At 44.8% G+C, this 144,179-nt stretch overlaps 2 protein-coding genes across 2 annotated transcripts; one reads left to right on the top strand and one right to left on the bottom strand.

Annotated features, from left to right (window-relative positions):
- The first annotated feature begins 20,289 nt into the window (after positions 1-20,289).
- DPYSL2 (dihydropyrimidinase like 2) lies at positions 20,290-63,007 on the top strand. The gene is made up of 14 exons (XM_084221929.1): positions 20,290-20,991; positions 24,179-24,267; positions 25,507-25,691; positions 42,907-43,071; positions 43,854-43,915; positions 44,984-45,064; positions 45,934-46,002; positions 49,891-50,011; positions 53,056-53,212; positions 53,372-53,513; positions 53,695-53,865; positions 56,914-57,093; positions 58,998-59,163; positions 60,154-63,007. The coding sequence occupies exons 1-14, from the start codon at positions 20,953-20,955 to the stop codon at positions 60,243-60,245; spliced, it is 1,719 nt and encodes a 572-aa protein (XP_084078055.1). The 5' UTR covers positions 20,290-20,952; the 3' UTR covers positions 60,246-63,007.
- A 23,633-nt stretch (positions 63,008-86,640) lies between these two features.
- ADRA1A (adrenoceptor alpha 1A) lies at positions 86,641-98,941 on the bottom strand (the record flags this gene model as incomplete). The annotated part of the gene is made up of 2 exons (XM_084221911.1): positions 86,641-87,149; positions 98,059-98,941. 2 exons carry the CDS (start codon positions 98,939-98,941, stop codon positions 86,641-86,643), a joined length of 1,392 nt encoding a protein of 463 aa, XP_084078037.1.
- Between the last annotated feature and the right edge of the window lie 45,238 nt (positions 98,942-144,179).

The following is a 144,179-nucleotide window of genomic DNA, read 5'->3' on the forward strand; positions in this document are numbered from 1 at the left end:
ACTTAGTTTCTACTGACGTTTATTAAAGTTAGAGAGTGGGAATATATTTTGGCCTCAGGGAATGTGTCCTGCCTTGAGTTGAACGAGAGAGATACACTGAAAAAGTATGTGCTTTAAAATCCTGCTCCACCAAATTGACTGGACTTTCATGGATTTTCTAATGTTGATGATATTTCAGGTAATTCTGTTGGTGCTGAGTTGTGTACATGTTCTTATTAGTAAATAACTTCTTGCCTTAGCACTAATATTTCTTAAATCTGATTTTTGAGGTGCTGATTAATTAGTGCCTAATGCAGTAGACATCTTAAGTAATTAATTTTGTTATTATGTCTGTCTTTAATCCCCACATCTAATTTTCTAAACACTAAAGAATTAATGAATTAAAAGATCAATGTACTAATTTACTCAAGTTATACAAATATTTATAAAATATTTATTCAAATTATCTTTGCAGGTAATTAAGTGATTCTTAAACTGCAGCTCTTAATTTTGAAGTAAGAACTTTCTCTGCAAACATTTCCTTTGATCCTACAAAAGTACAATTCAACCTGCTTGGCCTCCAGAGGAGATAATCCATATCATATGGAAACCTGAAACTTTATGTTTTGATTCACTCCATTTTATTTAACAAATTGTTTAGAGTTGACCTCAGATCTCGAAAACAAAATCCCAGCACACCAAGTCAGGAAAGGCTGCTTTGCCCAAAATGTAACAGAAATTCTGCATCTCCTGGTACTGCCCCCTTCCAAGAGTTAGTGATATCCCATGTTTTCATTTCAACAGGGGTTTTGGCTGATTTTAAACAAATATTTCCATGCATAAAGCACATATTGAAGGGAGTATGAAAGCAATTTGAAAATCTTTTTGAAACACTGCTACCAAGTTTATGGGATGCTAAGGCAATATCCTGGATACTCCCATCCTCTCTGTGGCCCATTCCAAGTGCTCCAACTTGGCAGCAATGGAATCACAGGGATGTCTGGTTTGTCAGGAGTGCTGTCTGCAAGGTTATGGAGAGGAAAAGCAGAGCCCAGGCAGGAGTTAACTCTCTGGGTGATCTGGGAGGCAAACAGATTTATGAAATAAAAGCTTGTAATGCAGTTTAATAAGATTAAATTTATTTAATAAGTGCAATATGAGGACGTTGGTTCATTGCAGCAGCAACAGCAATGCCCCAGACTTTGTGCAGAGCAGCACAAAGAGACCTGAGGCTTCAGGGCTGGTAGTCTGTTTAGTCCCTTTTCTTACCACTGATGCTGTTCCTGCCTGCAAATAGGGGCTGGAAACTGTGAGGGCAGAGCAGTGGTGGAGGAGGATCCCCAAACAGGTCTGGCTGCACACAACAGGAGCCTGGCCCAGCGTCTTGCTCTGTCCCTGGCTGTTGCTGTGGTTGGAGGTGAATTTGAATTTCTATGCCTCATTTCCCATGTGTACAGTGAGGCCAATAATGCTGCCTTTGTCTGTGGGACTGTTTAAAATGTAATGAGATGAGATTTTCAGAAATGACAAATGGTTTTGGGGGCTGTGTGCGAGTCTGGGATGAAGGCTTTGCAGAGGGGCCTGGGCTCTCCTGCTGGGCAGCGTGGCCTGATTGGGTTTTCAAGCTGTGTCAGCAAAATGAAGAACCTGAGCAGTGCAGAGACAGCCCAGGTTCATCACTGCTTGAAACTGAAGCTTGAAGCTTTTTCTTAGCTTTATATTGAAATTCAGCAACACTAAGGTATCTTTCCCTTTAGCACTGGCTCTCCCAGACATCACATGTGGAAAGAGAGAAATCTTTGTGAAATGAGAGAAAAAGGAAGTTTTCCTTTTATGGGGTTTAATGACTTGGTTGATTTTTCCTTTGATATTTACAGCACTAAATTTTCAGTAGGAAATTTTCAACATAAAGTTTTTGTTTAACTGTTTGTCATCCCTGTTCTTCTTTCTGATACTGAACCCAATCCCAGTTCCCTGGGGACACTGATCATCAAGAAAATCTTTGATTGAGACCTTTGGAAAAGGCTGCTGCTTCTGTGTATGTTTATAATATTATACAGCTCATGACCTGCTGCAATAATAATCTGAAGCATATATGAAGCTTTAGTTCTTTCTGTTTCACTTGAAAACATTGCACTGCTTGAAAATGTTTTGTGTAGTTATTTCCCATTTTTTCCACTTGAAAAAAAGGCACCTATCTGGCACTATGGCCCAGTTTAGCCACAGCCATTGGATTTCCAGTGTAGCAGTTCTTTCTTCTCTATTACTGCCTCTGGTTGGCATCTTTATTGCAGAATAAAGCAGGACAGTCTGTTTACTTCTATTGATGGACTCAAGACAGTTTTACTCTCCTTCACTTAGGTTCACCAGGTCAGTGGTTGTGTTCATGTAAGCCAGCAGGGCATGCAGAGCTGTTTTTCAGAGCCTACCTGTGCAGACAGGTGCCCTGTGTTTAAAATAGGCCCTAAGCCATCCCCAAACACAGGTGAAGCTGCTTAATGCAGCTTAATGGTAAGATGCTTTTGCACTATGAACTGGTAGGGATTCCAACCAGTGAAGCTGATAAACAGAACCATCAGCACAAGCAACACTTTCTGAACTCACTTGGGCATTTTCATCCAGCATCCCTTCCTCCCCTGGGACCTGATGGGCCCTCCCCCCTTTTCTTTCAACTTGTAGAGCTTAGATATGCACAGTGAATTCCTTACAAGGGAGAGGGGAAGGATTTCTGTGCTGGTGGGATGTGCCTGCGTGAATGTGGGATGAAAATTCTCAGCTCTGAACCAAGTGTGGATTCTGTCGCTGCCTCTGGGTGCTCAAAACTGGCTCCAGTGCCCAAGGAAGCCTTCCCTGAGCCCAGCATCCTGTAATGTTAGTATCACATGGCAGGTGATGTGCCAGGATATCATTATGATATATTTAAGTATTTTTATTCCAGTAAAAGGCGAGGTGATTTCACTGAATGGGAAGTGCTGCTCTAGAAATGCTTGGGAAGAGCAGGGACAGGAGAGAGCAATTCTAGAGCAGCTGAAAGGAAAGGTGAAGCTGGTCTTCACCCCGATGCAGTTGCAGTATGTTAATCCAAGAAGAAATTGTTTTTCATGAGCCTGGGCTCCTTCTCCTGTTGAATTTACATCTGATTTTTATTTTTCGTGCTGTTGGGTCCTGTTTCAGAGGAACCCAGGGAGCTGCCAGCACTCAGAGTCAAGCAGGTGAATCACAGGCCAAGCTGTGCTTTATGACCCTTGCTAATATTTTTGACATCATTATTTATTAACTTGGGAGGTGTGTGAAGTCACATGGATCACAGCTCTGGCATGTCTGCATGGGAAGACCTTCTCTGGGGAGATGGGGAGCCGTCAGGAGATCCCAGTTACAGGACATGAACTGATATTCACTCACTCTTTGCTTTTTGGCCAGAGCTCCCTGCCTTGGAAGGTCAGATTTTAAGCCACGTTCCAATAGTAAAGGTTGCCATTATCAATTCTGGGTTCTTTTGAGACAATGCTGGAAAAACTTCAGATAATTTCCAGTCCCGAAATCAATGGCTATTTCCTGCCCAGTACCAGCTCCGCACAAATGTCAGTGATGGTGAGCCAGAAGCTGTCATATTCTGAGAGAGGAGTTTAGAGGAAATGTTAATATTTAATGTTACCTTTTTGTGGTTAGGTGGGTGAGTTCTCTTAATGACACTGTCTGGAAGAAGCATATCTCAGTCATCAGCTGTAATTCAGCTGTGGTGAAAATGTCACAGGGCATTTATGGATCTCAAGGAAATCAACAAATTTGGAAATTCTGTCTTAAATACTGAACGCTTCTGAGAGATTCCTCTTGCTTCTGTCCATGATCATCCTGGGAATAGCTAAGAAAAATGTGATTTTAGGGTGGGCTGGTGCCTTTCACATGCTGGATTAGTGAGGAGAGATTTTGATAGCAATGAGGCTCTCCACTCCCTCTGGAAGTCACTGAGAATTGTGGGCCTCATTTCCACTTGGGCCTTTGGAAAATCCTCTGGTAATTGTCTCAATATTTGTACTATTGCATGCACCAAAACTGTTTGCATGGACTAAACCCCACTGGCAACAAAATCTGAGTGGCAGAAATTTGCTAGGGCTATTTTATGTTAGCTGAGGTCGCTAACATAAAGGAAAAGTGAGGCATAGGATAAACAGAAATAAAAAGGACCGTGAAAAAAAAAAAAAGATCTTTGTCTCAGCATCTGAATGGACTGTATTCATTTATCAAAAGACTTTCTGCTGGTCTTTAATGTTCCTGAAATAATGTGTCTCGTCTTTGAGTGCTCGCCGCCAAGAAAAGCTGTCAGCCACTCCAGCAATTATCATATCCCAAAGGGAAGTTGGTTAATGATTTCTCTGTGGATAACTTGGTCTTTCAGATTTTATGCTCTGCCAGAACAATTTCCAATCCAATGAAGCATTTTAGGATTTGGTTGGATTTTTAATATGCAAGGAATATTCTGGAAATGGCAGTTATTCAGTGCCACCTCTTGATCATGAGCCTGTGCCTTAGAAAATTCAAATCCAGGGTGGGATGTGGGGAGCAGCAATGGGTGAGGCAACACTCAGAAGGAGGGAAGGTGGTTTTCCCAGCTTCTGGCCAGGCAGGGGAATTATTATTGCAATGGCACATGCAACAAATTGATGCTTTTAAGGGCTGGATAATTTTGTAAGCAGTGCTGGTTGTAGAGTTCAGCACAGCCTAAAACAGATCCTTGCTCTGAGCATCCCTAAAATGTTGTTGATTTACATTCAAGCTTTGTTGAGCTTCTCTTTGAGAATCAGAGTGGTTTGGGTTGGAAAAGACCTTACAGATCATCCCCTACAGAGATCCAGGCTGGAACTCTCTAAGCCACCCTCAGATTGCCACAGTGGCTTGTGCCAGGCTTTCTTTGCACATTTTCACTGGAGAATTGACTCAGTGGAGCTCTGTTACTGAGTTACGCTTCTGCAAATACCCAAATTTCACTGGGATCCTGCTTTGCATGATAAATCTTGCACCCACTGGAAGTATTAATAATTAATTATTTGCAATAGGAAGAGCCCCAGATTTGGAAGTAGTTGCTGTCATTTAGTTTAATAATGGCAATTTAATGGTGGAATATACTGCTGTAATTTCTGTCTGGGTTCTTAATTGTTAAATAATGAAGAAAATTCTGGATTTGCAGCAATTATCTCACCTAAGGATGGAAGACAAATAAAGCAACATGGGGCTTATATTGCCTTGTTTCTAATTCAAATCAAGTTTGATTTTTCAGCCTTGGAAGTAACTGTGAGAATGAAATGGAATAAAGCACCATTAGAGATTTCATTCATGAGGAGTGGAATCAGAGAATCCCAGAACAGTTTGGGTGGGAAGAGACCTCAAATCTCACCCAATCCTCCCCCCTGCCATGGGCAGGGACACCTTCCACTATCCCAGGTGGCTCCAGGCCCTGTCCAGCCTGGCCTTGAACACTTCCAGGGATCCAGGGGCAGCAACAGCTACTCTAGAATTCTGTCCGCTCCCTCACCACCCTCACAGAAAAGAATTTTTCCCAATATCCAATCTAAAACTGCTCTCTGTGAGTTTAAAGCCATTCCCCCTAGTCCTGTCACTCCAGGCTCTTGTAAAAGCTGGGATTTCTTTGCCAGATGGAACAGGAGATGAGAAATCGCTGATCACCATTGGTGTGACACAGGGATCAGTCCTGTGCTCCTGAGTTTTTCCAGTCAGATTCCAGGGCTCTGTGCATGAAGGAAGTCTCAGTATGAGAGTAAAGAGACAATTTTCACCTCGTTTGACAAGGAGCCAGCTCAATGCCTATCTTTGTGCTTGCATTTCCTTTCTCTCAGTGCAAAGTTATTTTTGCAAAAGAAAATTGTGCAACCCAGGCTCTTCATGCTGTCCTTCTCCTTCTCTCTGCCAAGGCAAATCCCCAGACGGGGATTGTCTCCTCTTATGGGGTGCTGAGTGCTGAAGGAAGGGAGTACTTATGGCACTCAGGACTTTTGTGCAGGAGCATAAAAGGATCTTAAATTAGGCCAGTTCTGCCACTCTCCTCTGCAGTTTCAGGTAAATGCTCTATTCATCACTTTTCTGGGGCGTTGTTCCTGATGGAAGACACTTGCTCCAAGGTGTCCAGAGCTTTAGGATGTTAAGAAAATCTGAAGATGTGTTTCCACTTAGTTTCCCTCTTTTGTTCCTTTTTTCAATTAATATAGCCACATACCATATTATAAATTTAACCCATTTTCATGTGTTGTTAAATGGTTTATCTGCAAATAAGCATTCAGCTTATTCTGCTCTGCACACCCCTATAACTGATATAGCAAGAACTAATTAATGCTCAGAACAGGAGCAGAATAAAAAGCTGCTGCATGGAGACTGAAACTACCAGTGTGATTCCAACTGCCCTGGTTAATTTCTAAGGTGGTGTTTAGGTTTCTCCAGTGTTTCCCCACCTTTGTAGGGCCAAGTATGAGCAGTTTTCTGAGGAATTTTCATATTGACGCCAGGTTTATGAATTTCAAATGAGGGTCAGTGTCATTCTCAAAGTAATTTATGTGGCTTCCAGTGAAAACAGAAACCCTATGGGATTATTAAACACATGGATTATCCATGTGATTTTCCAGTAAAATGTTGTTATTTCCATGCTTAGAGCATGGGCATATCCAGTTGCTGGTTTAATATGTTACTACTCAGGAATTGTTCTGTGTTATGTAGCTGTGAACTCAAACTGAAATATAAATTCCATCCTCCCATATTTTCTTTCTGATAACAAAGTTGATGGAAATCTGATAATACCTGACTGGGAAATCTGGAATCTTAAACGAGGCTTATGTGTCAGGCATTATAGAGGTTTATTGGGACTCATGTAGGCAATAATTTCTAGTCTGGTCCCAAACCCAGAGCGATTTTGGGGGTCCGAGTTCTCGCTGCACTGGCTGGTGCATCTTTACTCATGCCAAGACTTTTCCTGGAGGAGGAAATATTTGAGGAATAAAGCTGTGGAATCATGTAGACACATTTAAGTGTTTCAGTTCAAGTGTAACAGAATAAATAGAATTTGCTACAGTTGGGTGGGAGTTTTGCAAGATCTGATACTTGGGTTTCATAGGTGGAAATAAAAACTCTTTTATGGAATTGCATCCAGCTGGGACTTTTGCCTCAGCAGCATTTACAGAAGGGATCAGCCTGAGGCCATGGGAAACAGGATGCTGAGGGGGGGACACCTAGCCAGTGAGAAGAGTGGGGTCATGGGAGCCACAATGCCAATAGAACTATCCTGTATTTGGTCAGGCTTTGGTTCTTGTTCTCAGCTGGTTCTGGTACATATAAGGTAGAGTTCTGAGTTGGTGATTGGAGCCTGCCTGCAAAGATCCCTACACCTGGTTGTGTTTGCCACAGCCCTGGCCTTTTGGATCTTGCCCCTCAGATGATGCAGTTTCTGCATTTGTTATTTGCCATTAAAGATCTTTATTTTTGGGCAAGTTCATTGCACCCATTCCTGTATTTTATGCCACGCTTCCCCCAGCTGAGCCAGATTGGGGATCACAGCAAGCCGGACTGTGATACTTTTTTAAATTGTCTCCTTTTTTTTCCAGTGTCCATGAAAGGACCATAAAAACAGAATTAGTAGACAGACACTGTGAAATACCCAAAAAGGAGAATAATGCCAAAGGAGGATGTCTTTTAGCAGTTCAGTAATTTTTTAGAATGCCTGAATTTCCTCTGGGTGATTGAAATCATCTTTGGTTTGATACGAGAGACCAGCCAGAGTCTCAGCAGATCAGCCGACACGGGTGAGGTCTTCAACAGAGTTGCCATAAGCCCAGCTAGAAATACAAACCCCAAATAACTGAAATTCTGCTGAGTGTGTCCTCAAGTGCCTGTGGAAAGGGGAGGCACTTGGAGATGGATATTCAGTGTGAGGTTATCTGTATGTGGTAGGGTTATTGTAAAAGAGTCAGATCTGTAGAGCTGGAAAACTCAGCCTTTGGGAGTGGCTTTTACCAGTTCTGAGACATTTGGAGGTTTAGTCCTGTCTGCAGGATTTCATTCCTGTCTGGATCCCTGCACAGCCTCTGGCTTTCCTGACAGATCCTTCCCATCCTTCCACAGAGCCTGTGCCTGTGGCCATCTGAGCATCTTCCAGGGCTGTGCCAAGGGATGAATGAGCTGGATTCCAGGCTGTCCCTGAAAGCCATTGCCTTCATCTCAGCAAATTGCAGAACGTGTCAACACAATCACTCCAAGGTTTTCCTCTTGCTAGAGCCTCCACCAACACTCGCCGCAGCTCCGGTGCTGCCTGATCAGCAGTGCTGTGGCAATTAATATTTATAAACCTTAAATAAAACAGCACTTGTGTGTACCTGAGAGACCATCTGTTGGGCTCCAGTCCCCATCCAAGCACCTGAGATCAGCATGGCTGTAACCCTGCTGGGTCCTGGGGGATGATCCCAGGAGGGGAAGGAGGTGGGGCTGTTTCCCTGGAGAGCCCGTCTTTGGATTCCCCCCTCCTTCATTAGTTACCAGAGCACATCATCCTCATCCTTCAGGGCCAAACTGCAGGCTTTTTTTTTTTTTCCTTTTAGTCTGGAGTCTTTTATCACTGTGCTGTGCATTTATTACTGGGCTTTGCTCAGCTGTGACCTTGGCTTTGGTGGTTTTCCACCTTTTGGATACAAATGCCTTGATTTGGGTGTGGTTTGCAGGGAGAGATGGCTCTGGGATTATTATTTTTTAAATACACCTCAATTTATTTCTTTTAGTGTTTTTTGGGGTTGTTTTTTTTAATCATGCAAAGGTACTTGGTAACCATTTGGACACAGATGCCTCTCAATTAACAGTTAATGCATGCATGTGCAAAGATGCCTATCAATGAATAATGCATGGGAATAAGGAGCCGGGCCATTGGGTTTGGCCCGCACAAATATCACATATGGATTATCCTGAGGGCCCCAAATCACACATGAAAAACGTATTATCAGGTGGAGACGGCCACGTTCGACCTATTGTGCGCTGCACTTCTTACCTTTGTGACCAGACTGGCTCTGCTCCCACGTCCCCAGGGTGACCCACACAGGGTCTGGTGGACTCTGCTCGAGCCAGCCCTTTGGGAATGACCCCAAACCTCCCTCCACCTTGCCGGCCCTGGAGCGGCTCGTTTAGGTACAAACCCCGGGGAATAAGTCCCAGATGATGCCAGACACGCGTAGCAGGCGCTGCGTTGGAGGCCAGCAGCGAAGGGGCTGCGCCGGCAGCGAGGGTCCGGCGGGCTCGGACCCGCACCGCGCCGGGCGCGGGTGGTGCTGAAGGGACAGCGCCGGTGGCCGAGCCGGGACCAGCCGGGGCCCCCGTCACTCCCTTGACCTCATCCCCTCTCCCTTGCCCCCATCTTCCCTCTTCCCCATCTCCTCTGCGCTGCATCTCTCCTCGCCCTCTATCTCCGCTCTGCTCCCCACCCTCGCTCTGCCCGCATCTGCTCTCCATTCCCCATTTCCCCTCTGCCGCCCATCTCCTCTCTGCCCCCACCTCTCCTCTCCCCCATCTCCCCTTTGTCCATCTCCCCCCTAGCCCCATCTTCTCTCTGCCCCATCGTTCCTCTGGCCCCATCTCCCCTTTGCTCCCCTGCCCTCTGCCCCCATGTCCCCTTTGTCCCCATCTCCCCCACCTCCCCTCGCCCCGTCGCAGGGTCACTGTCACCACGGGCAGGAGCGCGTGGGGCTGCTCTGTTTCCTCCTCTAGAAACCTGCCCTCAGCCCTAGCCGCCTTTGGCTGCCTCCTCTGATCTCCCGCAGGGAGGAACCGGGGTCTCCTGGCACTGCGGAGGCTTAACTGACTCGCAAGGTCAGTAATTTTGGCTCCTGGAGGTAAGTCCCGGTTGCCAGCTCGTTTTCCTCTCTCCCCCGGTTCCCACATCCCTCTCCCATCTGTGTCTGTGTTTCATCCTCTCTTCAGTGCCATCCATCAGCCCTTTTCCCCCCTGAAGAGGGTCTGCACCAGCGACGCCCGAAACCCCGAGAAGCTGAGTCAGCGTTCTGCTCCTGAGCCCCACTGACCCAGCTGCGATCCCAGCTGCTCCCGCCCTCCGGCTCCGCGGCGCTGGGAAAAGTGAGGAACAATGGGATTCCCGGAGCACTCCACCATTGCTGGGCTGGGGGAGGCAGGGAACAGGCTGGTGGGAGGAAGGGAGGCACAGAGGCAGAGCCCCTTTCTGCCCTGCCCGGGCAAGGGGAGCAGCCGGAGGGGAGGAGGTGCCCGGTCCCCATCAGCCTTCTGGAACAGCGAGATCGGCACGCCGGGGAAGGGGAGGGGGAGAGGGTGGGTGTGAAGGGGGTTGCTGCTCCAACCTGATCGAGTCCATTTGCCAGTTCACCATTCGCATCACTTCCGGAGCAGTCCTCAGTTTCTGCTGCAGAGTGAGCTTTTTTTTTTTTTCTTCTCTCTCTCTCTCTCTCTCCCCTTTTCCCTCCCTCCTCATCTGGATGCTGGGAACTTGAAGCCTCCTCCCTTTATTGCAGCAGGATCTGCCCCATCCTTGCTTCAACTTTCAGCTGCATCAAAGAGAGAGAGCGAGCCACAGGCTGGCTGGTGCCGATGGGGGCAGGGGACCTGCCGGGCACAGCCCTTTGCAGTTGATGTTGCCATATCTCTAGGACCCAGACCTGTCTCTTTCCTATCGCTTTCCTTTTTCCCCCTCCCCACCTCTTCTCTCCGTGTGTGTGTGTGTGTGTGTGTGTGTGCAGGATCCTCCTGGTTACCGCTGTTGTTATTCCCCCTTAGCAGGGAGACCACCCCAGCCATGGCTGAGAGGAAGCAGAACGGGCGGCAGGGCGAGGAAGAAGAAGTGCCAGCCTTCTTCAAAAACCTGGGCTCGGGCAGTCCCAAGCCCCGGCAGAAATTCTGTGGCATGTTCTGCCCGGTGGAAGGCTCCCTGGAGAACAAGACCATCGACTTCGACTCACTCTCGGTGGGCCGCGGATGTAACAAAGTCGTGGCAAAGCAGAAGGATGTTGCCCACCTGGGTCCGGATGCTCAGTCCGTCTATTCCAAGCAGAGCGGGAAGGGAGGGGAACCATCTGTTGAATTCGGGAGAAAGGTGGAGATCAGGAGTGCCACGGGGAAGGAGGCGCTGCAGAACCTGAATGACAAGGTGGGTGCATATATATAGAGAGAGATATATTTATATATATATATATATTGTGTGGGGAGAACTCGGGCACGCGATAGGCTGCAGAGAGGACGGATCCTCTCCACCTGCAGCCGCTGGCTTTTATGTCCCCTGCATCCGTGTGGCAGCCCGTGCCTTCCCCTGGGCAGCAGCGTCTCTCGCAGAGCCTTCATTCCAGAGCTCGAACGCTGTCCGTGTGCTCTCTGCAGGTGTACGAGAGGGGGGCACAAGAAGAAAAAAGGACCCCGCCCCCCCCCTCCCCCCCCCGCACTCACGAACACCCCGCCCTGCCCTCCTGTCTGGGGAGAAACAGAGACTTTTCTCTTTCTTAGGCGATTCCCCCAGCACGAAGGTAGGGAAATGCCCCACCCAGGCAGGGAATGCAGCTCACAAAACAGAAACGCGATTGTGAGCAAAAGAACATCAACGAGCCTCCACCTACCGGGATCAAATCCCTGCAGGCTGCTTCTAGGGGGGACTCCTACCCCTGCTCCCGGGGAGGACAGGCGCCGGAGCGAACCCTGGGAGCTGCATTTCAATGCCACTTTTCATCAGGCTGCTGGTTACAGTGGGAATTTTTGACTTGGGAAGATCTGGGACTTTCACGGGAATGTGGCAGCCTCGTAGCAACCCAGAACTCCTCCTAGGATTTTAAGACTGCTGTAGATACTTCTCATTCTCTGGATTTGTCAGGGTGTAATAAAGCCCATCTTCTTCCAGAGGCAAAACCCACTGAACCTGTAGATCTGCCTGACCATGCCCATCTGCTTTCCTCAATAGATCGACTTAAACCAGATTTACTCAGCTGTGAGCCATGACATACTCAGTGCACATCTCTGACAGTGCTGGCAGAGGTTGGAAGAGCAGAAATGAATGAATGAAGTACCAACAGCCTGCTAAACTCCTGGCATAGGGCAGGAGTTTCTCTGAGTAGTCTTCCAGTGGGTATAGAACAGCCCTTTCTTCTGGAAGCTGCTCCTAGGATGTGCCTTCTGGTTTTTAAATCTGATATGGATTGTGTATGATGGGGCAGAAGTCTGCCTGGAATTCAGAATATGGGCTAGTTCACCACTTTCTCCTGCTTTCAGAAATGTGAAGTATTACTGGAGGTAATACAAAAATATAAATTAATCAAATGTATTAGTTATAAGAGATGAACTAGAGGCTCATCCTCCCCAAATCAAGCCCCGATGCAGTGACCTAAGGGCTCCATCCAGCCATATTTCCACATGTGAACCACTGGTGTCACAAAGACCTTACAAAGGCAGGCACAGATTTTCAGAATTCCCACACACCAGCCCCAGTGAGGGGGATGATGTGCTCCACACTGCTCCAAACCTGGTTTCCCAAACCCAAACAAAAATTTGCCACTACAGAGGCCTGAAGTTTACTCTGATCATGCTGAAGTGTCTACTAATGGAGTAACTTTCCATGATTAATTAGTCTTGTTGGACCAATCAAGGTGTATTTCAAGAATAAAGGGCTTTTCCATCTTGGGGAGCCAAAGGTTCTGCAATTCATGACATTTGAAGAGCTAATTTTGGACAATCTGATGTCCTGTGGGACATAAGTATAAGCAGGTTATACATTAACTCTGAAAAGATAAATTATTTTCTGATTAAATGGTACCAGTATAATAAAAATTTAAGTACAACATTGTGTAAAATCAGAATCCACTAAGAATATTAATAATATTTTTAAAGTGTTTTTTGGTTCTACTTTAAAGATTATTGTCTAAATGTTAACTGAGGGGATGAAATAATGGGATGGTACAAAATATTTGAGTTGTTTCTCATTACCTTTACTTAACACTGATGCCAATGGATCGTGATGTGAGGGGTGGTGAGCATTGGGGTAAGTGAAGTCTCTTGGGATAAATGTCATGCTATGGATTGGGAATTTATTGCAGGAATGTTTTAGCCTTGGTTTTCCAGCTGACTGCATCCACAGCTTGAATCAATGGTTAAATCCTCAGCAAGTAAAATTGGCTTTATGGGTTTAAAACTCAGTCATTCCTTTCTGTCACATATAGAAAGATCTTGTCTTAAACCCCTTTGAAATAGTTAACAAAGCAATGTGGACAAGCTATTTTTTATATTTTTCTCTGAGGTCTCAACTGTCAAGGGGATAAAAAAGGCGATGTAATTATTCCACGTTAAATTGCAATATATTGTTTTGTGGGGCAAGATAATGGCAATCAAATCTCTCTGTGTCAGTCTTGCCTGGGACATTCTGTAGCCATCTATCATGTGCTGCCCCTGGGCTGTGCTGTCTCATAATTCAGGGTTAAGATCATCTCTGGAGGCACCAGGAAGGCTCAGCCTCAGTTCCAGCAGCATTTGCAGCTCCATCTCTGGTGGCCAATTCAACAGGTCTGCAGCTCAGCTCGGAGCCAAGCTCTGCTGCTTCCAGCTGCCAGGCCTTGGAGAACTGACTGTGCTTCTGTTTCCCATCTGAACTTTCTCATCTTCCCTGTTTGGGCTGTTCCTGTTTCTGGAGCTGCTGGTTCAGTGTCTGGGCCCTGCTCAGTGCTCTGAGGCCCTGACCCCAACACTGGGATGTGCCAAGAACATAATCTTCAGATGTGGGATTCCTTAAATGAGGCAAGAGGTCTTTGGCCTGGCTCTCAGGAGCTGCTGTGCACCTGCAAGATCAATTTCTGCAGTGGGATTTACCCACAGGATGATCCAGTTTGGAAAAGCCGTCCAAGACCATCGGGTCTGACCTTGCCCCATGGCCACCCTGTCCCCAGCCCAGAGCTCTGAGTGTCATGTCCAGGCCTACTTTGGACCCCTCCAGGGATGGGCACTGCAAATCTCCCTGGCCAGCCCCTGCCAAGGCCTGAGCCCCCTTTCCATGGGGAAATTCCTGCTGTGCCCACCCTGAGCTGCCCTGGCCCAGCCTGGGGCCGTTCCCTCTGCTCCTGTCCCTGTTCCCGGAGCACAGCCCGACCCCCCGGCTGTGCCCTCCTGGCAGGAGCTGTGCAGAGCCACAAGGGCCCCCTGAGCCTCCTCTGCTCCAGGCTGAGCCCCTGCCCAGCTCCCTCAGCCCCTCCTGGGGCTCCAGCCCCTTCCCAGCTCTGCTGCCCATCAGCTCTGCTTTGTAGTCAGTGCAGAAGCTGGAAGGTTCCTGGTCCCAGAGCAAGGACTGCTGGAATGGCAACCCAGGGCAATATTCCCCTTTTCCTTACATGACAAGTCTTGAGTGAGGGGCATTCATCTGGGGTTTAAAAAACTTTGGCCATTGATTGAGCTGGGTCATTTCTCCTAGTGTATTCCTCAGATTTCCCCTATCTGTAATTTCTATTCCTTCGGTCTTGGTTTAATTGCAAGAGAGATCACAAGGGCTTTAATCTGGTTTGCAGAGAGAGCCTGAGTAGCTGCTCAGACCTTACAACACCAGTACAAGACCTGGGATTCTGGATCTCTCCTTCATTTGCCATCTCATTGTTACTCCAGTGGTTCAGGCATTTCCCCTGTGCACTTTTACATTCCTTTTTTGCCTCCCTTAAAACAGTTCCTGGTCCTTTGGGAAGCACAGAGCACTGTGTATAAACTGCTGGTCTAAACCAACAAAGCCTGTTGTAACAAATAATGACAATGAATAAACAGACAGTAGGAAAGTGTTTTTAGTTTGGAATTGATAGGAGAGGACTCATTTGCAAAACACTGTCATGATGCTTGCGACATGACTGGACTTTTCCCTAAAACCTCAAAGCTCTCAGGATCATGGTTGTTCATTCCTGGAGAGAAATCATGAATAACAGGATGTTGTTGAGAGCTCAAATAATCACAGACTCTGGAACATTAATGGAACTGTTGTCTAAAACAAAGGAGCTGTTTCCAGACAGCTGGAAATGCAGTCCCGAGTTTACTTTGTTACAATGCCTGCAATTTTTCTAGCCTTGTTTCGACAATCATTGCTTGCAAAATAATCATAAGGAAGAATGACTTGCATGTTCTTCCAATGGGTCAGGATGGTTGGTGGAAAAAAACCCCAAACCAACAGTGAGGAGCAAAAATGCCAAAATCCTCTTAACTTTTTCTGAATGCCATCATTCAGCACAGCTGCTGTTCTATACATCCAATGGGTGTCTTGTGGAGTGGTTTTATATGCAGAATTTACTAATACCACACTTCCATGCAGGAATGAACAAGGGGTTTTTATACAGGGTCAATGGATTATTTGGGTTAAAGATTTGATGGAAAATTTAAACACTTGGAGCCAGATCTCCCTGCTTGGCTTGGAGCTGAAACAGGTTGCATCCCAAGGGATAAATGCAATTGCTGGCAAGTGGGAGTGGCAGTTTGGTGTGCCATCCTTATGCCACCTCCCTGGACACCATTGAACAATCTGGTTTTAGTAGGTGCTGAGCAGTCATTTAGGGTCTGCCTGAGATTTTCTACCTGCAGGGCCGTGTCTGACTCCCTGTATCATACCTCTGTCTCGTGGCACATCAAATCTGGGGGTTGTTGTAAAGTTGGAAAATGATGTTGTCAACAAAGTTCAGGTGGGGGCATGTGTCCTCATGAACTCTCTTAGCTTATAGAACAACAGCATTTGGGAGCAGAAAACCACCAAACCCCAAACCTCTTTGCACTTCTCTGTGATTATCAATGTCCTGTCCTGTGATCCCCTCCCAAAGAGCAGGAATGACTCTCAGGGTGGGAGAATACAGGTCAAAATTCCATTTTTTCCGAGTCATGATCATCCTGCACCTCAGAGGAAGGCAAAGCTGGCTGGCACAAGCAGTGACAGCAGTGGTTGAGAGCCCGATGCTTTGCTCTGTAGGTTTTTGGGGAAGGAGATGAGATTATAATGTTAAAAACCTGTACAATCCCTGAAAATAGCCATTTCTTAGCACCTACCCACGCTTCCCATGGGCCTGGGGGTGCGAGAGGATGAAAGGGAGAGGCAGAAACAGTGAGGCCTGAATGTCCCATGCCTTTGTTCCAGAAATTCTGCATTTAGCTGTGGTGCAGGTCAGGGCAGGATGGCTGTGAGTGGTTTGGAGAGAACAGCACATTTTTTCTGTGAATTGTATAACCCCTGACAGAGCAATCCCTGTCTAGAACCCTGAAGAGAGCCTGGCTCATTCCCGGGTCCATGATGGGGAATTGTTTAATTGCTGGGATTGTGTAAGGATAATTCACATCATGGTACTCAGGACATTTCCTCTAAGAAACACACTCCAACACTAACAGGCTTCTTAAAATGCTATTTTTGAGCCTCCTGCAGGGTTCTCTGGATATTAAAAGAAAGAAAATTGATTTGAAGGCTAATTTTAATTTGCAAATTTAATGTACATTTTGATTGACCTGTTTGTGTGGCTAGAAAGTGAATCTTAACCCTCAAAAAAAGAGATAGTCTGTATGCAAAAAAAAATCAGGCTGTTTCTCTGAGAAGCTGTATGATTTTTACCTCCTCATAGTAATGTTTGACCCCCATGGTCATTTCTATGCTATGACTCTTAATTTTAATTTTCTCCTCTAAGATAATAAAGCAAGAAATGCTCGTTGTCAAGTACAACTCCCCTCAGTAATTTAATTTACAGTGATTAATAAAGGACAGTTCTTTCATAATCTTTTGGGAAGGACAAGTGTAACCCCTCCTACCATGTATCAGCCTGGATTAAATTCTCCCTACACTTTCTAGGATGCAGGACATTCCTGGATCCATGGAAAACTCCTTTAAAATCACTGAGAGTTGGAGCTGATGAAACAATTGGCAGTGGCAGGATCATGATAGAAAATTAGGGCCTGATGGGTGAACTCCTGAAAGTTCTTTTGGCCCAGTTTATTTAAATCCATCTCTGATCCCTCTTTTAATTAAGTTTTAAAATGTATTTTTCCACTTGCAGGTTTTTTAATTTCATGGCAAAATGCCATTGTGGACACACCTTTAAATATTCAGTAGGAGTAGAAGCAATTTGGCTATTGCAGAAATTCTGTGGGCTTTGTTGCCATTACACTAAAATTCCACATAGGAAGAAACTTTTTAATAATTCTTTTCCCAACCATCCAGTAACTCCACAGTGGGAACAAAATTATTTTCCAAGTGCTTTATGGTAGTTCACAGAATCTCTGAGTTAAGATTCTGTGCTGATGTAATTTGATTTCCTCTGATGCCTGTGCTGATTTATTTCAGCATAGATTTATTTTGATGATTTTAGCATAGATTATCACTGCACAAAAACTGTCATATTCCTGTGCCATTTTCCCTCTAGACCTTTGCAGGATATAAATTTAGACATATATATGCTCCTTTAACATGAAATAAGTTTTTGCTGCCAAGAGCCTCACAAGTGCTGCAGCAGCTGGGCAGGAAGGGCTGCTGATGATCCTGGCCAATATTCCCCCAAATACCTGAAGCCTGAGGATGGGTCAGGGACACTCTTGTCCTTCCCTTTATTAGCATTGATTAGACAGTGCTCATTAATGTGACACCTTTAATTTCATCCTGTTCAGGCCCCTGTGTGCATCAAAAGACCTGTGGAAGACAAAGTGCATCAGCATTATCCAGATATCCCATCACTTCTCAAAATATCCTAACATTGCTACAGGGCAGCAGGACTGCATCCAGCCCTGCCAGGATTTAACAAGGAAGTTCAAATTTCTTCTTTTAACGAAGGACCCAACTCCTGCCTCTGACGTTTGATAAATAGTTACTTTTCTTCATTTAACTTGTGGGGGAATTGATGCAGAAACTAGAGATTTACCAGAGGAATTACTCAGAGAATCGTGGAATGGTTTGGGTTGGAAAGAACCTTAAAGCTCATCCAGTTCCAACCCCCTGCCATGGGTAGGACATCTTCCAGTGGACCAGATTGCTCCAAGCTCTATGAGAACCAACCAAAAAGATGCACTTAAGTAATTCCAGGCTGTTCCCCACTTGTTCTCATGCCAACATTGTCCATTAGCTCTACTCCTCCCCTCCCCTCTTGTGAGATTATACAATAAGCCATTTCCATTACTTACCTTTATTTAGCCAGGCTAAATAAGCCAGTTCGCAACTACACTAATTTAAAAATTATGTATTTTAGCTTGTTGTTAAAAGCAAAGAGAATTGGGGCATATTGGTGTGCTGTAATGGAGCTAGGAGACACGCTTGGGAGCTCATTTCTAGTCCTGAATCATGGAAGTTTTAAAAATTTGGTGCTGTGTAGATGTTGCATCTTCAACAACTGTGGTTTTCCAACCCTTTAATCTCTGAATTTATTTCATTCTGTATTACTTAGGTTCTTGCAACAAAGTGATGAGAAAGACAAGCTAAGTGTCACCTGAAGATTGGTTATTGCTTTCTGACCCTAGTCACTGCTGGATCCAGGTTATGGAATATATGATTATGGAATACTCAACGTTCAAGAGCTGCTGCCCTGAATTAAGCCCATGTGCAGTAGGAAGCCTTTTTAAAATAAAAAAAGAGAAATTGCAATAGGTATGTTTGGGCAGCTGACATGGGCTCTAGGTGTGTTGGTAATCCAGTGCCCAAGACCTGGGTGCCAGCTCCCAACCTTGGGCAGTGTGTGATTCCTCTCTGATATTCTCCTACCTGCAAATAAAAGGCATGGAACCATTCAGATATTAAACTGAGGAGGAAAACAAGCATCAAAGAGAAAAAAAAAGGAACAGTTGCACTGTCTAAATTTAGAGATGTGGTGTAGATTCCTGGTGCCATGTTCTGAGCAAAAATATGCTAAGGTTTCAAAACTTCTTCAAGCACACATCAGAGGCTCAGGATAATTCATTCAGGGTTGTCTATTCTAATCATTAAATCAAAATAAACCCTACAGGCTGACAAATTAATCATTTTGTCACTGTCATAATGAGCCACTTTTTCATTTGCTGCTAATTGGATATTAACTGATTGACGTATCAGCTCCTTAAGTGTTGTGTGATATCTTACCTATACCCAGGAAAAACTACTTCCCTATATTCCTTAGAGCTTCCTGTGAACAAGTGAACATAAAAGGTCCTGATAGGAGTCTGTTTCAACAGATGCTGTCTTTATAATGATTTTTTGCTCTCCTAGACCAAAGGTTTCATTTCTTACTGGCTGTGCATGGTGTGTTTGGGTATGTAGAGATCGCAATTTTGTGGCAGGCAAAGATGCAGTTTATGTGATGTGAAATTCATTGTGAGTGAGGGAAGGTAAGTCTTTGATCGTTAATTATTAGTTATAATCTTCAAGCAGAAGTGAATTTGTGGTGTTGAGTTCTCCAAAAATTGTGTTGTACTTTACCCCAGCACAGCTGATGTCAGAGGAACCTCATTGGCCGTGGATCCCACCTCTTTTCCCTGCACTGGGACAGGTGCATTGTAAACAATGAGGAGATATTTATGCAATTTAATGCATTTCTTTCCTTGAAGTACCAGCTTATGGAGTTCAGGGACTGAGAGATTTGACTCCAAGTGTGACTGAAACATGGAACACGGAGTTGGCAGCACTGGAGTAGTAAGGAATGGCCCGAGGGACCATGGAGAGGACCCCCACACCCTGGTGCGTAGCTCTGAGCCCACATTTTCCTGGCACTAAGGTTTCAGGTTAGTGACCACAGGTGTCTGTGGGGGGTTGGATCTGGGCTGGATTTTCTGGACGAGGTGTGGGAGAAGGCAGACTGGGAAAACAAAGCGTCGGGAGTGGCTTCAGATCTTCATTCCCCTCCCTCCCCCCCCCACCCCCCCCAACTTGCTAATTGGGAGCGCCAGGAAGGGTGGGGTAGGACAAAGAAGATCGAAAGCAGCGAGGTCCCCACCGGGCATCCTCTGCTCTTTCCGTGCGGGGGCTCGGATGGGGGCTCTCCTCAGCCCTGGGAGCGGGGGATGGCTCCCGCTCCTCCCACGATGGGGTACAGCCTCAGCGGGGGCTGCATGGGGGTGTCCGCACACCCGGGAATAGCGGGGTCGTTCCCGCTCCTCCCGGGGGATCTGGCAGCCCCGGCGGGGAATAAAGCGGGGCGCTCGCATCCCCCGAAGGGCTCACTTCGCAGAGCCCCGCGGCTGCCCCGCCCAGCACTGCAGCTTCACTAACCCGGGGCCCCCGGGCAGCCTTTCGGTGGGAGCGGGGGCCGGGCGGGCAGTGCCTGGCGTGTCCCGATGGATTCCTGTCCGTGTATCCCGAGACATCCCGGTATATCCCGAGATATCCCGACGCCTTCCCGGCCCGGGTCCCGCTCCCGCGCCCTGTCGCCGCGCAGCCCCTCCTACCGCTCATTTGCATTCCGGGGCGTCCCCCGCTCTCCCATTGGGCGGAGGCCGCCGTTGATTTGCATCCCCGCGGGCACTCGGCCAATGGCGCGGCGCGCCGGGAGGAGGGGGCCCGAGAGCGGCGGGGGCCGCATGCGCGGCTGCCGCCCCGCCTCTGCTCGGGGCTGGGCCGGGCTTTGCTGGGCTGGGCTGGGCCGGGCTTTGCTGGGGCTGGGCCGGCCGGGCTCCGGGCTCAGGGAAGAAAGGGAGGCGCGCAGGGTTGGCTGCCTCTCCCGTTCCTGCCATTGCGGAGAGCACCGATCACCTCTCGCGCCGCGCCCCCCCCCTTCCCCCCGCTCCCCTTCCCTGGGATCGCACTGATTTGGCCTCGGGGGATTTATTTTTGTTCTGTGGTTTTTTTTTTGTTCTCTTTTTTTTTTTTTTGTTTGTGTGGGGTTTTTTTTTGTTTTTCTTTTCTTGATCCACACACTGGTGAAGGGGAGGTTGCGGAGCAGTTGCTGCGCGGGAGACAATAGCGGTGTATCAGCCGCCGCGCTTCTCTTTAAAAAACATATAACATTACTGAATAAATACGCCGGGGGTTGATTTCCCAAGATGTCTTATCAGGGGAAGAAAAATATTCCGCGGATCACGGTGAGTGGAGCGCAGGGGAATAGCGGCGGGGAAGGGGGAGGGGTGCGCGGGGATGGAGCCCTTTGTGTGCCGGAGCGATGCGGGGCTGGGGCAGGATAATGGGATCAGGGATAATGCGGCGCTTCCTGTGCTGCAGCGCCGGGGGGGCCGGGGTCGGCGGAGCTGAGCCCGGCCGGGGGCGGATTCAGCGGCATCGCCCCGCAGCAGCGCAGCGCCAGCCCCGGGACTGCACCGGGGACCCCGGCCCGGGCGCTCGGCGCCCGCGGGCTGTGCCCGGGGAGGGGGCTGTGCCCGGGGCGGGGTCCCTGCCCTCGGGCAGTGCCCTGAGGGGCTCTCCCAGCCCTCGGGGTGTGCCTAGGAGGGGCTCGGTGCCTTCCCGGGGGCTCCATCCCCGCCCGCCCCAGCCCGGCGAAGGGCGGCTCCGGCTCCGGCATCAGCTCGAGACCCCAATCCCCGGCGGGCTGGCGCTGGGGATTTTCCAGGATAGTCTTTTCTTCGCCAGGAAGCTTCTGGCAAGGCGCAGGTTTCGGTGCGGTCCTGGGGGAGCAGGGAAGGAGCCGTTATATAAACCCCTCCCTCGGTCTCCTTGTTGTGGGAGCCGATTTAGGGCAGGTATTGCAGATCCAAGGGTACCAACTTTAGGTTACGTAAGATATCCTCGACTAACGGGCTGCTGGAGCTGCTTAATTTTTGGACCCAGGAGTTTTTCATCCTTGGCAGCGGTTCCTCACCTTCCCCACGGACACACCCTGCCCCGTCCTCCTTCCTCATCCTCGGGGGCGGGAAACGGAGCTCTGAAACGGGGCTTTGACGTGTCGGCTTTGGGCAGCAGTCGCTCGATTGTACGATTGCAGTGCTTAAGGAAGGCAGGGGATGTGCAAAATGGTTATTGCTAAATGGTGCATTCTTCTTTTTTTTACTTATTTTTTCTCTGGAAAGGGAAGTCAGTTTCCCTCCAAGAGTCCAATGGTGAACAGTTTAAAAAGCTGTCTCTGTTTAAAGGGCGATGGAGGTTCCTGCTGAATCCCTGTCACGGGCCAGGAGTAGCATGACGCATTTTTCTTCTGGCTGAACGCTCTGATTTATGTTCGGTGCACACAATCCTCCTGCAAAGGAGTAGGAAAAATCAGATTCTGCTTCTGTTTACTCTTGTGCAAACCTGGGATTATCAGCTGAGGCTAACACTGGAAAAAGGAGGATAATGGATGTGTGGCTGCCCTGATTTTGCTGCTGAATAGACACAGATTTGGTGGCAGGCCCTCGCAGGGATGTGAGCTGAGTGTGCTTTTGTCTCCAAGGTGGTTGAGATGACCGAGAGGATTCGTCCTGATCTCAGAGCCCTCTCAAGAGCCCAGCAGCAGCCCTGGTTACTGCCAGAAGCGTCATTAAAATGTTCCAGGCTGCGTTTTTGTGGTCACTTTACATATATTTTTTTCCCTTCTTCTTCCCTAATTGATGCCCAGTGTATGAAGACTTGGGCTGTTGGTGACATCCATGTCCAGGCTTTCCCATTTTAAAGGCACGAGGAGCCTGCAGTGGAGGTGGGCATCAACACTGCAGTATTTCTGGAAATGGTAAACATGTAGGACAGTTTGCTGGAGAGGCTGATATTGAAAGACAAGTGGGTTTTTCACACTCCACATTAATTCACTCAGGCTTATTGGCATTTGCAGCAGCTCCTAAATTTAAATTTTGGGGGTTTCTTTGTAATTGAAATCAGTGACATTATCCGGGGAAACTCTCCATTGCAGTAGGAAGAGGAAGGAGTAGCAGAAAAGGAAGGAGATGGACTTAACATCTCCTAGATGTTAAGCAGTGATACAAAAGATGGATCTAATGGTATAAATCAGTGTCTGATGCAATTCTTGGAGCTCTTTTGGTGTTAAAAGAGCCGTGTCAGTTGAGAATTGGGCGTTCCAACTCTTCAGTTTTATTATGAGGAATTTGGGAAAATGCTTGATTGTTCCCTCTTTCAACGAGTGGAGTTGGCACTTCAAAATCAGGGCCCTGAGCACCCCTGTCACTGTTTTATTTGTATTTTTCTATAAATTCTTACATATATTTTCTCTAAGTCCATGGCACCTCTGAGTTAAAAGTCCAGCTTTTGATTTCCCCAGCCTTTGGCTGTGTTGGTATTGCTTTGTTCTCTTCCAAAGGTGTTTCTGTGAGAAGGGAAAAAAGAATCAGAGTAAGTACAAGGACAGATCTGAGGGCCAAAGGTGTGGTTTAAACCAAAGATTCACAGCATGTGTGTGCTTTGCTTTAAATATTCATCTGCTATAAAAATGCATTTGTGATGTGGGGAATGAAGGAACCAGGGGGATGTAGCAGCCACTTGTAACTCTCCTTCCCATCAGGAGCTCTGCAATGGGTTTCACATTTGTTTATGACTACTGCAAAAAAAAAAAAAAAAAACCCACAAAAGCCAACACTTGTTTTTGACCTAAAATCTTGCAGAAGCAAGCTGTAACCTGGGCTGGGATAAAATTGTGCCACCTGATTAGCTGCCTTTTTGTAATTACCTTCCTGTTCCTGCCAAGCTGTCTTCTAATTTGAGGAAATTTTGATAACCGTTTTGTATATCCTTCCCTTAACCCTAATTTGCTAAATATGTGCACATTTCCATCTGGTTCTGCAGTGGTGCTCTGGATCCACTGCATCGAAGCATCACTGAAGTGGACCAAAGGAGTTTGTTTGTGTTGTGTAACCCCTGGCAACAGACTTTTGGGCCATTTCCCTGACAGCAATTGACTCACGTTGAGCCAAGCAGTGACTCCACTGTGTGGATGCATATAGGAAATTTTGTACAGCCAAGGCAGAAGGAAATAAGAGATGTGGCTCTAACACATCCCTCCAAGTGCTATTTAGTGCTGCTCCTGCAGGTGATGGTGGCAGGCTTCAGGTAGGAGTGAAGCTGCCAGAGTAGATAAGATCACTGGAATCCACCTCTTTCCTCATTCTGATTTTGGATTTTTTTGGATCATCAGTGATGAAAGGCCTTGCAGATGAAATAAAGCATTTTATCTTTCCAGTTGAAAGTGCAGCAGTTGACTCGTGTTTTGATGTGTGCTGGTGAATAATGCAGAGGTTCTTGCCTTCCCTCCTCTTTCATCTCTGGAGTGACACTGCAGACTGTCAGCTCTCCCATTGAATAATTGTGTCTTGTGCTGTGCTTCTTTTGTTGTAGAGCGATCGTCTTTTGATCAAAGGTGGTAAAATAGTTAATGACGACCAGTCCTTCTATGCAGACATTTACATGGAGGATGGGTTGATAAAGTAAGTGAAGCCTCATGGTGGGATTGGGTATGTACAGAAATGCACTGCAGATTGGCTGGAATAGCTTAATCTCAGAGAGATCTGTTAAATTACAGTGAAAAATGAATATTTCAACATCTATCCTGGTGTTTAATGAAGGAGCTTTAAAAGCAAGGTATTGAATAAATAAACAACTGGGCCCAAACCCTGCTGGCTCCAAGGAGGTACTTACATGTGCTTAATTTTAGCCATGAGAGCAGCCCCATGCTGAGATGACACATGTGTTTGAAGTTATCTGTGCTGTAAAGTTCCACTGAGTTATGACTTCAGATATTTGAATTCAGAGTTCAGTATCCTAACACAATTATCTTTTAGACTTGGAGGCTGGACTTAGGTGACCTCTGGAAGTCTCTTGCAGTGCTGACTTCTCTGGGTCTGTGATGCAGAGATCACTCCAATCCCCCTTCAAGTAAAAAAGGACCCTGTAGTGGAAGAGGTTCAGACCTCTTTCTGTGTTTTCAGGCCTGGAACATGTGTTCCTGGCACATTAAATGTGTTACAGATTTCTTTGGAAAATTACTCCTAGGAAAAAACAGACAAGCCAGAGGTTACAAACAAGGAATTTTCCTGTTCTGGCTAAACAGCCAGCACATGTGCTTTTTCAATCAAGGTTAAAAGTTAAAGGAGCCAGCCAGAGACAGCTAATTAGTTGCATCCACTACTGCACTGCTAAAAATAGGTCTGTGAAGAGCTGGACTAGAGAGACCTCTGAGGGTCTCTCCAGGAATTTGGTAACCAATATCTGCTTGAATTTATGTTTGTGTAGGGACTCTGTAATGCTTACACATGAGAGGAAGGTAGAAAATAAAGAAGCAGAAATTCTTTCAGTGTTCCCAAACCAAAGCTGTTAGGGAGCTGGAATCAAGTGTTGAGCTGCTGCTTTAAAAAGTCCAGCTCCCAGAAAGCTGTGTAGGGTGCAGTGATCATCCATGACCTGCACGGCCCCTTCCAGAGGGGCTCCTTTTTTTCCTTCCTTTGATGTTATCCCAAAGTCCTGAAGGAATTGCACACTTAACTCACTGTTAGGCAACTGCTTCCACAGGAAGAATAAAACGCCCTCAGCCCTATGAGTGCTGATCCTGTGCCCTGCTTTATATGGAAAAAGACAGCTGCAGCTAGGCTGAGTAGCACCGGGGTGTTTGTTTACAGGCTGCTTACCTGGGTGTGCCTGACCTGCTCCTCAAAACCTCTTTTCCCCAGGCAAATAGGGGAGAACCTGATCGTGCCAGGGGGAGTGAAAACTATCGAGGCCCATGGCAGGATGGTGATTCCTGGAGGGATCGACGTCCACACCCGGTTCCAGATGCCAGAGCAGGGGATGACATCGGCTGATGATTTCTTCCAAGGGACCAAGGCTGCGTTGGCTGGGGGCACCACTATGATCAGTAAGTACCTGCTTTCCTCTTCCAGCGAAGCTGGGCTTTTCTCTTTCCCAGATAGGAGCAGGAGCTTTGGGAATCACCTTGTTCTGAACCAGTGGGTGATGTCTGGCCAGGTTGCTGGGGAAAGCTTGTGGAAATAGGGGTGGAAAAGCAGGACCCCAGGATTTCCCCATCTTGCAGTTGTCACTCATTTGTCTTTCCTTGCTGGTGGTGTGACTTCAGCAGGTTTTTGGGTCTGCTCCTGCTAGAACCAGTCTCTCTGTGACCTCTGTCTCCAGAGTGAGGAGCAGATCCCCCACATTCCTGTGCCTTGGTCCCTTGTCTGTGGAGAGGTATCTATTGTGCTTCTCACACCCAGAAGCCTGATGCCAGCGTTCAGCGTGTCTTTGAAAACTGGACCACTTATGTCAGGATCTGCTTTAGCCACCAGGATTTTTTTAGTGTAGCTCCACTTGGGCTCATCTCCCCCTTTGGAGAAAGAGAGGAATTGTGAAGTGAAAACACCTCACAATAAAAAAGGCAGACTGACTGTTGTGCTGGCAGCAGGATTAGATATTTTAGTATCTAATCTAATCCCTTCTGCCTCTAAAATGCCTCAGGAATGACTTCCAGGCTATCTGTCCCTGCTTATGTTGGCCATGGGATCTTAAAACTCCGCAAGCAAGTCATGGTCATAACCTTGTAACTTTGTTTGAACCAGAGGAAAAAAACAAACCCCTCTGTTGCGGGGCAGCTAATCAGGTGTAAAGATCTGCCATGGTGTCCCAGGCTCTGTTGCTGCATGTGGGAATGAGGAATAAAGGTGTGAAGTGATCCAAAATCTGAGCATCTCACAGTCTTTCATGTACTCTCAGGTGCTGCCATTGCACAGGAGGGGAGTTCAGGTACAGAGGAATAAAAGAAGCTGTTTCAGAACATGTATTAGTGTCTCTTGTGCAGTCTGTGGGTGTAAGATCTTAGGCACAGCCAGGAGCCAGCTTAACTCTCCACAGTTCCAACCAAGCTCGGCGTGGACTGGAACATCCTCGTCCCCCAGAGCGTGACTCTGAGCAGTCCTTGATCCCTGCCCTGGTGGGGGGACTTGATTGGATTGACAGGAGGCTGGAAGTAGGTCTTAGTCTGATACTTCAAAGAAATAATCTCAAAATAACTCGGGAAATTATTTTTCATAACATTTTCACTTCAGAGTATGAGGTTTGTGTCTGAAGATAACCTCACCCACACAGGGATGTGGCTGTGGATGGTCCCTTTGTGCACACTAAGTTCTCCTTCAAATCTTTGCTGTCAATTTAAATCCATAGCACTGAAATGTTCTTTTATTTTCAGCCTCAGTTCATTGACTTTGTTTCACTGGTTGTTCCTTTGTTAGAATACCTGGTTCACACTTGAATTATCATTTTGTTCTTCCTTGTTAAGTTGAATTAGATCAAAATAACATTCTCTGTCATCTGCATGTGACCTTTCAGCAGCACTTTGCCCCTCAGTGGCACTTTTTGAAAGTAGAAATTGGTTTGGCAATTTTTTATGGAGTAGCCCTTTACTTTGGATGCCTAATTTTACCTCTGCAGAGCCTCCTGTTCCAGAAATATTTTGTGTGTAAATATTTATTGCCTTTATGGCTGGAGTACCTGAATACTTCTCTAATGGTAATGTAAGGCTTTTCTGAGTTAGGGAGGTGGGAGGAGAATACCCCATTTTACAATTTCTCCTTTTACAGCTGTGAAAATGAGCATAATTTGGATTATGACCATGAGCAAACCATTTAGAGGAGGCTAGGGATTAAACTAGATCCTGAGTATCTCAGATGACGACACCAAAATACAAAATCATCTCTGAACAACAAAAAAATCTTCCTGAGACTGCAGCAAGGACTACTTGGACTAAATAGGATGATGGAGAGACGTTTCTGGTAGGTGGGAGTCAGCAACTGGAGCAGCAGAAAGCAGGATGAGTGATCCAGAGTAGACTTCAAAGCTTTGGAGCCTCCGCCCCGTGTCAGCTCAGCTGTTCCTCTGAGCAAAATTACAGCATTTGGAAAAGTTCTTCCACAGTGAAGCTCTGGTCAACACTCTTGGTAGGTGGCCCTTGGGCTTCCCCAGAGCAGGGGGGAGTTGTGGTGGATGGCAGCATTTTCTCTTATGATTAAGAGGACAATGTTTAGTGAACTGATTCACAATATCACAGACTGCAGCCTGAAAATGACACTGTTATCTCATTGTGTGTTTTAAATGCTGGGATCTTGCAAAGGGAATCTGCTCCTCTCGTGGACTTGTATCCAGCTGTGTCTCTGTTCTTCAGTCTTTTTTAGGAAAAAAACACCTCTTTTTGGATGTGAGATCTGTGGAAAAAACCACCCAATTTCCTCATTAGTGCTTTAAGCAAACTTTGTATGATTTATTTACAAATACCTTTACTCCATCTGTTTCTCTGCTCTGTGCATAGCCCTTACTTTGGGCACACAAACAGCTTCCTTAGCTTCATGCTTCAATTTATTTCACATTTTTGTGCTGGAGGACACTTTAAGGCTGTTTACTTTACAATCATTTTAGGGAAATATTTATTTTGCATGCAGTTTTCAGTGAAATCGAACTGAGAACGTTGGATAGGTTTCCACTGATGGTTGGTTTATAAAAATTGTGGGTGAAATTCTGACTTAGGTGAGTTTTGGCATTGATCTGCAGTGCCAGGAATTCATCTGGAGGATCTGCTTTGGTGAACCTAATTTTCAGCTCAGGTCAAATTCAATGTTGCCCCTTTAATTCTCATGGCAGACACATTCAAGGAATGCACAAGAATGTAACCTGCTTTTTCCAAGCCCTGTCCTCATTTGCTTGTTCCCCTGTAAATTCATCCCTGCAGCATCAGAGAAGGGGAATCAGATGGGTCCTGGTGTCAAATGGAACAATTGTGTGTTTTTTGTGGGAACATTTATCTTGGTGGGAAGCAGATCTGGCTCCAATCCAGGGCTTCCCAGCTGATCAGGGAAAAGGGGCTGGGGGTGAGGATGCAAATCTGCCCTTCTGTCTCTTTCCCTTGCTTTCCTGAGCCCTCCCTAGGTTGCTCCACTCAGGAGTCAGGGCTGATTGCTTTTTCTGCTGGCTCCCCTGAGGCCATCTGAGCAGGAATTCCAGCTATGATCCTTCTGTCTCTCCCCTCTGCAGTGCCAGAGGCAAGGCTCCAGCTGACTTTGCTAACAGAGGAACAAACAGAGTTGGTTTTGCCTGAAATGACGTATTTTGATATCTTTGTTTTTCTGCAGTGACAATTTGCACAGTCCTTTTCTGGGTCCCCACCTTAGAAAAATACTGGTGTGGGTATGTTAGCTGAAAAGCCCTCCCTCTGGGTTTTAGGACAACGTTGCTCTGGGAAAAAAAACTTGGATTCTCGCCCTTTTGAAATGTCAGAATGCAATGTTTGGGTATTAAGTTGAAAGGAGAATTCCAGAATGCTCCACAGAGAATTTTGATGGAGAGAAGAGTATTAGATATGCTCCAACCTGTTCTAGTTGCTTCCCTAAACTTTTCTGTATTCCATGGAAAGAGAACAGTCCTTCCAGAATTTTAGAAAAGGACTCTGTCTGAAGTTGCCCTTTACAAGAGGCTGAAGTTTTGGTGGGCTAAAAATGGCATTTTTCACAGACTCACAAACCATCCTAATTTGCAGCGGATGGTCCCCAGGGATCACCAAAGCCCAGTGCCTGGCTCCGCACAAGACACACCTATTTTTGAGTCCCTGTTTTCCCAACCTGAGCTAGGTTAATACTCCAGGATGCAACCCAATCCCTGGAGCTGTTGGAGGAGGAAGAGCCCCTGCTAGGAACAGGGTGGCCTCTTGGAGCCTGTTGATGGTTTGGTTGCTGATTAACTGTGATGGGTGAAATCCCCATCCAAATCAGTGGAAAAACTCCTGCTGATTTGAGCAAGGGCAGGATTGCCTCTCTGCTCCCAGCCCTGCAGAAGGGATGAAAAAGTTAAGCTCTGTATATTTACTGGCTCTCTGATCCCTGAGCCTGTTTAATGTCCCAGTGAGAACTCCATCCATCCAGGCCGGCTCCCACACACATTTGAGCCCCTCCTCCCAGACTCTGCTTCTTCTCTGGTATCTGCTGTCCTTGGGTGAAATCTCTTGCTGACATTGCCTCTCTTGACTCAGTCAACCACTGTTATAATCATAGAGAGAAATTACAGTGAGAGAAATGATAGCTTTTTCTGGCCTGGTGGCTTGGAAGCCAGCAGCCTTTTGAACTCGAGCAGCAGTTATCCTAATGACATGGGGAGGGAAGGCTGGGGAGGGGAGGCTGTGTATCTTGGGAAGTTCAGGAAATGAAGGGGAGCCTCACATGGGCTGCTGTTGGCTCCCTAATTCCTGACCCTGCTATTAAAGAGCTCCTGTGGGCCGCACGCAGGGGTTTGAGCAGGGTTTGAGCTGCCCAGCCACAATCCAACTCAAAGTGAGGTGACACCAGGTCTCCCAGGTCATTCTGAATATCACCACCTTGCTGGAAGGAGATGTTTCTAGTCAGGAATGATTCCTCACCGCTTGGGTTTTGATCTAAGTGTGACAGAGAATGCCCCAAAGGAGATCTTTGATAGTCTCAGCTTAAAGTGGGGTTTAGACAGGATGAGGGTGTGGGGTGGTATTTAAAGCCACCAGTGGAGATTAAATTCTATTCTACCTCACTGGGTGCATTTATTTTGTATTATTAGGGTTAGTCCTGTGCTGGTCTAAAGTCTAAATGGTGAGAGGAAGAGGAGGGAAGCAGAAACAGAAGGAGGTGACAGCAGTGGTCAGGCAGGGACTTGTGGCCGAGCTGGAATTATAAAACCAAGTGTTTTGCGTCCAAGAGCAGCGACCACAGAGCTGCAGTGTCTCCCCAGGTCCCTGGCTGTGTGTACACAGCACGGCATTGTTCCACAGGCACCAGCCCCAGTTTTGTTTCTCTTTGCACCCAGAGATGAAAGAGGAACTGCGCTGGGAGCAGCCCTGCAGACGGGCTGCCCTGGCTCTGGAACTCGTCTCTCTTTCTGGCAGCACTTCTTCTGCCCCAAAGAAATGTTTCATTCTCTAGAAATGTAGTGAAAATGTCTACAATTATTGGGGATTTCTATGAGCGGGAGTCCTTGCTCTCTGTGGCTGGAATAATGACACTGCAACGCAGAGGTGCAGAGCCCCTCCTGCCCTGTCCCTCCTCTCTCCAGCTCCCCTTGGTCCTTTTTACACGCCCAAAACCAGCCTTGGCCCTGATTCACCCTAAATCTCTTTGCTTCACCAGCTTCCAGGTTCCTGCTGCTGTGTTTGTACCTTTCATTCAGGGCAAGCTTAAAATCCTTAATGAGAAAGTGGGGCTGTAAGCAGAGCTGGGCAGTTCCCTGGTGTGAGCTTCTCTTCCCGAGCTTTTAAACCCCTCTAAGTCCATTAGGCTCTGCCTGCAGTGGATTGTGCAGCCTCTGTCCGGGGCTTGCTCTGCTCCCAGCATCCCAGCAGTGCTGGGTGGGATCCCCCATTGTTCTGGTGGGGATTCCAGTGGGGGCTCATGGGGATCTGCCAAGTCCTTGGTGTCCCTTGCCAGAGAGCACAGGAGGAAGCAGCTGTGCAGCCCTCAGATGTGTTCTGTGTTTCCGTGTGTGCTGAGGGGGCGTTTTTTGGCCCTTTGGGCTGTAACTATTGTTTGCCACCTCTCTGTGCTGTGAGGAACAGGCTCCTGTGAGGAGCACACAGGGACTCAGGAGCTGTATGGCTGTGTCTGGGGTGATGCAGGAGACCTGTGGTGTGGTGAGGTGTTTAATGCTGGCTGTCACATCCTCAGCTGGGCCGTCATCCCCCCTCAGTGCTGAAAGGTGAAATTATTCCTCCTGGTGTTGGGCTGTAGTGCTGTGAAACCTCTGCGGTCTAACCTGGCTTGTTTTTGAGTCAATCAGGAAATTTTTCCCTATTTTCCCATCTTTTCCTTCCCCAGAGCTGCTGGGGATCCTGCCCCTTGCTCCTCTCCATCCTTCTGCCTCTTGGTAGCACTGACTTTTTTAAAGAGCAGGTGAGGGGTCCCTTTGTTTTGACCCATTCTGCTCCAGCCTCTCCCTGTGCAGGAAGGAGGGGATGGAATCAATTCCACGCGTGCTGGAGCTTGGTTTAGTTTGGAACACACAAGTGCTGGAGTGGCAGCAGTTCTGACAGTGCAGATGTGACTGACCTAGATTTTTTCATGCATCCAAAAAGAGAGATTTATTTCAGGAGAAATTAACCTGTGTTGTCTGTTGATGCAATAGCACTTAATGCCTCCTATTCCATTTAATGCTGGGGATCAATGATGCTGCTTTCCCACTGTGTGGGGAAGAGTTCTTTTGCTTGAAGAGCTGCTTTGAAGTGCTTTTCTTACAGAATCACTGAATGGTTTGAGTTGGAAGGGACCTTAAAGATCATCTTGTTCTATCCCTTGCCATGGGCAGGGTACCTTCCACTACCCAGATGGTTCCAAGCCCTGTCCAGCCTGTCCTTAAACACTTCCAGGGATGGGGAACCTGAGCCAGGGCCTCACCACCCTTATAATAAAGAATTTCTTCCTAATATGTCATTTAAACCTGCCCTCCTTCTGTTTACGGCCACCTCCCTTGTCCTATGACTACATGCCCTTGTGAAAAGTCCCCAAAATCCCCAAATTCTTGCTTTCTTGGTCCAGTGCTCCCATCCCCAAGTTGCAGGCCTTAGAGATGACACAGAAGTAAAGAGCCAGTGGGTCTCTCTGATGTGCTGTGTCTCACCCAGCCACTTACATCAATGGAAAATGTGCATGATGTTTTCATGGGGGCTGGTGTAAAAGTTGGTTCCTCCACGTCTGCTGTGGATTGAAAAAAAAAAAGTCTTAAAAAATAAAATGAAATAATCCACCTTGCTTCTTATAACATCATTAACTGCTTGTGATAGGTTTTCAGAGTATGTGTGTTAGACCTTGCTAGATAAAGTCTTAATCACCTTCAAGTCTTGACAAGATGTTCAAAGAAGCAGTAGGAAGTGGTGCCTCCAGCTCTTTTCTTGGCCTGCTTTTCTGGGCAGGGAATTTTCACCTCCCCACGAGTGTTCAACACCTTGGCTGCTTTTGCCTTCCTGTGAGCTTGACTCAGCAGAAGATGCTGGCCAGGCAGGACCTTTCAGCTCTCCACATTGGAAATTAGCTCTGTGTGCCACGAGAGGGAAGCAAGTGGAGCCTGAAAGAAGCAAAGGCTGTGACCAACTGCAGGATTCCCCACTTGGGATGGATTTGGAGTGCTGCCTGTGGAGTGGGATTTGATGTCTTTGATCAGCAGAGCATTTTTTCCCCTCTTTCCTTCAGCCCCAGTGCCTTTAGAGTTCATAGATCCCATCTGTTTCTTAGAAACTGGATTTCTTTTTTTTAATCTTTCTGGTGAGAGGGAGAATTGTTTGAGGAATACAAATGAGCTTCTCCTGTCTGGCATACTTTAATCACACTCAGGAACTGCCAGTTGTTAGCAGCTTGGGGCTGTGCCTGCATCTTTTCGCAGGCCCTCACTCCCATGGAAGCCCTGTGCATTTGCAAGGAATGCAGGGATGGACATTTATAAGTTACGGCTTCTGGGAGATCTCTTTTCTTCCCTTGATACCCTGCAGTTGGTGTTGGGGCCTCCTCTGTGACAATGGGAATGTCATTCCATTTCTCCATGCTGGTTGCTGGCTGTCTGTAATGGGAGGTGGCTTTGTTGCTGAGGGGTTGTCATTTTAATTCAAATTAATTAAGCTCACCCAGAGCCTCATATCATAAGTAAAAAGTGATTATTTTTGTGAAGACCTACCTGAGAAGCTGGTGTGGGCAATACTGGAAGTAAGGAGATAATCCCTGTCCCTCCCACTTGACATCTGCAGATCCAGAGGAGAGTGCTTTTGGCTTCCTGTTGTAAGTAAAAGAAGGAACTTGTAGATTTCACATGCAAATGTGAACTTGGAGATGCATTGGTTGGTTTTCAGAGCCCACCAAAAAGGGCTCAGCCTTGGGAAGCTTCCCTTTCAGCCACTTGTCCGAGTGTGTTTCCACCACATTGCTTTTGTCCCTAGAAGCAGCTACATGTGTACAGCGTGGATATTTTTGGAATCTGGGGGCTCGATGGTGGTGTTTTACATATGAATGAAATTCCCTTGCACAGCCTCCAAGCAGCAGGAGCTGGGGAAGGAGGTCGTGGAGAGCCCTCCCAAGTTATTGCTCAGCACTGAGTTGGTGCAGGGAAGGGGGAAAGCTCCTAAACTGCAACACCCTGAGTGGTTTGTGCCTCCAAACTGGGGCTCTTCATGGGCCTGGCAAGATTCCAGACTCTTTGAAAAGCCAGGCAACGCCAGTTCAGCAGCCAGGGGCTTTGTCTCAGGATTCCCTGTTCAAATATTCCAATATTACTTTAAAGAAATCTCATTCCACAGTCGCTGTCAGTTAATGATACTTTCCAGCAGGCTTTTCTTTACTTCAGATAAGATTTCTGAGGATTAGTATCAGTGTCCCAAGAGAAGAGTTCGACTACTGATGGGCTGCAAAGGACTTTTCAGCCTGATGGGCAGAATCTCTTTTCACTGTGAATGGAAAAAGTTCTGGAAAGCCTTTGTAGCACAGCTGAGAAAAATGTAGGTGTTCTTAGAAGCAGAATTGGGCCATGGAACCAGGACCAGAGCTGAGAACTCTGAACCAGGCAGTCCTGCAATGAAACACTGTCATAAAGGGAAGGGTGGCAGCTGTATGGAGCAACTCCCACTGAGCCATCCTGCCCAGATCCAGGGGCAATTCTGGCTGTTCATGGAATCCCAGAATGTTTTGGGTGGAAAGGGACTTCAAAGTCCATCCAGTCCCACTCCCTGCCATGGGCAGAGACACCTCCCACTCTCCCAGGTTGCTCCAAGCCCTGTCCAGCCTAGCCTTGGAGAGGAATGGGGCAGCCACAGGTTTCTGGACAACCTGTGCCAAGGCCTCCCCACCCTTATAGTAAAGAATTTCCTTCTAATACCATGTTTGAGACTGGAAATTAAGCCAAGGTGTAGAAAGCAAGAGTTGCCCCTAAAGACTTGGTGCATGGATAAAACAAAAGTTAGATCTTGTGTGTAGGAGTTTCCCAAACCAGTTTGCCACGGGATGGGTGTCTCTCTTTGGGTGGGCAGCTCACGTGCTGCCCAGGAGTGATGCTTTGTGCCCCAAACCTTGGATTCCTTGCAGGTCTAGGAAGACACCAGACAGCTTGTGAGGCCAGGCTGGGCTAGCTCAGAGGTGGAGGAGGAAGTTCAGCAGCTTGGAGAATATACCACGGGAGTCTCTGTTCAAACTGGGGATAACCTAGTTAGGACCTCCCACAGGTTAATGATTTCAGCAAGCACAAGAGCTAATTTGCAGGCAATATCCGTGCCACAGAGTGGAGAGAACACCTGCAGACGGGCAGATGTGGTCAGGAAATGGCTGTGTGAGGGGCAGATGTGCTGCTTGATCCCTGTCCTTTGGGGGAAGCCAGGTTCTGCTTCACCTCCCACCAGGTTTTCTCCATCAACATTTAGGTCTGATTCAGCCTTCACTTCCCTGCCTGCAGTTGTGTGTGAGTGTGGTTTGAGTGGGAACAGGATGGGGACTGCTGGTATTGTAGCAGAAGTAGCTGTGGTTTGGTGGTGGTGGGTGACAACTTCCTCTTTGGAACATGATGTCACCTTGTTACAGTCACGAGGAGAGGAAGTGTCTGGTTCTCATCCAGGCAGGGGAGATGTTTATTTGACAAATACAGGGTTTTTCTTTTCCCCATTTCTCTCACAAGCTGTATTAATAAAAAGTGCTTGTATAGAATCAGAGCTCTTCACATTTAGCTTATTTTTGGGGGCAAACCCCCCCAACTTTTCTAATCCCAAACACACAAAGCTCTCTCAGAACCACTACAAATTTCCATTGTAAAAACTGGCATCCTGCAGTCATGTTCATCTTCATCTCCAACACCCCTGAGACAACCCTGGGCCGTGAAATGAAGGTGAGAATCCAAAACTTGGTGAGAACAATCCCAATCCAGAACTGTTCCAGCTTCCCAGTGAGTGGAAAAAGCCTAAGGGGCAGGACACATCTCCAGTGACCTGAGAGGGACAGAGCTGGCTCATGGCACGTGATCTTTTGTCCTCCTGTGTCTGATCAGCTCTTGCCCCTTGGATATGTTACTAATTCTTGTGTTTTGTGTTGACTTGAAAGTCATGGCTACAAACCGAGGTTTGTTTTCCGTCTCAGTCCCTCAAGGTTTGCAGACCAATTCATATGGAAGCCTTTGAAGTTCTGTGTGCTCTTTTCATGGCCTTCAAGTGTGGAGTAATGCCTGAAAGAAAGGATAAATCTTGGAACCACTTACATTTCTCTTTTGAACTCGGTTCCCCTCCTTCTCTGCTATGGTGACCTCCTGAGATACAATAAACATGTACTGGGAAGAGATGGAGCCTTTTTTTTGATCTGACCTTAATATGCTGCCATGCCAGCTGCAGGGGAGGGTTATTAATTATTGTGTGAATTCTTTATGTTTGTGTCCAGCTGGCCTCAAGTTGTTAATTGTATTTTGGATGTAATCAGCCAAAAGGGCAAGTGAAATATATGTATGACATCAGTGAGGGAATAAGGGAATGTTGCAGTCTGAAAATGTAATCAGTGGAGCAGGGATGTGTCTGATTCTTCTGAGCCTGGTCCAGCTTCTGATTTCTCTGCATCAGGTCTTATAAACTGGATCTGAACTGACAGAAAACAACATGTGATGTCATTTAGGCTGCCTTTACTATGAGTTTGGCAGGCATGTACAGGAGAGCAGTCCTTGGGTAGTTGTATTAGCACCATAAATGCTGTTCTGTGCAGGGCTGTAACTCTTCAGAATAATCTCTTTATTCCAGTATCTTTTCTTGGGGAAGGGGGGCAGGGGGAGGGGAACAAGAATAAAATATTGTGTGAATAAATCCCCACAAATGCACAGCAGGAAGTCTGGTTGCTGGAGCAAGGATGTGAAGAAAATCCTTAATTTGATTTCTCTTTAGCTGAGGTGCATCAGGTCCATGGAGCAGTTTCCTTCAAAGTGATTTTGTTGCTGTCCTTCCTTTTCCCAGATCAAACTGATGAGCCAGAGTGTGGTTTTGAGGAAGAATTGGGATGGAATCAGAAAAAAAGAGGTGTGAGGCTCTTCTGGATTGCTTGAATTGGGATTTTTGAGCTCAGAGAAGGGCTGTGGTCTCTGGATGGGTGCAGGGCTGCTTAGCTGGAAATTGGGGTTTAATACTTAAATCAGAATTTTTGCTGTTGAAAACAGCTTTTTTATTGGATGAGGCAGCTTTTGGTAGCTCAGTTCCTTGACACATAAAAGGGTCATGATGCATAAAGGTGGAAGGGATTGTGATATTTTACCAGCTGAGATTTGGAAGCCCCTGGATGAAATAAGGTCTGTGATTATGGGATAATCTATGGGTCAGTCAAGGGCCTGATTTTCAGCTCACAGAGATTGATTTTATTCCTCTTGCTTTCACAGAATTACTCCCACTTCACATCAGTGCCAGGAGAATATTCCTGCAGCCACAGCCTGACAGCTCCAGACTTCTAAGTAGGGACCTGTGCAATTACCAGGGCTGAATTTAATTACAGCCCCTCAATAAAATGGCTTGTGACAGAATGTACAACTCAATAAATTCACCAGATTTCCTCACATGCAGTTGCTGTGGGGATTAAGTAGTATTAAAAAGGCAGATGTGTTTATAGTGATCAAGCTGCTATTTAAAGTTTTGGGTAGGGGAGATCTGCCTGCTAACAGTTAAGCTTAAATGTTAAGGCTTTTCACCTTATAAACTCCTCTTAAACAATAGGCACATTTAATCCTGGTAGGAGCAAGAAATAATGTGTAAAACTGCAGTCTGTAATAGCAACTGGAACCCTGAATACATGGCTTTTATTACTTACACAATTTTGGTAACATCTGACCCTAATTCATGTTTATATTGTCCATTTCAAACAGTTTTTCTCCTTTCTGGTAGGGGCATTCATGAGCTGAAGCCCCAGAAAATTTTCATGCGTGCTTTAGATGACACTTAATTAAACCAGTTGAAAAAAATCCTTTCCAGTGGAAAGCTGAAAGCATGGGCTATTTATAGAAGCCCCGGGAATGGGTTGTTTGCAAGCCAAGGCTTGCTCAACTGAGGCAGGATGCAAAAAAAGAAAAAAAAATGCACATGCCACAATGCCAGGAAGCTATAAAACCCATTAATCCCCACCCATGAGCACATCCATCCCAAAAGCAGAGTTTTGTTTTCAAGGCAAGGCAGAGAGCTAGATCCAGCTCTCCCTCTGAAGCAATAATTTCTCTGGAGTTTAGCAAGGGGTCAAAAATATAAAGGCATTGCTCTTCATCTACATTTTTTTTTTTTAATTTGAGAGACATTCCAAGTGCCAAAAAGATGTCATGTGGGATTTTTCTGGCTCTGGTCTCAGAGTATCCTGCAGGCTGTTGGATAATTCCCCTGCCTTCTGTGCTGGATCCCTCTTGCCCATCTCTCTTTTTGCTCAGGGTGCAGGTACCACTCTGCTCCAGGAAAGCTCTTCAGGAGCAGAAGGCCCCTCAGTCTGGAAAAGGGAGCCAAGACGTGATGCAACATTTCCTAAAGCCACCATTTACAGCTGAGATTGGCACCATTTTCAGTGGGCCGTGGAAATGGTTTTAAAGTCTGGGAGCAGCTGGATGAAGACAAGGAGGTGTTTCAGGCCAACCTTAACTATAGTTCAGCTTTTAGGCTGCCCTTTCTGGAATCACTTGTTGGACCTGATCTGTGTGGGTCCCTTCCAGCTCAGGGTATTCCATGATTCTGTGGATTGTGCAAAAATGCAGTAGGAACGATCTGAACTTTGAAATTACTTATGTGTGTATGGGATTGTGCTGGGATCTGATTTTAGTACAGGTTTTATGTTAATACATGATAAGGATGTCTTAATAATGGGTGATGCTAGCACTCTATATAAAGTGCTGCTAGCACTTCTTACCTTTTTTCCCATGATTTTTCCATGCGTGTGTTAAAACAACACTGCTTTATTTTCCCCATCCTTGGAGCATTTCATCCGTTCCCCTAGGTTTTTGCCTTCCCCTTTCATTTCACACCCAATTATCTCCCCACCAGCATCTAACCAGTTTGGCCCGTGAGATACAGAATATTCCTGCATGGCTGGGTGACAGCTTTGGTGCAGAAGAGCCACATGGATCGCCCAGTGTTGTTGTCTCACTTCAGCTCATTGTCTGCCTTTAATCCTGAGCCGATTAATCTGCCAGAGGAGGAGGAGGAGGAGTGAAGGACCCTGAGCTGAGCGGGGCAGGCAAGAACACAGCCTGGCTGGTGGTGGGTGGGAGCTGGAACACTGGGAAGCAGGAGCAGGTGCACCTTGTGAGCCTGTGTGTAATGACAGGAGAGCCAAAGCAGGAATGGGGAGGGTAATTAGGGGTCTAGGTGATTAGGGCTGGTGCATGTGTGTTCACAGGTGCTCAAATCCCACTGCCCTCAGAGGGAGGTTAGAGCTTGGATTGTCTGGGAGAAAGGCTGTCCAGGTATTTTGGAATCCTGTCAGTGTTTAACAAGGAAAAAATTAGAATATTTGTAATGTATAAGATAGTTTTTCTAATTTTTTAAAAGAAGTTCCTTTGCTGGTGTAACAGCCTTGTTTGCCCTCAGCCCTGGGCTGCTGCATTTTGGGCTCTGCAGCTCAAAAGGTTAAAAGATAATCTACAGAATGTTTTTGGCTCTTAGCTGAGAAACCAGTGTAACCCTGAGCTTGGCTTTGCCCTGTGCCTTGCCGAGAGTGTGTTAAATAAAGAGAAACATTAGGATTAGACCTGAATTTCACTCAGATTCAGGGAGCCCCTTCTTTGAAGATTTCAGCACTGATGAAGTGATTCTTGCATTATCTTTTTGGTTTTTTTTTCCTCTCCATTTTGTTTCTGTTTTTGGAACAAGCTTTTAGTTTAAAAATTGAGCTGGCAACTTCCTTCTCAGACCTCAAGCAGCTGAATTCATTTGCACAGCACAAAAAATCAACAGCAGGAAGAAAACATCTTGGGGCTGGGAAGCACATCAGATCAGGGCTGTGGTGGTGGAGGGAATAAAGGGGTGACAACAGCCTGTGTCACTGCAGTTTGTCCTAAGTATGCCCTGCAGGCGTGGGGTCACCCAGGATTGAACATTCCTGGTTCCCGAGGTGATGGAAGGAAAGATGGGGCAGTGGGCTGGGATTCCCAGGGAGAAGGAGCACTGTGGGGTCAGGACAGCACTGCTTTTCCCATGAGAAGCCTCCTGGGAATTCTCCAGGAGGAAGATTTGCTGTGAGCTGGGGAAGGTCAGCCCTTGTGTTCATGGTCCTGGGACAGATCATCCCCAGGGGTCATCCTGGAAGCCTGGGGCTCTGGGAACGTGGTGGGATGGAGCCTCCATCAGCTTCTTGTGCTGCTCTGGAGCACAGGGACCTGGAAGAAAAAACTTTTTGTTTTACTCTGAGCTCTCGAGCTGTGCCTAAGGGCTGGAAGAAGCTTCTCTGAGCTGCATTTCCATCTGGCCATCTCAACAGGCAGAAGCAGTTTCAGAGCTCAGTCCTTTCAAGAGCAGATAAAGAGTCAACCTTGACTACTCTCCTTTCCTGGATCTGGGCTCATTTTTACTTATTTGGTCTCCCCCAAAGCCCACCCTTGCATGGGGGGATGTAGGCCATGATCTTGCAATGTGTTTGGCCCCTCCCATTGCACAGAGGATGGAAGAATCGAGGAGACTGCCATTTGTGTCTGAAATGCCTCCAGACCAGGATTTGGTATTACATCCACTTTCTCCATGCCTTTTGTGCAGCATCCACTGCTCCTGCTTGCTCAACTGTGGCAGCATAGCTTCCATCCTGGCCCAGGGTCAGGTACAGGACCCCAGCTCTTGGGCCCCTCTCCAGGGATGTCCCTGTCACCATGACTGCCTCTTGGTGTGCTCTGCTGGCTCCTTCCCCTGAGTCTCTTCAGACCAATTCAGTCCCAGGGTGTGAAGGCTGTCGCTTCCCTTGCACTCTCAGGCTGCTTTACTGCTGAGTTCTTCCATGTGGATGGAAGTGGTTGTTCACTGATGTTTGCCTGGCAGAGCTACTGTAGAGAAAAAATGTGCTGTGTTTTGAAGGGGCTAGAGAGTGATTTGTCTGTCAGGGAGCTCAGGGGAGCTGCCACAGGAGATATTCCCAACCCCTGGAGCTGGCTTTCCTGCACACTTGCACCAGCACTTCCATGCCTGACCCTTATGGCAGCCAGCTGTGGTTTGGCTTTGTCAGAGAGCTGACAGAGCTCCCTTACCCCTGCTTCCACTGCCTCCAAAAAATCCCATCTGTCATCCTTGGGCAGTGCATGAAGCGAGGTGATAAAGGTCTGATCTCTCACAACACAGTCATTCCTGGGAGCTCCAGAGCATTCCCAGGGGCTCAGTGCTGGGCTTTGAGGACTCTGTGTTAACCCCTTGGTGCCTCCAGGCACGATTTCCCAATGCCCACAACCCGTCCATCATCTTGGGGCTGACAGAGCTCTGAGGGTGTCTTTAGTCTCAAGTGGAGATGGATTTATTCCTGTGATGTGTTAGAGATTAAATGGACTTTTTTTTTGACTTTTTAATTAGACATTTGTGTAAACCTGGGCTTTCTCTACATTCCATTGGAAAAGCAAAGGGAATGTTATTATTCTCCTTGTTGTTCATTCTACTTAAACTAAAAATTAACTTTGATAGAGCAACAAGGGCTCTGTACTGGCCCCTGAAACAATTCAGGCTGGAAGTTAGTGGAAGGTTTCTCACCACTGGGGTGGAGCGGATCATGGAAGAGAAATTGGATTATTTTTTTTGAAACAGGTCAGTTTGTTGTCTGATTATATTTAGGCTGCTTTTTGCAGTGATGGTGAAAAGCACATCCTTGGTGTGGTGCCAGACAAGAGGCAAATTTCCAAGTTTTCACTCATAGCACAGATTTCTGTGATGGGTACGGGGGGAACAAAGACAGAGACCCCCAGCCACTCCTGCAGCCCTGAGCTGGTGGAAGCTGCAGCTGCCAAGGCAGTAAGGATGTGCATATTGTGTCCTTGCCTTGGTGTGATGCTTCCAGGGGAAAAGCCTCTTGGACAGCAGAAATATTCTAAGCTATCTCCCTGTGCAAAGGGGAGAGGGTGGGTGGAGTTTTGCAGCAGGGATGATGTTTTGGGTGAGCTCTGGGCTTTCTGCAGTGTGTGCGCAGCTCAGGCAGCTGAGAGGTCTCTGCTGACTTTGGTGACTGAGGCTCGTGGCTGCTCAGGAGAGCTGGGCTGCCTTTCCCAGTGTGAATCTGGTTCTTTAGGCAGTGCAAAACCAGTAAATCTTGGCTGCTGTGTCTGTGTGGGGGTAAAGCAAAGCTTTGTTCTGCCCGGGGGGTGAGTGGAACCCAGGGGCTCTGTCTCTGATCCCAGCTGTGACTTAGAGCAGCCCTGATTGTCACCATGAAGTTAAAAAAAAAGCTGCTGGGATTTCTCTGCTGATAATTGAAGCAACTTTTTATTTTTCTGTGTGTTTTAACGTAGAATCAAGCCGGACCCTCTCCTCCTCCCCAGCAGTGCTTCCCAGTTTGTGGCCCCTGAAATCGCACAGGCTTTTCCTATTCTCTCAGTTCAGTACTGGAGATGCTGACTTGCTTTTTTTTTATTTCACTGTGTCTTTTGAACATCTCAGAGGCTCCATGTGCTCAAATAAAAAACCAGGAACACTGAGCCTTCAGATCCAGGTCCCTTGCATCACCCATTGAGGCTGTCCTGCAGCTGCAGCTGCCTGTGAATCCAGTTGCTGCTGGGTTTGGTGTGAGGATCAAACTAAGCAGGTGCCAGAGGCAGCAGGACCTTCTCAGTGTCAGAGAGATCGCTCCAACCACACATTGTTGGTCCTGCTTCCTGCAATCCTCTGGAAGGTGCTCCTGGTTGGGATGTGTAGCACCAGCAGCTGTAGTAAACAGGTTGTAAAAACAACTCATTTTCCTTCAGCTGCTGCTCCATAATCGACTTCCACGGCTGCATTCTCTAGAAACCACTGAGAAACTGCAAACTTAGAAATATTTTAAGGGGAAAGAGGATGCCTTGATTTTGCAGCAGCCCCTGCACAGCTGTGCTTGCTGTCCTGGGCACCCAGGAAAGCTTCTGCACCAGCAATTTACCAGTGCTTTGGTTGTCCTTCCCAGTTGACCATGTGGTTCCCGAGCCTGGGACCAGTTTGCTGACAGCGTTCGACCAGTGGCGAGAGTGGGCAGACAGCAAATCCTGCTGCGACTACTCCCTGCACGTGGACATCACTGAGTGGCATAAAGGTGTCCAGGAGGAGATGGAAGCTCTAGTTAAAGATCATGGTAAGCTCAGGGAAGCCTTGTCCCTCCTTGTTTTTCGGGATCCCCTATTATTTAGGGCTGTCTCTCATGCAGTATTTTGCTTTTATATCCCAATAAAGCTGGTCTAGGCCCATTCTGGCTCCTTGAGAAGGTTTGGTCAGTTGGGATTGCAGAGGGCTCAGGGGTTGGGGTACACTGGTGTTGCAGCTGTGTTTTTCCAGAGGTGAATCTCCTGCTTTTCCCATGCAGAGCAGCTCCTGTGTCCAGTGAAGGTCCTTTGGGTTCATCAGTGCCCTTGATGTTACCTGCAGCCATTAAAGTGCTGTAAACAAGGGAAATAGGAGCCCCAGGAGGACCAATCCAGCCCTGGATGCTAAAAGTGAAGAGCTGAGTAAAACAACCTCATAGGTTTTCCCTCTATTTACCCTTGGCATTTCATCCTCAGGCTGGAGTAATTTTCCATCCTGTTTGTAGTTTCAAAACCCAGCATTTTGTGCCATAATGGGAGCTTCCCACACATGCTGGGCGAGAGCTTTTAGTGGTTCCAAAGGCTGGAGAGGAAAAGCCAGCTTAGGATCAGTCAGGGTCAGTTTGGACACGTCACAGACACAGATTTCCCATTGTTCTCCCTGGAGGGTGAGGGGGATCAACCATACAGGCCCAGTCTCTGCTTTTGTGTGAGATCCATTTTTGCTTTTATTTTGTTCCTCAACCTCCTATAGTGAATTCATGGAATTATTCCTGGGTGCTGATTTAGGGATTGTAGTCCATGGCTTTACTGCAATGTGCTCTCTTTCCCCCAGGTGTGAATTCCTTCTTGGTGTACATGGCTTTCAAAGATCGCTTTCAGCTCAGTGATTCTCAGGTAGGAAGGAAGCCTTTGTGTTTAATTTGTCACAAATTAGTGTTTAAATTCAATATCCTGGGATCTGGCACTCTATCCTGGTTCCAATCTTTGCGTGTGTTACAGTACCTAAGATTGGCAACAGCACCCATAGCTCTGCTGTGAATATATTTTTAATTAAAACCAAAACCTTACCAACAGCAAACCCTGAAAGGCTTGGCTGAGGGAAGCAATGGTAAAACTCTCATTTTGAGAGGTCAGAGGTTTTTTCCTAGCTCCTTTGGGGTAGAAGCAGTGGCAGTTCTATGAATTGCTGCTTTATGCCTCTGCACAGGGCAGGACAGGAGATCTCTGGGCTAATTATAATTATTCTGTTTAGAAGCTAAAACTGATCCTGGTCCAGAGGTGTTTTTTTGGTGGTAGAATCACTGGGACCTTAGAAAGGAGTTAATTGCCCTCCTTTTTGCTGTTGTGGTGGGCACATTCAGGCACATTTAGCCGTTCAGAGGAGCAGTTTATGTTTCTGAAGGTGTGGGAGGAGAGGAATGCCTGGGAGTGTTGGTGTGTGAGTTATCTCTGAGGGCTCTACAAACATTTTGATGAGGGAGCATTGATGGCGCCAGTTGGGGGTTACTGGACCTGAGCCCTCTCAGACTGGAGTGGGAAGTCACACTGCTCCTACCTCCAGATGCTGGATTTCCATGGAGAACATGCCCCCACCACTCAGATATAAGGGATGTTTTTCGTGCCAGGCACCAGTAAATGAGACATCAAACAAGTACAACTCTGCAAGTCCTTTAAAATCATCCAGCTGTGGGGCTTGAGTTGTTGCTGTTTCTTCCTCCCATACTCCAAACCTGCCACTGGATAATCCTTCTTTGCCACATCAGCAGCATCCAACTATACAATTGGGAAATTCAGTGATAGACATGAAAATGGTTTGCACCTCTCCAGCAAACCACATCTTATATTGCTTAGTGCTTCTCTTTCTCTTTTCTCCTCTGCAAAATTCTGTTTTCTCTGGGGATCTGGGGTGTGGCCTTCCCAACAGGTGCGTTCTTGTTGTGATGTGTGTTATCTGTCCCCCAGATTTACGAGGTCCTGAGTGTGATCCGGGACATTGGCGCCACAGCCCAAGTGCATGCTGAGAACGGTGACATCATTGCTGAGGTATGGCCTGTTTGTTCTCTCAGTTATTGGCTTCAAATGCTGGGAGGGGTTGAAATTCTGACTCCTTCTTTGCAAACTGAGAGCCACCCAAGCTTTTGAGAGCATGGCATGGCTGTGTCAAGGGTGTGAGTGGGGCTGTGCAGCAGTTTTTAACCCCTTTGAGACTGATAAAATAGGTTTTTGTGGCAGCTTACAGTCTGGGGTGGATATTGGGCATCTCTGCCTCTCTCCCCAAAAGTGAAAAGCTGTGTGTGACTGTCACTGTGTGGAACAAATTGTTCTGCAGGAAATAAGAAGAGGGGGAGTGGGAAGGGATGTAGCTTCATACAGTACATAGGGTGCTGATGTTTGGGGTCTGTTTATCCTTCAAACAGCAGCAAGGGAGAAATGTTAATAATGTATTCAATTTAATCTTATCTCCAGCTCGTTTTGTACACTGTGTCTCAAGCACCCAGAGGATTTCTGTGTTCTTTGGCTGGGCAAGAGCCCACCCCAGTCCTTGAGCCCAGTTGCAGGACAATTTTTTCCATGAATTATCATTTTGCCACATCTTAAAGATGATTTTATAGATGCAAATGAGTGCTGAAAGTCGAGGGGCTATGAGCCCAGTGTGAAGCGAATCCAAATAAAAGGTTTCCTTGACCTCCTGTGAACAAATCAGCAAGGTTTTGTAAGCTCTGGTTATTCTCAGCAAGGGGAGTTGGACAGGACTTTCTTGCAGGGCCCTTATGCAAAACCCCATGTGATTTTTAGCCAGCACAGATGCTCAGGATCTCACTCATGCCCCTTTCCAATAGCTGTGTGTACTGCAAGAAAATTTCCCTGTTGGTTTAAATCTCATCCGTGCTCTTTTTTCTTCTCTGCCTTAGGAGCAGCAAAGGATCCTGGAGCTGGGGATCACAGGCCCTGAAGGGCATGTGTTGAGCAGACCTGAAGAGGTAAGAACTCCCCTGCCTTTGCATTTCCTCCCCTCCCCAGTTTGTAACATCTCTGCATTGCCATTAAGTACTTCATGTTGGGATGAATGTGGCTGGAAACAGGATTTTTCTACATTTGGGGTTATGTTGGTAGAATTCTGCTACTGTCCTTTCTAGGTCTAGTGTCTTGGGCTTCTCTCTTGGTCATTATTTTGTCAGACTTCCAGTGAATTAGCAGAATTTTTTAATATATGCCCAAATCCTAACATTGTTTTAGGTACTTCCATAGCTTCCATTACTGCGATATTTGATATTCTGATGAAATTTTACCAGTGGGGTGGGGGTTTTTACAGCAATGGATGAAGTGGTTTGCTGAAGGCACGGAAAATATGTACCAGAGAGAGGAGGTCATGCTCAGGCCTTTGTGCAGCACTTTAATATAGTTACCCTTCATATTTCCCCGTGGATTTCTCCAGGGATGAGCACTCCAATCCCTCTAAGCCTTTGAAATAAATCCCAGAAGTTTTAAAAAGCCTTAAAACTTTGCCTTTGAGGTTGGTTCCCATTGCATTCTTCACTCACAGTCCTTCACTGTCTCCAAGCTGGACACCTCACTGTGGCATTCCGGATTTGTGGGGTTCATCTGTTCTGTACAAGCAGCTCTTTTTCTTCCTCCAAGATCCTGGGGCTTTGCTGCCTTCCAGATGTGGCAGCTGGGAGCTGGGGGTGTGAGATCATCCACACATGCCCCTCGTGCTTACTCTGCATTTCCTCCCCTGGATTCCAACAAACAGCATCCAGAGGCAGTTCAGTAGGAACATAAATCATTCTGTTGCCTGGGGAAAAAAAAAAGCTCCACTTGTAAGTGAATCCCTGCAGAACACAGAATCTGTGTGTGGCTCCCAGAGCTGGAATCTTTTGCTTCCTGAAATTGTGAGCAAACACTTTGCACCGAGCTTTCCAGTCACTCATCCAATTTGTGTTTTTTTAACATATTTTTTGGCATGCATCAGGGGAATGGGAACAGATGCTGGTGTGACACTTCATGGAGTTCAATTTGTTTTCGAAGGAATGCTGCTCTTACTTAAAGGATTTGGACATCAAACCAGCCAAGTTGTGTCTGGCTGTTTAAGAGCTCATCCTTCATGGAGCAGGAGCTTTAAAGTGTGAGTTGTGTGGTTCCCAGGTGTGGATGGATTGTTAATCTGTGCAGGACTGTGCTCTGCCTCAGTGCAGGGAGGAAAAAGGCAGCCTGAGGACATGTGGCTGCTGCAGATGAGGCTCAGTGAAGCCTCTCCCTGATGTCATATGGGGCAGCCTCTGTGCAGCTGAACTCAGCTGTGCTCTGCCAGGCTTGGGGAGCGTTTGGTCCAACATTCTCCGCCTTGAAAGTCATAGGAAACAGAGCAGGAAACGATGTCATCTGCTTCCCTCCTCCCCCTTTCTGCAGCGTGGGAGTGACTCTGTGCTTTTAAAAACATCCAGCTCCCCTTGGGCTGGCTGCTGATAGAGGCCAGATTCCAAGGGTGGTAGCAGGTCCCCAATTCCTGTTGACTTCAGCAAAGTGGATGTTTGTTGTATCTCTCTGGGGTGCTGTTGACACTAGAGTTGGCTTTTCCTGCTGTCCTGCAGGGAATGCAAAGCCTGTCCTAAGGATGGTTGGCATCTGTCTGGACAGCTCTGTCATTCAGAACTCCATCTACAGCAAACCAGCAGGAGTTGCTGAGCAAATCTAAAACATTTATTAACTCAAAACTCCTAATCATTTCAGGTAGAATACATCAAAATGAAGCATTCAGGGGCTGGCCACATGCACTTGTGTCTCGGAGTGCACGCATCTGAATTCCCAGGCTGGCAGGAGGCTCAAACTGGGGCTTAAGTTTCACTGCTGACTCGGGGGTTTAGCTTTGCTCACCTCAGCATTCAGCACGTTATTCCAGCCAGAAAACAGGGCCTGAGTTAAGACAACACCATCCCAAGTCAGCCTCACCCATCACTTTCTGGAAAACTATCCCACTCACAGCTCAGTTCATTCTGTGATGACTTTTCAGAGCAATCCATCATTTTTTTTGTTTTTATTTCAGCCACAAAAATTCTGGAAGCACAAGCAGTTGAAATGCTCCAGGAAATGTCATTGTTTTATTTTGTTTTGGTTTTTTTTCCACGAGAACTGCTGTGCTAGGGCTTCTAATGCATCCTGGTAATTGCAAACATTCCCCTTTGGACTACTTGTTGGATTATTGTTATATGCCTGTCACCATAGCATCTGGGCACAAGGCAGGAATTCAGCAGCCTTGTTCAGAAAATATTCTCCTGCTGCTTCACAGTTGCTCAAACGCCTTCTGCCCAAAAGTTTGGAGGTGTGTGTTGTTTCACCTCTGCTTTGCCTGCAGGGAAACTGAGGCACAGAGTGGAAATGTGGTTCCCAGGTGCTGCAGAGGCAGAGCTGTGCACAGACCCGCTCTAATGAGGAGTTTGCAAAGGGAGGCCATGGCCTGGAAGCTCTGGCCTGTCTGAGTCCTCCCCTTGTCTCTCAGGAGGGACAACTGGTCTTTTCTTGGCTCCTCCTTTCAGCCTTTGTGAGTGCTGCTGGCTGTGACACTTTGGGTTCAACATCCTGGAACAAAACCCTCCCTCACAGCCTTTCCCATATGTCTGGGGCATCTGGGTGAGAAAATACCCCCTTGTGAGCATCCAGTACCAGGGGCTGTAACCCTTTGCATCCCAGAGAGAGCCCTGCTGACTCTGGGGGGCTGGTTTGCTGTAAAAACTCCTGGCTGTTGCTTTCCTGGAGCATTCTGGCTGCAAACAGGGCATGGGTGCAAGTGGTGGCATTGCTGGCATGAGCAGAGCTGTCCCTAGGCTGGTGGTTCTTTTCCTCCAAGCACAGTGTTGACAGCCAGCAGTCACAGAATCCCAGAGTGATTTGGGTTGGAAAGGATCTCCAAGCCCACTCAGTCCCACTCCTGCCAAGGGCAGGGACACCTTCCGCTATTCCAGGATGCTCCGAGCCCCATCCAGCCTGGCCTTGGACACTTCCAGGAATGAGACACAACGTGCCTGGGCAATGTATTCTGGGACAGGTGATGATGATTTGAGGCACTTGGGCTCTGATCAGTCACGGCAGAGCAGATTTTCACAAGTGCTGAGTGTTTGCCAATGCCATCAGAGTCCATGGGAGAGGTTCTGGGAGCCTCTTGCATCGGGGAATCTGGTGGGGATTGCTCTGGGTTTGTTTCCTCTGTTGTTCACTTGGAAGATGTCTGTGGCATTGCTGGCAGGAGGCACAGTGAGCATTACCCAGCTGCTCAGTCTGTCCCTGGATCCTTTGATTAGGATGTGTGATCCATAAAATCAGAGCGATGCCCATCACCCTGGGACTGCAGTTACAACGTGACCCTCAGTTTGGCTGAGGTTAATTCTCTGTACACATGCAAGGAAAAGCAGCTCATTTATGGAGTAGTTCACACTCTCTCAGATCCCAAGCCAGAGATTGTAGTGAAGGGTACAATTTAGGAGGCTTGTTTGCAAATGTGGTTTACCAGAGTATGTGGTGCAGCATCTCCCTTCTAGATGGGCTGGAGCAGGAGCAGGTCTGTTGAGTCAACATTTAGTTGCTTATTTTTATCTAGGTTAAAGAAGGGGCTGAATCATTCTGACCCTGAGCACCCGGAGTGTTGTTTTAGTTCAGCAGAGGGGCTCTGAAGTGGCCTGGGAGAAAAGGTGGTAATGAGAGGGAACTGCAGGTTGATGTCATGTACCTGCTGTGATTACGCTGTGCCTTTTCAGGCACAGAGGTGGGAAATGCCTTGTCACTCCTTGTTTTCTGGGAGAGCAGGGTCTGTGATTTCTGAGGATGAGTAGGGTGCTGTTGGGTGTCCCTGACCGGCTGCTGCCTCTGTTTCTCAGGTGGAGGCGGAGGCTGTGAACCGGGCAATAACCATTGCCAACCAGACCAACTGCCCCCTGTACATCACCAAGGTGATGAGCAAAAGTGCTGCTGATGTCATTGCTCAAGCCAGGAAAAAGGGTAAGTTATTTCCTCCTTAGCTCATGTTCTTCAGCTCCTGCCAACATCAGCTTCATCCCTACAGGAAAGGTTTCTTTTTCATTTCCAACACTCAGTCCTGAACTTGTCTATTCACACTCATCCTCCCCCGCCAAGCCATGTGCCTTCATGATATCACAGAGTCAATCCATGCTCTTTCCATGTAGTGAATTCCCCTGGAGACTGCAACTGGGTCCTCATTCCAGCTGCTTTTGTTTTCCCTTGGTGCTTTCTGCCGCACTTTCTGGGGTCAGCACTGATTCCTGACGGAGTTCTTGACTCACAAGCCCTGTTGTATTTAGCTGGAGTAGCCAAAAAGGCTCACCAGTTCCAGCTGCCTGCTGTGCTTCTTGCTTGTGGAATAGATGCTTTCCATGGGGTGTAACTCATAGCCTGACATGCGTGCAGGGATGAGAACCAGCAGGCTGGGTTAGGTTTGGGAATTGCAACTGCCTCTGATAACTCTGCCTGGGGATGCTGCAAGAAGCAGATCTGCTGTGGATGCTGCTGCTCGTGTCTCTCCTTTCTGACTGAGGCTTGTGAGGGAGCTGAACTGCTCTGAGGGATGAAGGAGCTTCCCCCAAGCCCTGCCCCTGTTGCCTGGCCCTCAAGCAGTCAGGATTGCCCACAGAGTGAGTGCTGTCTGCCGCTTCATCCTGTGACTAAACCTTTCACTTCTATTTAAAGCTGCTCAGGTTGGGTGAGTAACCAGGAGGGATGATTTACCCCCTTCTTTCCTCACAAGGCTTGGATTTAATTTTCTGCAGCCTAAATAAGCCTGGATGGGTATACAAATGACATCACTTTCCATCTGGGTGTTTGATGCCAGAGGAGCTGATTTCCAGCAAACAGATTGGTGTTTGTGCATCAGCTCGGAAGTACTTTGGTCCCGTGATTCCTGTAAAAGGAATTGGTGAGGACTGATTTTCAAGGCTGTCTGTGAAAGCAGCTCAAGCCGTTTGGAGTAAATCTTTCTCTCCCAGCTCCATCGGAGGGGATCATCCTGAAGGAAGATGCATTGACCTATCAATGTGGCTGCATGCTGCATCCCCCCAGGAAAGAACTTGATGTCGTAGTGCAGTTGTATCCTGAGAGCCAGGGAGGTCTCTCTTCTCTTTTCCAGATAAAAATATTGAAGGTGTGTGCCTCACAAAGGTGGAGCATCAATAGAAGCACCTTCTTGCTATACTCAGTGTCCTGAGACCAAGTGGAGTGGGGCTTTGGGATGAGGGACCACACACCTGGATCATAGAAAGCCATAAAACACAACTTGGCTTCGGTGGATGTTACCCTGTGACACGTGCTGGGATTGTCCCAGATGAATGATCCACAGGGATAACTTCACTCAGTCTCCTGAGCAAGCCAAAACACGCAGTTTTCATTCAGAATGTGTTTTCTCCTTATTAAGAGAAATTTGGAGTATAAATGGTGCCCCATCCTCTGTTCCTTTATTCAAACAACTCAAGTTAAATGCTGTGCAGTAACTGAGAAGGGCCACACGCACTGGTCTTGCCCTCCCAAACAATAGAGGAAACATAACCGAAGACTATCCAAGGCAAAAACAATCAATCCAAGGATTGATTTGCTTAATGGCAAAGAACAGACATTATTTAAAGCCAGATGTTCCCAGTGGCTTTTGTATGGAGGAGATTCCCTGCAGACTCTGTGGCTGGCAGATCTGGGACCCGGAAACATCACTCCCTGCAGAACAATATCCCCAATGTGCTAGACCACAAGAGGCCTCCCGTTAATAGCCAGCATGTGTTTGGCCTTGTTTTGATTTCAGAACCCTATTTGTGGCCAGTGATGTCAGGGAGCTTCTTCCTTTGCTCCTGGAAACTCTCTAGCAAAGGCTGTTCCTGGACCTCCTGCGTCAGCAGGGTCCTGGGAGCAGCATGGAGCCAGTTAATCATCGTCCTGCCTCAGCTAGTAGGCTCTTTCCCAGCTGTCTTGAGACCCCAGAGATGTAACAGTAGCTCTGGCAATATAGTGAAAGAAATACTCTGTCTTGTCACTCTGCGTGGTGAGGTGTGAGACCCTGCTGACCAGCTCTGGTTGTCCCTCTGCCCATATTTCCTGACCGAAGTATTTAGGGTTGGCATCTCAGCTGCCCATATCTTTGGTAGGCAGATCCAAACCCATGAAGTGCTTGGGGAGGCAGGTGGGTGGGCACAGAGCAGATTTTGGCGAGGTTGCATTTGGTAAACAGATCCCTGGGACTGCCAGCTCGTGCTGCTTTTGAAGTTGCAGCATGTGCTTGGTGTGCAGATGGTGCTGGTACATTCCAGCTTGCAGAGTATCCTGGCCTTAAGGATCTGCTGTTCCTTCATGTGGTTCCAAAAATGTTAATGAGGAGGAAGGATGCACTGGTGTTGAGCGCACTGGACAGTCAGGAGATGCAGTTCCATTTCCCAGTTCTGCCACAGATTTGCTGTATGCCTTGAGGGGATGACAGAGTTCCCTTGCATTGCATTTGTGAACCAGGAGCTCTGATATTTCCCCTGTGATGAGTTTTCTTTGTATGCAGAAAAACTTTCCTGCTGGGAGTTTTCTCCCACCTAGTCTATGCACAGACCCTACTCCAAGAAACCTGGCCTTGTTAGAAGGTCTTTAATTCATACTATAATTTATAAAAACTCCTTTTAAAATTCTTTTTCTTGCACATCTCTTCTAGATCAGACTGAATCTCCTCACTCCCTTGCAGTTGCTCTCAGGTTCTTCCAAACTTCTTGGCTCCGGATTAATAAATAATAAAATGAATATAAACAATAAAATGAATCTTTACAGTAACCATTTCAAGAACAATTAATCAGTGCCAACCTCTGCAGTTGTGTAAAGGGTTGTACACATTTTGCTGCTCCCAGCTCTGGTCAGTAGCGATATCTTTATTTAATGCTTCAGAGGAAGTACCAGGCAGCCCTGCAGCACGTGTCCTTTCCCAGGAGGATGCTTTCTGTCAGGAAGCCAGGCTGGAAGTGCACATTCCTTGGCATCACAGAAGGTTTATGTGTGTCCCTGTCCCACAGGCACTGTGGTGTATGGAGAGCCCATCACAGCCAGCCTGGGCACTGATGGATCCCATTACTGGAGCAAGAACTGGGCAAAGGCAGCAGCTTTTGTTACATCCCCACCACTGAGTCCTGACCCAACCACTCCTGATTTTCTCAACTCACTACTGTCCTGGTGAGTAGAGCTTTCTGTGCTCAAACAACATGTGATTCATCATGAGAAAATGGGTGATAAAATAAGGGATGTTCATGCCAGCAAGCAAAAAGCTATTTTACCTTCAAGAGCATTTGTGTTACAGTAAAATATCTTGAATACCTTTTGTTTTTCTTCCAGTGGAGACCTCCAAGTGACTGGCAGTGCCCACTGCACCTTCAACACTGCTCAGAAAGCTGTTGGGAAGGACAACTTCACCCTGATCCCTGAAGGAACCAATGGCACTGAGGAGAGGATGTCCATCATCTGGGATAAGGCTGTGGTAGGTCACACCTGTCATGGGTTTACACTTCAGGTGGATATTGAGAGTGGAAGGAGCTGCAGGAACGTGTTATTTTCTTGTCATGGTCCTTCCACTTGGTGTTTTTACTCCTGTGGAGATCCTTGGGAATCTGCTGCACTGCCAGCTGGCTCATGCAGTGACTCCTGTGGTGTTCCCCCAGGTGACTGGCAAGATGGACGAGAACCAGTTCGTGGCTGTGACCAGCACAAACGCAGCCAAAATCTTCAACCTGTACCCGCGGAAGGGCCGCATCGCCGTGGGCTCTGACGCCGACCTGGTCATCTGGGATCCTGACAGCGTCAAGACAATCTCTGCCAAGACTCACAACATAGTAAGGATGTTCCCTACCATTCCCTACTTCCTTTCCCCTCTCTTCCTCAGTGCCAGGCAGTGCTGCCAGCAAGGGGGGCTTGGGACAGCTCAGGGCTCATTTTCCCTGCGCCTGAAGCCCTCTCTGGTCTCGCTCTGGAGCTCAGTTGTGTGAACAGGATGTGTCCATCTGAAATCACGTGGATTCCCCTGGAGCAGGGAGCACGTCTGCTCTTCCTGAGTGTTGGGTGCATAGATCTGAGCTCACAGAAAGCTCTTTAAATCCTCTAAAATATGGAGAGGCCTCTTAGGACAATGTGTTGTTTATGACATCCGGGCTTGCCAGTGGTGGGAATGGGAACTGCCCCTTTTCACTGAAATGTTATAAGCTCACGGACACTTTTTCTGGAAATCTGGCTCAGATCTGGGGTCTGAGTGGATTTATATGACCTACTGATCTGGCACATGTGTGTGGAGTCAGGATTTTCGTGGTGGTCGCCCCCACATTAGTTCGCAAAGGGCAGTACCCCAAACAACCAGACCTTCCCCTAAGCTCTTCTGCAGCTTGTCACTGTTAGCTTCTGCAGTAGTGGCACTCTTAGGGACACTTTTGCTGAGTCCCATGCCTTACACCTGGCCCCTGCAGTTACCAAGCTGTCACGGCCTATGGGAATTTGCAGAATGGTTCCAGTGCAGGGGCCTGGCTAGAGTCTGCCTGTGACATTCAAGCCCTGTCTCAGAGAAAGCAGCCACTGTTTGCATTTGTTGACAACTTGTTTCGCTGCTGACCATGAACCTATGGAATCTTTCCCTGGGAAAAAAAAACCTGCTTGTTCTTCTTTCCCATGAATGCTTTCATTCACTCTGGAGCTGAAGGAACAAAATTTTCTTCCACACTTGGATCCCTGGGCACATTCACAAGGAAACATCATTTTTTTAAAGGTTTGGTTCTCTTCCCTGTGACTGAACTCTTTGTCAGAATTGGTCACAGACAGTTTCGCTTCATCTTGCCTCTGCTTAGGCTTCTGACAGAGGAGTTCCAGGAGTCTGGTCACTTCAGTCACCTTAGGTGCTTCCAGACTCCTTCCAATCTGGAGAGGAATGACTTAAGAAGAGGGAACCCAGGAACTCACTGCTTTTAGGTGCCAGAATTCATGGTCTGAACCTGGACTTATGAATAGCTCAGAGAGCTGGAAGTTTTTTGGGTGGAGTGCTTGAAAGTAATTTCTATTTAGTGGCTGTTGTCTTTGGGAAATGAACTGGGCTCTTTCAGTTTCCTGACACAGAACTCATGGACTTTCTCTTTTGTGGATATGCCCAAGTGCAGTCAGGATTGCTTCTGTGATTTTGCCATGGATCTGGGCTAGACAAAGGAAAACCAGCTCCATTCAGAAGTATTTTTGTCTGCTGAGAGCTGCAGATCCCCCAAAACCCTGACAGTGTGTCAGAGGCCCCAGCATTCAGCTGTGGCTAAAGGCTGCACCCTTAAGCTGTGTCAAGAGCATTGAGGATGAAGGGCTCTCATTCCCAAGAGTTTGAAAAGCTGAGCAATCCCAGCTTGTTTGCTTACAAACACGTCTCTGACCTTGTCCCCTGTCATTGCTTTGCCTATTGTACCTGGTGTCACACCTGAAGCTACATCAGGAGGAATTTCTCCATGAAAGGGTGTTTAGACATTGGAAGGGGCTGCCCAGGGAGGTTTGGAGTCCTTGTCCCTGGAGGTGTCCAAGGAAGGCAGTCTGGACATGGCACTCAGTGCTCTGGGCCAGTGACAAGGTAGGAATCAGGCACAGCTTGGACTCAGTGACCTTGGAGCTCTTTCCCAACCGTAATGATTCTGAAAGTCTGTAATTTTTTGGGTCTCACGATGCCTTGTGTTAGAGGAGAAACTGATACAAGTGATGCCCTTGGAGTCCAGATATCCTGGTTTGGCCAAGCAGAAAACAAAAGGCCCCTTGACAGTCAGGCGCAGGGACACCCTCTGATTATGTGGCCTTGGATGATTGCTCCTTTTTGAAATGTTCGAGCAACTTACGGATATTTTCCAAGAATTCGCAATGCTCTTGCCACTCTCTGGCGAGGAAACATCGGGAGCTTCAGAGGGAGGTGGTGTTGTTCTTGGAAGTAGCCTAATCCATAAGCTTCTGACCCAGCCTTCTCCTTTACCACCCCAGTTTTTTTCAGGCTGGACCTGGTTCAGACTCGGTTTAACCACTGGTCTGGCTAATTGCAAAGCTGCACTCAGGCCTGCCCATACTTACAACACACTTCCAGGGCAAACTCCATCATTAACTCGGTAAAAAAGACCTGCATTTGACTCAGAGGTAGTCACTAGAGTAACAGTCCCCAAATAACACAGTTGCAGGGCATCTCATTCCAGGATGCTTCACGTTTGCAGTGATTTCTTTCAAACTTGCCTTTTTTCCATGGTGTGATGTTTCCAATCCAGTTAATTGAGGATGAGTAATCCCATTAAAATAAAATGAGATTGTCCCAGTCCCTGACCCATCAACCAAAACGCTGGTTTGAAATACAGATTTTTCAGAATTATTATTCTTAGTAGGAAGCTCATATAAAGCTTTCTGTGGCTCCTAAATCTGCCCACAGCTCAACAGACATAGGTGCCTAAATATATTTAAACAGGGAGGCTCTCACTTGAAATTGTTTTTTCTCTTCCTCAGAGAAGCTGTGGCTGCTCCCTCCCTGGAAGTGTCAAAGGCCAGGATGGATGCAGCTTGGAGCAACTGGATCTAGTGGAAAGTGTCCCAACCCATGGCAGGGGGTGGAATGGGATAAACTTAAGGTCCCTTACAGCCCAAACCATTCTGAGATTCTTTATGAACCTTATTTCAATGGAAATTTTGCATTAATAAACCCCTAAAGTTAGACTGATAATTAAGAGCAGCCTTTATTAAATCACAGCAAATACAGCTCAGGTAAACACTGTTGAGTTTGCTTCCATCTGTCCTTAAAATTTTGGCAATTAGCATGGCCAGTTATTGCTAATTAAAGCCCAGTGGGCTGTGCTGGGTGAATATGTCTGCCTTATGTGCTGGTTTTCTCATTGCAGTCTCTGGAGTACAATATCTTCGAGGGCATGGAGTGCCGTGGCTCTCCCCTGGTGGTGATCAGCCAGGGCAAGATCGTGCTGGAGGATGGCAATCTCCACGTCACGGAGGGCTCTGGGAGGTACATCCCCAGGAAACCCTTCCCTGACTTCGTGTACAAGCGAATCAAAGCAAGGAGCAGGGTGAGTGTCCATGGTTGGCTGCACATTTGTTCTCTCCCTCTGACAACACCGAGTTAAAGTGGCTGGAAAAACCGATGCTGTCCCCTGGCTCAGGCCACACTGCTGTTCCCTGGATGGGAGCCACATTTGTCTCATTCCTCTTTCATTTTTGCTGTTCACTCAAGTCATTACAGGAATATACTTTGGATTGAGCTTGGGTTTTCTGCACGTTTTAATTTTTCTCTGTCTAAGGACAGCCAAACTGAAAATGTGTCCAGGAACCCTCGAATTTTGCCATGAGTCAAACTACCCAGAACCCACCAGGTTTCTCCTGTCACAGGGGTGCCAGGAGAAGTTATCATTAGCATTTGTATATGAAAGCTCTCAACAGCAATTTAGAATTGTAATTTATTGTTACAGATATGTTATGCTGCTTTTCCTTCTGCCAGATATGATCAGATGCTCTTGTCTGGTGACTAGTGAGTCACAGGCACAGCCTACAGACTGCTTAAAAGGAACAATGTTCTATTTTTAAGAGGCTAAAATAGTTGGAAAGTGATTCTGTAAAATGCACCCATTCAAAACTGAACCTGTCTTTTGATATGCCTGAATTTGCCTGGCAGGGGAGATCACACTGGACTCAGTTGCTGAGAATTGAAGGAGTTTATTTCTAGATGAAATAATTTCTGGGGAGAAATTATTTTGCTGTTTGAAGTGTTGCCCTCTCCTGGACAACTTTTGTTGGTTCTGCTGGCCGCAAGTGATCCTCCCAGTCCTTGCAAATCATCTTTCTTTGATTGTTCTTTTGAAGAAATTGCAAGTTATCAAAATTACAGCCTGGCATAATTTAGCCCCATGGAGAAGAGATCCCTGGTTTCTGCTGTGTAGTCCCACAGAAATACATGTCTGACCTATAAATCCAATTGGGCAGCATCTGAACTGGAATAATTGCATTTACCCCAATCTGCAGCTCCAGGGCTGGCCATTGAAGCCAGCCTGGCTCCACTTCAGCACTGCTTGGCTTTTTAGGGATGAGTCATAAGGGGCATTTGAGACCTGTCAGGAGCCTTTAATCCAGTGGCAAGTAGGTTGGGATCATTAAAGGACAGCACCTTTGGGGCAGGGGACAGACTGGCTGGAGCCATAGCACATTCCATGTCACATACTAATTAGTAGGCATCTTGTCCTGCACAAAAATCTAGAGCCAAAGTAGGAACGTATGCTGTTCCCAGCTCACAGTACTGCACAGCAAGGATGATCCAAAAGTGGGGGTTTTTGGGAGTGCAGAGCAGCCAAGTCCATATTGCCAAGGCGCCTTTGTGGGTGCCCAAGAACACAGACCCCCTCAACTCTCCATCATGAAAGATATTGAGCTGCACAAACATTGGTTTTAGCTTGTAGGAAAATAGTTGTTTGCTGCAAAACTATTTGGGTTGGACAGAGAGACAGATATGTTTTATATAGATATGGCTATAAAATAGGAATAGATGTAGATGCAATACAGATAAAGATATAAACATATAGATATTATATAATAGAGATATAAAATAGATATATATGTAATACAGATAGAGCTAGGTATTAAATAGAAATAGACATGATATAGATGTAGGTGTAAAACAGATATAAATATGTTGCAGATATAAAGATATAGATATATAGATATAGATATGGTTATAATATAGATGTAAAATAGTTAGATAAAATCTAGATAGAGATACAAAATAAATATAGATAGAGAGCAGCTCCCCAGGGACGAGTACAGAGGAGATGCTGTGTGTTTCAAATTCTCTTACCAGCAACCAATCCTGAAATGTGTGTCACTGGCTGAGCCACATCTGGACAGCTGTTGGGCTGTGTTGTGGCTGTGTTTTAAGGTGTGCTGTAGCTGTGTTTTGAGGCAGTGTTGCCCTCTCTCCCTGCAGCTGGCTGAGCTGCGGGGCGTGCCCCGAGGCCTCTACGACGGCCCAGTCTGTGAGGTGTCGGTGACACCCAAAACGGTCACACCAGCGTCCTCAGCCAAGACCTCTCCTGCCAAACAGCAGGCACCACCCGTGAGGAACCTGCACCAGTCTGGGTTCAGCTTGTCTGGTATGTGATTTTGGGAATGATTTATTGCTGAGTGATTTATTGCACTGAAATCGCGGCTGGTTTGTGCTCCCGTGCTCTGCGTTCATTCTGCTGGAATAGGGATGGAATGAGAGAGGCTGTGGGGGGATTTTAGCTGTGAGCTTTTCCCTTTAGGGAGGAGGAAGAGCAGTACAGGAGCTGTCCTAAATTCCTTCTTCTTCTCATGATGTCACATGAATGTTGAGCACTCCAGTGTATTCTGGGCTCAGTCCTCGGCTGGCTGTCTACAGGGGGCAGATCGTAGAATCCTGGAATAGTTTGGGTGGGAAGAGACCTTAAAGCCCATTCATTCCCACCCCCTGCCATGGGCAGGGACATCTTCCACTCTCCCAGGTTGCTCCAAGCTGCATCCAACCTGGCCTTTGGCACTTCCAGGGATGGAGCAGTCACACCCCTTCTGTGGATTTCACCCCAGCCCCTCCCCACCCTCACAGGGAGGAATTTCTTCCCAATATGTCATCTAACTCTGCCCTCCTTCAGCTTGAGACCATTCCAACTGTGTTTAGAAATGGGAATTTTCCAGTTTTAAGAGGCTATAGCAAAAAATCCTTTTTTTTTTTTTAAGATAACACAAACTTCAGGAGAACTTTGCCAGCTGAGAGCAGCTGTGGATCTGGGATGTGGAAGATTTGATTTCTCAGCAGGTGCTCCAGTTGCAAGAAGGGCAGACTATAGAAAGGGATAGGAAAGCTGACTAAGGGATAATCATTCATCCAACTCTTACCTGTGCAGGGCTGGGTGCTTCAGGTGCTCAGGGCAGAACAGGTTTCAGCAGAATTAAGGCAGTGCAGGCCAGTGAAGGCTTTTCCTCCAAAGACAGAATCACAGAATGGTTTAGGCCGGAAAAGCCTTCTAAGAGCAAATCCAACCATGAAGGCAGTGTCAAAGTGCCACACCCACATGGATTTTAAAGGCTGGCAGAGTTGGTGACTCCTCCTCTCTCTCCCACAGGGGCACAGATTGATGACAACATCCCACGCCGCACGACCCAGCGCATCGTGGCCCCGCCGGGCGGCCGTGCCAACATCACCAGCTTGGGCTAAGGACCAAACCCTCCTGTGCCCACCGGGTACACCCTGGGGGGACCGGGGCACCTGGAGACCCTTTTTGATTCTTTTAGAGCCTGTGACAGTTACTGCGGGCACCCAGTGTGGGGAGGGGCTGAAGTAAAAGCGCCTCTTTCAGTCCCCTCAGGTTCCTTCCTCATCTTCACCAACCCCTCGCACTTCCCCCCCGCCCCCCCCAGCCCCTTACACATTTAAAGAAATAAACCATGTTTTGACACCTCTGACATGAAAGAGTAAATGTAAAGAGGGTATTTGAAATACATGGTCTCTGTCCTATTCAGCATCTTTCTTTTAGTAAAGGAAGGATAAAGTGAATTTCCCAGGAGCTGCCTTCAAGACACACACACACACAAAAAAAAGAAAGATATAAAAATAAATGCATAGAAAAAGCTTTTTTTTTTTTTAATGTCAAGCAGAAGAGTAGTTCAAGGGTTTTAAACTGGATATTCTGTAGGATTCTGTGTACCAGCAGAATTAGCTAGGCAAGCACGAAGGGACAGGAATCCCAGCCTGTCTGTGGCCATTTTTCACCACCAGTAATGAGGTCACTAGATGCTGCCAGGAGAGAGAAACAGGACCCAGCACTAGAAATGGCAGAGAACATCACCCCAGCCAGTGGCTGAGCCAGAATCCTTGGGGGCTTCCATTCTGTTCAGTTGGTTTTTCCTTGCTTTCTTTTTTTCTTCTGGATTTTGCTGCAAATTAGGTCCTTGAGGAAACTTTTTTTTTAATGTTTGTGTGTGTGTGTTTTCAATATGTTTGTATCATTGTGTTTACGAAGCCTTATCTGAGAACTGGGACTCTCCCTGTTCTTCCCGAACCTCATCCAAGTCACAGACTCCCGCCAGTGTCACTGCCACTGCCACTCTCCTACTTCAGGTGTCCCTGAGTTGCATTTTCCAGCCATTTCTTGTCACGTAGCTGCAGTAAGGGCATGGAGCAGGTCCAACGGATCTTCAGTCCATCAGGTCATGAGCTGGTGCAAACAGAGGAGCTGGACACCATCTGAACTGCTGGGATGGAGTATCTGGAAGAGTTTGTAGCAATTAGTTTTTCTTCTGTCCCTGAAGGTGGGTATGGACAGGGAGCTGTGGGCAAAGAGCAACACATTGCTTAAAAGGTTTTTGTAGCAGCAACTCCCTCCCTGGCCATCAAGGAGAGCTTATTTAAAGCTTTGAGGGTTTATCTTTAGCTCTCAAAGGGCAGTCAGGGAGTGTGTGCTGAGCACCTGTGGCAATTCCAGTCCAGGCCCAGCTGCTGTAACTGGGAGCTGGCTGGGTCCCCAGCAGCTGAGAATCTCTTGTACGAATGTCACAGCTACCCAGCCCTGCAGGAATCCTGCACATCCCCACGGGAAGGCCTGGCTGTTCCCCACCCAGCCTCACATGCGTAGGATTTGAGACACCATCAGTGGTCCTTAAAGGAATGCCTCAGCTTTGGGGCAGCCAGCAGGGTCTGGGTGTTTAACCACCCTCTGGGATTGAAGGTCTGGTAGCTCTGGGACTGGAGGCTTCTTGGTTTGGGGACATGGAGGATAAACCTGCACCATCAGATCCCCACTTAGGCAGAGCTGGAGGGCTCAGCAGTCCCAAGGACTTGTCTTAGCACAGAGAGCTTTTATTACCACAGCATTGCCTCCACTGTCTGCCTGCCCTGGCACTTGGCTGATCTTCTGCTCCCTCTTCTCTTTGTGCTTTGCCACCTCCATCAACCTTGTTTTTCCATGGTTGCATTTTCTTAAATAGTGTTTATAGGTTCTTTTAGGAAAAAAACATATATATATATACATATACATATATATATATATATATATATATATATATATATATATATGAAGGCTTTCAAGAAATGAGTACCAAATTTGTTGTTAGGAGGTATCAATGCTGGGATTTGAAAAGTGTCTGGAAGCCACTTAGCTACCCAAACCCTCCCAGCTGCAGCACCTAAACTCTTTAGGCCCCTTTGAACACGAAAGTTTAGAAAAACTTTGCCATATTCCTCTACACATTTTGCATTTAGGTTCAACTCCTGGGTTTTCTAGTTTTACATAAAGAGTTTGCACTTTGTTTGTTAAGTAATCCAGGAACTTAATATATATATTGCAGCTATTTTAATTTTAAAATTTTTTTCTTTGTCACCTGTATGTTAAAATCAATTTGAATGAGTTGGGGAAAAAAAAAGAATTGTGGATCCGTTTCAATTCTACGAAACACTTGCGGCTCTTCAGTATTCACTTAAGTCTTCCTTTTTTTTTTTCCTTCACTGACTCATGATAACTTGTTAAATTTTAATTTGTTCTTGAAAAGGAAAGGAAAAAAAACACAAAAAAAAGTTTTTTGCAGGCTATGTAAGCATGTTTTTTCTGTGAGAGCTCGTCCGCTTTGTGTCTGTTTAATGAATGTCATATGTAAATGCTTAAAAAAAAAAAGATGATGACTTAATGAATTCATTAATTAACCGCAGTGACTTGAAGCTCTAAAAATAATAAAAGAAAAAAGTAGGATTTAATACTAGCTGGATTTAACCCTTGGATTTGTGATTGTGAACCATGAGTGGAGGAGCTGTAAGTGCTAAAGCTGATCATGTGTGTAGACAAAGAGGAGTACTGATATTTGACCATTGTCTCAATGGCAAAAACAACCCCCCATCCCAACCCCAAGTCTTGTGTTTTATTCCTTAAGAACTCTGTGTTATATTACCATGGGAACTCCTAATAAAGACAAAATGTTGTTGTTTCAGTAGGTGCACCTGTGTCTCAAGGCGCTGCGTGTTGTGTGTCACTGTGTTCTGGGCTGTTGCTTTCAGCAGGGACAAACAGCCCTGAAAACCAGGGGTGGGCTGATGTGGAGATGAGCAGGGGCAGAGCTGGAGAGGAACTCCCATGGTGATGGTAATGGTGAATTGATGGGCCATAGAGTCATTTCCTTTGGAGAAAGTGAGCTGTAGCTGAGGGCACTTTGTTTAAAACAGCATTTGGCAAAGCAAAGACAGTTGCCTGAAAAATCCTGGCTCTGCACTGCACGGATCACTGCTGGAATGTGAGCAAAAGCCCCTTAAAGTATCGGCATAGCTCTCCGCCCTCCAGTGTGGATCTGCTTGGACCTTCTGCCAGCCAAGAAATGGGGAAAAAGCACAGTTGTAAATAGCAGCTGAGTGGGGAAGAGTTGGAGCTGGCTGGAACAACTCCAGTGGAACTTGGGGTGCTGGTGCTTGGGATTTACAGGAAATACGCCAGTGGAACTTGGGGTGATGGTGCTTGGATTTCCCTGTCACAGGGACAAGTGTCCATGTCAGCTGCTCAGAATGTTGGATGCTGCATTCCTACACCCACCAGCTCAGCCCTCTGGGGGATCTTCCCCCAAATCTGAGCACAGCTGAAGTTTGTGACTGACTTTGTTCCTCATCTGAACAAACACAAATGTTGGGGCACTCTGTGAAATGCATTGAGCTTCCTTCACACAACTTTAAACCTGGCACCCCAGAGAGTGGCTTTTCCTTATTCTGTGAAGGGTTCAATAGTCATGCCCTGGTAAAGAGTCTTCTGGTTAACATGAGGATCCTGCCTCTGGCACCAGTGACATGCTGCTATTTGGCTACTGGCATCATAAATGAAATATTACTATCTGTGCAATCAGGTCCCATGGAGCAGTGTTGGTGGGTAGCTGCATGTAGGATTCATCAGCTGATCCCAACCATAATATCCCAGTGAAAGATGTATTCATCTGTACTCAGTTAACACACACACCTGCAGAGCCTTCATTTGGTTTTATTCTATCATTAATTTTTTCCTCCAGCACCTGAATTGGAATGGAAAAAGCCTCTTCCTGAGGAAATAAATGTCAGGGACTCAGGGAAACTGTTGGAACTGGCAGAGTAGAGAAGGTTTTGAGGTCAGGAAGAATTGCCAACAGCCAGATCGAAATCCAACATGTACTGGGGGACTGAGGCAGGGAGCAAGCTCTGGAGGCTATTCAGGTCAGTGGGGCAGCCCTGATTTGGTGCTGCACAGGAGCACAGGAATAGTTGTATTTGGTCAGCCCCTTAATCCAGGTAATTCCCGATCTGGCAGCCCACAACTCGTTAATAGGTGCTAATTTGGTTCTCTGCCAGCCCATTGTGTAAAGCCCAAATTAGATTTAATCTGACCTTAACATCGGTGGAGTATTCTGTGGCTGAGAGAAGAAGAGATAAAGTAGATGATGAATGTGACTCTGACCTGGAACAGGAAGTGTTAGTTATCAGAGATGGGGACAATGCAGCCTGATTTATCCCTTGGTGGCAGAACAATAAATGTCACTGTACTATAGAAGCTTTAGGATCTGTTTTGCTCAGCGCCATCAGGTGGCAGCAGGACATGGAGAAAGGAAAAGGCACATGGATCATCTCGGGAATGATGTAGGATGTAATAAATGTGGAACATGCACAGGGCTTATGATTACTGTGACGTGACGCGTGTCGCTATGGAACATGAAAGAACATAGGCGCACATCGCTGCTCTCAAGGTGAAGAGAAAAAGGGAAGTTTATTTTCTGACTCCAACATTTATAGTTTTCCAAAAGTGACAGTGGATTGCAGAGTGACAGTGCCACCTCTCCAATGACACTGGACAAACCAACAGTCCATCAAATTTCTCCTCCTTCATAAAAGAATGTGTAACAATGAGTTACTTACAGAAAGTGTGTGAGAAAGTTCGCCACAACAATGTCAACATCAGAAGGCTTAGAAAATCTTAAAAAATCAGGGTGTCAGACACACACATACATCCTGTCAGTTATATTCATATATTAGAGGGTGTTTCAATGTTAAAGAGATATGAATCACCTGAGTGTTCTCTTATTGTTAAAGCCTCACAGGACACTTGTCTCAAATCAGATACAGAGCAAGTGATAAACTTTACCCATCAATTTATTACATCAAAGAACCCCTAGACTTTCAAGAGATCTGGAGAAGGACTTTTGACAAGGGCCTGGAGTGCCAGGACAAGGGGGAATGGCTTTTCCATTGGCAGAGGTAGGGTAGATGGAATATTGAGAAGAAATTCCTCGCTGTGAGCATGGTGAGGGGTGGGATGGAATTCCTAGAGAAGCTGTGGTTGTCCCATCCCTGGAAGTGTCCAAGGCCAGGCTGGACAGGGCTTGGAGCAACCTGGGACAAGGGCAGGTGTCCTTGCCCATGGCTAGGGGTGGGACAGAGTTCCCTTCATTAAAGAGATAAAGTAAGCAATTAGAGGAAATTCTTTTTTCTCTGCTATAACCGAGGCCAGAGGAGGTGCCCTCTGCTAATTCCTGTAAACTGCGACTGACTTCCAGCTCTGGCACTCCAGCTGTGGATTTACCACTCCATGCTTGAATGTGTTGTTTTTTCCACCAGCATTTTTTTGACCATTAACTACTAAAACTTGGTGAGTGCCTTCCAGTGTTGACGTGACAAGCCTCAAATGGTAGGAAATCCCTTAGTAATTTATTCCACAGATTAATCATCTTCATTGTTCATTTTTCTCTGCTTCTGATCTGAACTGGCCTGCTTTGCATCTCTTGTCATCAGTTCTTATTCTGCATTCCCACAATAAAAGGAAGACCCCCTGAGATGTGTGGGGCTGTTCTCTGGGATCTCTTGGAACCTGGGGACTCATCTCCAGAGCCATCCTTCCCCCACCTCCTGGGGCTGTGTTCCATGGAATGATGAAAACAACTGATATCAGGAAATCATGGACCGGGTTTGGGTTGGAAGGACCCTCAAAACTCACCCAATCCCACCCTCTGCCATGGGCCAGGACATCTACCACTATCCCAAACCTGGCCTTGGACACTTCCAGGGATCCAGGGGCAGCCACAGCTTCTCTGGGAAATCCATCCTCGCCCCTCACCATTTTCACAGGGAACAATTTCTTCCTAAAATCCCACCTAACCCTGCCCTTTGGCAGTGGGAAGCCATTCCCTGTGTCCTTTCCCTCCATATCTCGTCCTAAGTCCCTCTCCATCTCTCCTGGAGCCCCTTCAGGCACTCTGAGGTCTCCCTGTATCTTTGTCCTCTTCAGATAAACACCCCCAGCTCTCCCAGCCTGGCTCTAGAGCAGAGAAGGATCTGCTCATTAAATGCACCCGGTATTCGCTCCTCTCATTTCCACAGGAGGGCACCAGATACCCGTGTTTAAATCGAGTTTTTATTCCTTTCCTGAGGCTCTCGTTTTCCCTCCTGTTCACATCACTTCTTTCCCAAAGCATAGAGGCCTTGGCATTTTTGTATGATGCTTTTCAACACCAAAATCCACCATATTTCACATTGTCCTGGATTTGATAAGTGTTGGTTCATGCATATCTGAAATAACCTCTTTCACCCCCCTCGTCCCAACCCCCCATCAACTTTGGCTGTAAGTATAATAGGGAATTATATTTATCACAGCATTTTTTAATTTACACACAGAATTCTGCAACAAGTTTTACAAGTGATTGTCCCCATCAGAGCCACCCCCACAGGATTTTATACAGACTCTTGCATGATTTTTTTTGCAAAACAGTCCAAGCAAGGTGAAAGCAGCTGCACCCCTCTCCCTCAATGACATCAAGCAAGTAGGAAAACGTCCTGGTTTCTTTATGAATATTCCGGTGGCTTTTTTTTTTTTTTTTTTTTTTCCCTGCAGGACAAAGGCAAATGTACAATGGGAGAGGTAGAGAGAGGAGGTGGATGTCACCTGGGTGTTTCTGAAACAGGGAGGACAGGCCAGGTGCCAACTCAAACAGCAACAGGGACCTGGACTAGGACTGAATGACATTTTACTGTCACAGCTCTAGACAGCACTCAGGTTCCTAGTTCCAAATTCCTGGCAACTCCCAGGAATGGCTTGTTTTGGGTAATACCTGAAAGAGCAGACACATCATGGGGTGTAATGTGTCCTCCCTTTCCAGGCCACGTTGCCCCTTGGTTAAGGGAAATGGTCCCAGGGGCACAGCATGGCTGTGACCAAAATTATCCAGGGATTGACCAAAGCTCTTCAGAAGCTGCTGTGGTTTGCTCCCCTCTGATTCCCTGCCCTCCCTAAAGCCCGGCTGGTGGTAGGATCAAGCTCTCCCAGGCTCTGGGCCAGTGGTGTAATGAAATAACATCCCACATGTGTGCTTTAATCCAGTTTTATTTTGTCTTTTCCTCTGACAACTCAGAGCAGCCTCACTGCTTGGGTACTGGGGGGACCCCCATGGGGGATGTGACCAGGGTTTAGCAGTAAATTTAAAATCTCCTGGGAATTTTATAGTGTAAGAAACAGAGTGAAAAAACTCTCACAAATCAGGCCCAGGGATGAACCCTTCTAGCATGAGAGGCTTGGAGGGATCACCATCAATTTTCCAACCTCCTTCCTCTAACTAGGGACACTTTCCACTACCGCAGGGTGCTTCAAACCCCATCCAACCTGGCCTTGGACACTTCCAGGGATGCAGGGGCAGCCACAGCTTCTCTGGGAATTCCATCCCAGCCCCTCCCCACCCTCCCAGTGTTCCCGAGGTTGTGTCCCTGCAGGTGACATCCTTCCTTCTTCCAGCGTGCCAGGGGAGGGAACTGTTTGTTTGCAGCAGACTATTTTTACAGCACCTAAATTCATCAATCTCTCCCAAAATAACATTGGAGGCACGTGAATAAAAATATTCCAGCTTGTGATAGATAGGACTCAGCACCCCAGTGAGAACTTTATTCACTTGAATTTTCTGGCAAAAATCCTCAACCAATGCCAGCAGCAAAGTTTTTCTGGAAGGGGGAGGGTAGGAACCTCTTTTCCCTGAGCTGCCATTAATTTACTGCAATGAGAGTTTTAATCAAGCCCTTCTTCTTTTAAGCTGTAAGTTCTTGGAGCAGAGCAGGAACTGCTCAAGTCTTTCTGAGGACTTGCTTACAGAAATTCTGAGTTTTTGGGATTATAACTCAAAAATGGGGTCTTGAAGAAGGTTTTTTGGGGGTTGGGATATTTATTTCATTCTTTGCAGGTACCACTCAACTGCCAAATAATGTCATATGGTGGAGGACAATGTGAACCCCCCCCCGAGATCTATAGAGAACAGCTGTAAGTGTGCCTCATAAATTACTCCAAGGATTATGATCTCCCTCCTCCATGTTCAAATTTAATTTTACTTATCTTGTTCTTCAGCCTGTGCTGTGTGAGAATCTTGGGTAGAAATCAAGGAAGGGACAAGGCTGCCACTCTGCAAGGAAGTTTTCCACCACAACAGGCACAAACCAGTGCTGCAGAGAGATTCCCAAACTAATAGCAGAGCTGTTCCCCTTGGAATATCCCCCCAAGATACCTCTCAATCCACTAACTGGCTGCGTTTTGTACCTGAAATAAAACACAAACCATGATGGGCCTGAGCCATGCTTTGTGGAGGAAACCCACAGGCCAGGTTCTTTTTCTCCCCTGGAATGATGGATTGGTTTTTTTGAAGATGCTGGAGGGAGGGGATGTTTCTGGCTCAAGCTTTTAAGAAGGACAGAAGGTTGAAGACAAGCAAAACCATGACAAAGGAGGGGAAAGTTTCTTCCTGGCATCCCAAAATAACTCTTGAACAACCAGAAGTACAGAGGAACTGTCTTTGTCACAGAGTGTTGGTTCAAGAGGCACAAACCGGCCCAAAAGGAGAAGTAGAACTCAGATGGTGTGTGCTGTGTGGGTCTCTGTGCATGTGTGAACACACAGCTTCTTGTAAAGCTTAAAAATTTGGCCACCCCTTAAAAATTAAAGCTTAAAATTTTGGCCACACCTGCCTCAGCCAAAGCAACAACTGGCACAGCCCTGTTGGCTTGGAGAGGTCTCTGCTTGTGTATAAACATGCCCATGGTTAAAAATGATGAGTGTGACCCCAACAGATATTTATTGTTCTGTGTAAAGAAAGATGAGCCTGGATGAGAATTTACAGCCCCAGTGCCCTGGTTTAGAGCAAATTTGTGAGAAATCTCCAAAGGGGGTCCTCTAGAAAGCAGATTCAAGTAGCCCCTTCCTCAGCTGGATCGGGAAAATATTTCCTTGGAGAAAAGTGGAAAAAAACCCTATTTATTTAACAGGCAAAGCATTTACCTGCACAAAAAATGAACAATATCAAACAATAAAACCTCTGGCCATTCTGAAGAGAAGACAAACTCCCAAAGTCCCTCTGTGGGCTGTAGCTCAGCTCACTCAGTCTCTCATCAGTCCCTCCGGCGCTGGAAATGCCGCAGCCCAGGCCCCTCCTGGCGGGCCACAGGTGTGAGCTGCAGGTGCTCCGCTGGTGCTCAGGCCAGAGCAGGGGGGCCGCTCCAATTAAACAGTTCCCATTAAAAGTGAAAGCACAGTCCAGGGAACTTCTCTGCCTCAGCTAGCTAAAAACTAACTACAAGCAAAGGAGAGCTCTGTCCTGCCGTCTGTCCGTGCTGCAGACAATGCAGTCCAGGAGCTGGAATGTGGAGGAGTGAGTGCAGTTTCTGATAACAAACCATGGGCTTCTTCTCTCCCCAGCTTGGCTCTTGGAACTGGTTTTAAAGGTGAAGAACTTATTTCTGGGCTAAACAGACAAATGGAGATCCAAACATCATAAAGTCACCCCAGGACACCCAGCCTGGCTTTTTTTTAGGATTTACAGCCCCAGCCTGACCACTGCCATGGTACTCCAGGTTCTGATGGAGAATGATGATAATGCTGCATCTGGGTAAATCATCTCCATCACCTCTGGATGTTGATGCCTCTGGAAATGGGACCTTCTCTGCAGCTGTTGCCTCTGACTGGAATTCAAGTCGAGAAGGATGGAGAAGAAAAATTCAGGGGACAAACAGAGCTGAAGAGCCAAGAGCCTCAAAAAGGCAGGGGCTGCAAGGCTCCTAAGAGTTCAGCTCCTAAGAGAGAGAGAAGGTGCTGGGCTCAGGTACCCTAACAGCAGCAATTTAGGATGGGAATCCCTGTCCCCCTTTCCCAGCAGGAAGTCTGGGTTAAGGAAGAGCACCTGCCATGAGGATTTTGCACCTGGAATACCCATAGGAATGGTAAACACAGAGTGCCCTGCCCTAGACACCACCTGTCTCTCACAGAACTAGTGTTAAAATTCAGGGTTTTTGTTATCTTTTACAGAATTGGCCAGGTTGAGTTATTAATTTTAAAATTATTTAAAATACTTTGTTTTAATGTAATACATATTATAGCTAAATATATATTGTATTTAAATGTATTATAGTTAAATATATTAAATCTAAATCTCTTTAATTATATTAAATCTAAATATATTTAAATATATCTATATATATTATATACACTGTATAGTACATAAAATAAATATTGGAAATAAATACAATATGAATAATTTTAAACTTTAAAAAATCATAGGCTTAAAAGAAACTGAAAATTAAAAGATCCATTTTCACCTCCCTTCTCACAGTCCAGTGGTGATTTCAACAACACAGAACGTGTCTTTGATGGCCAAATTGCTCTGGCTTTCACCAGAGTTAAAAAAATCAAGGAGTAGAGAGGCTCTCTTCACCCTGACCAGCAGACCCAGGAGGAACCCAGCTCCTCCACAGACCTTTTGGAGTTTTTGGATCTCCAGGCAATCAGTCCTTATTAAACATCATTTTTTGTGGTGCTGCAGAGTTGTGTTGGGCAGGGTCTTCAGAGCTGGTGAATAACAGAGCATTCATCAGTGCAGCCCTGAAAAATCTCCCACTTTGTGTAGCTGAATGGGTCAGAATCTGGGAACAACAGAGAGGGAAAAGTAGAAAAAAAAAAAAGTTCTTGCCCTTTTTGCTCCAGGGGAGCTCCTCTAGTGCTACCAGACACATCCTCTGTCGCTGCAGGTGTCACCTTCCTAGCACTCTGAGGCTGGCTGGTGGGGTTTTTTTCTTAATCCAGCTCTAAGGCAGTTTTTCCTGATACTTGATTTCACAACAGCCACCAGAGGGCAAGAGTCCTTCATCCCCAGCTGGAGACACCTCCCTGTGCATCCATCCTGGACTGAAAACACGCTCACCCAAACTACTTATATCAATGAGAGGATTTCCATCCATTTCAGCACTCTTTGGATTGGGTCCTAGAGTTCTTTAAAAACCACAAAGCAAAGCCAGCAAGATGTTTTATATAAACTTAGAAACAAGGTTTTATAAACTGCAAAAAGCCCCTGGCATTTATAAGCTTTGGGTTTTGCTGTAACCTGTCACTTGGCTATGAAATGGGCCTTTTTATTTATAATAAATTTATTTTCTAAATACCCAACGTGTTATGAACCAACCACAGCAACAGAGGGGACATAATCCAAACCCCTGCAATTTTTGTTTTAAATCTTCTTTGAAGAGCTGTGTCAGCCTGGCACTGTAATGGGGCTGGCAAAGCTCATTAATGCTCCCATCCAACAGCAAGTGCCTGCAAGATAGCTTTAGGACATAATTTAATGGAATGTGTTGGCTTGTGCTGGGTTTTAGGCATGGGAGCAGCTCCCTGCCTGCAAAGTACCTTAAAACTCATCCCTGCCATGGGCAGTGACATCCTCCACTAGACCAGAGTCTAAGTCCATCCAGCCTGGCCTTGGACAGTCCCAGGGATGGAGCAGCCAGAGCTCCTCCAGGCAAATCCCACCCCCAGCCCTGTTTGCCTGCCAGTTCCCATCACCAGCCCCAAAGACGTGCAGAAGGAATGATGGACATGACCCTGGACACACCATTCCCACTGAACACACCAGAACCTTTATTTTCCATAAAACTGGAAAAACCACAGGTTACCCTGAGCCCCCTCAGTTCTGTGTCAAGATTATTTCAGTCTTTAGGGCTGCCAAAACTTGCACTAAACCCATTTTGGCTGGGCACTTTTGATTGGGAAAAAGCTGAGGAACATCTAAGCTGGTAATATTGGGACATATCCCAGTTTGGCAGGGCAGTTTGCTCCCCACCATCATGGGAGAGGAAAACCTCCTATTTTGAGAAAAAGCTCCTGTCTTCTGGCCTGTCCTGTGAGTTTAGAAATCAGGTGAAGTGCATATGCCACAGGTCTGTGTGTGCTCTGGGAGGGAAATCAATTACCCCTGGCTTTATGCAGGGTGAAAGTACTCCCAGAGACAAACACTTGTGGGGGAAAGATGTGACAATGACCAGCCTGACATGCAAAAAAAGGAGAAAATAATCCAAAGCCCTGGGAGAAAAAGGGAAGTTCTTCCTTTCTGGCTTGGAGATGAGAGTGAACTGAGATAACATGGCACAGACAGGATTTTGACTGGAGAACCTTCAGTGAAGGCAGCATGGATGGAAGTGCTAGGCTGAAGACACAGGGAGATCTCCCAGGAAAGCTCCCTTCTTGTGTTGCCTTCCTTCTCCAAAGAGATTTAATTCATCAGGGACCAGTAAGGAGTTGTCAGGGCACATCCAGTCCTGTTGCTGCTGGTTGCTGCACTTCTCTCTGGAATAAGCTGTGGTTTAAGGATAAAAAGAAATACAAATGCTGTGGAAGCATCTCTGTGGACACAGAGAGCAACAGACAACCTTCCCAGGCATTTTCCTAGGGAAAGCTATGAGAAAGCTCAGAGGAAAGAATGAGAAACAATAGAAACAATTTTTATCTCGACTTGCTGCACCTGTTATTGTGCACATGTGGACTGTGTTATAGAGATTGTTTACCAAAGGGTGATTTCTTAATTGGACACTGGATGGTGTTTGGATTGATTGACCAATTAGGTCAAAGCTGTATTGGATGGTCTGTAAGGGTTATGAGCGTCTTAATAAATATAGTATAATATAGTATGAGATAGATAATAAAGCAATTGATCAGCCTTCTGCAATCATGGAGTCAATGCTAATTATTACCCGGCTGGGGGCCTGCAGTGACAAAATGCTTCTTCTCATTAGAAGAAAAAGCCTCATATAATGAAATATCTGCCTGAAAAAAATGATCTGTGCTTTGTGCACTTCGAAAGGAGAAAAATATTTCCAGTTTTGTAACTGTCAAAGACACTTGGATTCCTAAATGTTTAGCGTTTTTTTTATAATTTATGGTTCTTTGGTTAATTCCCTGATTTGTTCTGACCCCCGGCCAAAGATTTTGAGCCTGAGCTGTCATATTTTTTAGACACTCATCTAGTTTCATTAAAAGTCTTTTGGAGATTGTGTTAATTTGGCACAGACTAGTTTTTGGTAGGGAGTGACGGCAAAAGAGGTGGCTTTTCTGAGAAGCTTCAAAGCTTCCATCATCTCCAACAGAACCAGTCTCTGATGGCTCTGAAGATGAACATGCTACTGAGCCAATTAAAGAGGTTGGTAATGCCTCTGTGACGACATATTTAAGAAGAAAATCAAAAGAACACACGTGCAGTTTTTTCTGCGGCTGGTGAGGCACCGCCGCCAGGGCCAGCAGCAATTTTTCTTCTAGTCAGAGAAGAGGAGGAATTGTGGACATGTGAGGGAAAACAATGTGGCGACCCCAAGGTCAGTAGAAAAAGAGGGGGAGGATATGCTCCAAACGTCAGAGCTGAGATTCCTCTGCAAGCTCTGGTGAGGACTATAATGAAACAAACTGCCCCCCATAATGAATGAAGTCCACAGGGGATGCAGAGAACTACTTGCAGCCCATGGGAAAAATGCTTTACACTGGAGCAGATAGATCCTAGAAAAAGCTATGATCGAGTGGAAGACCCAAATAGAGAGAGAGGGCCCTTGCATCCAGATATAGAGAAAGAGAACCCTTGCTTTCAAACTAGAACAGCCTATCCTTTGAGGACTGGACCCCATGGACTAGGGACCCACACCACAGTAGTTTTGGAAAGACTGCCCATTGGAGGGATGCCATGGCACAGCAGAGACAAGACTCCTCTGTCTGAGCAAACAAAAGAAGATTCTGAGTGATGAACTGACCAAAACTCCCACACCTGTTTCCCTGCACTGTCCATGCAAAAAAGGAAGGGGCTGGGGGGGTGGAGGAAGAGTTTTAAAGGCTTATTTTACATTGGGATCAATGGGATGGGGTGGATGGTATGGGATGGCATCAATGTCATCAATGAGATGGGATGGGATCAGTGGGAACAATGGAATCAATAGGATTATCCTCATCTGACTCTGTTAATAATAAATTTACCTCATAGCTTTAAATTTGGGCCTGTTTTGCCCTTAGAGTCAAAGTCCTTATCTCAACTCATGAGCCCTTTGTTAATTTTTTTTTCCCTCTCCTCTGCCCAACTATGACAAACAAAGGTAAGCAAACGACTTTCATGGGTGCCTGGCATTTGGCCAGTGTCAAACAATGACAAGATGAAGAATTTGTCATGGCTCTTGGCAATCTGTTTTGCTCTTCCCAATAAGCAAAATACCTCTCTTTTCTAATTTTCCTTTCAAACATGGACTTTTTTTAAAATGAAGCAAAAAGTTAAAAATATTTTGGTTTTTTAAAAATATCTGAGTGGTCACAAAGAGAATAGAAATCCCATTGCTGTGGTTTGCTGCTTGTCCTGAGCTGGTCTCAACTTGCAGGAAGGTGCTGAGTCATGTCACCAATACAGATCCCAAAAAGGCAGATTCCTTTTACTTTGATCATCTTAAAAAATTATTTCTGGGGGTTTTTCAAATGATTTTTTTCCCCTGTGGCTTGATTCCTTTGTCTTTGCATCATTCCAGCCTTACCATTTACCTAGGAGTTCTCTCTTCTAAATTTAGACCAGGCTGTTATTCCCTTTCATAAGAAGTGCTAATATCTCTTAGGTTAAGAATAATTAGAAGGGAGAGCAGGAAAACAACCCCAGCTTCATTTTGGTTTCCTGATTTGCACATGTCCACATTACCTCTTCACAGCAACTGAGCTTGAACCCCACTGAAAAGTCTCTCCAAAGATAATCTTCGTCTCCCTCAGAAGAATTTCCCGTGTTTGAATAAATAAAATTAATTCCAAAACAATTGCAGAACCTTGGTTGTATAAAACAGTGAGGAGAAGATACACTCTTAACTCACTGCAGTAATCAGTTTCATGGGAAGGGCTCATTTTCTGTGTTAGTCTCAACATCTCCTTGGTCTCCTCAGTTAATTTTAAGCATTTTCTGCTGATGTTTCTGAGACTGAAGCTCTCCAAACCTGCCTCCCTCCCTGCCTCTGCTCTGGCTTCTCCCAGGCTGCTGTGACCTCTTTGCAGAGCCAACACTCCTTGTTCCTGTTTGGGATGAGCTCATGGATGCCTGGACCAGCCTGCACATCCCTTGCAGGAAGGGAGGTTTTCCTCCCTGGGTGTAGCCATCACTTAGCAGCAGTGGGATCAGAAATAAAATCCTCAAAGTTCAGTGTCAGGTATAAATCGGTTGTGTAGTGCATGGAGCACAACCTGGTGTAAAATGGAATCAGGGTAAAATGGGAGGGTAAACTGGTGAGGGGAATTCCCTGCCTTCCCTGACTTCTTCCCTGTTTTCCTGAGTTCCTGTAGTACCACTTTCTCCTCCCAGATCCTCTTGCCCCAGCTTTGCTTCCAGACCACCATGAGACGGCAAAACTGCCCAAGACATTCCAGGGGATACAGTATATGTGGGCTGGCCCATTTGCCAGTCTTTGACAAGTTTGCCACCTGTCTCCATAGACCCCAAATTTTATTTTTATACCTGGCTTTCAGGTATATCCCCAGGGAGGTGAACAGGGATTGTGGGGTGTTTAGGCATCCTCTCTTGGCAGCACTAGGGGCATATCATTCTCAGGAATCATCAGAAGCCTTGCAATATGTCCAGATCCATATAGAAATACAGCTTGGGATGAGATTTATATTCAGATATTTCCTGGGTAGAAAAAGCAGGCATGTCACAAATGAAACAACATCCCAACCAAGCCTTGTAATTTAATTTAACTGCTCTCTTTGGGGAATGTGTCATGTATTCAGAATCAGGCAGCTGAATTCCCAGTCAAATGTTCCTTGGATATACCAACAGAATGAAAGGCATAGAAGTGTCTGAAAATAGCTTGCTAGCAACCCCATGGAACCTGTGCTTTTGGCAAAAGGAGGAGGCAATTTATGGGTCTGGGCTCAGTGCTCATAAATAAGTACTCATAAATAAAAGTGTTCCTTTTCCTCTGCATTGGCAGGGGTTTGGCTGTTCAGATTCTCTGTAATTTCTCATACACACTATAAATTCTCATACAACTCCTCAGGCAGTTAATGGGAATGCACAGATTTTTGGGGATGTGAATTTATCCTGTTTGAACTGGCACGACTTCTCTGTGTGTACCTTGTGAGGAAATTCTTCCTGCACTGAGTACTCCAAATCCACTTCTGCTTCACCAGCCTGAGCCCAGACAAGCTTCTTGTTTTACTGAATATGCTTGAAATATTGTTTTCTATAAAAGAAACAGCGGGAAACAAAAACTTTAGCTTCTCGCCTTCATATTTGGTGATATTTGGTAGCAGCAAAAGGCCTTTTTGAAGTAGATAAACAGTAATGGAGTAACTGAAGTAGATAAATAGTCTGGAGTGGAGAAAAAAATAAGAAAACCAGCAGAAGCACTTTGAGTTTGGTGGTTAAATTCAGCTGCCTCAGTGCAGGCCACTAGGCAGCAATGCCTGAACTAAGTACTAAAAAAAACAGAATGAAAAGTTCTTTTTCTCTGTGATTATTCTGTGATGGGGCTCTGACAGAGTAACACTGAAAGCAGAAAAGAGTCAGTTTTCTAGGAGTGTAGAGAAATGTAAGGCCAAGGGAATAGGAAGAAGAATAATAGCAATAATAATGATAACGATCACAGAATCACAGAATGGTTAATGTTGTGAGGAGTCACTAGTGGTGTCACAATAGTAATAATAATAGTAAAAGTAATATTAATTAGTAATATTAATAATAATCCCCAAATAGACCCCATTCATCTCTGAAATGGATCTCTTTCAGGATTTTTGAGAAAACCATGTTTCTTGCAGGTCAGCTGACGCATTGGATACTTAAATATGTAAGGAAAAGACAGGTTTTTATAAAAAATCCACCACATGTTAAAAAGTCCACCATGAGTGTGATAACTTCAAAGCTTGAATGCAAATCTCGGGGGTTTGTAAGTATTTTAGGGATAGGCTTCTCATTGCAGTGCTGGCTTTGCTCTCCCTGCACAGCAGAACATCTCTTTCAGAAATACCTGTTTTCCTAAGGGCAACAGCTCACCCTGAGATCCCTTTTACACAATCCTATTGGAGCTCAGGGATGGGATACTGCTGGACTGGGCATCCTCAAACTATAAAAAAGCCAGTGCAAGAAGTTCTCTTTTCCAAAATAGCTGATTTTCTCTAATTTTTAGAATTAAAACTAAATTTAAAAAGTATTAGCAGGGGTTTGGTGTCTTTTGCTTTTGGGGGTTTAATTAGTGATCCCTGGCTTTAACAATAATTAAGTTGGCCTCCATTTTCCAAGTGCTCAAGGAAAGAAATGCTTTTAAACCCTGGCAGCGCTCCTCCCTCATGCCCCCTCCTGCACCACAGCTCCGGATATAGCACTATTAGTTTGAGATTTTTATGGCTCTCAGGGGAAACTCAGAACATTCCTGAAACAGAAGTTGGATTTTGGAGTTCCTGAGCTGGAGTTCAGCCTCTTTCAAGGATAAATCATGGGAGCTGCCAACAGAGGGGGTACTTGGTTTAAGTGGCAGGGGGTCAATAAACACCAATACCCTTCCTTGAGTCATTAATAAATACTAAATGTTTCACCTCAAAGTAGCTCAGAGTGATTTCCAGCAGTCAGTTGATGATAAAGAAGCATCACAACTGGAGGGAGGGAGTGGTGGCAGAGAGCTCACTTGTCAAGAAGGCTTTGCTTGCTGCCATCTGCCTCCATCTCTGCAGCTAGAATGGGGGGAAAAAAGTCCAGGGAAGGAGCAGGTAGCAGCTCTTCAGCTTTGTATCAACACCAAACATCACAGTGCAATTGTGGATGTTGATAAAAAAAGGCTTTTTAGTGATACAAAGCTCTCAACCAGCAAAACAAAACCTTTTAATATAACACAGCCCTAACTGGGCTGAAATACTGCTGTGGGTTTCATTGAGTGCAAGGGGAATTGCACCAGTTTTCACTACTGAGAAGCTCATGAAAAACTCAGGAATATTTCAGGGGTATTTGAATGGAGGGAAATACTGCACTAGCCAGAGAATCTGTAATTGTGCCCAAATATACTTCACTCCTCTAAATTATTGCTCCTGGGATGGTTTAACAGGAAAACTGGACAGGAGGTGGGCTCAGCAGTGGGTTGTTACTGACTGGCTGTCTGCTCCCCTTTCCTCCTACAGCTCAGGACTAATATTAGCAGTATTATGTAGAATTAAGCCTGTCTAGCCCAGGATGCTTTCCTGGGGAAACCCAGTTTTCTGCGAGCTTAAGCCTGAGGAAGAATACTGAGATGTGAAAGTGCTGTCTCCTCTCCTGGGTGTCACCCGATGGAGAACTTGTCACTCAGAAGGGATGCAGCTGCAGAAACCCCCCTTTCCACAGCCTTGTCCAGTTCTACCAGGAAAGGAAAGGAAAATCAGGCTTTGTTGTTGTGAAGGAAGGAAAAATGCAGTTGGGAAGGAAGGAAAAATGCAGAGCCATGGACAAATGTGAGATTCAGGTTGTCCATGGGGATGAAACAATCAACAATTGAGATATTTAATGAAGCCCTCCAACATTATCTTCCCTTTGCTTTGAAGGAGTGAAAGAACATGTTGGGAATGTGCAGGATCAGGTGTATGCTCTTAGTCAACAAGTTCAGGGTAGGTTTTTCTGTGTGAAAATAAATCTCATGCAGAACTCCCTTTTTTAAAATAGCCCTTTGGATCAATGGAGCGATTCCTACTCCTTGAAGCCTATATTTTTGCCCCCAGTTTTTCCAGTCTCAGATATGCAAATGCCTTCAGACACTGAACAGGGACTCTGGGCTAAGCTTAGATGGGCTCTGGGTGTCCACACAAAGGATAATGTGATGCTGAGTTGGCTTCACTCTTTCTACTTTACCATTGAAATGGTTTCCTAATTTCTAGTGAAATAAATAGGGCAGGAGATCTTTCTCCTTTTTAATGCCTTTATTAAAAATCAGCTCAGGTGGGAAGAATTGATGGGTCGCACTCGCACCACCGCTGCTTCCAGGAGTGGCACAGAGGAGGAGGAAAAATGCAGCTTTGTACTCTTTGTACTCTGGTCTGCAGGCAGAGCTGGGGGTTCTGTCCTCAGGAGAGCACCAGGACATTCCCCGTTTTTTGGTTTGACGTTCAGGGTCTTCTTTCTGGCTGACGCCTTCAGCTTATGGTGAAAGGTAAGAAGGGTCTCAGCAAGCACTGGATTCTGTTCTTCACATCTAGACATCACTTCAATCTCTTAATTTCGTGTTGGCTCATTGTTTCTAGGGGTTTTTGCTAGGTTTGGTGAAATATCTCCTCATTTGCATGTTAGTCCCGTTGTCCCCTCAGTCTCGGGGGGTGGGGTGGGGTTAGGGGGGGGGTGGGTGCTGTCCTCCAGGCAGCAGCAGGGTGGTACTCGACAAAAATAGGGGAATTCTCAACAACAGGGCGTTCAAGACCGACTATTAACAGGTGCTTACAACATGAAACTACAACAACGAACAGTTATAACTCCCCCCTGTCAGCAACCGGCCCAACCTGTGAACTCTGCAACCTTCAAAAAAATGGATAACTTTTCTACTCATAACAGCTGGTTTGGGTTTTTTTGAGATTTTGTTTGCATTAATGAGGAATTCTTCAGCTTCATGTTGAGGAGCCAGAGGTAATTCCACAGCAAACTGTCCTGGGGCTCCTTGTGACTGACTGCTCAATATGGATAAGGAATGCTGGATCTGTTTCAGTAAGTATTTTTAATTGGGTTGAGGGGAAAACAGAATCAGCCCTTCATTCTTTTTATTATGGGAGGCATTAATTTTTTTCCTGGGTTTTTTTTCCCTTTCTCTATTTTGCCAAAATATGTCAGAAAGAAAATGCCAAAGAAAAAATACCCAGAAAGCTTCTATCCATCATATACTGTGTTCTCCTGAAAACATAACAGAGCACTTCAGTTATAACAAACTGTAAAAGCTAAAAGATGTGGTATGGAAGTGTATTTGGGAATGATCCTCAGCTGAAAATAAATCCCACTCCTTATTTTTCTAACTCTCTTTTCACAATTTCAATTAAATACTTAGAAATGTTTATGCAGAATTTCTTACCCATCTCCCTGATGCAAATTATGCAGGATCTTCTTGCTTTGCGAGATGGATTATTAGATTAAAGGAGCATTTCTAATTGTATCTGAATCTGTCCCTGATGGAGCTGATCATTATAGTGAGAAACAAAACTAGCAGTGCCACATCACCGGTGGCCTGTCCATGAAGCTGCTCCAAATCCGTTTGTTTCATACAAAAGATCAGCTGCATTCTCAGGCTAAAACTGGGGAATCTTGGTGTTAATGTTGATATCAGGGAGAAAAAAAAAAACACCAACATTTTTCCACAGTTACTTTGACATTTCTACAGTTTCTAATAAAAATCAGGTTCTGGTAGTTGTCTGCTAATTCATTATATGAACCAGTGGGTTTAAACAAATCCAGTTTCAACAGAAATTTACTGCAAAAACCTCAACAGCATTAGGCCAGTAAGCAGCCGAATGAAAAACTGGTTGTTTACTTCTCTGTAATTGCCAGCAGTCACTTGTGTTGTTAGAAGTGTTTGAATCTCAATAAAACTCCCACTGCTTTGACCTTTGCCTGCAGCTTGATTAGCAAAACAAAGGATAATATTTTTATCTTGCAGGGGCCATGATTTTAACTGTCATAGAATTTCTCTTGAGGTCTGAATCTTGATGAAAAACTCCTTAATAATCTAATAGACTTAAGAGCAGAATCTGTCTGGGAAATGAAGCAGTGACATCATCACCAGCTGCCCATGGGTGGGCAAAGTATCAAAGAAACCTGAGGAGACAGAAAGGGGTAAATCAATGGCAAAAAAGCACAAGCGGAATTTGATTAATTCATGTCCTTGCAGTGAAATTAAACAAATACACCATTTTTCTCCCTGAAATATGTCAGTTTTTCAAAATCATTGATGGTGTTTTATGAGAGTCAGCATTCCTGGGCCAGCTGAGATAAATTACACCCATTGCACAGAAAGGAATTTTGGACACTGAAAAAGTGGTGACTTGTGTAACATCAAAAATTCACTACCCTGTTAGGAAAACAGAATCCTTATCCAAAATGCCAGAAAATGTGACTCCTTCCTCTCCTCACCTGGCAGGATCCAGCAAGGGAGGGTGACTTGTAATACAAGGAAGGACCTAAAACCATATTACCAAGACTGATGATGATGATGATGATGATGATGTGTAATCTTAGCTGAACTGGATTTAAATTATGAAGCCAAACAAAAATGCATATTTTTATTTAAAAATTCTTCTTTTATCTGACAGCAAATGAGTGGTCACAAGGGAGTTTTAACACTCCAAGTAATTCCTTAGATTTGCAACAGGTTTTGTGGCCAACTGAAAGTTCAGGAGGGAATTTTTTAGAGCAAGGTCTGTGTCTATTAAAGACCAAATCATGGCCCTTCGCTGAAGCTCCCAGACTCTACTGCAGCATGAAATTATTTAGGATAAATGCACATTTTAATCCAGAAAGAGAACACACCTGTGGAAGAAGCAGGAGGGCAACTGAGATTTGATTTTGGTTTTTTTTTTTTCATTTAAAGTCTTCTCCAGAGTTTCCCTGGATGAAATTTGCCAGGGTTTCACTAGAGGCAACCGCAGTCAGGGCTTTCGAGGTTCCTGGTATATCAGCTGTTTTTGAAATCTGTCTTTTCCTTCCCTGTGTCTCAATTCTCCCTTTATAAATCAGGAAATAATAACTCAACACTTGTCTTTCCCATTTACATTCTTGGGTGGATGAGGATTGTTCTGCTGGTATTTGTTTATAAGAAATACAGCAAAATGAGCTGGATTTCATCTGGGACCTGATGTTTTACTGTAAGCAAACTGAAAGAGCAGAGTAAACACCTGGGGCCCAAATGAAATTGTTCAAAGATTTTTAAAAACGTCAATTTTTTACAGTAGAAATGTAAGTATAATTCCTTTATTTGCTTTGCACTTGCTCCTACTAAACCCAACGAAGATCAGAAGTATTGGGAAGAATCTCTACCTGATCCTCTGTCTGAAATGTTTGTTGAAAGGGAGAAGACAAATCTGTATGAATAATTTGGAGGAAAAAACCAGCCAACCAGACTTACAGCTCACATATCCCAAAGTACACATTCCCCCCAATAATTTATTTGTTCACCTTAGCAAGATTTTGCATACATTCAGTATTTTGTTCAGGGAAATGACCAGCATGAACTGTTCAAACATAATAAATCTGGAAAACAGCACATAGAAAATTCAATGACACAGGAATGCCACATTCATGAAATGCAGTGCCTGTTTAAGGAGAAATCTTTTAAAACCAGCCAAACTTGTACAACATGCAGGCAAAAAGCTGCTGCAGGCAGAAGAGAAAAAAAAACCCCAAAGCCATTTTTTTGCCACCAAAGACTGGCAAAGCAAACAAAAAAACAACCAACCAACCAAACAAACAAATAAAAAAAAAACCCCCAAAACCCCCCAAATCAGTTTGTATACAATTCCCACAGTCGTACTGGCAGGAAGAATTGAGTATTCAGTGAAATTCAGGGAGGTTTTCCATCACTGGCTGTGTGGACTTGCTTTCAAAGTGGAAATATGCTGAAATGCTAGGCAGGTTTGTGTTTTCCTACTTCAGAAAACAGTTTACTAGGGCTGAACTTTGGCACCTGATAAGAAATTTGGATTAATGCAACAAAGTCTCATTCTTGGGATGAGATGTTGAGCACTGTAAAATCATGTTTATTTTCACAATTAACATGTGGAGGTTTTTGACTCTGAAAAACCTTGATATTACTGTGATGATAAAGGAGAGGCTGTTACTCATCCGGGGTTTGAGCCCAGTGTTGCACTGAGAAAGAAATGTTCATTAAGTGGAGCTTTGAGCCAGTTGTGGGACTGACAGATGTGTTATTTCTCACGTGATGGTTGCCATCCATAGCTCTCCTCCTCAGCAATTCATTTCCCCTTAGCTCACATTTGCTATTTTCTCCTTCTCTGTCAGCATGAGAAATATGCAGTGTGCTCTGCAGAAAAGGAATGACATTTCACTCCAATCCTTGAGACAAATGCTCCATCTCCTCCTGGGAAATCAGAGATTGAATTACATCTGTCAAGCTGGGGGGAAGAGCTGTATTTTAAAGCACCACAGGCTACCTCTGTAGTGTCTTGTGGTTTTTGTAGCACTGTCATATACGAAATACCTTCACAAATATTTGAGTGTGTGAGACGTGCAGGCAGAGAGCAGAGATGCTGCTGTAAGAGCAGCTGTCTCAGGACCTGTTGGATTTTTTCTGGCAAAGGATAACACTGGTGCAGGTCCTAGATTTGCCTGGAGCTAAGTGCCACACTTTGAAGACCAACTGGCTCTTCTCTTTGGCTCTGCTGTCAGAAGTGATCATCCAGGAAAAATTGGTGTCAACAGCCTGTCCCCTCGAATTTGTTTTCAACATTATCTTGCTTATCCAAACCATATTAAGACAGGAAAGAGGATCAAGGTATCTCTGGGTAGGATGTGGAGTTAATTACCCAGAATGGATTCAGCCTGGGACAGCTGAAACCTTGCTGGATGAATCGCTGAGTTGCTCTGTGCCTCAGTAGCTTTATTTTAAAATGTAGTGCCTAATAAAACCCCCCTGAGCCATGAGCAACAGTAGCTCAAGGCCAACAGGCACACCTAGAACTAGGCACTTCTACTTCAGCAGAGCAGTAAGAGCTTTTTTAACTGACTTCAATCAGTATAAGATCTTGCAGCCTGTCAGTGTTGTCTTTTAGAAAATTGAAAAAGTCAGGGAAATTTTGCAAAGAAGTTTTGTGAAGTCCATTTTTGCTTACTCCAAGTAGAGAAGCAAGAAATATTCCTGCCTTAATCTTTCTTCTTTTCAGTGCTATGGATTTCCAGTACATTAAGGCCTGGCAAAGGAGAATATTCTTTTACACAATGCACAATTTATCCTTGGAGTTGGCAGAGAGAAATAAAGAATATAAAAATGGGAAGACATTTATTTGGATAGCGGGCAGAACTTAAATATTTTGGATTTGAAAAATCTTGCAAAGTACACAAAGCCTCAAAAACATCAGATAGTATATCTGAATTGACTGTGGAAACTGGACTTTCCCTGCCCTGGGATGAAGAGGGGGTTGGTGATCTCCTTCACCTCAGGCTGTGTAAGTTAGGAGTCATCTCTGTGATGCTCCAGCTCTCAACCCTTTGCAGCAGGGATTGCGCTCCACCCAACGTGGAAATCTTGGCTGTCACTCCCAACAGAAAACCCTGACCCGAGAGGATGGTGGGATGTCAGAGCCATCCCTCAGAGGTTTCAGGCAGGACACATCCACTGCCAGGTCAGTGTGGATCCTGGATGTGGCTTTGAGGGGAACTCCTGGCACTCCACTGTTCCCACTTCCCATCTGGCCACTCTCTGATCTCTGCTCTGTGCTCCTGCAAGGTTTCACATGACAGAATCCTTATGCTGGGAAGGTTTTACAAGTGATGATTGATGTCCAGCCTCTGGGAAAACCTCTTGTCCTGTTCATGCTTTAAGCTAAACAGATACATTCAGCCTCTGTGACTGCAGCTCTTTCACCAGTGCCAAGTTCACTTTAAATAACAGGAAAAAATGGGCTGCTTAAATCTGCACTCCTTTTTTTTTTCTGTTTCCTAGAGCTCCTTCTATGGCTTTTGAGACTTCTCAGTCCAAATATCCACCGAAATGACAAGTGCCATTGACCCTTCTTGCAACAAGGGAACAGGGCAGTTTTCCTGCAGAAATTCTCTGAAGGAGCCAAACAAATGATGTGTTTGTTGTTGCTGGCAAACCTGGCAGCCAAACCAGAGGTGTGGCTGGGACCAGGCTCACCTGATGCTGAGGACTAGGAGCTTTTCAGAGTCACTGGGCACAGAGACATTCTTTAGAATCCATTTGGTGACCAAAAAAAAGGATGAAGATGAGACCAAGACTTCATTATTCCAACCTCTGTCTCGGCCACGCAGGAGAACTGTGCTACATCCATGTCCATCCCGACCCTGCCAGCAGCAGGTTGACTTATTTATCTTCATTTTACAGGGCCAGATTATATTGTTGCATCAGAATTGCTCTGGATTTAAATTAATCCAGTTGTGGAAACCTCCATGTGCAGCTCCACAACAACTCTTGCCTGACACCGTGAAACCTCAATAAATCTGAAATTACTGCAGCAACCCTGTGTAAATCTCCCAACTCCAAAGAAGATATGGCAAAAAGGATCTTACTGGTGATAAAACAAGTATTGGTTGTAGAATAGGACAGGGTTGGGCACCAAGAGTGTGCAGTGAAGACTTTAAATCTTGCCAGTCTTGCTCAACTTAAGGAGTGTTTTTTCAAAATTCAGGTTTTGTCCAAATACACATCCCACATATCTGAACCCTGTGAGACTGGAAACCTTGGCCATGAGTCTCATGTGACTTTCTTATGAGATTTCCAGCTTTTCTCCTTCTGCTCTTGGCTTGAAGTACCATGAGAATATTTTCTTATATGGTATTTCCACACTTTTAGCTTCAAATTCTAGGCCTGAAGATCCTTAAGTGTGAGGTGGATTTCTTCTTTAAGCTAAAACTGGGATCATGCGATAGATTTGTGTTCTGTGAGTGCAAAAATAAAAGACACAGGACACAAATCCTCTTTACATTGGGGACTTATTACTGAGTGAGAGATAAATAAACAATGATTTCTCATCAACACCACCAAGGTGTTGTTTCAAGACCCTGTCCTGTGATAATGAACCTTATCTTGAGCCACTTCCCTTTTCAAGGCAGTGGATGTTCAGCACAGCAGCTGACACAGACAAGAGTAGGGGCTCATGTGCTGTTTCAAGGAGCTGAATTCTTACTTGGCAGGCTCAGGAGGAATTATGTCAAGAGCGGCTTATTTCTAATATTGTACAGAGAATTCCTCCCACTATTTCTTCCAGATGCTGACCATCTCATTTATTTATTTTTTTGGATTAGCTGTATTAAAATATAGCATGCTTCCAAATGCTTTGCTCCCAAATTCCCAAGGGATGGTCCTTTCTCATGGGGATGGACATCCTTAAGACTTTTAACATGTTTAACTTCCCCTGCTTAGACCAAGGAGAAAATTCCTGACTCCAGAGTACCAGAATCTCACAGAAAGCTTTGAGCACTTGGTCACTTCCTGACTCGAAGGAGTCAGGAAAAGGAATGTACCAAACACTGGGCAGATTCATACCTGGATCCTTTCAGCTATCATGCCTATTCCTACTTCCCCATAAAAAGAGTGACATCCCATGAGGTCCCCAAGCTGCCAGCCTGATGCACCCAGCTGGTTATACATCCTCCCCACTCTCGCTCAGGGAGATTGAGTGGATTTTAATGGTTGGCACTTTGCAGTTCTCATGGACGAGACTCCCTGAAGTGCCTGCACAGCAGCATTCCTGCAGGAACCCTTTGCTCTTGGCTTTGGCAGCTGTGCAGTCTTTGGAAGCAGCATTTTTGGTGGGCACGCCCTGCATGGCGAAGATCTTCCACTCGCAGACCCCGTCTGACTTGGAGATCTTGTAGAAGGTTTCTCCTGATCCCACAGGGATCCGCACCACCCCTTTGCCACTCTCCATGCTCTGGCCTGCAGGATGGTTGAGGTTGAAGCTGGGGGTTTGCTTTATTACTGGCTGTTTCCTCAGGAGGCACTGAGCTCTCAGGACGTTATGGAACGCTTTCTTGAACTCTTGACTTGAGCATGGATAGATGATGGGGTTGATGCAGCTGTTTAAATATCCCAGCCAAAATGTTATTTTAAAAAGTGTGTCCGGGGGTTTGATTGCAGGAAAGAAAGAGCCTAAAATGGAAAATATACAGAGTGTTAGGGCAGAGGCAGTGAGGAATTGCAGGTAACCAAAGAAACTAAAACACTGGAAAAAATAAATAGGGTTCTGTTCCATCTTGAAAAAATTATGATTGGAAACACAATTCATGCAGGAACAAGTGTTTCAGGATCTGTGGTGTCATACAATTACAATGGATGTTCAATCAGAAACCAAGTTAAGAGAGCTATTTTATAATTGCAAGAATTATATTCCCATTTACAGCTAGAAAGGCAGCCAGGGAGCTGATTCCAGGGATAGAGGAAAATTCTTTCCTCAGGGACTCCTAATTCAAGATTAATTACCCAAATGACAGCATTATCTTGGAGGTCATCACAAGGGGCTTCAGATGGCAAGAAAATCCCACCATTTCAGAAGGGTTAGAGAAAAAAGGGATTAGAGTTGACTGTGTTACAGCTAAAAGTGTTTGAAATTATGAAGTATTGGGTACTGATATTCCCTGAAACTTTCAGAAAATCTAACTATCCCCACCCTGCCTCATGGAATGCACCTAAAATTGAGAGAAATTAAAGGAAAATTTCCTTCTCATATCAAGGAACACTGGGGAAGGTCTCATAGGCAGCCATGAGATGTGTGTATATATTTTTTAATTTTAATTTTAATTTTTAATTTTTATTTATTTATATACACACATATTCTGATTTATACTTTTAATGTTACCTTCCAAAGATGATTCAAAGAGCAAGAACCTTCTTTACTGCTTCCTTAGTAAAGAAAGTACTTTGGCATTTCTTTTTCTATAGAATGATGACTTATCTGCTGATTTAAAATCTTGCTAATGTTTTTCCTAATGCCAAACCTTTGGTTTAAAAAAACCCAAAAAACCCACAAACTTCCCAGAAACAAAAATTGACTTGTTTTGGAATTTATACTCAAATTTGTAATAAACAGGACTCTTAGCACTGACAAATGCTTGTCTTCATGCTTCCCCTGGAAAAACTGTAAGCATGTGGAAAGAAACACTGTGGAAGGTTCAGACGTCAATGCATCCATCATCCTCTGCAGTTTAACCATATCTGGGAGCAGCTCCTAAGCTTTACAGGGGTTGATCTGTTGCCTGGACCCCTCGTGGCCGAGAAAAAGCTGTTAATGCCCTCTGAGGATGCTCTGATTGAAATCTGAGAGCTGCTCAACTGCTCCTCCCTTTTTCCTCAGTCTGTCAAACAAAGCTGCAGCACTTGCAGCAAATGCTTTGGAGTGGCCGAGCAATTCTTAGGGTGGTTTTGCCTGTGTGGGAATGCATCAAAATCCTGCCTGGGCTAGAGACACTGCTGGTGCAGGGTGATTATTAACCTGCTCATCCTGCTGAACACGGGATCTGCGGGGAAACGTGGAGCGATCCTGTGGTGGCAGCAGCTTCTGCACACTGAGCAGAGCCCATGGCCAGGGACACTGCTGCCAGGGAGGGGAGCGGACACTGGGCAGGGTGAGAAGCCTTGCAGGGATCTCTGACCTCGGACCAGGTGCTGTGTGTGTGCTACAGCGGCAGAGAAGTGACACCAAGTCACGGTCATCACAGGATGGTTTGGGTTGGGAGGGGCCTTAAAACCCATCCAGTGCCACCCCCTACCATGGGGAGGGACACTGTCCCCTACCCCAGGGTGGTCCAAGTCCCGTCCAGCCTGGCCTTGGACACTTCCAGCCATTCAGGGGCAGCCACAGCTTCTCTAGGAATTCTATCCCAGGCCCTCTCCACCCTCACAGAGAGAAATTCCTTCCCAATATCCCCTCCATCCCTCCTCTCTGTCAGTTTGAAGCCATTCCCCCTTGCCCTGTCCCTCCAGGCCTTGTCCCAAGTCCCTCTCCAGCTCTCTTGGAGCCTCTTTAGGGGCACTAAGCCTTTCCCAAAGCTCTCACTTCCCCAGGCAGTGCAGAACATGCCACAGGAGCTTGGTCTCTGTACTGGGGCAGCTGAACCTCTGATTGCAACCTCAGATATTACCTGGACACCAAGCATGGGTCTCACTGCCTCTGTGGTAGCTTCTGATTGCTCCAAGCTGGCCCAGGTAGAGCAGTTTCAATATTACTTTCAATATCAACCAGATTTTAATACCAAAAAGATTTTGCTGAAGAAAACAGATGCTGTTTTGCAGTGAAGCACAAGCAAGCAAACATATCCAAAATCTAAATTTTTTTCTCAGCAAATTAATGCTTCTCTCCTTTAGTGAAAAACAACTAAATAACATTCTCAAAGAACTTTCTGGCTGAAGTCATTGGCAGATGAAAAATAACTAAAAGCTTCTAAATGCCCAAATCATGCTCAATTTTTTGGTTTATTTCCTCTTTTAAATGCTGTGTATCTGCTGCTTTCCCATTTTGTGGTGCGAGAAAAGGTGAATCAAATCCCAGTTTATGGAATCAGCAGTGTGAGGCCAAGCGTAAAATGGGTAAACAATAACAATTCCTGTTTGCTGCAACTCCTCGCTCTCTCCAGATGGAATGCAAGGGCTGTGCCAAAGTCTGATAAAAATAGAAAACAGCCAGTGTCAGAGTCTGTCCCTTGCTCTTTTTGTGGGGTGGGATCTGCATGTTAATTTATTAATGTCGCCTTTTTTGGTTCATCAGTGGAGACACTCGTTGTTGCCTTGGAATAACACACAGTGAAAGAAAATGGAGGAGCTTTAACAGCACAGAGACTTTGCTATCTACAGATCCCACTGCACACTGGCTTTCAGATAATCATGGAAGGGTTTGGATTGAAAGGGAAATGGAAGATCGTCTAATTCCAGTCTCTGCCATGGGCAGGGACACCTGCCACTATTCCAGGGTGCTCCAACCTGCCCATGGACACTTCCAGGGATGCTTCCCAGTCCCTCACCACCCTCACAGGGAGGAATTCCTTCCCAATATCTAATCCAAGTGTACCCTCTTTCACCCCAAGCCATTCCCCTCCGTGCTATCAGTGCATGCCCTGGTAAAAACTCCCCCTCCAGCCTCCCTGTAGGGTGTGGTTGACACTCAGGGGCCACCGAAATCTCTATCCTTCTATTGCAGCCACACAGCTCTGTAGCTCAGAAATATTCCCTGATCTTTCCTGTTGGCTACCTAAGTATCTAGGAAAAGGGGAAAAATATCTTATTTTCCGAATCCTTGAGAAATGGTGTTCCTTCCCACAGAATCCTAAGAATGTGTCCCTTTCTTGCAAACCTTTAATATTCACTGATGTTGTTGTGATCAATCTCAGTGGCGGATGGCTCTGGTAATGAGCAGGAGGCATTTTCAAACCTGGTGACAAAGTAGTTTGTTCAGTGCTGAGCTCTCAGAATGGACAGCTCAGGTCAGATGAACTCAAAGGAGAAATAAAACAAAGATTTTGTGGAATTTTTTTTAAACAATGACCATAATTAATCATGAAATTAAGCAAGCATGGTGAATTATGTCTTTTTTAGAGTGTATGGTACACATTCCCCACAGAGCAATGAGCACAGGGAAAGCAGGTGGAGCTGGGATGAGCATTTCCATTCGATCCTTGACCACTTGGTGACTGCCAGCTCATATCAGTTAAAGTTTGGACACCTGGACACCATCAGCCAGGGCTGAGAAAGCAGAATTTTTGCACCTAATTCTCAGAGCAAATTTTTCCAGTCCTCTCACTCCAGACCAGGTGGAATCACTGGTGCCATCCAGGTGTCCTCTAGGAGAGCTGGAGGGTGAACAGCAGCTAATAAATTAAGTTTTCATCCTTGAAATTAATTTTCTGTGCTATTCACTAGCCTTAATATCTTCCTTTGCACACTGTCAGGAATTAAGTTGTAAGTAGCAGCAAACCTGATTAAAGTTTAAAGGCTTCACCTTATGCTGTCCCCCTGCAGTCTGTGCTGGAGGAACAGAAAAGAAAGCTTCAAGGGGTCTTTTAATGCATTTTGAATCATGGATTGAGTAAATGACTCTGCAATTCCTGCTTTGTTTTCAAAATGTTGAGGACACTCAAGTGTCAGTAGCACAATACAATTGCTTCTTGTAAAAGTAAATGAAATAAAATGTACTATGAGCCTCCCGAGATCTTTTGCCATTAAGTATTTCATCACTCATCCCTGGAAATGTCAAGATTGCATTTTGTTCCCACAACTTTTATTTTCCAGTTTTTCAGCTGGAAGTTTCTTCAGCTCTGAGAGGTAAGTTTGCCACATCCCTCCTGGTGAGTAAGTGCTAATTCATTCTCAAAACTGTTATTTGACTTTGTCATTTGTCACAAGAGCTGGCTGATTATGGGTTGTTTAAAAACCAGCCCTGATATCATGCATCATTTCACTGATGGACAGCAGAGAGGGTTTTGGAACCTGCCAGACTGTAAAAATGTGTTATTTACTCTGCATCATTGCTGCCAGCACCAAAGGAATCAGATCCCGTATATTTGTGTGACCCATGAACCCTTTGTGGTGTTAAAAACGATCTCAGCTACAAACCCATCTGTGCTACAAATCCACCTCAGCTGTAAATCCATCTCTACTACAAATCCATCTCTGCTACTGAATCTGGCAGTTCTGTTTAGGTTTGCTGCCTTTTCCCCCTCTTTTTATTTTGTGTTGCTTAAATATGGTGACTGAGACAGAGCACAGAGGTCAGGTGGGGGTGATGCTGCTTCAGTGCATGGGGGAGATCAGGATTGTGTCCATAGAGAATCCCAGAATAGTTTGGGTTGGAAAGGACCTTAAATCCTATCCACTGCCACTCCCTGCCATGGCCAGGGACACCTTCCACTATCCCAGGGTGCTCCAAGCCCTGTCCAACCTGGCCTTGGGCACTGCCAGGGATCTGGGGCAGCCACAGCTTCTCTGGGAATTCCCTCCCAGACCCTCCTCACCTCCCAGGGAACCATCCAGTATCCCATCAAATCCTACCCTCTGGCATTGGGAAGCCATTTCTGCTTGTTTTGTAATTCCCTTGTCCCAAGTCCTTCTCCAGCTCTTGAAGCCCCTTCAGGCTGGGAACAGGAAGAATGCTCTGGTTACAGGGGAGTAAAGCTCAAGACTCAGGCGCTGGGATCTGTCTTGAAGCAGTCAGTCCAGAGGGCATCATGTCTTCCAGAGCCATAAAGACCCAGAGGACGAAGCACAGAGGAGCAATGATATTCCAAAGGGAATTAACTGCGTACGACGGCCTCCCTAATCTCTCATGGCTCTACAAACATTGATAACTATGCCACATTTTGTGTTCCCAAACCCAGTGTTAGCTCTAAACTTTATTCCCTGAGTGTTCTATACTGCATCTCAGGTCATGATTCAATCCACCCTCTGGAAGATGTACTTACAAAAATAAGTATATAAAAGTACATATAAGATATACATACACACACACACATATATATATGCTGTTGCAGACATTGCACACACATGACATTGTACACACATGACCTCTCCTAAATGCTCTCATTGTTCCCTTGTGGAAAGTATTTTTTATGGAATAAAAAATGGTATCAAGGAACCGTTGGACAGTAGGAAATGATCCTGGACTCTGCACAATCCAATTAACACAACCAGTACAGAAAAAAAAGCGGTGATGTGAGGAAGTCTTGCACTTTCCAGCTGTGCCTCCCCAGGGCCTGGAATATGGTGGCTATTCCTGAGGGAAAATGAGAGGGACTTTGTGCTTGGCTATTGCTGATGCATAATAAGCAGACATAGAAGGAGATGCGAGTTGGTTTTCCCTCCCTCCCAAACCCCTGAATTCAGCTCTCTGCGGCACCATGAGGGTGTCTGGGCACAGGTGAGAGGTGAAAAGGTTAGGCAGCAGGAATGGGTCAGTCTGGGAACACTGCTCTGATGATTTGGATTATTTCAGACCTAATTTATGCTCTGTTTCATATTGTACCCACTTAGGATGGATGATATTTCTGGGAAATGTCTCAGCAAGCAACTATTTCCAGATTTGCTGTGGGCAGCTGCAGATTTAGAAAGCTGATAAAAAACCATGGGAAGGTAAACTGAGGTTTTGTTACCCGTGTGAACCCAAACAATCACATTGTTTCACAAATCAACGTAATTGTCACTCCAATTCCAGTTCCCAAGCTCTTACTGCAGTGGAATGGGTTTGGATCCCATTGCTGACATTTTGGAGATATTTGATATTTGCCCTGAAGCCCTCACTCTTGAAGTCACTCACTTAAAATAAAATAATAATTTTCCTTTAAAAATTAAAAAAAAAAAAAAAACCAACCAGAGAATAGTTTGAGAATCTGAGTCAGTCTCAGGCTGCCTCATGAGTTAGTTTTCTGTTGTGATTTTGGAATCCTTCGAGTCAGAAACAAGAAATTATCTCCTTCAGCAAGAATCAAGTACCTCTCCCATTATCCAAATTGCAGACAAATCTTGACATTTGCTCAGTGGGGTGGGAGAATCACTCACCACGGCCTTTTCATCACTCCCCAACCCTGAATTGTGCTGTGGCATTTGAGAACGAGTGGAAAATGACACTCCTGCTTCCTTTACTCTGGGGACTTGGAGGTGGTGGCTGCATGAGGAGGGGTATTCTGAGACAAGGATGAGGCTCCTGTGACAGGTGACATGCAGGAGAGCCACGGGAGCGGCTCTCAAAGCAGAGCACAGCTAATCGACTTTCCCTCCTTTCTTTATAGTGTAGATGGGTTTTAATATTGATTCCTCCCCTCCTTTGCTGTGTTTTCAGTCACCGGGACACATCTCAGGATTTGGGAATGGTGGAGAAATGTTAGCCCAGGGATGTCCATGGGATCTTTGTCATTAGGTGAATTATCAACCCAGACCAACAGTGCCTTTCCAGTCTGTGATTACGAAAAATGCCTCTTGCAATCAGCAAAAGTTCTAAAAAACCCCTTGCCATGGGAATGTCTTGTCTGTTTATCTTCATGGCTGAAATTCTCCCCATTCAATGGTTTAACTCACACACACACTTGTGCTCCATGAGTCAAGGAGTGCAAGCATTTTTCCTCTCCCTGAGCTGGAATCCAGAGAAAGAGCTGGGGCTTTATTCTGACGATTTTCTTCCACTTTTATATTTTTTTTTCTTTCTAACTGAGAGAACACTGAAATATTAATGTGGGGAGTCTGTGTTGATGTGTGTTGCTACTCTGAGACTTGTGACCCTCTGAGAGGTCATGTTGTGTCAACAGCAGAGACGGAAAAATGCACTTCATTTTTCTGGTTTATGTCTAATGAAAGTAGAGTGGTCCTCTTTGAGTCTGTTAAAAAAAATTACCACAAAATAGTAAATAGAAACCATCTGCAGACTGGATTAGAGGATTCCCTTGACAGTGTTTGTGTCAGTTCACAAGACTAATTTACTCCTAGACCACAAACACAGACACCCTCCAGTAGATCCTCTTTTTTGCTTTCTTAATCACAAGAATGATTGACAAATGCTAAAACCTTTCCTCTCCCTTGCACAGTTTAGGATTTTTTCCCCTGTGGCCTCCTAGCTCAGACTTACCCTTTTTATTTCTTCCAGCTTTGGAAAGCAACACCTGCAAGTTGATCCACAGAAAATAGACCACAAGCAAAGCTCTGGGAACTTGTTCTCTTCTGGGAGTTTGTTAAGATAAATCATTAGTCCCAGGCCAGGGCCGTTTTTGTAACACCCCCAACCCTTTTTTCCATCAGTTCTGCACATGTTTCACCTCAAAACAACCTCCAAGCACTGTCTTTTATCATGCTGAAAGGAAACGTTTTGAAGAATTCCCAGAACAACATATAAATGTCTTCCAGTTACAGGACAAGGTCTGTTCTATCACTTGTAAGATGAAAACTTTCCATCACTGGGGGCTTTCACTGATTTCTGGGCTCTTCCAGCTCTGAGTCTTTCCATATCTGTCCATCTATCTACATATATCCTAGATCCCTTTCTAGAAATTGCAAGAGGAGAACAAAAAGCCAAAAATGCAGGTTGTGATTAGGCATGCCAGAGCCCAACAAGCCCTGATTGCCCAGATGAAGCTGCATCTGAGCCTCTCCCCACAAACCCCCTGCCCCTTGGCCCAGGAGCTGCAGATAAGCTCAGGCTCTTCTCCATAACCCTCTCTGAGAGATGCAGACAGGCTCAAAGCTGCTTTTTCCTGTCTCTGTTTTGCTATTTTGTGTTTGTCTGGTGGTCACTGAACTGTTAGTTGAAGCTGTCACTGATGTCAGCTCTGCTTGGTTCTGCTCACCGGAATGAAAACCTGACTTCTACCAGTAGAAACCAAACCTCTGACAACCTTGTGTGTTACAGAAGTTTTGAAAAGCAAATATTGGCCTCACTTATTTTTGTGCAGCCAGGATTATAATTTCCTGGGTTTTCCACAAACTTCAAGCCAAGTGAGAAGAAGGTGTGTTGGATTATTGGGCTGAAGGATTTTGCACAGAATCTTTGGAATGAAACTTAATCCAAGATACTAAGAGAAAAAACATTCCTTACACAGACTGCAACTGGTACCTTTGCGCTCCAGTTTCAATTCAAATAATTTCTTATGGCAGGGATATTCCAGTTGTTTCTCCAGTTATTTTCAGCAGTATCAGCCAACATGGATATTGTGCCTTTCTCGATATCTTTCCATCCCTCTTGCCCTTCCTATACCTACACCTCAAAGGCTTCCATCCTACTTTATGATGCACTTCCATAAACCTAGTGTTTCTTGCTTGGAAGCAGTTCTTGGCTGGTAGGGTGAATGTTAACAGATTTGGAAATCTTGAAGGTGCTGTAGATTACAGTGAAATTAATCTAGGTTTGGGGAAGTTGTGCTGCATGGAATGATGAGCACAGTTGTCTGAAGAGGTTTCTTTAGCAGTTTAAGAGTGTCTGTCTTGTGGGCAAGCCGCATTGGGAGTGGTCTGGCTGATGAAATCATGGAATTATAGGCATTTAGGTTGGGAAAGATCTCTTGGATCATTGAGTCCAGCTGACCAAGTCCACCTATAAACGATGACCCTGCACAGCACCTCCACATCAGTCAAATCCTTCCAGAACTGGTTGATGGGACCATGTTTTTGTCTGTCCCATGGCCACAGAGCTGCAGAGCTGATCAAGTTCTGGTTGCCCAGCCATGTATGCTATGAGCCTCCACCAGCATTTCAACAAGGAGGATTTTATACATTTGGAAAGTCAGACCCTGACAGGACCCCAAGCCCCTGTCAGGATCACTTCCCTATCCCAATTGGCCCTGGGTGCAGGACAGACCTGAAAGTGGTTCTTATCTTTTGGAAAGTGTCCTGCATCAAGATGAGTCCTTGTCTTTTTTGGGGACTCTTTTAGTGCCACTCGTCTGTTTAATAATTTTTTTGTCCTTAAACAAACGCAGCAAATAGGTTTTGAAAGCCCTACAATATATGCTTTAAAAGACCCTGTAGCCTCCCAAAAAAAGAGAAAAAAAAAAACCCTCCAGAGTTTCCTTACAAGGGATCAAAGGAGGATACAAAGTCATTCTGGAGCCCAGAAGATTTCATAAATCCAAAGCAAATTAATTAGCAACAGCTCTATGTGGGCAATCACATTTGCAGATGAAAAGTGTGTTTAATGCATTCTCTCAAACCCTTTTTGAGTATGTTTCAGTCATCTTGGCAAGCAGCATTTAAATGTGCTGACATCCTGGCCAGCATGAGCCAGACCCTCGAGGCCTTCTCCTTAGGAAACAGTTCCAATCCAGCACTTCCCAGTATTGACCAAGAGTAAAAAATTCTGAATTTTTGGGTTTTTGCACATTAGCAGGTTTTTGCATGTCTTGATAAATCTTGGTAAAGCCAGTAGGGATTAATTGAAAAAGAACAGTTATTTATTAAAGTTTGAAAAAAACGGAATTAAAAAAAAAAAGAAAAGGAAAGGAAAATAAGATCCCCAAATCTTTCTTTTCATGTTTAAGTAAGGCTGTTTCACCTCTTCTGAATTGTCCATATTGTTGTCTTACTAACTAAAGCTTCCATAAAATCTTACTTTATTTTTCCTGTACAGCATAAACCCTTTCCATAAGAAAAGCCCTGAAATTGAGCAAGTCACAGATTTTAGTTTCCGTATTTGAAAAACCTAATATTTAATGGCAGAGCCCAACCCAGTGTGATGAGCCATGTCCCTCACCCTCGGCTATAGGTATGGAATTAGTATTCTGCTTTTCCATCCTGCAACTGCATCAAAGGTAACTGAGTAAGGTTTAATTAAAATTCTAATTACTTCTTTATATTCCAGCAAAGCAGAACAAATCCCCAGGTTTGCTCCTCTTTGGAATGACTACTGGAGAATAAATATTCACCTCCAGCATGGTGCCTGAGCCAGTGTTTGGCCAGTGGGCTCAATGAGTTCTCAGAAAAGCTGCAATCCAGAGCAGTATAAAATTAGTTGGAAGGACCCTCACTGATGTCTCCTGACCGGTCATATGAAAAATTGGATTAAAAGATTAACTTTGTTTGGAGTTATGGTATGTCACAGGATGAATTTCCTGATAGGAAGCAGATATTTTTTTCCTTAGAGTGGGAATCATCAATGCTGACCACTTCAGGAGATCTGTGAACAGCTAATTCAACCCTGAATGTATTTATATTATGACCTTTTACACGTTTAAGTCGCCTGGCTGCAAACATAAACACACAAACCCCTAAAGATCCTGTTCCTATAGCAGAGATGGTTACAAATATCTGCTCTAGTTCACAAAAGAGAGTTTTCTATGTGGAAAAAGTACAAGATTGCTTCCCTGGTTTTCAGAATTTTGCTTCTCATCACCAGAGACCAGATTTGGTCTAATTTAACACTCACATTTTTTTCATGGTCGCTGCTTTGTGGTGGTGAGTGTTCTGTTTTTTTGACAGCTTTGCAGTACAAAATTGTTCCCTCAGAGCTTTTCTGATCAGCGGTACCACACCCAGCCACAAGCACAACCCTCCCTGCCCAGAAGGTGCTGGAACACACACAGGGGTTAGCTCTACTTACCAAGAGGCATTACTACAAAAAATGGGAGCCAGCAGAGAACAAAGCATCCCACAACTATTCCAAGGGTCTTGGCAGCTTTCTTTTCCCTGGAGAACTTGAGCAGGCGCACAGAGAAGTGGTGCTTGCTCTTGGGGTTGGGTGCAGAGCTGCTTGCACCAGGCATGTTTTTGCGGTGGATGCGGAGGGTCACCTCCTCGGAATGGGATTTCTCTGTCTTCAGCCCCGAGGTCAGCCCTTTGTTTTCCCTTTTGGCCACCACATAGACCCGGCAGTACATCACCAGGATGATGATCAGGGGGAGGTAGAAGGAGCCCAGTGCTGAGAACAAGACATAGCCGGGCTCCTCGGTGATCTGGCAGATAGTCTCATCCTCTGGGGCTGGCTCCTTCCAGCCGAAAAGGGGTCCAATAGAGATGACCAGGGACAGTGCCCAGACACACAGCAGGGCCAGGAGGCCCCTCCTCTCTGTCACTATGCTGGGGTACCTCAGTGGGTAGCTCACCCCAATGTATCGGTCGATGGAGATGATGCAGAGGCTCATGATGGAAGCAGTACAGCAAAGCACGTCAACAGCGGCCCAGATGTTGCAGAAGATCCTCCCAAAGACCCAGTAGCCCAAAATCTCCATGGTAGCTGAGAAGGGCAGGACGGTAGAAGTCAGGAGGAGGTCAGCTACAGCCAGGTTGATGATGTAATAGTGCGTGACACTCTGGAGGTGTCTGTGGCAGGCTACGGACAGGATAACCAGGATGTTACCCAAAACCCCAAAAACAATCAGCCCCCCTAGAATAACACCCAGTAAGATGGCCTTGGAAATGTTCACAGGCTCCACAGAGTGGGTACAGTTGGAGCACTCAGAGGAGTTTCCAGGAAGGAAAGCCATGGCCGGTAATGTCCATGTGAGGCTGCTGAACTTCACCCCCTTTCCAGGCAGGAACAGTGACAAGATCAGGAAGGTCCTATAGGCAACATTTGCTTAGCCTTGCTGGGGAAAAGAGTTTTGAAGAATGTTTTAGGACTGCAGCACCAGCAGCAATGAGAAAGATCCAGAAACATATTAGAAAACCTACCCTTGCTCCTAAACTTTCACCAGAATAACATGGTTGATACTCACCAGTTCCGAGTCAAATTTAACTCCTGCATTTTCCTTGGGGTGCACAAGTGGGGCTACAAAACCCTGAGGCTGTTTGTCCCACTTTCCAGGGCTATGTGATAAGAAATACTGGAGCTGCAGGTTCAAATAATTCCTGTCTTTTGGGGAAAGTTCTATATTTAAAGAAAGTAAATATTCCAAAGGGTCTCAAATTTAGCTCCTCCTGAGAGGAAATCACTGATGCTTTTAATTGCCTGGTGTTAGTCCTGATTCTGCCTTAAAATTGGCTAAGAAACCTGACTGAGTGGAGGTTGCTGCTGTGTCTGCTCAGCAATTTTGCTTGAGATACCCATCACGCCCCATCCAGGGTTTAGGCTGTCAGTCAGAGCTTTCCATATGTGGAGCACTCATCAGTTGAGGTCCTGGGCTGCAAATTAAAGCTCATATACATCAGCTCCTGGCTTGCTCTGAGGGGAAGAATGGAGTTTGCCGTGTGCACAGGGCCATGCTCTCGTGCTCTCTGCAGATCCTCACCCCCCTGGAGAAGACAAAAACAGGAACAATGCGATTCCCAGAAGCCACACTTGCTGCTAGGGTTCCCATATATGAATAGAGCAGGAGGCTATTTTAGGGTGCTTTCCTCAGGCTGGCTCCAGCCAGTGGAACCAACCTTTTCCAGCCCAGCACTGTTTAACAGCAACTGAGAGATCCAAGTGGGTTTTCCTGCCTGAATTTTCCCTTCTTTATGGGGCTAGGCATCAATCCTTATTATTAGCTCACATGCAGAGACCAGTTCTAGGAAAGACAGAAGCCTGCAGGACACAATTCAGGACTATACAAACTGTGCAGCAGATTTAGAAGCCCAGAATTTAATCTCAGGTTTCTTTATTAAGCGAGACTTTTCCCCACTAAAGTGTTAGTCCAGCTGAGCTGCCAATTTTGAAAATCTATAAGGAAAAGCAACTCCAAAGCCAAGCAGAAGACATTGCAAAGAGCAAGCGTCCTAGTGAGTGACACAACATTTCAGTGTATCTGGAAGCCAAGCTCAGCCTTAGCTGACTAAATATGGAGAAAAGGTACCTCAGATGGAAAAGTGAGGATTAGCCTGGGAACTGAGACCTGGGGGAGCACGGAAGGAGAGCTGCAAGTGGGAGCTGCAAAACCTTTCCCAACATCTCTATGTGGATATAGAATTTCCGTCCCAATTATTAATCAGAGATGGAAAACCACCACTAATACTGTGGGTATAAAACCCCAGATGAGGAAGGACTCTCTAAGTGTCCTTTGGGATGAGTCCCTCAGATTTCACTTTAAGGAGCAACAACTGTCCCATTTCCAAACCTTCACGATGAACTTTCCTGTTGGCAAAAACATTTCAAACTCTGAAGCCCCAAAATTCCCAGTTCACAGGCAGGGAGGAGGGGGGAAGGGGGAAATGGGTAGGTATCACACTGTGGGTATTTTACTTCAGTACACTAAAATGAAATTGGATCTTATTTTCTTTCCCACCAGATAAAACAAGTTGAGGAATAATTCCAAGGAAGAAAAGGACAGATTATCTAAGCACATGCATGAAAAGTGAGTGTTGCATCAAGGATCTCTGAGCATTATAGTTGTGATCATTACCAAATAATGCCCAGCCTGTGGAGATACTGATGCTGGGAAGAGCAGACCCCAAGCTGCTGTGTCTGCCCCACACCCACCTCTTCAGTCTTCAGAAGGCAGCACAGCTCCTGGGAGCATCTGGGAAGGAGATTCTCAGCACAGCAGGCTCCTCTTTCATGCAGGGATGGGGCTCCGTGTCTGGAAATCCTCTGCTTTGATCCCTTTAGTACCCCACTGGTATTTCAGCAGCTGGCAGTGGGGCCAATTTCCTGCATCCCGTGGCTGTGAGGGGCTGGCTCCAGGCTCCCTGGAGGGATCCGTGCCCCGTTCCGAGCTCAGCTCCACGCTGCCAAGGAGCAGCAGGAACTTTGCTGCTCTGCTATGTAGCAGAGCAGTAGTCTTACCATTACCGTAATTGAACTGCCACTCCCGTATTGCCCAGAAAGAAAGAGCACTCGTAAGTGTTGCTTAAAATCTTCTTTTCTTTTTGTTTTTTCTACTCAAACTCCTGAAGAGAACAGAGAGTGGAAGGCAGATAACAAACTCCTGTTCATGAGTTAACACAAAATTTTTAGGATCTAAAAAGAGAATTTCCTGCAGGACAAACAGAACAAGGAGATGAAGGCAGGACACACTGCCTGGGGATTCTGCATGGTGGGACAAAGCCCAGTTGACTGGAGATCAGGGTTTAAGGAGGAAATTCCTCCAGCAGAATGTGCTGTTGAAGGGAGATTGATTTTTCACATGGCTTTTAATTGCAGTTAAAAAAAAAAAAAGTGTCCAGAGTCCCAAATGAAGAACAGATACAAAAGAGATGTCCTGAAGTGAAGGGGACACAGAATGGGATTTCATAGCCAAAGGCCAGCAAACCCTGTAGCCACAAGGAAGAAGATGAACCATGTGCCTATTCTTGCATGACAGACTCTCCACCTCCTCCTCCTGGGCAGTAACTTTGAGAGGGAAAGTTTGAGGTTTTGGGTTCAAAAGTTTCACAGACAGAGGTAAATTTGAGTGATGCTCAGATTCCCCCCAGGAGAGTACTGAAAGCAGATCTGTGCTTGTCAGCAGCCCTGATCACTGGTCCAACAAATTCAGAGTGCCTGCTTGCTTCTGCGATAGCCATTGCTACTGGATGAAAAATTTAAAAAGCAGCTCCCAGGAATATGCAATTTGTGCAGGTTAGGCAAAGAGTTTGGGACAGTGTCGTCACCCTTGTGGCAGCTCCAGCTACCCCATTTGCTGTCTATTAGAGAGTAAAAAACCCCATGAGAAGAAACAGCAAAGTGAGGGGAAAAAAAAAAGAAAGAAAGAAAGAATTCAAACTGATTTTGAGGAACTTGCAAACTGGAAAAATGAGGTGCTTTCTAAATGCTCAACTGCTGTTTCTCCACAGTTTTCTTGCCATATGCAATGCCTGTTCTGTTGTACATATACAGAAGGTAGGTGGCTTTTGGAGGCTGCTTGGAGATCTCGTCTTTCCCTGGCTAAGAAAGGGTGCTAGAAGAGAGCAACCCTAAATGGATGAAGGGAATCCTGAGTTACTAAACATGCTTAAAGGCTGTGATTCAGCAGGTTTATTTTAGATTTCAGCAGGTTTATTTTAGATGTCTATCTTCAGAGGAGGCAACTCTGTTTCCATCGATTCATTGGGAAATGAGTCTAAATGACTGAGGGGAGGGAAAGGAGCTGAATCCCACTCTGGGTTTTGTTTCTACTGGTACATAGACCTTGCCATACTGGTAGCTTATTCCAGGCTGTTAAATGCACCATGGAAATAAATACATTTATATTCCTTACTTTAGTCATTAATATAGTCAATATATCAGCTCATCTGTGAACAGTACCCTTGTTAAGGGACATCTCTCCAGAGCAGAGGGAAGCAGAAGGAAGTGACAGCAGATTTTGTTCTAAAATCTTCAGAGAAAAATGAATTTATGTCAGTGAAGAGCTCCTGGAGACGACCAAGAGCCTGAGGTCAGGAGGGTCATTAAACACAGTCCAGAGTGTCCCCAGGCAGGGACAGACAGGTCAGGTGAGTGTCACATCAACCTTGGTGAAGCAATCTTTGTGCTTGGCTCTGGCAAGACATGCTGGAATTGTCGTTGTCCAGTGTAAAAGCTTTGGATTAATCAAAGTTTGGCAGAAAAAAGTGAGAGGGATGCAAGTCAAGAAAATGAAAGGAGGAGCTATTTAATCTCAAACTTTGCACCTCTAAAGACAGATGAAAGCTCGTCCATGGGGTTCTGAGTGTCCACCACTGGAATTTTGTAAGAACATATTAGGCAAGGATCCATTACAGGGTTTTACATGGCTTTCATCCTCTATTGAGAAAGGATGAATTGTCCCCTGGTGTTCACAGTGTCACTGAATGGTTTGGGTTGGAAGATACATTTAAAATAATCTAATTCCAACCCAAAGTTTTGTGCCACCCAAAATGATTTTCCAGGCAGAGGCAGGTCTCTGAATCATGTAAGGAAGGAACAAAGTCCTGGATGAGTTCTATCTTTGATCTTTGGCAGGTCCATTTTTGGATGTATCTTTATCTGTGACACAGAGGAAATAATGCTTTTGTCCTCTTTCTCTTATTCATTTGGATTTCAATCCTTCTGTGTAACGTTTGTACCTGACTCTACCCAGTTATCATCCACAAACCAGATCATGTTGTTATTTACACTCATTAGCACGAGAGGGTCCTTAGAGAGAGCTCCTGCCAATCCACAGCTGCTCAGCTGTTTCTGAGCTAAAAAATGTTAAAATCAGAGCCTTAAACCCTGAATTCTGGGCAGCAATTGTGTTTTCATTACAAATATCTCATCAAAAGGGCTGGATCCCATTGTTTGTGTGTCTGAAGGCATTTGATGAAATGTCATTGGTAATCTTCTCAGCTCAGTGCCAGACCATGCAGGCAGCGGGACCAGGAGTGGAGGAACTTCTCTGAGGTGCTCCAGGCCTTGAAATGACTATTTACTTTCCCCAAAAGAAGTGAAAAGAGTTGTTTTGATGAATCACCCCTCAGATTTTAGCAAGGGTTCGACTTCTGCTTGAATAAGAAAGAAGACCCACCCAAAGGCAAGAGATGTTAAATGTTGTCTATTAAACTTGAAGCTGGACTCATTCCACTGTATTTTAGGACTAGGACAGCCTGAAGCTTTTAGTATGGCTGAGTTGAAGATAAAGTGGAATATTCTGAGTGTTTAGAAAGGAAAAAACCCAACCTAGCATAGGGACTCAGAGTGAACATGCAAAATGTGGATTAAAAAAAGTTTTGGAAATAAAAAAAGGCTGAAATTTTCAAACCAGGTAGATCTCTTACTTAATTATAAGATGTCCAAGTATTAGAGTTTTTTTGGTCTTGGGATTCATAGGGACTTTTCACCATGTTCCTAAATCACTTAAGCATAGGCTGGCTAAACAAGATCCATGTTTTTGCATAAATCAAGGCAGCATTAAAACCTCAGGGTACCTTCTTAATTCTCCACAGATGAAGATATGGGCCACTGGATTTTGTGTACAGCTGCAGGCCCGAGAGGAGCTGTTAAATGTTTATTTCTATGTAACTCACAGCAAATTTCCTGGTTTGATTTATTACCTGGATGATCTGATAAAATCTGACCACATATGTAGGACAGGGCTCTTTTGTAGCTTCAGAAAGACTGATTTTACATAGTGATGAAATAAATCTATCGAGAGATGAGTGCTTGCCTCAGTTTTTATCCCTCCTGTGTCTTGCTGCATTCTTTCCCATCCTGGCATTGCTGCTTCCCTCGGGTGAGAGTTCATACCACTTTTCTGAGCTTTAGCTCAACATTCATCTTTAATATGTAAAATATTTGGGGTAAATTTAACATGTGTCTAAATCAGGCTTTATTGGACTCATTTAAATCCTTCCTTCACTCTTTTATCTGCTGCCTGCCCACCTGCGAGAAGCCACAAGATCTAATGCACTGGAACACCTCCTTCATCCCACTGACTCGATTTCCTCACCAAAGCATCTCTCTTCATCTCCCTTTCCCATTACGACTTTTGGCAAGGCTGAGCCCCCCCTTAGGGCCGGAGCTCTGACTGTGTGTCCTGTGTGGCACATCCAGCTCTTTGGGCAGTGGAGTTCACAATCCATGTAACAGAAATAAACCCAGAGTTCTGCTTTATCTTTTCTGGATCTGAGCTAGATTGAGGTCTGGTCCTGTGCCTCAGCACTCACCACAGGCCTGTAAGATTTCCTTGCCATCCAGGGCACACAGTGCAGTAAATCTCTTAGGGAAATATGGCTCTGAAAATCCCAGGGAAGAAATTCCATCTTTATTCTTATTCCAGAGGGGCTGGAAGCCGCTGTGAGTGTGTTAGGCCCTGTTTTGGCTGATTGTCCACGCTCAGACCTCTCTTGCCGTATGACTTTGTGTTTCATTCTGTCATCTCTGCTGAGCCTCCAACTCCCTCCTGTGCTCCAACTGCAGCTTGTGTTTAAAAAACCCTCTAGGCAGCTCAGCCCATAGAGATGCTAGATGGATGTTTGATAGATGGAGCCTCTCATCTCCAAGGAGCTGTGGTACTTGGGGACTATAAATGCAGAGCTTATGTCACCCACTGCCATCCCCAGGCAGCAACTGTAAGAAAAAAATTGTTTAGGGAAAGGATGGCAAAGAAAGTGCTTTTAGTGATGTATCAGTCTTTCCATAGCCACATATTTACCCATTATTTGCTTATCACCACATCTTGTCTGAGATCCCCTTGGAAGAAAAGGGGCCTGGGCTGATGACAGCAGAAGTCAGCAGCTTGGAAAGGAATGTGGCAGCAGAGTCCTCTTGGCTGTGTATCCCAGGGAGCAGCACTGGCGTGGGCAGGGAGGAGATGCAAAGCCCCCCAAAATCAGAGTCAGCAGCTGGAGCTCCAGAAATGTGTCTGCTGAGCTCACTGTGCCCTGTCTTTCTCATGGATAGACACTGCCATGCCAGGACAAATCAGGCTAATTTAGGAGCCTGTCACACAGTGGGAAGCACAGGATGTTCCAGACCAAGACACATTTGTAGAACAAGCCCACAAATATACAGAAGACCAGACAATCAACATTGTACCTGTGCAAGACCTCTGGAACTGCTGCTTTAACCTTTCCCAGGCCAACCTGTGGCCTTTGCTGCCTCCTCAGTGGACCAGTTTGGCCAGACAGAGGACGAGCCACGTCATTCCTGTCTCCTGCTGCACCCTCTGCTCCTTTACCCATCTGCTCACTTATATCTTAAGCATAACCCCTTTTAGCCCAGCCCTGAACAGAACAGAGCACTCTTTGTTCCTAATTAAGGTATTGCCATTACACCAACAAAGAGCTGGGCTTTATTCTTTCTTGTCTGATGAGGTTTTCCCTCAAGAATCTCAAATCATGAAAGGAGTTACTGGCTTCTGTGCGCCTTTTACTTTAACCAAAACCATTGCCCATTTCTTCCTTAATTTGCACCAATTGACCTAAATTAAGGCTGTCTGTAGAAATGTACAGTTTGTATAGTTGATGGGATGCCAGCAGACATAGGTGCTGGAGAGACACCAGACAGATTTTTATTGCCTTAAAGGAGCAAGCTGGAGCTTTCTTCCAGAGGATGTGAGCATTTTAATGATATGTTTTCATGTTTCCTTCAGTCTCTTTTTTTTTTTTTTTTTCCTTTCCTGACTCTCTGATGGTTATTACTAAAATACACACACCAATAATTCCTTTCCTCTGAGCCAAGCTCTCATGGCTGCAGAATGCAATTACCACAAATTAGCATCTCATGAAAAACGAAGAGACAACAAAAAGCTCAAAAATCCCAAACAAACCCCCCCAGCTGCTTGGGACTCTCTTTAAAACTCTTCTGAAAACACCAAACAGGCAAGGGTGGTAATGAGATTTGCAAAGCAAAATGGTTTACATGTTAAGGAATTTAATTGAACACCATCAGGGGAAGGGATTCTCCTGCTCTGCTCTGCTCAGGTAAGACGTCACCTGCAGAGCTGCCTCCAGATCTGAGGTCCAACATCAGGAGGATGTGGAGCTGCTGGAGAGAGTCCAGAGGAGGCCACAGAGATGCTTCAAGGACTGCAGCCAGGCTGGGAGAGCTGGGGGTGCTCACCTGGGGAAGGGAAGGCTCCAGGGAGAGCTCAGAGCCCCTTCCAGGGCCTAAAGGGGCTCCAGGAGAGCTGGAGAGGGACTGGGGACATGGGATGGAGGGACAGGACACAGGGAATGGCTCCCACTGCCAGAGGGCAGGGATGGATGGGATATTGGGAAGGAATTATTCTTTGTGAGGATAGTTATAAATACTAATTGAAAATGGGAAAGGCATCGCAGACTGTTCCATGTGTATGGAGGGGTTTCTGTCTAGAGGAACAGGGGGTTTCGTGGCTGGGCCAGTAGTGTTCAGGTTCTGATTTCCTGGCCATGGAGAGTCAGCCTCAGTTCTCTCCTGGGTTCTGTTCCCAGTTCCACAGCAGACATTTATGTTGCCTGTGTTTTAAGATAGAATTTATTGTTAATGAAAACACTTTTTCTTAGTATTTCATGGTTGTCATTGTTCAGTAAATGCCTCCTTATTTTAGAGTTGTAAGATGTCAGTAATTCCCTTGATACCTTTTACTGTCTCCACATGGCCTATTGTATTTTTCACAGCCCTTATAAGTGGGGGTTTTGGTTTTTGTTTTTCTTTTTGTGTGGTTTTTAGTTTTGGTTTGGTTTGGTTTTTGTTGGTTTGGTTTTTTTTTAATAAAGTCGTCTCTGAGTGCAGTGAGGAACTTGTTTGGGCCTGTGGCAAAGTGATTTGTAGAAATGTCCCATGGTCCTTTGTAAGCTGACACATGGTTGTTGATGTTCACACAGGACTGGGCTTTGAGTTAGGTGCTCTAGATCACTCTTGGAAAGATGACTAAAATACCAAGAGTCTTTGTCAAAGTTGGGTTGGAGCCTTTTCCCTGGTTTATGCTGGTCACTAGAGAAGGCCACTTCAAAGGCAGATGAGTCCTAATCATACCCTTGTGTCAGAAAATCCTCCTTCCCTGGAGTTTCAAAACCCACATTTGTGGAAATATGGATTTCTCAGGCTGTTCTGTATCTTGAAACTGTCCCCACCAATGCTCCCAGTCTGGCTGGAGTCAGTGTTTTGGTCTTTATGTACCAAAGAACGGACCGAAACCAAAGATTTATTCTCCAAAAATTATTCAAACAAACAACACACAGAATTCCTGTGATTCAGCTTGAGAGAAATCCATCTCAAATGCTGGGTTTTGAAAATAAATCTTGTCCTAAAGTCAATGCAAGACAAGGAAGGGAAAGAAGTGGTGACATCTCTTATTTTTAATGCCTGGTTCTAGGCACAGTAAGAAGTACCAAGAGGAAAGGGCTAACTGCTGGCTTATTTAAGTTCTTGTCTCATAAGCAAAAAATCTCTTGCCAAGGACAGTGATCCAGCAGAGGTTTGAGTTTACAAAGTGCCTGTGTGGATTTTCTGAGCCTGTCTAGGGAGTGTTGCTCCTTTTGCTGCTTATTTGACTGTTGGTTGATCAGGCTGAGGAGATGAAAAATATCTCTCTTGCCTTATATTTGAGCCTGGTTTGATTAGGATTAATACTACCACTGCTGCTGCTGCTGCTACTACTACTACTACAATAGAGTTCCCAATATCTAGGCACACACCTTTTCTAAACCCTAGCTCCAAAATCTGGGGCTCAAACACTGACTTATTTTAGCAAAGAGATACAGGGGAGAAAGCAGAAGCAGTTAAATGAATGAATGAATCAATCAATCAATCAATTGGTAGGCCTGTTCATTCATTCACATAATCAGATAAAGAACCTGTGATACGTCTCTATGTGCTTTGCTGCATCTGAACTTCCTTACAAAACTGATACTCAGGATAATAAAAAAGGCCATGCTGATTTCCCATTGTGAGCACCGACCAAGTAGTATTGCCCTGGGAAACATAAAAACTCATGTTAAATAATCTGATTTCAAATGAAAAGAGCTGTATAACTGTATTTTTCTCCTTTTGTTCAGTATGGTGAAGGAGACTGTCTCAGTGAAGTAAGTTTTAAACATTTTGGTGATGAAGGAATCAGAAATCAATTGTTGTTCAGGGCATTTTTCCTTCCCACTCAGCATGCCAGGATAGAAAAGTCCTAAGTCATCAAACCTAGCCAGAAGTGCAGCAATCCTCTCAGAAGCTGGGTGTTTGCAATGACGCATGGTCTGGAGGAAAAACTTTTTTTAAAAGATCAAAAAAAGGAATACCAGGCGGCAATAAAATTTTTTTTGCAATTCCAAGCCTGCATGAAGGGTAACGTAAGACACTTCAGAGACAAGGAAGAGAAGCAGGAAGCCCTTAAGAAAGGAATCAGTTATTGAACTGGAAAGATGGGCCGCATCCTTATGTTCCCTCCAGGGAAATTCAGCTAGGAAAGCTCTCACTGGAGTGAGTTTACCTCAGTGAGTCAGGGCCAGAGAAACCCCCGTTTCCATTAGTGCAGTGCCATCGCTCATAGGAGGGAAGCAACCCACTACCTGTGCTGCCTTCCAGCACTTTCTTTTGTCCTAAAGGAATGTTCTGGATTATTGAAAGCTTTGCATTGGCACCTGGCCTTTGCTAGTGAATTGCTGGAGAAGCAGGAATTCTCTCTTTAGAGACCTCAAATTGGCCTGTGCTCCTTCCTGACCTCTGAAAAAATATTCTTATCAAAATGACAGAATCACTGAGAGTTGAAAAGACCTCTGGGATCATTGAGTCAAACCTGTGACCAAACCCCACCTTGTTGTCAGCCCAGAGTATGGAGTGCCACATCTAGGCCTTCCTTGGACACCTCCAGGGATGAGGATTCCAAACCTCCCTGGGCAGCCCTTTCCAAGAGCCCTTTCCTACTGAGGGAGGATAAATCCCCTTTTTTATAGCCACTGAACTCCCAGATTTCATCTTTACCCCACATAAGAGCAGAAGGAAAAACTCTCTCCAAAAGAGAAACACATCAATCCTCTGACTTTGGGATTGCACCAATGTTCCCATGCAGGCCAAGCCTTCCCTTAAGTCCAGGTCCAGACAAACCCAAAAAGCTCTGGACAAAAGCTTCTGCTTGATAAAAACTGTTCAAACAAGCATATCACTGCATAGGAATTAACTTTCCATATTTCAGGGAGCTGAAAATGTTCTGAGAGCTGCAATTCACTCCCTACTTCCATTCCCCTTTTGAGCATCGCTGCCACACAGTGCACTGCATGAACTCAGGACTAATTCTAAGCAGATGGACCTGATTTCAGTGGCTTCATTTTATTTTTTTTTCTTTCCCCTGCCAGCTCCTCCATTTCAGTGCCAGCAAGAAAGCCAGCCACACTACGCCAGCTACACTGGAAAACGTCCTTTCACTTCTATACAAGGCAAACCACCAAAGCATTTCTGCTGGAGTATCTCTTTTTTGGCCCCTGTAAACTAAATGGATGCTTTCAACCAACAGCACAGCCTTAACTTTAGGTCAGTGTTCAACTGGTTCCCAAGCTTTTTTGCTGTCTCTCATTGAGCAAACAGTGGATTCCTATTTCCATGCTGAAAAAAGGTTTCCTGGCACTCACTGCTTTCTGTAGGCTTGAGCTCTTAAGGGCAGACAAGTCTGGAAGTTCCTACTACACTGAGCTGAGAAGTCAAAGCACAGACAGCAGAGTGGATCCAAACATTTGTGTTGGAAAGGAGGTTTTCTAGGGAAATTGCCAGGTTGGACATATTAAAACAATAATGCCAGCAAAATCAATGTGGAGAAGTTTCAAAGTGGAGAAGAACAGGGTTATTTCAAACTGCTTGGGCTGCAGAGAAGTTAATGTGGCTGAAATAAAAATAAAACTTTTTAGTACAATTAAAGGAAATGTTTCAGCTTGTACGGCTCATTTTTCCCTATGATTGATTCCTTAAAACTCTTTGAATTTGGGGTTTTTTTGGTCACCTGGCTCTGGGGTTTGTGATGTGCAAGTTCCACACACCGAGGAAGAACAGACACCTCCTACTGCTCCCTGCATTGAGGGCAGAAGGGGGTACAGCTGCCACCAAAGCATTGCATCCTTGATGCCACCCCTTTTCCCTTCTTGAGATGCCTGTATTGAGGACACCTCTGCTGTGTCATGGTTTGAATTACTTTAATTTTCTGAGTGTGGTATAAGCACAGAAACCTACTCCTTTAGCCTAGAAAACATAGGCTGGAATTTTCCATTTGTGCCCCAGCACCAGGATAGGAGTGCACATCATCCCAAACCTGCTGGGCTTTCACTGCTCACTTGTTTATGCTCAAATACTCTTGATTCATTATTCTTCTTTGCAGGAGTTGCTGAGTTTCTGGAATAACTCTTGGAATAACTTCTGGAATAACTCTGCTTTTTTGTGGGGGTTAAAGATCCAGGGAACTGATGCTGAAATGCACAGTTGCCTTAATTTTAGCTTATATTTTGACACTGTAAAAATCCCACCCATCACTCATCTCTCCTGCTTTGCAGGAAAGTAACAAATGTCATAAAACACTGGAGGCAGCTCCAGCTTTGGAATATCAGAGACTCCTCAATATCAGGATAAACAGCCCCTAGGAAATAAAATATACTGGGGAGTGGGGGGAACCTGAGATGCAGAGATTTAATAATGTCTTCCATGAGCACCAAATTGACCCCAGACTTATTGATCCCAAATAACCTCCTGCTCTGCCCTCGGCTTTTCTGTTCTTGTTGGTGCCACATATCTGAGCCAGCTGCAAAACTTCCACTGCTTTGGGTTCTCATCAAGACCCAGAGCTGGTCTGCCCAGGATAATGACCCTGTCACAGACAAACGTGGTGCCTTTAAATTCAGTGCTGGTGACTCCTGGCAAGGTACAAGGGACACTTGCCGCTGAAATTACTCCTTGGATATGTTCCTGTATTTGTTTCTCCCCATATGCTACAGCATATTTCACAAATATGACATTTATTTGAGATCGAGTAAAAATAGTGCAGGAGTATGGGAAGAAAAAGATGAATCAGAAAATGAATCATGGAGTGGTTTGGGTAGGAAACAACCCTCAGAATGATCTATTCCTACCCCCATGTCATGGGCAGGGACACCTATCCCAGGTTGCTCCAAGTCCCATCCAACCTGGCCCTGGACACTTCCAGGGATCCAGGGGCAGCCACAGCTTCTCGGGAAATTCCATCCCAGTCCCTCACCAGCCTTACAGGGAGGAATTTCTTCTCAATATCCCATCTACCTCTGCCCTCTGGCAGTGGGAAGCTCCTAGTTCTCTAATTCTCTTGTCCCAAGTCCCTCTCCAGATCTCCTGGAACTCCTTTAGGCACTCTAGGAGAGGAAGGGGCAGTTTCTGTGAGTGTTCACTCAGGCTGAGGATTTGCTGACTCATTCCATGTAGTGTGGTATATTGGAAATGTCTTTGTTTTAAACAATGTTGCTGCCTTGCATTTAGCTCTTTTCCAAGTCTTTAAAACCAGCTGCTCAATTGTGGTCAGGATAAATTTCACTGTAAATCTATTAGGAAAAGAAGAAAAAACACAGAATGAGAAATAATTAAAACCCTTCTCTAATGTGTTAAGGGAGGGTGCATGAGGGGGAATGGAATATCAGTGCAATCTCTTCCAGGTTTCAGATTAACTTTATTAATTGGTGCAAGTAAGAATGTCTTTAACAAATTCATTAGAGGCCCTAGTGATCCCTGAATTCCCTTGTGCTGGTGTGACTGCACTGCCTGGCTCTGGGAAACAATGAGCTCTGATTCCTCAGGTGTTCCCCACTGCCTGCAAGCCATCCAAAGCCCATAGAAAGCAGCAGCATAAGAAAATCAGGGGTTTTTTTTTGTCCAAAGCATAATCCTGATGGGTGCATCATCAAAAACAGGACAGCTGCTGCTTTGTTCATAAAATCCTCAGATGGAGAACATCTCCCAGCTCTGTTTGCAGCATTATTCCCTTTGGCTTAATCTTGATTTTGCTGATGTTTATAAAGCATTGCAAGAGGCAAGAGTTCAATGACTCCCATCTGAAATAAGATGTTTCTCTTTATTCCCAGCTAGAAACATTCCCAGCTTCCTGGGAATGCAGCCTGCACACCAAGGTAGCACATCTGACAACAAATCTCCTTCTCAGGAAGGCTGCCTCCTTTCCTGGTACTCCAGAAGATTGCATTTCATCTACAGGAGGTCTGGAAGCAGCATTTGGATATTACAGTAAATATCTCTGTGGTTGGAAAACAGTCCAAGCAAAATTTTTCCCTGTCTGCAGTCAAGCAGTGACTGGATCCATTAATTTACCTCAAATTGCTCTGGTTCTGTAATGCAGGTTTTGCTGCAGAAAAGAGGTAAAATGATATCCACGAGGCACATAGAAGAGAAAAGTAATGTATACATTTTACATTTTCATGGATTTATTGCTAGTTAAAGATGCTCTCAGGGTGGTGGGGAATTATGGTTTTTCTGGTTAGCAGCCAGGCACAGCAGTAAACTCGATCAGCCTGGCTTACCAGGGAGGCAGACTTTCATGATTATCTCAATTTTTTGTGCTGCATTCACAGATATTTCCTCACAGCAACTCATCAGACTGGGAAGAGATCCAGGACTCCAAACATCAAGGTCAGGAAAGCACATGATGAAGATGCTTGTCAAGACCTCCTGCCTGAGTTGGATTCGGCCAGGAGCCCCCTAAATAAAGCAGTAAGATCTCATGAAACCAGAATAATGTCTACCTGCTCAGGCCTGGCTCACACCTTGTGGAGTCAAACCTTGTGGGTTCTGCTGATTGGTCAAGGGAGAGGGGATGGGCAAAGCACTCCAGTTATGGATCTTCAGACCTGAGGAAAAAAATCTGGTTCCAAAGTTAACTGAGAGATCCATCCCTGACCTGACTTTCTCTCACCCCAAGGACTCATCCCTTGGATGGAGCATGGAGTAGCTCAGTTTTTATTAAAGTGAAACAGTAGGAAGGGATAACAGGGCTCAGGGGGCAGCAGGGACTGTTGAGTTGGCAGCTTGAGGAGTTTTGAAAAATCTGTGGTTTAACCCCAGATGAATTCACGTTTTCTGAGTAATCTTCAAAGGCAAAGCTTGTTGCCATGCAGCAATGCTCCCAAATCCCAGTCTTCCACAAGTACCAGTGACTGCTGCGCAGCTCTGCCTCAGCCTCCTTGTTTTGGGAGAAAATCTGGAAATCCAGACAGCCTTGAAAATCCTGGGGGAGAGGATCAGGCTCCATTGCAAAGAAAGGAGCAATCTGCAGAAAATAACTATGGATTTCTACAGCAACACTGCTTATTTCTCTTGTTCAAACAATGGGTTTAAGAGCTGCTGTGAAGGGAAAGGGAGCTGTGAAAGCCTAAAGATTTTTGCCTGCCGCAAATTTATCCAGAGCATACATTATATCCAGGGTTTCTTCCTTCAGATAATTTGTTGGCAAAGCAAATGCAACTTCAGCAACCTTGGACTTTTGCTCTCAGAAAAATAACTTGGCTGGTAGATCAGCCTTTAACTGTAAGTGTTCCTGTCATCCCTCAAAAAAGTTGAAATAAAATGATGCTGGACCATGCTTTTAGAGTTGGGTCCAACAACCAGCTCCAAACCTGAGCAGTATCTGAGCTCTCAAGCAAAGGCCTGGCTTGGTCACACCTCAGATCTTTAAATCTTTCTGGGGCTGACTTGGTTTTTCCCTGGTTGCTCCATGTGCTGGTGCCAGCCAGGGAATTGTATTTCTGTGAATGGTGATGTGCTTTTGGTTGTAGACCCCCAGTCCAGGGGAATTTTTACTGCAACAAAACCTTTTCACACAGTTTTTCCCAGGGAAAGGAAATTCTTCTTGAGCTCCAGATGAGGGAAATTACATAGACAGTAACAGTCAGTGACATGGACAAAGCCTGAAAAAGATTATACCACACTGTGTTAACATGAATTGACAGAATTTTTAAGAGGAGGATGGGAAAGAATTATCTATTTTGAGGAAGAAATTATAAAAATACTTGGAAAAAGGGAGAAAGGGCACACGTTGGACTTGATGATCTTTGAGGTATCTTCCAACCTAGTCATTCTGTGAATTCTGTGAATTCTGTGAAAGTGTTTAATTGTATGTATAATGTGTGCAAATGTGCACGTGACACCAGAAATCAGGTGAAGGAGAAACTGCATGTTCTTGAAACTCATAGGAATCCTGCTCTTGGAACTTCCCTGATCCACCCAAAAATAGACTGGGCTTGGAGGAGCACAGGAGAGAACAACAACACCCATTAAAGTTCTGTGTCACTGATTTCTGATGGTCTCTGAAATGTATCAATTGATCCACCACACCGTGATTCGGAAAAAGACGAACTGACAACAATTGAAAACTAAACCCAGTCATTTTTTATTTTGCATAGTAATAGGATTTCTGAAATGGGCAACCTTGAGAGGGCCAGGGTTAGGAACCTGCTCCCATGTAATTAAGCTGCAAAAAATCTCTTTTGTCAGGACTGAAGGGATGTTCCTTCCAAATCAACCTGCACTAAGATCCTCTACAGCCCATCCCTCTCTGTCCCATCTTGGTGAGATCTGATCCCAGATCCCCATTTGCTGCTGGGGCAAATCTTTACATCCTAATTGTTATGCTGTCAAACAATTTCATTAATTAGTGCTCCTCATCCTTCTACCCTGTGTTCCTGGTAGACTTCCACCAATACTTTCAGTCCATCATGTAGTGAAGTAAAAAATGCAGCTCTGAGACAGAGAACAAGTCCTGTTGTGCACAGATTACATTTGCTGTAGATTTTTCTTTCCCAAACTGTCTGATAGCTACAAACTGTTTGTATTCAGGTTTTAATGAGTAGTACAGCTCAACTTTTAAAATGGCTGTGTGATGATTTCAACCAACCTATTTAAGGTGGGATCCCCCATAAAAATTGGCCAAAGTTTCTAATAATTTCTAAGAGCAACTTCCTTTCTGTAAGCAAAGAGAACTATGTTTCTTCCAAACTCTTTTCAGCAGTAGATATTGATCACTTAACCAAGACAGCCTTTCAGTTGTGAAAGGCCTTTGATTAAAATTTCCCTTGGCAGTGCCTTGGGTTAGATATTTTATCATCATCATGAATACTAAACCCCCATAATGTAAAAAAAGGAAATTAAATGAGGAGCAGTAACCTTATGAAAGCAGTGGAAAATTGTGTATTAAATGCCAGACACACTCTTAGATAGTCCTGGCCCACTTTACATATTGTACAGTCACTTAAAAGAAAATCACAGGGCTGAAAAAATTCCATTTAATTTAAGCATTCTGAGTAGCACCTATAAATCTTACTGAGTTTGTTAAGAGGCTGCAGATTTTCTGCTGTGTTCTTGTGGTAATTGAAATTCTCTCTCTGCCTCAAAAAACTGGGAGTGTTTGAAAAGTGTCAGCTTTCTTCTTGTTTTTACCAGAAAACTCCCCACCACGTAGGTAGAGAGCTGGTATTCCAGATAAATTTCACTGCAGATGAGTCAGCTGCAGAGGAGGGAAGCACTGCTCAAGTCTCTTTCTGTAGAAAGGAAAAAAATCTCTTTCAGGATTCAACAAAAAGGCAGGAGGCAGCACTTTATTTAGCAGGGAGGCTACAGTGATGATCAGAGCTGATATTTATTGGTGAGGCAGTGATGAACAGACATGACAAAGGACAATGGGGTTTTTTGGAAAACATTGTATCTATTGCAAGTGATCCATTCTGGCCCTGATAAAGTCTATCAGTGGCTGGTTTAACCCTTTCTAATGGTGTTCTTTAATCTCTTTCAGCAAGGAACACTTTGGAGAACAATCCCACTAATTCCACAGTGGGTTTGATTGTTTCTCCAAAACAACACACATTTTTAAGTTAATGATGCAAAGTTGCAGCCACAGTCATTTGGAGAAAGTGAAAGAGGAAGAGCAGCAGTGCTAAGACCAGGTGGTTTCAAACCCATGAGATTTAATGCTGATTTATAGGTCCACCTTTGCAGCAATAAGAAGCCAACAGCTGACTCAGAGTTTCTTGCTAAGCAGGATTTGAGTGCTTAATTCTCATATCTGTGGATAAAACTTTGTTGTAAAAGAAGAGGTCAAGAGATGCACAAGCCAGAATTTCCTATTTAATTCCACTCTAAGGTAAGCTTTAATTAGAATTCTGTCTGCAGAATGGCTGTGCCTAGGGGCAGGGTACTTTTGAATCCCACTCCTAGCAAAATTACTCTCAGTGGGTTTTCAAGACAGATGGATAGAGAGCTGTGCTGGCAGAACTACACCCCTGAAAGGTTCAACCTGTCAGAACGCAACCCGAAACATAGAGCATTCACTCTGCCATTGATTGAGGTATATATTTATTGGCCCCTGCAACAGTAACCTGCCCAGAGGTCTCCCAAATTCCTGCAGAAGATGGGGAAGCAGCGACAACTGGGCAGAAGCTGCCCAGACTTTCATTGGTTCCTCTCCTCATTTCAGCTCCCAGTTTACAATGATGATAAGAGCCACAAACAAGCTGGCTGTTCATCCAGCGTGAAATGATTTTTTGAATTTGTACCCATTATCTGAGGGAGAAAAAAACCCCACTGTCCCTGTTTACTGTGCCAGCAAACAGCTTCCAGTAACACCAGGATGATTGGAAAAGATAGCTGGATGTGACTATGTTTTGCTAACTCCGTGGATCTGCTTTGCAGCTTCTTCAGGATGTTTGTTGGCCTCATTTTCTTTCAGCTAATTACTTAGGTATCATGGTCATGCCTAAAGCATCAGATAAAAGAGTTTAGAACTCGTTAACAACTGACATTCAATTGGATTGTGATTCCTTAGCAGGAAAACTAGAGGTGCTGCAGGAAAGAGCCAGTGGGGTTTTTCTATGCCTTTCAGACCTCAATATTCATTGAGGCGACAGGGGATGCAATTCCTGCAGCCACATTCCAGCTGAAGACACAACTGGCAGGTACTTCCATGTTTTTCCATCCATCTGAATGGATGAGGTTGGAAGGGACCACTGGTGGTTTGTAGTGCGACCCTCTGCACAGGACAAAGCCTGGGTAATGATGTCATGCTGGTAGTGTCCACCTCAGATAAAAGAAGTCTTTAGACAAGGAATTGACCTTTCAAAAAAGTTCTTAATTTCTGTTCTCTTCTATTTAATTGCTGCTTGCACACAGATGAACTTTTGGTTAATTCTTAGTCCTGATGATGGCAGTTGAATAATTGTCCCCCTTTGTGTGTGTGTGTGGAGACTTGTCCTTTGAGGTTAAGGCATATCAGCGGGGCAACTATAACCAATTCTGTGTTAGTGGTTATTTTCAATTGTAAATGTAAAAAACCCTCTTTTTCTACTGATAATTCACTTAATGGCAAGCCATAGGCAAACCCATTAATGCATAATGTAAATTAAAAGAACACTTTGATTTCTTTTGTTGGAAAAGGTTGATCCAAACATGATATTTTAATCTTATTTAGAACTATGGATGACTTGATTCTGCAATTAAATCCTCTTACAACCTCATAATCCATCAGTAACCCATCCACCATTTATTTGCTATAGACCAGGAAACACTGCAAAATGCCAGATGTTTGTGAAACTGCCAGAATCAGAAGGCATTATCAGCCTTTAATAACAGAAATCTGGGAATCCCAGAAAGGTTGGGTGCAAAGGGACCTTAAAGCCCATCCAGTGCCACCGCCTGCCATGGGCAGGGACACCTTCCACTGTCCCAGGGTGCTCCAAGCCCCATCCAACCTGGCCTTGGAGACTTCCAGGGATGGGGCAGCCACAACCTGTTCCAGTAGTTCCTTCTGGATGGTTGGGTTGTGGAACAGGTTCTTTCCTGAAGATGGAAAAACCTAGGTACAGCTTCAACTCCTGCAGCAAAGCAGGAAGGAAAGTAAACTTCCTCCTCAGTGCCACATTCTGATTTCTATAGCGTGTTGTTCCTCAGGATCTTCTGGGACCTCTCCTGGTGATATGAGAAGATGCCAGAGCCCAGCTGGAGGCGTTGATTTCTTTCACTGCTGACAATATTGAGATGAGCAATGCTTGTCCAGTATTTATAAGAAGGGCTTTCCCCAGAGCTCCTGTGGGACCAGCAGAAGCTTCTAAGTACTGAACAGCCAAACCTCTCCCGTGTCCCTGGGTGCTGATCTGCCCCCACCACACTGGGAGCAGCTGCCTGTGCTGGACCTGCAGGGGCTGGTGCCTGATAAACCAGCAGAGCCCAAATGATTCATGTCCTCTGAGCTGCTACAGAACAAACACTGTCACCCACAGAGCCCTGCACCAACAAAAAAAGGGCTTTTTCAGAGGCAAAGGACATCTGCTGTCCGTAGAGTGGGACACAGATGGGACATATTGTACCTAGGCTGCTTGTAGCTGATTGCAGTGTGTGCTGTTCTCTTTACATCCAGATAAGCTGCCTTTTGGTGACAAATATTCAAAGCCTCTTCGAAGGCTCAGCACTTCATTCTGTGGTTTTCACAGGGGTCCCACAAGCACAAAGTTCTGAAATAAGCAGGGTTCACCCTGGCTCTCAGCATCCTGCAGAGGTGACGCCCAGAGTGACTTCACAGGGAGGCAGAAATTCACAATTTACAATTATCTGAGATGGTCTACCTCTGCATTACATATTTTAGCAATATGTGATAACAGCTCCTTGTTCTGGCAAGACTGAAACCTAAAGGAGAATCCAGATGTTAATGCGGATTCCTGTTATTTTTATTTTATTGTTATATTTTTGTAATTATTTTGTATTAATCTCACCCCAGTCCCCAGATGCTTTGCAATAGGAGGAGCTGCACCCTCTTTTTTCTACATTTTGTTCATAATATTCATTAAAGTGAGAAAAAACATTGATTTAACTAAGTCACTTCCATCTGTATCTCTGTACAGCTCCTCAAGGATATGCAATTTAACTTTTCCATTGCTCCCAGGGATGGTCCAATGTTTCTCCTTTTCTACAAATTATTTGGCAAGTCTGAATGTAAACATATGAAGATGCATTAATTATCTTCTCTGAAGCACCTTAGAGCTTGTCCTATTCCAGAGAGATGGAGGAAACCCATTTTGAGAACAGTAACAGAACCAATTAATTTACAACTTATACTTGTGGATCTTTGGGAACTGCAGTGTCTAGAAAATCCAGTGCCTCATACAGAAAATTGGCAGGGAGATTTTCCTTGTTGCTAAGAACAAATTGCTGACAAGATGAATATGAAAAAAACCATTAAAGGATTCAAAACTAACTTGTTGTCCCCCTTTTACCTCTGCCATTTAGTATGAGGCTAAAAAATTTCTGACAACCTTTAAGAGTCATGGCTTAATTGGAGGAAGACTGAAGTTGAAAATGGAATTATTTAACTGCAGACTTAAATTGGACAATGTGGAGGAATCCTTCAAGTTGCAAAGAGAAAAAAAGTGGAAGTAAATCCTGGTAAAAAAAAAAAAAACAACAAAATAAAACAATAAACTTTTGAGGTTGGGAGGGAGAGCAGGCAGTAATCCTTTCCAATAGTGTTTGAGGAGGAATGTGCTCATGGCAAAGTAACTTCAAGGCATCACAAAAGACTATTACAGGAGCTATTTTTGTATCTCCCATTTCAAAATCTCCACCACGGCACAGCCCATTGATGTATGTGGGTGGTGAAATGCTCTCAAAGTCCACCTCACTGCGTTTCCCTGAAGTGCCTGAGTAGAGGTGCTATGAATGCAGTGGATCAAGGCTCTGCTGTGGGGACTGGGAGAAATGAAAGGATGGGCTGGACTTCACTTGAGAGAGCAAAGAAGGAGCTCTTCGGCAGATATTTACAGCACACTGTCTTTTTAGTGGGAAGAGGTTTAAGTAAACATAAATGCACTTTATGATTCTTTAATGCTGCCAGTGTATAGAAAACATGAAAGAGCTGCAGGGAGAGATTGCAGATGTTCAAACAGGGAAAAAAATGAGACAATTCTTTTTTCTCCCTACTCTACCAAACAAAGGTCACTCACCCATTCTGATCCAGTTTCCCATTTTGCTCTTAGACTGCAGGGTGTTCCTCCTCTGGCCTCCAACCCACCTCCAACCCTTTCTAGGGAGGCAAAATTTGGTTTTTTGCAGTCTGACCTGAAACAAGACCAAGTTGAAATCTTTTCCCTTTGACTTCAGTAAGTACTTCATGAGATCCTTCAAACCCAGCCCTGCTCACAGTTCTGCTGCACTGATGGAAATTCATAGACTGCAGTGGAGTTGGGATAATGATGCTGTTGTAGAATAAGAACTAAATCAAGGCATCAGTGATGAAGCTGAAAAAATAAACTTTGGTTTCAAAGTCTACTTCAGCCAGGGGTTGTGCAAACATTTTCACAAAAAGCAAAGCATGAAGGGATCAAGGAAAATAAACTCTCTAGCAGTTGTTCCAGCAGTTTCAGGCACTGGATCCTGTGATTCCATGAATGACAGAGAGCCAAAAATATTTACTCATCTCATTTTGAAGTATTTAATTATGTTCAGCTGTGATTTAAAAGGAACACACTGGCATGTAATTTCTCATGGAGAGAAAAATCTACTCTTTATGTCACCAGCAGGTATTTTATTTTACTTCCTTGAACCCCGTGTCAGCAGCATGAAGGCATTTCTGATCCATAGAAATTCCCAGGAGGAGTTAGTGACACAAACAGCGGGAGCCTGGGCAGCAGCAGGAGCAGGAGAGCAGCGTGCTCTTCCCACGTTCCATTGGTGGCTCTGATGACAAGTCTTTGGCATCCTGGGACACTCATTGGAGCCAAGAGACCATGGGCAAACTTCACCATTTCTATTTCTGTGATCTGTAGTATTTTGGGGATTTTTTTTCTTTTCTTTTTTTTTTTTTTTTTTAACAATTTCATGCTCCTTTTTCTGATGGGGCAAAGCTTTGGTTTTTTTCTAGTCAGACTTTCCTTGCCTGTTTTCTGGAACCTAACATGGCTCAGGCAGATCCAAGTGCTTCCAATGTGAGCTTCATTATTTACCATAAAACAAGAGGAAGAGCACATGTGACATCCCCATTCCCATGGTTGTTCTGGCATCAAGTGAACCACAGATAAATTATCAGCCCTCCTGACTGCCTGACAGTAAAGTTCTCAAGAATTACCTTCTCCAATAAATTATTGAAATGTGAATTTTATTTGCTTTAATCTCAGAATGCCTAGGCATTGCAATATAAAATTTAATAGTAATTCCTTGCACTTTCTGTTCTGTGGATGAGAGATGCTTTGTAAATATAAAAGGACATTTATTTCCAAAGATCTCCATGTGATGAGTGCAAGGCACCTCTCAGGCTGGAGGGCCCTGGATGCACGTTTCTTTTCCTTCTGTGGCAAATTTATTTTCAGATTCTCCTGTGTCTTTGTCTGAAAGACAGGTGTCTGCCATGGAAGGCGGGAACCTCCCCTGGAATGGAAAATGTGACCCACTTCCCTCCAAATTATTAAAACTCTGAAATTAAGAAGCTTTCAGGCAAAGACATGGGAAAAGGAATAAGCGTTCTATAGTAATACATATATGTATAACAAGGCAAAAAAACAACGACAGCATTGACACCAAACAGAGCACACACCCAGCACCAGCTGTGTCCATTCTGTTCATTAACACCAAACAGAGCACACACCCAGCACCAGCTGTGTCCATTCTGTTCATTAACACCAAACAGAGCACACGCCCAGCACCAGCTGTGTCCATTCTGTTCATTAACACCAAACAGAGCACACGCCCAGCACCAGCTGTGTCCATTCTGTTCATTAACACCAAACAGAGCACACACCCAGCACCAGCTGTGTCCATTCTGTTTATTAACACCAAACAGAGTGCATGCCCAGCACCAGCTGTGTGCATTCTGTTCATTAACACCACACAGAGCACACACCCAGCACCAGCTGTGTCCATTCTGTTCATTAACACCAGAGCACACACCAGCACCAGCTGTGTCCATTCTGTTCATTAACACCAAACAGAGCACACGCCCAGCACCAGCTGTGTCCATTCTGTTCATTAACACCAAACAGAGCACACACCCAGCACCAGCTGTTAACACCAAACAGAGCACACGCCCAGCACCAGCTGTGTCCATTCTGTTCATTAACACCAAACAGAGCACACACCCAGCACCAGCTGTTAACACCAAACAGAGCACACGCCCAGCACCAGCTGTGTCCATTCTGTTCATTAACACCAGAGCACACACCCAGCACCAGCTGTGTCCATTCTGTTCATTAACACCAAACAGAGCACACGCCCAGCACCAGCTGTTAACACCAAACAGAGCACACACCCAGCACCAGCTGTGTCCATTCTGTTCATTAACACCAAACAGAGCACACACCCAGCACCAGCTGTGTCCATTCTGTTCATTAACACCAAACAGAGCGCACGCCCAGCACCAGCTGTGTCCATTCTGTTCATTAACACCAAACAGAGCACACACCCAGCACCAGCTGTGTCCATTCTGTTCATTAACACCAAACAGAGCGCACGCCCAGCACCAGCTGTGTCCATTCTGTTCATTAACACCAAACAGAGCACACACCCAGCACCAGCTGTGTCCATTCTGTTCATTAACACCAAACAGAGCGCACACCCAGCACCAGCTGTGTCCATTCTGTTCATTAACACCAAACAGAGCGCACGCCCAGCACCAGCTGTGTCCATTCTGTTCATTAACACCAAACAGAGCACACGCCCAGCACAGCCCTCTCCCGGCTGCAGGCACTTTCCCCTTTGGTGCAGTTCCAGGCACAGCCGCCAGGGGTGCTGGCGGCTCCCGGCCGTGCAGCGCGGCTGCCGTGATTCCCCCGCCACTGCAGGGGGCGCTGTGGCGCAGCTGCTACTCTGCACGTGGGTAATGATGGGCGAGGCAGTGGGGGAGATGGAGAAGGGGCTTCCTTTACAAACCCGCCTGGGCAGCTGGTCCCGTACCCCTCTGGCTGCTGAGATGGGCTGTAGTAGGAATGTCAGAGCAGCGGCTGAAACAGCAGAGGCAGTGTGAAAAATGCCAATCACTTGTTTTTAAATTTTTAAAAGTTTAATAGTAATAAAATGGTTATAAAAAGAGTAATATAATTAGAGTAATAATAATTTGGACAATTTGGATTATGACAATATGAGACAATAGAAACAAAGAGTTACGGATGTCAGGGTACCTTTTTCTGGGCAAAATAAGCCCACAAAAGGACACCCATTAACAGAAGATTAACCCTTAAAAGCAATACCCTGTTGCATATTCATACACCTCATACATGATGCATAAATTCCATTCAAACAAAGGATTCTGTCTGGTCAGTGTCAGCTTCTTCCTCTGAATCCTGACGGCATCTTCAAGGCTGAACAAGGTGGGAAGAAGTTAGTTTCTTCTGATAATGGAGCAATAAATTCTCTTTCTCTGAAAGATTTGTGTCCTGTGGCTGCTATCTCAGTGTGAGTTCTCTTAAAAGAAGTATTTTACATAGCATAGTTTCTATTTTAACATTATGTTGTAACCTAAAACTATATTGAACACACTATGTAAGAAAATTAATACAGCATAACTTTCTAACATCACACATATAATATTCATTTCAATATTTGCCAAAAGCCAGTTTTAAAATACACATTTTTCACAGGCAGGCACACCCAAGACAGCAAACTAAGTGTAGCAAGGACTCCAGAACGGTGCCAGGAGCCACTGGGACTCTGGCAGACAGGGGGTGTGGAGTTAAAGCGTAGCAGAAAGCTCAGAAGCAGCGACAGAAAACAGTGGGGCTGGGCGGGGGATGGCTCCTTTGGACAATGGCTGTTCCCAGGGCCGGCCGCTGCACAGAGCGGAGCACTCCAGGCGCAGCACACCCAGCCCTGGGCTCCCGAGCAGCACAGCAGCATGGAAGCAAGCTGGCAAGCCCCAGTCACAGTGCCAACCGTGAAAGAAAAGAAAGACACAGGCAAAATCCACACGACAACAGTATTTCTGTCAGACTCCTACTCTGCATGGCTCTTGACTCAATCACCCATGGGAAGGAAGCAGCAGCCCCTGGACTCCAACCCTTGCAGGGTCCTGGGCTGCCCCTCACCCATCACAATACTCCTGGAGCCAGGGGAGACAGTGACCATTCCGGACACAAAACCAAAATTAAAAAATGGACGTCGGATATAAACCATTACCAAGGCATCCTATTCCTGATTTAAAGATTGTTGCCATTTCCATGACATCTTTCAGTTATGTTGATCCATCTGATTGTGTGGCCATGATTTAAAAGTGATTTTGGGAACAGCTGAAGTATTCATATCTGCTTCATGGTGGAGTTTGGAAACGGGTGTGGAGTGATGATGGGGCAAGGGGGAATGCTTTTTTACTGCAAGAGGGCAGGATTAGAGGGGATATTGGGAAGAAATTCCTCCCCGTGAGGGTGGTGAGGAGCTGGGATGGAATTCCCAGAGCAGCTGGGGCTGCCCCTGGATCCCTGGAAGTCTCCAAGGCCAGGTTAGATGGGGCTTGGAGCACCCTGGGATAGAGGAAGGTGACCTGACCCTGCCCAAGGAGATGGAACTTGATGGGCCTGAAGTTCCCTCCAACCCAAACCATTCCCTGATTTTGTGGTGGATGTACCAAATCCGGAATTATCCTGCTGTGGGGAAAGCATTTCCTCTCCAAGGGGAAGGGATGACAGGCAGGAGATATTGGTGGAACCAGGGTGTCCATCCCAAGTAGGAGCAAAAAGCAGCACCAGGTACCTAAAGTCTGGTTTATGTTTAAACACTTGAGTGGCAACAGAGAGATGAAGACTTTTAAAGGTACAGAACAGGGATTTGGAAGAGCACCTTCGCATAAAAGGTGCCAAATTCCTTTATAAAGATATGGAACTGAGAGGAAAGATGTGTGCTAATGTCTCTGAAAATGATTTGATGGGTGAAGGTACAGGTGTTAATGTCTTTGAAATGGGTCTTAATGGTTCTACTGACTTTGGGCAACAGGTTCATTGCAGAGGCCAGACAGCTTGGCTCCTGAAACAGTCAAGGGTCTGCACAAGCCTCAGCTTTGGGGTAAAACAGTAGGTTCAAGAGGGGATAAGGTAGGTGGTTCAGGACGGCTCCACCTTCCCACTACCTCAGCCAGTGGGGAACGGAAGAGGGCTACATGCGGTCAGGAGTTTAGGATGAAAGGGAGGCTGCGCCCCATAAAACCCAGAGGAAGAAAACCCTGTGGGCATGTGCCCCAGTGGACTCTCTCCCTTTATTCAAATGAAGCTGAAATCCTCCTCTGTCTCCTTTTTTTGGACATAAACCTCTAGTTTTTGTGGATTTTCCTGACAAACCATTCTAATAATTCTTCTATTTTTTCATACCCAGGTTCAAAATATATCCCCTGCTCTATTTACCTGATTATAGTGATTTTAATGATTTTTCCCCCTGATTTTTCCTGTGTGTTCCCACCACCTCTGTCCCAAACTATGTCAGCTTCCTGTATGCTGCATTTAAAAGGTTTGTAGTGTGTGCCCATGAATGCTGAAGAAAATGAATCCATTAATATTAACCCATTAGGAGCAACTGTCAGAGCAATATGCCAGTGTGTTGGATGGCACTGGAAGCTTTGGTTTGCTTTCCAAATATCTTTGCAGAAAAGTGTTTTGCCAAGGAAGACAGCAAAGGGGAAGAAGACAGAGTGTTAATACAGACTGTATTTCTACATGGTGTTGATATCCTTGAGGACATGGGTCATCCGGGCGACAGGAACAACCCAGGCAGATCTCAGAGCTGAAATATGGGATAAGAACAGTAAATCTTAAAAGGAATGTGAAATACAAAGCTGTGTTTCGTGGCTGGCACAGAAAGGAAATGTGTGTAGTTGTGATTGTGATATGTGTGGATACTAACCATGGGACGACTACAAATTCTAATAATAACTGAGGAAAGTAAAGCATGGAAGAAGGCCTCTGAACCTAGCCTTTGTTTGCAATTAACCTGGATTGATTTAGGAGCATTTGAATTACAGCATTCAGGATGTTGCTCTTTGTTTGTAGTCAGGCCTTAAAGAGTGCTGCAGTGGCAACCTTTTTTGGTGTAATTTTGGAATATTGATTGTATCCTTGAAACTATAGCTTTGGAATGTATAGAAAGGAAATGTGCTTATCTCACTCCTTAACAAAACTGAGAAAAACCACTTGAGAAAGGAAGAGGGACATCCTCTCTAGGATTTATAACTCCAAGGGAAGCTGGACGTCGCTGATTGTCCCTGTGATAACAAGGGGGACCCACATCTGGGGAGCTGGACATCACTGATAGTCCTTGTAATAACAAGGGGGACCCACATCTGGGGAGCTGGACACCACTGATAGCCCTTGTGATAACAAGGGGGACCCACATCTGGGGAGCTGGACAGCACTGATAGCCCCTGTGATAACAAGGGGGACCCACATCTGGGGAGCTGGACTTCACCAGATGGGATTTGTCATTGTTCTTGCAGAAACTGGACCAACATCTCGGAGGCAGCCACCACCATCTGGGGGTCTCCTTTTTTTTTTTGGGACACATCCTGAGAAAAACTAAATCACAATAGTGTATAGAATTGTGATAAAAACAAGTAGAAATAGAAACTGCTGAGAAAGCTTCTGAGTACCCCTATAAATACCTGTAAGCCCAAATATCGGCGTGCAGTTGGAGGGAAAACTGCCTCCACTGCACCCAGCGCTGTTTTGCTCATACTTTACCATAATTAATTAATAAATTGATTGTTGCTTGAATATTGGCCTAGTCAAGCTTCTTATTCATAACAGGAAGAAATAGTAATAAATAGTTCAGTTAGTAAGTTGTGAACAGCCAATGGCCAGGGATGACTTATTCAACGTTGGGCTCTGACCATAGAAATTCAAAGTAGGTGCAATTCCTAAAAATCCAAGCCCATTCTGAATCATTTGAAAAGAGCTGAGGGAGCTGCATGGACCCACAAGCAGCTCACCCAGTGCTCCAAGAGCCTTTTCCACATTATGCAGCTGGACAAAGGAAGAACATGAAGACAGAAGGATTTATCTGTTTTGTCAGCAGAGGACTGATAGAAACACAGCAAGAACAAGTTAAACCTTGCTGTGGCAGGATGTCTACAACACCCATTCCCCCGCCCCCCCCCCCCCCCCCCCCCCCCCCCGCCCAGATGCATAAAGAGATTACCCTCTGGGGTAAGAGGTCTAGCAAGGGCTCATCTCTGGTGCCAAAAGGGCTCAGGCCTAAGCTGAGAATCAAGATCTTAGCCTGGAGAGCAGATGTGGAAAGAAAGAAAGGAATTTTTCTTGATTAAGAGTCACTGTTTTACAAACTATGAAAGACACGAGTAATCACAGAAGCAGAAGCCTTCTACACACACACCCTGAAAGTGTGGGAGATCTCTCCCTGAAGTCTGGACACAGATTGCATGGTTACTTCTGTGGGGATTGAGGGAAAGGATCTCGATGTGTGCCCCACCAACAACTGATGGTAAGATACATTGAATCCTAAGTTATATTATTTCTTCGCTAGCGGGAACATTAACTGGTACCTTTTACCTCGCGCTATAACATTAACAGGTACCTTCTTTTGTCCTTTTTCCTGCTTAGTATTAGTTTGTTTCAAGTCTTATGTCTGTTAATTTCCTGTCTATTAAATAAATAATTTAGTCTATAATAGACCAAATCAGGCATTATTAAAGAACTTGTGAATGAGAGTGGGTTTTGGTGAGCTGGCCACCTCAAAAAAGCTATTGCCTGCTGCCAGAGGCCTGGGCAAAAGGCAGGACTTATCTAAACCTCACATCCATTCATAACAAATGTCCATCTCACTAGGCATAATTTTTTTTCCCTGTGATATATTTCCCTGTTCCATTACCTGTACCATTTCCAGGTAATTTGAGCAATAAGACTCTTGAATCCCTTTGGGAATTCATGTGGGAAATGGATTTGTAGAGAATTCTCAAAGCTTGACAGAAGCCTCACATAGTATGCATCTGCATGCAAACTTTGAGATAAGAATTTGTCTAACCATTCAGAGTCCATTCACAAACAACTTCAAAAGCTGAGATTTAACAAATCAAATTAAAACAGATGATAGATCATGGTTAGACAACTTGTTTGAAGAACAGAGTTTTTCACTCTCCTGGTTTAGGACAAATTTGGTAGGAAACCTCCAAAGGGAGCCCCTCCAGAAAGCAAACCCATAAAGCCCCTCCCCCCAAACTGTTCGGGGAGGATTCCTCAGAGAGAAGTGGAAAGAACCTGTTTATTTAACAGGCACAGCACCCCCCAGCGCACAAAATGAACAATCCTGGGTGCCAGCACTCTGTCACTGCTCTGACAAAGGTGACAAACTCAGAAAGTCTCTCTGGGGTGGTCGCTCTGTTCTCAGTCCCTCCGGCGCTGGGGCAGCTGCTGCAGCCACAAGGTGCAAACTCTGGGTGTTCCCAGGTCCCATCCAGAGCAGGCTCCAGTGGTTCCAAAAAGGGAAAGAAAAACAGTCCAGGGAAAATTCAGACTGCTTAGCTAAACTAACTAATGAGCAGAAGCAAAAGCAAGAGCAAAGCAGAAGCAAAGCAGAAGCAAGAGCAAGAGCAAAGCAAAAGTAAAGCAAAAAAGCAAAAGACACACTATGTACTGCCCTGTCTGTGTGTCCCGCCAGCTGTGGGGGAGCAGGCTGATGAGAAAACAAAACATTCACTCTTCAGAGCCAGTCTTGAAGGTACAGAACACAATATCCAGCATGAACTGAACAATGACTGGCGATACAAGCATCGTGATGTCACCCTAGCACATTCACCTTGACTAAAAGAGCTTTACAAAATAGGTTTCTATGCGTTGACTTTTATAGTGACAATGTTAGTGATAGTAACTTGTGTACTTCACTGCGCACAACAAATGATGAACAACACCATAAAAGAAGTTTTTTCCATTCAAGAGAGAGGGATGGATTTGTAGAGAATTCTCAAAGCCTGATGGAAAGCTCACATAGTCTGCATCTGTATGCAAACTTTGAGATAACAAATGCTGACTTCAAAGTGCCATGGCATGGACAGACACTGTTGAGAGAGAAATGGAACTAGAAACAAGTTTCAAAAGATGGCCTTGCAAATAAGACTAGATACTTTAGAGAAATAGAACTATAAAAGGTACATTGTAGTAGGACCCACGAGGGGTCATTTTAGATGATTTGCTTTAAAGCATTTACAGCATAGTGTAGCAAAAGGTGATAGGCCAAGAAACACTTATAATGTATTGTAATTAGGAAATATTTGGCTTCTGATTGTGATGGTTTGAATTATAACATCTGTATTGTCTCACCCTTCACATGAGGCTGAACACAGAATAAAAGTTTTAAAAATACCTCTCAGTTGTGCCATGTCTAGGTCAGAAAAGGGCATAATCCAGCAATTGTGAATACAGGGGACCTGACCACCAATTTATTTACTTATGATGGAAGAGTTCTGGTATTCTTGAATGAGCGTTCAAATGTCCTTGTCTCTGTGCAGCAGATTTTTTGTAGCAGGGATTTAATATTGAATATCTTAATATGAAGAACAAGGTTTTATGTCTACAATAAAGACATTCTACAGCATCTCAAAGATTTCAGCCACTAGAGGGTAACAGAATCACCAGAGGGTAACCTGCTCCTGGTCCTAAGTTAACTTAGCATTAGTAGAAAATGTTCACATCTTTGTATTAACAGAGCAATTCCAGTGACAATGATTGAGCCAATCTGTTCAGCCCCGACAGTGAGAAATCTCTCCTCTGCCTCCAAGGGCAATTAGGGTACTTATACACATGTCAATTAAATGAGAGAAAGAATAAATCACTGTCAGTTCCCTAAACCACAGCCCATTTCTTCCATCATTATGAAGTAACTTTTTGTATCAACATCCTTTGCATTTATTGGTATCTTTTAGTCCTCAAATCTCCCCCTTTGACCATAGAGGGTTCAGATTTTTGGTTTTGAAAGAAAACACCCTGATTTTCCATCAAGAGCCATGAGACCTAGCTCATGGCCTGCCCATGTGCTACTTCATGCCAGAAAACACATTTTCTAGGATCCTTTTAAAAAGTGTATCCTAAACTGGGGGTTATGATAAATAAATCCACAATTTTCTTATATATCTCTCTTTCTCGTTGTACTGTTCTAGTAGGTGTGAGGAAATGTTGGCAGAGTTTGGAGACTGCAAAAGCTCTGAGTACCTGAAGATGAGGCACAGTGTGGAATTCACAGGTCTTAAATAAAACCCTGAGATGGTGACACTGAGAGCATTTCACCAAACAAGTGAGTAACAGCTCTGAGACCTCCAAGGAGCCAAACATGAGTATTTACTCCAAAGCTATGTAAACAGGAAATGATTCTTTTTTCTTTATTATTGATTCTTTTACTGAGGGCCTGAGTGTGTGACATATCCTGCTCTTTAATGTCTGCATGTCTCAAGTTCAAAATGAGTGCAAGAAAGCCTTTTCTGTCTGATGTGTTGTGGAAACCCCTTTGAATGTGACACATAAACCTGGTTATTACTCGGCTGAGCCTCAGACTGAGGGAATCTCATGAAATTTGCTAAAATAAATCAGGATTCTTCAGAATTGCTGGAAAAGCGACCTTGCTTAAGGAAACAAAAGAAACATGGAATTTAGTGGGAAAAAAAAGAGGCCAGATTCTAATGAACTTGGGTTTATTGAAATGTATGCAATTGACTTCAGTAGGAGCAGCAGCTGGCTCAGAATAGACCTGATTAATTAACAATAATGATATTTTGGCAGACTCCTCCAAAGTCCAAGAGGAGCAGTCCATGCAATTACCACTGCAAAATCCTCACAAATACATGGCTGCATTTGCTCTGTTAAATAAGAGAGCTAATAGTTTGGGGGGGGGCCTTTATGCAGAAGACAGCTCATGATTAGGCACTGGAATGCCATGGACAAAAAATGTGACTTCACAGAAGTCCATGGCAAAATTCCATCCATTTCTGTAGGATGAAGTTTCACTTTTGATGGTCAGTGAAGGTGGGAACCTTTGCCCTGTGGCAGCTTTGTGCCAGCACCTTATCAGGAAACACTTCTGTTACATCTTGTGCTGACCTGTAGCTGGAAGCACCTGCGGCCTTGAGAAGTGAATTTGCAAATCCCACTTGCCTTGGATTCTGACTGAAATTCTGTGAGTGCTTTAACTTGCAGCCTGGGGAAACAACAAAGTAAAAGAGAAAACAAACCTGAGTAATGGAATTGAAGTGATGGAAGAGGGGAAAACTTCTGGCTATTTTAAGAAAGTTTTTGGGTTTTTTTCGACAGGATGCTAAGGGTTAGTCACTGACACTACTAACCACAGGTGGAAAACATAAATTATTACAAGACTTCTTAGTAATACAAACCATTTCTAGGCTTGTGTCGTGGTTTAAGATGGCTTGGTTTTTTAGTTAAGGAGAAATCTGTCAACCACAGAAGTGATTCTTTTAGACGAGCTGCTAACAGTTCTGCCAGACCAAACAGAACCAAACAGCTGGCTAGTTTTGAATATTGACACCCTGTTAAACCACTTAAGAAAGCTGAACATGCCTCTGTAAAATAACATTTAAAGACAAAGTCTGGGAAAATCTCTCTTGCTTCTGGCTGTTGAACAGGTAGCTGGGAGGTTGAGCCAGTCGGGCTGGCCCGCTTCACTGCGCAGCTCGCACGGCCTGGCGGGGCCGGGCCGGGCCCTGACTCCTGTGGCCCGGCCGGCTCGGCCCACGGTGCGGCGTGGCTGAGATTCAGCCGCAGCTCGGCCGGCGGGCCAGGCCGGCTCTGCTGGAGCTTCGGCCGGGGCCGAGCAGGCCCCCCCCTGCCCCCTTGCTCCCATCCTGCTGGGACTATCCTGGTGCTGCGAGAAATCATGTGGCTAAGAACAGAGGTGGCCCTGCAGTCCTGAGCAGAAAAGCAGCCCTGTGGCTGGAATTGTATGTGGCAGGGGCCGGAAAACAGCCATGCAGCCAGACTGGCTGCTGCCCGGCAGAGATCGCATGACTATCCACAGACCCAGGCAAGATATTAACTCTTTAAACGCACAGACATTAATCGTCTCTCAAGTAAGAGAAAAGGAAAGGGTGAAGACATGTAAAGAAAGCAACATGGAGACACTGAGGTCAGTGAAGGATTCAAATCCTAGATGGGAGGAAAGTGAGGAGATGCTTTAGCCTTGGGCTGAAAAACATGGGAGGATAGTGTGTTCAAACTGTAGGCATGAACAAAGGCACCCGTGCTGAAGCAAGTAAATATTGAAGTAGCTGTGATCCGATGAGAAGCTTGAACACAGAGAGATAGCAGTGATGAAGACTCTTTGCCCCCAGAAATGAAGATAATCTCAGAGACAGATGAAGAGAGCCTTTGCTTCTGAACAGCTCATCTTAAACTTGTACTCCATTAGCCAAAGATTGAGCCCCAAAAACAATTATGGGAAAAGCTATTAGTCGAGGGGAAGGACTTTCCCATGGCAATCAGATTTCCATCTCCTCGGTGGCTGATTTGCTGTGACCTTGAAACCACAAGAAAACTGTTTCTTGTGGAAAAGTCTCCATGGCATGGCAAGAGAGACTCCTCTCCCTAAGCGAACTGAAGAGAGATCATTTTAGAGGTGGTAAACTAGCTGAAAATCCCAGATTTTGTCACTTTATGTTATCAGTGGGAAAAGAAAGAGGAGGTGGCGGGAGGAAAAATGCTCTGAAAGTTTATTTAGTTCTTACTATTCTCCTTTTAGTTCTGCTAATAAAGTTTTCTTCAAACCCTTTAAAGTTTTGAGCCTGCTTTTGCCCTTCTCCTAATCCTTATCTCACAGCAGAAAATGAGTAAATAATTTTAGTGAGTGCACTGGCGTTTGGCCAGTGCTCAACCCACCATAGCTTGGAAGTCTACTTAGTAGTAGCTCGTTAAGCATGTATTGTGTAATCTGTGCTCCCTAACATGAACATAATGTCGTTGTTTCATTGATCTTTTTATCCTGGATAAATCAGAGCCCCTCATGTCTGTGCTTCACCTCAACCTACTCTGCCTGAGAGAATGAGATCCAAACCGTCCTGTACATATGTAGCAGTGACAGAAGAATGGCCAGGATTTCCTCTGCCTGCTCTTTCCCCAAATCCAGGTTTTCTCCCCTGCCAGGCTCCTGCTTCAGGCTGTCACCATTCAGTGCCTGACCCATTTTTGCAGCAGTAATTTGGGATGGATAATGCTGTTGCTCTGCAGTGCTCAGATAAAGCCCCATTTATTTCCCATCTCTTTGGCTCCAAGGGATAATTGGAACATAGTCCTACAGTTTGGCTCTTTTTAAATACCAGCCAGAGTGAAGAATTTTGCCTTTTGAATTACATTCATGCTCATGTCTGAATTATATTTTATTGAACATGTTTTGATACCCTCCCAGTGTGTTGTAACTGCACCAGCAGGGAGCTGCCAACTCTGTTGTCTGTTGATTGACATCTGATTTCATACTGTGGGATTAGATCAGGGAAAAATCAAACAGCACAAGATATCCAAGACTAACACCTTCAAAATGCTCCTGGCATTCCTTTTATGTAACCACAAATGTCCTTACTGATATTTTAACTGGCTTTCAGGAACAATGCAATGTTAATATTTTGCCTAAAGAATGTTCCAAAGAATATTTGATGCCATGACTTGTTCGCCTCTGGATCATGACAAAGTAAGGAAGAGGACCCTGTGACGGGACAAAATTTCTCATCCTCTTAGGGGGGGAAAGCAATAAACAAGGGGATAAGAAATCAAATTTAGAGGCTGCTAATGAAGAAGATCACGGACCCTCTTTGGAGCTGTAAAGAGCTATAAACCAAGGCAGGATATTGGTGTGGACATCACTGATATAATTTTCTGTCTGCATTTTTGCCTTGATGCCTTGCTCATGGTGTTGTTGCTGTGCCATGTAATAAAAACTCCATCTCATGCTTCAGCACAGTTCACTGTCCAGCACAAATTATACACAAACATGCTGAGACAGGCAGCAGAGAAGAGAAAGGGAAGCAGAGTGGTACTATTAAAAAAGCTATTTCTTAAAAGTGGTATTGATCCTCAACCTCTGAATTCCTACACATAACTTGCTCAGGCTCCCTCTGCAAATGTTTATTCCATTAATACATCTGCCTGGAACATTTACTACTAGTTTGTGACAGTTCAAGGCCGTGAAAGCAATGAGCAATGTGGTGTGGCCCCAGACTTTACAACAAACTAATCACTTGTGACTGCAAGGCAAGTGAGGGTGTTAATTACTCCCAGTATTAATTTTTGACCTTTCTGTGGGGAAGATTGCAATAAACCCTGCTCTGACCTCGCCGTCTTTGAAGAAGAAAGGCTTTTAGAGGCTGATTCTTCAGCTGCAAATCTTTCTGAGTGCTTCATGCATCATCAGATCCTCATTGGTATCCAAGAGGAAAAGGTGTTGATTAATTGATTATATCTTGCTATTAGTGCTCTGAGACTTACAAAAATGCATATTGAAGAGGAGAACTTCATCAAGATAATCTTGTATACTGCATTTAATCTGTTCTATCTGCCCAGGAATGATGAAGACTTCCTAACAAATCCTGCTGTGATGGTGGGGATTTGATATTTGGCATTTCTACAGCTCAGCCATCTCTCAGCATTTACCCTGGCGTACGTGACCTGCTTGTCATGGTGACATGTCCTGCTCCTGGAGTCTAAAATGAGCAAGATCCTATTAGCAGTGGGAACTGAACATGAGTGAGGAGAGAATTGGAGGTGTTCCAGTCATGATAATAATACATTTTGCTTGGAGATAGTAACAGTCCAGTTATGTTAATTTTTTGCTCGGCACATCCAGTGTGCTGCTGACAATGATGGCCCATAAGTGTTTTTATGAGGGCTTAATGCACACTCTGGGGTTTTGCAAAGCAGTTGTCAGAGTTAAATGCAGGACAAATCAGATGGTTAATCAGCATGTGAATGCATGAGGAGCCACGTCTGCAGGCCAGGCACTGGTATTTTTAAACCCCTGGGAAGCTCTGTCACCAGATGGGCTTTTTTTTTTTTTTTTTTTTTTGAGCTAGGAGTCCTCCTCAGAACTGTTTGGTTTGGGCCTTAGTCGACCTCCAGCAATTTTGTGAATTCCCTTCTGTAAGTGCTCAGCCTGGCTCCTCATTTTTTAGGTAGGGATCAATCAATACTAAGAAAGTTAAGGCAAGTCATGTGAGTTTGCCAGGTTGGATGGAGCTTGGACCTAATGGGGATATTTGGCCTTGTTTTACCTGTCCTGACCCTTGGGATACATTAAGAATAATTTAGAATGAGATGTCCCAGCCCTGGAAGTGTCCAAGGCCAGGTTGGATGGGGCTTGGAGCAACCTGGGATAGTATTCCTGCCTGTGGGATGAGATGATCCTCGAGCCCCTTTCTAACTCAAACCCTTCCATGATTCTAAGTGTTTAAAGATGCAAACTCAATGATTTTGGAAGTTAAACACCTGGATATGAATGCAGTTTCTACATCTCTTTGTGAGCATGGATTTTAAACCTCCAGTTAATTCCTGGAAGTAAATAAACAACTTCACAGCTTGAGGTTATTTGGAAACTGCTAAGCGGGGTTTTGTCATATTTAGTTTAAACTTGACCAAAACATATACAGACTCAAAAGATAGGATGTTAGAAGGAAGTTGAAGGTGAAAACATCTTTTATTCAGTAATTTTTCTTCCTGTGTCTCTAATGCGTTAATTTTTCTCCCTGCTCCTAAATAAATAGGGGAGACAATTTCCATTAAAAGAGGATGAGCTGGAAGGCTGAGTGGAAGGTTTTCTACTCTGAAATCTAAATTCCTTAGTCTTCAAAATCACTGCTGAAGTGTTCATTTGTCTTATGTTCCATCTCCACAATCACATTATCTGCTAAAACATCCACAATGACTTTATTATTAATAGGCAATGTCATCATTTTCCTCTAGCAAACTTCTCCAGGGCTTCATCTCTACTCTGAGCAAGACAATAATATTTACTTGCACTAAAATAATCTTGTCAAGAATTTTGACATTTCTTCTGACCATTAATTAAGCTTTAAAAGCACTTACCAGCACTACTATTAGCACTTCATGCCTGACTAAACCTACAGAGAAAGAAATGAAGAGAGCAATTTAATATATTGTAAAATAAATGTGCAGCAAGGAGAACATGATACAGAAACATGAATACAACCAACAGAAAACTTATTTTTCTACTTTGATCAAGAACTAGAGGCTTCTGGTAAATATCCATAATATGTTTTGCTTTATACTATTTTTTATATACTCTAAATTCACCACAGCATCATTCCAGTCATTACTTTTTCCATTGAAAAAATTACTGGAGCAGGACTTCAGCATCTTGTGTAAACATCATAAGCACTCATGCTTCTTTTTGGGATACTGAAGGATTTTACCCCTCTTTTCTTTGTTTTCTGTTTCCCCTTTCTCTCAGGAATACCTTTTCTCTTTGATGTGCTATGTTTGTTCCCACAAAGAGTTTGGGTTCTGAGAATCTGACATTTTCCAACAGAAACCCATTCCATGAGAAAATCTCCAAGCTAGTTGTTTCTCTAACTACAACCAGTAGGCCTCCCATGGGCCCAGGTCCAGCAGCAGTCACACAAATACCAACACAACTTCACAAGCTCTTCCAGCCCAGCTCAGTCCTGTAGCCATGGTTTATATAAAATTTAATATAGAGAGACATTTCTACCTTTTTCTGGGGTGTTGCCTCTCTGTGCTGCCTCTCTGTGGCCACCAATGGCTGCCTGAGAGATTTAAATCTAAAATGTGATTTAAAATTAAATTTTAAATGAAACTTAAAATGTAATTTCAACTCAAATTTAAAATTTAATCTAAAAATACATTTATTAAAAAACTCTCTCCCAATGGATACAGATATAAAGAAACCTCTCTGCAAACACAACATGGAAAAGGTGTTATTTTTTTTACTGACAGTTCCTGCCATCTTTCTTTCCCTGGTCTGAGGTTTAATCTCATTTGATGGCTGTGAGGAAAGATAAGGATTTGAGGACTGTAGGTGTCTTTCACTCATTCCAAATGACAAAAAGGACAGAAGGAAGAGAACGTTTGGAAGTAAAAATTCTTTAGGAAGGAAATATTTAAAATAAGTGGGATGAATTTCAAATAGATTCTTGTGGCACAACTACTGACTTTATTGGAAGCAGTTTGTTTTATAGCTCTTGAGTGTCCTGGAACATTCTTTGTTTTCTTATTGTCAGTGTGCATTGTAGCACAATCACACTAGAATTTGTTCTTCTCTAGCAGACACCCCCCTGCAGGAAGAAAATGGAAAAAAAGGCAGAAATTCCCGTCAGTTCAGAGCAAATGCTTTCCTCTGTATTTGCAAAACAAAAGCATTGCCTGTAAATTCTCAACACAAGGTTCTGAGAATGAAAAATTATGTATTAAACATACAAAAGTCTGCCAAAATGACAGCAGCTCTTGTTACATTTCTTCTGTCAGAGAGGAAAACTTGTTTAAATTGCCTCACTATTTTATTAGGAAACAAAAAGGAAATATCGAAGTGGCATTTCTTTTAGAGTTGTATTGTAAATGGAGTTAAATACATTGAAAATATAAACATTTTTTGATTGATGTGTATTATATCTCCCTATTTATCTCTATTTCCCTATTCACATCTCATTTTGTTCTGATTTTGACCTGGGTTCTTTTCTTAATGCTCAATATTTTTGTAGGGAAAAGACGCCCACCTTCCCAAGCTGTCATCTGCAAACCCAAAAGGAGAACCGCCTCCTTCTGATCAACCTGGTTTTCACCACAGACCTCTCCATCTGCCCTGCAGTTCTGGCAAATATTCAGGTGTGAAGTAGTCTTGAAGCATTTGAAATTCTGAGACAAAGCCAACTTAGGTACAGGCAGAATTTTAACAAAGAATGGGGTGGCTACACACTCCTGTACTAAAAATAGAAATACTTCTTCAAACCTTTATTTAGCTTTCCTAGTGTAGAAGTGGAGCAGGAAAGGAGCCGTGTTATCATTCAGTCCTAGGGCTCTCACCCAGCTGGAACAGTGCGGGGTGCAGAGGTTCAGGGACATCATACCATAACCAATATGATCCAGTGAAGCCAAATTTATTATCCCTAAAAAGACTATATTTATAATAATTCTTTACTGTCCATGCATCTCTAGCTAATACATGATTGATTAATCCTAGCTGTTCACGCATCTAAAATAGAATGCTGATTGGATCATCTAATTTTTTATGTGTCTTTCTGTGGTCGTCTGGCCCACCCATGACTTCTCTTTTTTTCTTACTTTCCCAAGCTCATTGACAAACCTGCTGAGTCCTAATGTCTCTTCTTCTTGTATCTTTTTCAAGAATATACTGAACCCATCTTCTGATAATGTCCATTATTGTTTGTGAACGTGTCCATTGTCCATTATCCCAAGCAAGCTGGATTGTGCATTGGCTGAATATGGCCATTGCCCTGCAAAAACTCCTCAATCTGCAAAAAACTCTCAACAGAACAGGACATGTTGGGCACTATACATTTATATTTACCCATTTCAAAAGGCTGTAGATTCATTTTTTCTCCTGACATGAGAAATGTTGGTGGAAGCACTGAAGGATTAGAGAGTAGCTGTGATTTGCCTGCTAAAGTAACCATAAGCCAATACTGTAACCAGATCACATTCTTGTGGTGGGGTGTAGAGACTTTAATTCTTAGTCACACTGAGAAGCAAAAATGCACCAGGAAGTAGCCTGAGCTTTCTTTAGTGTGGGAATGCAAACATGGGACACATGGAGACGTTTGGCCTCATGTTACGTGCCTTGATCCTTGGGACACATCAAGAATAGTCGTGACAGCTGATAATTAACAGTTTTGCTTAAGAAACTGAGACTTCTGTGGCAGTCGGAAGTAAAATCAGACTGTTTGAGATCTGGAAAATTTCAGGGCTAAACTGAGATTTCTGGATTGATCAAAGTTCAGGCTTGTCCGTGAGTCCTTGACTCGAATGTGCCAATGTGTGAGAGGGTTTGTGATCAAATAATTGGGGAAAATAGGTTTGGATTTAAACCATTATTCAATGCAGGATATGCTCTGTGATTACTTACTGGCTGCAGTCCGCTTAATTTTTAATTAAGTTTTAAGTGACCTTGGCTCTCAGTTTTTGGTGCATATAGGCACCTAATTCCTGTTGCTTTGGAGCATCCAAGCCTTGATCACTTTTGGAACCACCATAACAGGGCTTGGAGCATCCTGGTCTAGTGGGAGGTGTCGCTGCCCATGGCACTGGATGGGCATTAAGGTTTGTTTCCCCTGCAATCACTTCATAATTCAGTGATTCTATGAGAAATTCTGACCATATTCTGGATTAATGCACAAAACCTACCCCTTTATTTTACTGTATTTCAATGTCAAGTGGCAGGGTAGAAGCCAGACAAGAAACTGGAGAGTGTGCTCAAAGCAACTGGGGAAAAATTCATTCCATGAGAGCATCCTTTCCTGAGGACTGTGTATGGGATATTTCTTGTTTAGTTTACAGTGGATAAATCCATCCCAAATCCCTGTTGTCATGGACGGAGCCTCCTTGTGCTCCTTTAATGACTTCCCAGGGGGTGGAATCAGTCATCACATTCTGATCTCCCTGTGCAGAGAGGCTTCCCCTGAAAGAATGATGTGGTTTGATTTGCTTTAAGTTAACAGAAGAAAAGCTGAAAATCTAAAAGTGACCAAAGGAAATCTGGTGTCAAACTGAAACATAAAGCATCTTCTTGTCTTTTGACCCACAGACACACCTAAACCCAAAGTAGATCTCTGATAAACCAAAACTTTTATATTAATTCTTACAGGAAAGGAAATCTCTCCCAAGGAGTTCTGTGGGTGTAATACAAACTTATTGTTGCACTTAGACTCGGCTTTTCTGGCTGTTGTCCCCTTCACTGGTGGAAAATTAGGCACCTTTACGAGAAGAAAATGTGTCATTTATGAGGATGTCTGCAGTCGGTGATACCTGGGCTCCCTCTCCTGGCTCTCCCTGCTTTGCTGCATTGCAGCTTTTCCTACTGATTACCAGGCCTCTGTTTGAACAGTTTAATTCCCCATCACTATAGAACTGAGATTAAATATTGCAAATTGGGCAGATTTGGGGGAGCAGCAACAGAGCTCTGCCACAGAAACCCACAGAATTTCCCTCCTGCCAGCACACACCCACATGTTTTTTACCTAGTTGTTTTTTAAAGTTCACTCTGCTACATAAAGAGTCAATAGACAGCAGCCAGATTTTTCTTCTAAAACATCCCTTTGCTTTGTAGGATGGAAGAAATCTTCTAGGAAGGAGATGTTTTCCATCACGTTGCTGTCCTGCTGTAACTGTGTTACTCACTCTCTACACCCCCTATTAAATTGCACAGCACTTACTCCCAGATATCCATAACTGGGATATCTTCTCCCTTTCCTCCAAAGCTATGAATCAGCTGAATTGCTCCATTTTTTGACTCTTCACATTCCAGTTTTAAAAGTCCCCAAAAACAAGACATCCTGCTCTAAAAATAAGGGAAATTCCTATTCCACTTGGCCCCCTCTACTCCCTGAGGTAATTGGAGGATGTTTTACCATCCTGAGGTTTTATTGATGAACAATAATTCTTTCAAAACTAATTAAAATCTCCAGGCACTTGGCAATGGAGATGTCAGATGCAAAGGCAGGGAGCAGGTGAGCAGGCAGCCTAAAAACTGTAATTATTTTGTTGAGAAGGGGGAATAAGGGACAATAAAACCCAACATTAGAGACTCATAAATACGAAACACTCAAAAAGTTGCCAGCTATGTTGAGTCACCATAAATAATTCACTGATGTTGCTTTAAAAACCTTATTTTAAAGATATTATTGTGCAAAAGACACTGAGATGCTGTTCTAAATGTGTTGCTCCTCTGCTGGGGCAGAAGGTTCAGAAAATTTGGGTTCTTCCAGTTCTATCCAAAGAACAAAAAATTATTGACTTTTGTGTCAATGCATCACATAATTGATTGCGCTTTTTTGAATAGTTTGTGAGGATTTGTCCAAATGCAAATGAATTGTACTGAAAGGAAACACAACACTTTTAGAAATTAACTCTGTGTTAATTGACTCAAAATTAACCTGCTAGAAATGTCATAAATGTCAGTGTCATGTTGAAAAATATACACCCTGTAGCATTAATTAATTGTGTAATCACAGTTTGTATAACAATTTTAGTTCTATGCTCATCACAATGAGATCTGAATCATCCCTCAGAATTATTAAATCTGAAAAATTCCACCTGTAACAGCAATTAACATTCAGCCAAACTATTTTAAATATTTAGACTTCACAAAGATGACCTTGGAAATGGGGTCTCTGGGCTGTGCTCCTGAAATTCCCATCATTCTTCAAGGAAGGTGTAAAAGAAGCAACATTCCAGCTGCTCCTGTGCGTCTGCAGACTACAGATATTATTCTCTTATGCTTATTTGAGCACTGAGTTAATTTTAATTAGGCTCCTATGCCTAATTGCTTGGGGAAACACCTCCTAGTAACAAATGTTGCTCCTTGCAAAGAAACCCTTGCATTCTATAAATGTCTGTGTTATAGCTCATTAAGCTGATATTTTTAAGTTGTTTTAAATTATGTGGTTCACCCTTTAAAGCTGAGCAGAATTAAGTATTTGCTTTAAAAGGGAAAATTAAATAATGGAAAATAATAATTTATTGCTCTCATTCTCAGAGGCAAGACATCAATTTGATGTTGCTCAGTTTCTATTGCCATGGTTCTCAAAATGGCCTTCTCCTCCGAAAACAACAAATGAGTTTTGACTTCTCTTCATTAAATGCACCATTAATTCCTCCTCCTGGTTTCTGTTTGTTTTCCCTTCCTGCTCTCTGGTGCCCGAGTTGGATGATGTGAGGGTTTTCCCCTGTGGCTTTGCAGCTTCAGGGAATTTCTGTTCCCAAATCAATATTATACCCCAAAAATCAATATTATTCCCCAATTCATGCTGACAAGTCCATGCCCAGGAAATACTGGAGTTGAAAATATTCAAATGTGGAAATAATCACTGGTTGAGTGCTGGTTGTATTGTGTCCCCTACCTATAAGGACATTACAGTTGAAGACTTTTGACTATTTGTTTTTGTTGTAAAAACCCAAATCAAACCAGCACACTTGGTTTTCTCTGGCATTTTTTGAATCCCCTTGGCTTAATGTGTGGTTGGAGGGAATCACTGTTTCTTTTGGAGTCAAGGTGTATTGTGATTATAGACATTATTGAAAGGCATCAGATTTGTACATCATATTTGGGGAATTGAAGGCAGTACATTTGAGGAGGACATGAGAAGGTGATTAAGGGGCTGATGCTGTTGAGTCAGGGATGGAAAGAAAGACTCCAATCTTCAGGTGGATCAGAAGGCTCCCTTTAATAAAAGTAGCAGGTCTTCTTATAATGTGACTCGCTAAGGTGATACTTGATTGGTCTCAAATTAGAAACATCCCACACTATTGGCATACTATGAATAGCACACTGTGGAGAACCATAATTATAAACAATGGTTACAGAAAGAGAGATAATAATTGTTTTAATTCTTTTCCTCTAAAATTTCCAGGCTCAGCCTGGGAGAAATTGTCTCTGTTCTTTCTTCAACTGAACTGAGAATATCCACAAGGGGTAAACAGGGCAGAGCCTAGACAGACAAAACTGTATGGCCTTAAGTGGGACTCTTCACTGTTTGAGATGCACATTGGAAATCATATACAATAAGAAGTTTTGATAAATGATCTTTTACAAACAGGACTGAGGTTCCATCGTACTGCATCATGCAAGGACAAACAGTGTGTCTGAAGGAGGTTCAGGAGAGTCCTCAGCTGTCACCTCAGCCATGGAGATTTTCTTTATCTACCCCAGACTTCTCTGTGTGCTCTGACCCTGGAACAAGCCTTTGCTTTTGCTTCCCTCTCAAATTGCTTTAAGGTTGCCCTCATTCTCTCTAATGACTTTAAATCACTGGGTTTGAGGTCTAGTTTATCTTCCCAAAATGTAACATCTCTGACTGCATCAAATTCCCTCCTTAATCCCCATGGCATCTCTGATCACTGAAGACTGGAGTTAGATAAACTCTCCCAAATAGCTTTTGACATCTTTCAAGAGGCAGATAAATGCCATACAAGATCCATCATGCTTTCCTTGGTGTCAGAAAGGTTTTGCTATTAAAGATTAGGGAGGGTGGAGGTCACTCCAAATCACAATATTCCTTATTTTATATGCCAGTTTTATCCTGTCATCTGGTATTTTGTGTTCCAATTGTTTCAGAGGAGTCTACAGCATTCATCAATTCCTCATCTTACAGCCCCTTTGCCCACTGGGGTTTAAGCACTGCGTGATTCGTTAAATGTCTCCAAAGTCAAGCCATCTATCTTTTTCACTGTATTTTACTGTCTCTGTTTTTCCTGACTTACAAACCTCCAGCACAACACTGAGTTCTACTTGCTTTAAGAGCTGATGCCTCA

The sequence above is a fragment of the Fringilla coelebs genome (assembly GCF_963513975.1).
Source record: "Fringilla coelebs genome assembly, chromosome: 26".
Lineage (NCBI taxonomy): Eukaryota > Metazoa > Chordata > Aves > Passeriformes > Fringillidae > Fringilla > Fringilla coelebs.

Coding starts and splice junctions, on each gene's coding strand:
- DPYSL2 (XM_084221929.1), top strand. CDS start 20,953: ATGTCTTATCAGGGGAAGAAAAATATTCCGCGGATCACG. Junction 43,916..44,983: donor TTCAGCTCAGTGATTCTCAG/GTAGGAAGGAAG, acceptor TCTGTCCCCCAG/ATTTACGAGGTCCTGAGTGT. Junction 50,012..53,055: donor TGCTCAAGCCAGGAAAAAGG/GTAAGTTATTTC, acceptor CCTGTCCCACAG/GCACTGTGGTGTATGGAGAG.